The sequence below is a fragment of the Leptidea sinapis genome, chromosome Z (assembly GCF_905404315.1).
Source record: "Leptidea sinapis chromosome Z, ilLepSina1.1, whole genome shotgun sequence".
Classification (NCBI taxonomy): domain Eukaryota; kingdom Metazoa; phylum Arthropoda; class Insecta; order Lepidoptera; family Pieridae; genus Leptidea; species Leptidea sinapis.
This window is the reverse complement of record NC_066312.1, coordinates 1,617,831-1,762,009: the sequence shown is the minus strand read 5'-3', so window position 1 is coordinate 1,762,009 and position 144,179 is coordinate 1,617,831. Positions and strand designations below refer to the sequence as shown.

Below are 144,179 nucleotides of genomic sequence, written 5' to 3'. Positions count from 1 at the left end.
ACCGTTACTGGAGTAAAAATCCTGTCAAATTCCTCACAGAAGGAATTGAAGACTAAGTTGTAGTGAAAATTAGCAGTTTCGCCACAGTGTAAAAATGGTATTGTATTTACCAAATTATTTCTAAACCTCTCAAGACGGCTACCCGTAACTGGTATAATCGTCACCTTTTTTGGTCTGACATTGTCCAATCTTGTATTTACTTTTATAAGTTGCCCACTATGGTCGGACTGAAGATTATTAATTATGAGTTTACTAGTAATAGTAACATCTGTAAAAATATTATCTAAACAGGTTGCTGTTGTAGAAGTGATTCTAGTAGGTTCCCAAAATACATTGAACAAATTAAAACTTTGAAATAAATTTTTAAGGCTAGTACAATTGGCCGAAGGTTCAAGCAAGTTTATATTAAAATCTCCACACACTATAATTGACTTGCTAGTTTTGCTAAATTTTGATAGTACCTCCTCCATTCTATGTTGGAATTGTTCATATGATGCAGTGGGGGGGCGGTATACACTTACAATAATAAATTGCTCTAGTTCTATACAAGCTATCTCAATTAGTTGTTCTATAGAGAGATTAACAATATCTCTTCTATTTTTAAATTTTAATCTATTATTAATAATAATTAGGGAACCTCCATGTATTGCCCTACTTCTACAAAACGAACTGACTACTTTATGTTCTCTAAAACTAAACTGGAGCTGATGACTCTTACGCCAATGTTCTGTAATACATAATATATCTATATTACAGCAGCTCAAAAACAGTTCAATTTCTAATTCCTTACTTGAGATACCTTGTATATTCTGGTGAGCAATATTTATGAGCTTTATATTATGATTATCTATAGCAGTAACATTTATATTTGGTGAATGTTGCCTATTTTGTATGATATTGCAAGAGTTGTCCTCCCTTGTCAAATAACTTAATTTAAATTAATTGAAGAAAAATCTTCATTGTTATATTTTTGTACATTAGTACTAACACATTCCCCACTAGAGGCTTGTATGTCGATTATTTTACAATTTTGCCCAATAGAGGCATGTTTATTAAATAATACTACAGAGGAAGTAGTTTGTTGACTAAGACTATTAGCTACTAAAGTGGCCAGCTGTCGCTTAACTCTAAATGGTAGGTATTGTACATTGCCAAGTTACCTCTGACCTTATAATAATATTATGGTTAGATAAATAAGAAAACATATCGCATTTTTATTCAAAATCAGTACTTTTTCTTAAAATCCAAAAAAAATAACATTTAATATCATTCCATACAATATGATAAAATGAGAAACAATATAATAAAATGAGATTTCCTCAGGTATGCTTGCTATGGAAATAAAAAAAAACAATTTCTGACTGCCAGTAGGTATGGTCTCATACCACACTTTATGCACAAGACTTTGGTCTGCCCTTTTATGCATGATTTGTATTGACCCTTGGCCCCAAATGACGGAAAATGATTATATCCATCAAATCCATTGGCTTCGAAGAAGCTGGGCGTCATTAATAGAGCCTGCCAATACTTCAAGCAGGCCCACAATCTAGCGCTCTACAAACCGCAGATACATGGAGTATTGCTGTCATCTCTGGTCTGGCGCACCCCAGTATCAGCTCGATCCATTTGACCGCGTGCAATGCAGAGCAGCCCGAATTGTCGGCGAGCCAGTGCTCTGTGAACGGCTGGATCACTTGGCGTTGCGTAGAGACGTCGCTTCATTGTGTCTTCTACCGCATTTATCACGGGGAGTGTTCCGAAGAGCAGATTTACCTGATTCCTGCCGCCGAATTCCACCTTCGCACGACACGCCACAAGTTAGAATATCATCCCCACCATCTCCATGTGTGGCGGTCCTCCACAGTGCGGTTTTTAAGGAGTTTTGTTTCTCGTACTACAAAGCTGTGGAATGAGCTTCCTTGTGCGATGTTTCATGGGTACCTTCAAAAAAAGCGTGTACACCTTCTTTAAAGTCTGGCAACGCTCTTGTGATTCCTCTGGTGTTGTAAGAGACTGTGGGCGCCGGTGATCACTTAACACCAGGTGACCCGTACGCTCCTTTGTCCTCCTATTCCATAAAAAAAATCTGACGTAGTTTAGTTTGCAGTACGAGGTTTTTTGATGGTTTTCTTTGGTGCTGGTGGCATAAAATCAGATTTGTTTGATAGTTGTTGTCTCCCAGAATTCTGTAGCCCTTGTTTTATATGATAATGAATAAAATCAAGCCGCACATATACAAGATCTGTGAAAATATTGGCAAGGAATTGCTACGACTTTTCATTTCAGTTCTGTAGAGGGCAAGTAACATGTTCGTAAGATCTACACCTCCCATGTGCGTGTTGCAGTACCTGATGATTTCAGGACAGATGACAACAGACCAACTGGCGGTAGGGCTTGGGTTCAGGTTTCTTGTTTACCCAATAGAAATTTAAATGCCTCCTTTCTATGGGCGCTGATCTTTAACAGCCAATCTTGGTTGTTTAGAACGCGTATTCTTTATGTTGAATGATGATGATGAAGCTACTACTGTAAGTGGCAATGGCTCAGGTGTTACTGGTACTATTCGATTAATCCTAGGTCTTTTGGTGAAGGAGGAATGGATGAAAGAAGAGAATCTTGAGCTGAAGAGTTGATGGAAATTGTAATCCAATAAGTGGTTGTGTTGGTTCTGAAGCGCCAGAATCGAATATCGTTTCCACGTTTGCAAGGTCACCGTCAGAATGTAAGTAAAGACTTTGAAGCGAAGGATTCGGTGAAGATCCCTTACTGAAGTGCTTTTGATAATATAATCTTAACAAATTCACAGTCAGACTCCGAATTTTCCTCATCATTTGATGATAGATTGGGTTCTGGGACCAAAGCAAGTATTTTTCTGCCCCTTGAAAGCACATGCAAATTATTTACCTAATAAAACAGAAAAAAGCTAAGCTTTTGTAAGCATAATAAATCGCTTATGGATTTGGCAGTGTGCCCGTGTAGATACAGGACGATTCTGTAAAAGTTCCACGAGATACATCCCAAATAAACACACAACTGTTGGACACTTGGTAATGTGCACGACGAGATATACCCATTTAAAATGTGAATAAAACTACCAACCAGATGATTATTTATACTGCAAATTATTTGATTTATTAGAAAAAAAATAATATTTTATAATTTCACAAAAACATGCATATAATAACCATAAAATACATTATTTTTTAAAAAATTTCTTACCTGTTTGTGCGAGAGGATGTTCTCGGTTGAAAATTAAAAGAGTTTTACAGTTCACCCGTGTTGCCTACTTTAAAAAAATTTGGTTACGTTCGAAAAATAAAAAAATATCTAAATATTTTCATAGATATGTTTCGTTTTAGCGAAAAAATGATCGACTGAGAATTTTTCAAAATTTAATGTATCGCAGAGATACATTATTAAGAAAAGGGTTAAAACTTTCGACTGGGTGAACCGATTTTGATAATCCTTTTTTTTCTTGAAAGTATGCTCATTAGTCGGTGTCATCCAAGGTAGGTTTGATACTACTTACATAGGTGAGATATGTTTTTAAAGTCGCTTGTTTTTTTGTTATTTACACATTTCTTAATCATAAGTGTTCATCCATTTTCATATAGTTATCAATCATAAGTTACAGAATATATATATGAAAATAACAATTAACTTGTGTAATATATTCTTTAAGAAATTAATAAAAAAATGTAACGTATAAACATACAAAATGCACGAAATAATACGAAAATGTACTGTTACACAATTTTTCTATCTAATATAGCTAAATTAACTTCATATTAGAGGCTAACGCTTTCAAAAATTCACATTTATTACTGTTTTTTATGTATTCGATCAAATTTTATACCGAGCCGGACCTATATGGCCAACAACGAGAATTTACAGTAATATTTCAGATAACAGATTCTAGACTCTCGTCTCTCTTTAAGATTATAGGCATACTAAGCTAAAACTAATCTAGAAAACAAATCCATTTCCAGAAACAATTATTTAATACAAAATTTTATTATTAATACAAAACCTTTATTACTACAAAAATAATGATAATTGTCTGTTACACAGTAACTAGTCTGAACAATGACGTTATGAGTTGAAGTATGTTTTAAGTAGGTACAACATTATTAATTATAGCAATATGATTATTGATTGCTATGAAGAAAAAAGTTCTGAAAAATTAAATTTAAAATTGGTTGTTGGCACTAATACATACATACATACATAAAATCACGCCTCTTTCCCGTAGGGGTAGGCAGAGACCACTTCTTTCCACTTGCTACGATGCTTACATACTTCTTTCGCTTCGTCCACTTTCATTATTCCTTTCATACATGCTCTCCGGTTTAGGGTACTCTTGGCACTAATAGTATTAATAAAAAAAATATTATCACTAACTATTATGAGATCCGTTGGTAGTAATAATAAATGCAGAATAAAAAAGTATGAAAAAAATATTAATAATCTTATTATGAGAGCAGACCGGTAGTAGGATAAAGAATATGATTTAGAATTTTATGTAAACCAATATGACCCATATTGGCTTGCATAAATAATATTATATAATACCTTTTAAAGATGTAGGAAGTTAATTTATTAGAAATGGTACAACTAATTGTTGTAATTATTTTTAATTTAGTTTTTATCGTTGAATCTGTACAAATTTCTTTGAATTTTCTAGTTATTGTTATTATATATATCCGTAGGATAATCAGAGTCCATACACAACTTATCCCAGTCAATTTGATTGATAAATCATAAACTCTGTAATTATTTAGGCAATTTTTATATTTTGGAGCAGCCTGTATGCAATCAGGCTCACCAAGACAAGTTTGTACTTAGCTGCCTGTATCCACTTGTGTGCAAGCGAAGAAAACTACCGCTCAGACATAAGGTGACATTGTATTGTGTTGTGACGTTGTTTGCCCACGCGCCGCCGAGCCACTTGCGGCGTTTGCAAGTGGTCCAGAATAGTTTCACGCGCATGGCCACCGGAGCGCCGTGGTTCGTTCGTAACGTAGATCTCCATCGCGATCTTGAGCTGCCGACCATCGCTCAACATTTCAAGGAGATATCGCGACGCTACTTTGATAAGGTGGCCGAGCACCTAATCACCAATATCTTGGTGAGGGAGGCATGTGCTTTTACACTCCTCTAGACCACAGTCTGAACAAACAGAGTCGACCTCGACACGTACTGGTCGACCCGGACGACTATATTATGATCGCGAACGCGACACCAACACCATCACCGACACCGACACCAAACCAACCACACCGCCCTCGAAGACGTAGGCGCGGCCGTGTACATCAAATCGCTGCCACTCGTCACTTTGACGATTTCCAGCGGCAACAACCTAATATAATACGATTCACACACTTTGATAGAAGCCCGACGAGATAGTCCTCGTCCTGTAAACGTTTAACACCACTCACACTCACATCACAAATCACACACCTACAATAACACTACACACATATAGTCACACACTTACATACACTCACACATATTTACATACATATATTACCGCACTCGCCGGCAAGTGCGAAGTCTCTTCAAACCTAGAGTCCACTGGACTAACAGATATATTAGATCGTTAGTGATCTTCTCTCAATCCAGCCTAGTGAGCAGGCGGTCCGAGGTTCGAGTCTCCTTCCGAGAAGCACCGCGCCTGTAAGCTACATTTTCAGCCTCCAAGGCTCCCGCCCGGCTGCGCTGTAAAAGCCTTCAGGGCTATAAGCACAGAGGAGGTTTTTAGTCGGCAGGGCGGGCGTTTCGGGGTCTTCAATACGTAAATGTATTTTACTCCTCTCGAAAAAAAAAAAAAACCAAGACAAGTGAGCATTATTGCGCGGTGATCAACCAGTGTTGTGCCTATTGCCGATGTTAATAGATGCTGTTTATGTGATTTAGCATACATGTGGTCGATCCAAGATCTTCTTACGTGACCGTTTGTTATCTCCATTATTGTGTATCTCTAAATTCTTAAAAGAAGCTCTAAAACTATGCAGGGTACGATATGTGACGACCCATATAGCCGAATGGTTAGTGACCCTGACTACTAAGCTAGAGGTCCCGGGTTTGAATCCCTGTAGGTGCAATCATTTATATGGATGTTTTTTTTCGAGTTATGGATTTTTATAAGTATTTATGTATGTTTCAATAAGTATATTATATTAAATATATCGTTGTTTTGTTACCCATGCTATGTCTTGTTTGGGGCAAGATAATTTGTGTAAGAGTGTGTAAATATTATTATATTATTGTAAAGGTGTTTTGCAGGACTATCCTATTTAAGATTAATATTTATATCTCCTAATAGGTATAAATCAGTGTTCATTACCAACGCTTTAAGTGTTTTATATAGTTCATGAATGAAAAGATGTTAATTTGTGCTGGGTGGTCTATTACAGTCGGTACGTACATTTCAAGTGGAATTGTGGTGTGTAGCTTATATATATACAAATAGCTGACCTGACAGATGGTGTTCTGTTCATAATAAAAAAACTCTTGCGGATGGAATTTTGGAAAATCCGTTCTTAGCTGAAAATAATATTCTTACCAAATTTCAAGTCTTTAGCTTTAATGGTTCCAGAGATATCGTGATGAGTGACTATATACGTGGAAATCTCTTATATATATATAGAATAGATGACATTTGGTCCCATAAAAAATTTACATAGTTTGGCCCAGTAGTTTTCTTTTTATGAAAATTTTTGTTTAATGTTTGGCACCGACTTAAAACCTATGAATAGGTAGCACATATAAACAGCATTTTATTAATATCAAAGGTAAAGGAGTATTAAATTAAATTTTTAATTGTTTGATATTTTTCAGTTTTTGAAGTCGATTATTTAAGCATAGTTTTTTTTAATAATCATTTTAGAAATCCCAAAACATTGTGTGAAATTTTAATATATCTTTATGTTCCATCTCTTGAAAGCTTTACGAACTAGGTTATACGTAGGTTATATTAACACAATTCGTCAAGCTTTCAATGAGTATCAACGATAGATGACGCTTTAGCAAATGGGAAAATGGATTAAAAATTGCCGTGATTTTAACATATTTTGTCCATTTCTAAAAACAAAAACATGTTAGCGTTAGTGGAGCTTTAACGGTAAGGTATTATGACTTTATAAAATGTATTAAAACTCTTGTTAGCTTCATCTATCAATAATTATTTAAAAAGGGTCTAAGTTTTGGGTTCTTCCGCTGTAAGACATGGTTCTTATCCTTTTTCCTTTTGGTACAAAGCTACCTGAATTTTATTGTTATAATTCAGAAAATTTTTAGTTTTAAGTAAAGTAAACTTTTAAGTAAGTCCATCTAAAATAAAACAAAAACAAACACGTCATGCGCAATGATAAGAGCACATGAGTAATTAAATGCCACAGAGGGAAAGCTTCTCAAGAGCAGGTTAAATCTAATAAGGTATTATTAATAATTATATCTCACCATCTAGTTTACGTATTTGAAAGATATATAGTGTTAAATGTTTCTTTCAATTCAAAACAGACCGATTAGAAAGTAACATATACAAAGATACTCTTTCATTAAAAATGCTTTTATAACTTAAGCTTAAATACATATTAAAAGTTTCATTTTCATTTTACTAGCCGTTGAGGCGTTGCCTCGTGAGGAGACAGCTGCAGTTCATGGTGAAAGAGAAAATGAATAGAAGACTCGTTCCAGCTTTTGGCGAGCAACAGCTCCTAAAGATGCCTCGTGTAGAAGTGAAGTTACACGTATAAAAGTGATTTTTGTGAAGATTAATTCCATAACACTAAATATTATTATTTTTTAAAAGAGTTTAAATTTATGTACAGTCCTTCGCGCCCTTGCCACTATTTAATAAGAAGTTCCCTTTAATATGAAGATCATCACTGCAAGAGCAGTTTGTAGTAAAAACGTGATTAGATATCGAAACTACACAAAGATACAAGAGATAATCGTGGCTGCAGCGTCAGACTATGTATAATATCATACTATTGCATTGCCAGCAAATTTATTCAGATGTACAAAATTTTAGCTCAATCAGATGTCGGTGTTTAAACGTTACTTGCAATATTTGAAATTAAACAAATACCTACATAGTTTTATGCCAAACTACCCACAAAGCCGTATTAATAAAACCTTTTAATAATAATAAAATGGTGTAAACATACCGTGATGATGACATCGATGACGATCATACAAATATATTGTAGTATCATTGTAGTATTGCAAACATTTCGCGTGGTTGTATGAAGCTATCTCTCTGTAACTGTTTTATTTACTCCTTTGCTAAAAGTTTTTCAACCAATAGAATCGTCTATAATAAAACAAAAAAATCGCGTCATGCGCAATGCAAGAGTTTCTTAGCCAATAGGCATCGCGGGTTCTGAAACACGCTATTAATGTTTTTCGTATTTCTCAGTACATATACAAAACTCAGTTCTATTCAGTTGGGAGTCCGATAGCTACTCGGGAAGACGGTTATGCCACATGAGTAAATATAGCCATGTTGGTTGGCGGTGAGCCGTTAAGTCACCGCTTCAATGTGTCGCTACGCGGCACATAAAAGGTTGAAATGACTGTATGGTTGGTTTAACAATACGCAATTTTCAATAATATTTGACTCTTTGAGATAGGATTCTCAACACGACCGCAGTAGCTGATTTGACTTCCTTTTTGATTATTTTTATAAAAATTAAAAGCTCAGTATAAAATTAAAGTTTTGTCCATATCAGTATGTATACTTTATACATATTTCAAGTTTAATATTAGGTACTAGAATATTTAAAGTAAGTTCAAATTCAAATTCAAATATTTTTATTCAGGCCTGAGAATAATGGGCGCAACAAACTCAGCGGGTTTTTTTTTCATCAAAAATATGTTTTACAATTAAAGTAACACTTACAAAGTAACACTGTACCATTAAACTTATTATAATAATAGCCTGAGGGCGGTCGCTCCATTCCTAATCTGTGGTATCATTAAGAAAGTCATTTATGTTATAGTAACCTTTACCACACAAACGTTTTTTAACAATTCCTTTGAATAACGTAATACTTTCGTTTTGAACATTTTCTGGGATCTTGTTGTAAAAGCATATACATCGCCCCACAAAAGACTTACTAACTCGACTTAGCCGAGTAGTAGGCATCGTCAGTTTGTGTCTGTTCCTGGTGTTAACATTATGGTTATGACAGTTTCTGGCAAATTCACTTATGTGCCTATGAACATACATTACATTATCAAGAATATATTGAGAAGCAACAGTCAAGATGTTAATTTCTTTGAATTTTGCTCTCAATGATTCTCTAGGACCTAGGTTATAAATAGCGCGAATAGCCCTCTTGTGCAACACAAATATTGTATTAATATCGGCAGCGTTGCCCCATAGCAATATACCATAAATATGGTACATAACTAAAGTATACTAGTCGCGCCGTACGTAATATAAAGTAAGGATCAAAGTTGCAGGTTATTTAATGAACTGAGCTTTATTTAGACATTTTTATACATTACTAGCGGTCCACACGACTATGTAGAGATAGTTTAATAAAGTTGCTACGTATAAAAAAGGTTTAAGAAGTCATAAAGTAAACGTGAGTGAGTGAAACTGCGGGTAAGAGTTATTTAAAAATAAAAACCTTAATAAAACTCAATGTAATTATTTAATTTAATTTTATTAAAAATATTAAATGCAAAAATATTACGTATAAAATGTATACATTTCCCTGTAATACTGGACTTTAATCCTGCGTGGATATTTCGACTCTATGGTTTTATGGATCAAGGGGCTCAGATCTGGGCTACACGTGGGCTAGTCTCCCGCCATTATAAAGTTTAGAACGTTGATGTCTACCAGCCAAAATAGGATGTTCGTTCCTCGTGACCAGGTGCAGTGTCTTTCTGGAAAGTCAAATGTACATTTTTAAAAAGCGTATTGCTGACAGTTTCAACAACACGCTCTAAGACAGTCTCTTGATACACTTTGACAGATGCCGTCACTCCTATATCACAAAAATAGTGACTCGTTGATAAGCCACCCCTCACAACAGCATCACTGATTCAAGATGTTGACATCGACCTATTGTAAAGCCTATTTGGAGCTATGAGAGTAAAATAAATTATTGCGACGGAGCTTATAAGCTGGACCATCAGTGAACCCTCTCTCTTACTAATTTATAGTATCAGCAAACAGGTCGTATGGGAGTAGGTTATCATTATCACCAAATATGTTTTGTGAATATGCGTTTGTTGCATTAGTGGTTAATTAGTTCAATACCAATAATACTAAGGAGCTAATTCCAAGCGTGGCTAACTGTTGACGTCTTCTCAATCAAAATCGTTTACAGAAACAAAACATTCACTTTCCTTTTCTACCTTGGTGAATCTTCGTTAGTGATGTTCTTCTCTCTTGCACGCCTTGTTTGTCTATACAATAGTATATTGTAAGTGTAGGCACAAGACAAAATTATAGTTTTTCCAGTTCAGAATTACAGAATAAAACGTCATTTATTTATCGAAGTAGGTGGTATCGAGTGGTATCGATTAATATTTATGTGCGTAGTAACGTGTGTGTTCCTCCGACTCTTTCGTAAGGTGTTTTCATTATTCCCATGCACAATACAGCGACTATATTTTATGCGATCCTGGTAGATCAAAGTAGAAATTTCAGTCGTAATATTGGTCAAGGTCATTTAATAATATGACTCATGCAGGTTTATTCTGAAAGTGCTACGGAACGTACTCATTTCGTTTCAAATTAATAATGTTTATATTAATAAGTCGTAAAAACTCAGCCACGCTTGACATTAGTAGCTAAGAATGTTTATTAACATGCCGGCTAGATTATGGGTACCACAACGGCGCGTATTTCTGCCGTGAAGCAGTAATGTGTAAACATTATTGTGTTTTGGTCTGAAGGGTGCCGTAGCTAGTGATATTACTGGGCAAATGAGACATAACATCTTAATGTCTCAAGGTGACGAGCGCAATTGTAGTGCCACTCAGATTTTTTTGTTGTTCAAGAATCTTGATCGGCACTGCAATTTAATGGGCAGGGCGTATTACTTACCATCAGCTGAACGTCCTGCTCTGCTAATGTAAAAAAAGGACTTCTTTTAATCTTATCAATTACATGTGGATTATATGAAGTCGATAGAAAGTGGCATTTCGCGTAATTTATTTTTAGCTTTGAGCTCTTCTGCGATAACTTGGAGCGATAACTTGGAGCGATAACTTGGAGGCTTTATTAGAGATTTCCCGATTTTGTGTGCTTTTTTTAGATTTGACAATCCACTTCGAACAATAAGTATAATATTTTTTCAGATATTATTGTTCTCTGTTGAGGGTGAGGGAGTTTTGTTACGACATATACAGGGTGTTGGTGATTCATACTCATAACATTTATCTATTTATTATTTATTACGTAATTATCAACATATATTTTTTTAATTTAACTTTTATATTTTCATTTATGATTTATTGATCCTCTCGTTTAAAGGGGTGCGCATTGTGTTATATAGCTTTTCAACTGCTATCAGCGGATGACCGAAATATTTTTTTTTTAATTTAAAGTCATAATGATATTTTTTCATAAAAAAATTACAAGTTGATATTAAAATATATAATCCTTGATATTCATAATATCACTAATTATACATTTACTGTTTACTAACATTTGTTTTAATATATTTATTTAAACTAATGGTCGAAACTCATAATCATTTAAATAAGTAACTATAATATTCATAAATGTGTTTTATTCTAATATTCTTTTTAACCAACTTCAACAAAGGAGGAGTTTCTCAATTTGTCGGTATGTTTTTTTTAATGTTTGTTACCTTAACCCTTTACTTGGCATAGAAAAAAATCTTTGAATATGAAAGAAATTTTGATATGGCGCAATGAAATTGATTAGGTTATACAAACCCATAGATGCCTAGAAAAATGCAGAAAAAAATCCGATGAGAGTAATTTTTAAGAAAACACATGTGTCCTGTGGGATACAGTGCCAAGAGTCCTTGATAATATGTTAAGATATCAAAGTATCTCTAAAGATACATTGCCAAGTTACCTCTGACCTTATATTATGGTTAGATAAATAAGAAAAAATAACCCATTTTTAATCAAAAATCAGTACTTTTTGTTAAAATCCAAAAAAATAACATTTAATATCATTCCATACAATATGATAAAATGAGATTTCCTCAGGTATGCTTGCTATGGAAATAAAAAAAAAACAATTTCTGACTGCCCGTAGGTATGGTCGCATACCACACTTTATGCACAAGACTTTGGTCTGCCCTTTTATGCATGATTTGTATCGACCCTTGGCCCCAAATGACGGAAAATGATTATATCCATCAAATCCATTGGCTTCGAAGAAGCTGGGCGTCATTAATAGAGCCTGCCAATACTTCAAGGAGGCCCACAATCTAGCGCTCTATAAACCGCAGATACATGGAGTATAGCTGTCATCTCTGGTCTGGCGCACTCCAGTATCAGCTCGATCCATTTGACCGCGTGCAACGCAGAGCAGCCCGAATTGTCGGGGTCCAGTGCTCTGTGAACGGCTGGATCATTTGGCGTGGCGTAGAGACGTCGCATCATTGTGTCTTCTACCGCATTTATCACGTAGAGTGTTCCCAAGAGCAGATTTACCTGATTCCTGCCACCGAATTCCACCTTCGCACGACACGCCACAAGTTAGAATATCAGCCCCACCAACTGGATGTGTGGCGGTCCTCCACAGTGCGGTTTTCAAGGATTTTTGTTCCTCGTACTACAAAGCTGTGGAATGAGCTTCCTTGTGCGATGTTTCCGGGACGATACGCAATGAGTACCTTCAAAAAAAGCGTGTACACCTTCCTTAAAGGCCGGCAACGCTCTTGTGATTCCTCTGGTGTTGCAAGAGACTGTGGGCGCCGGTGATCACTTAACACCAGGTGACCCGTACGCACCTTTGTCCTCCTATTCCATAAAAAAAATCTGACGTAGTTTAGTTTGCAGTACGAGGTTTTTTTATGGTTTTCTTTGGTGCTGGTGGCATAAAATCAGATTTGTTAGATAGTTATTGTCTCCCAGAATTCAGTAGCCCTTGTATTATATGATAATATATAAAATCCAACCGTTATTTAAGCACATATCCAAGATCTGTGAAAATATTGACAAGTAATTGCTACGACTTTTCATTGCAGATCTGTAGAGGGCAAGTAACATGTTCGTAAGATCTACACCTCCCATGTGCGTGTTGCAGTACCTGATGATTTCAGGACAGATGACAACAGACCAACTGGCGGTAGGGCTTGGGTTCAGGTTTCTTGTTTACCCAATAGAAATTTAAATGCTTCCTTTCTATGGGCGCTGATCTTTAACAGCCAATCTTGGTTGTTTAGAACGCGTATTCTTTATGTTGAATGATGATGATGAAGCTTCTACTGTAGGTGGCGATGGCTCAGGTGTTACTGGTACTATTAGATTAATCCTAGGTCTTTTGGTGACGGAGGAATGGATGAAAGAAGAGAATGTTGAGCCGAAGAGTTCATGGAAATTGTTTCAATAAGTGGTTTTGTTGGTACTGAAGGGCCAGAATCGAATATCGTTTGCACGTTTGCAAGGTCATATTCACCGACAGAAAGTAGGTGAAGATTTTGAAGCGAAGGATTCGGTGAAGATCCATAACTGAAGTGCTTTTGAAAAATAATCTTAACAAATTCACAGTCAGACTCCGACCAAAGCAAGTATTTTTCTGCCCCTTAAAAGCATATGCAAATTATTCACCTAATAAAACAGAAAAAAGCTAAGCTTTTGTAAGCATAATTAATTGCTTATGGATTTGGCAGTGTGCACGTGTAGGACGATTCTGTAAAAGTTCTTAGAGAAGTTGGCAGTGGGTACCACGAGATACATCCCAAATAAACACAAAACTGTTGGACACTTGGTAATGTGCACGAGGAGATACATCCATTTAAAATGTGAATAAAACCACCAACCAGATGATTATTTATACTGCAAATTATTTGATTTATTAGAAAAACAATTATTTTTTATAATTTCACAGTAACATGCATATAATAACCATAAAATACATTATTTTTTATATTTTTCTTACCTGTTCGTGCGAGAGCATGTTCTCGGTTGAAAATTAAAAGAGTTTTACAGTTCACCCGTGTTGCCTACTTTAAAAAAATAAAATACGTTCTAAAAGCAAAAAATCATCTAAATATTTTCATTGATATGTTTCGTATTAGCGAAAAAATGATAGACTGAGAATTGTTCAAAATTTGATGTATCTGCAGAGATACATTATTAAGAAAAGGGTTAAAACTTTTGACTGGGTGAACCGATTTTGATAATCCTTTTTTTTCTTGAAAGTATGCTTATTAGTCGGTGTCATCCAAGATAGGTTTGAAACTACTTACATAGGTGAGATATGTTTTTGAAGTCGCTTGTTTTTTTGTTGTTTATACATTTCTTAATCATAAGTGTTCATCCATTTTCATATAGTTATCAATCATAAGTTACAGAATATACATATGAAAATAGCAATTAACTTGTGTAATATATTCTTAAAGAAATTAATAAGAAAATGTAACTTATAAACATACAAAATGCACGAAATTCTACGAAAATGTACTATTACACAATTTTTCTATCTAATAAAGCTAAATTAACTTCATATTAGAGGCTCACGCTTTCAAAAATTCACATTTATTACTGTTTTTTTATGTATTCGATCAAATTTTATACCGAGCCGGACCTATATGGCCAACAACGAGAATTTACAGTAATATTTCAGATAACAGATTCTAGACTCTCGTCTCTCTTTAAGATTATAGGCATACTAAGCTAAAACTAATCTAGAAAACAAATCCATTTCCAGAAACAATTATTTAATACAAATTTTTATTATTAATACAAAACCTTTATTACTACAAAAATAATGATAATTGTCTGTTACACAGTAACTAGTCTGAACAATGACGTTATGAGTTGAAGTATGTTTTAAGTAGGTACAACATTATTAATTAAAGAAATATGATTATTGATTGCTATGAAGAAAAAAGTTCTGAAAAATTAAATTTTAAATTGGTTGTTGGCACTAATAGTATTAATAAAAAAAATAATATCACTAACGATTATGAGATCCGTTGGTAGTAATAATAAATGCAGAATAAAAAAGTATGAAAAAAATATTAATAATCTTATTATGAGAGCAGACCGGTAGTAGGATAAAGAATATGATTTAGAATTTTATGTAAACCAATATGACCCATATTGGCTTGCATAAATAATATTATATAATACCTTTTAAAGATGTAGGAAGTTAATTTATTAGAAATGGTACAACTAATTGTTGTAATTATTTTTAATTTAGTTTTTATTTATTTATTTATTTAATAAGGTTTACCGACAGATAGTACACATAAGCTTATTTACAATACATATACACAACTTAAAATCTATAGTGAACATCCAAGTATGGGTAAACACAGCAAATTAGTTATCTAGTTGTAAACAGAGGTAGAGAAGAACATGTTATGGATATTATCCATATATTATAATATACACATTATATAATATTTCCTTCGCTATTGCTTAAGGATATTGCAAGAAAAAGGAATATCTATAAATATATTCTATTAAAATTTACAGACACAACAAATATTTAAATATTAGTGTTCCATCTCGTATTCCAAACACGCTCTTCTAAACTTGTTTAAAGATTTATTATGTAGATCAACATCTATGTCGTTGAACCATGCGTTATGTTGACGGCATATCCGAGGTAAAGGACTGTGGAACCCTACATTTGTTCGGTAAGTATCTATTGCAAAAGGCTGAAAGTTATTCACTCTAGCATTAGCACGAGGAACCTTGAAGTTAATTTTTTCCAGTAATTGAGGACATTCAATCAAATTATTAAGTATTTTAAAAAAAAAAAACCTGATCTGAATTCCAACGTCTACGCGAGAGAGTTGTCAATTCAAAAAAGAAACAGCGCTCATTGTATGATTGTAATTGATGTAGCTTGTTTTGATGGACACACATAAAAAACATGAACCTTTTTTGAATCTTCTCAAGTCTTTGCATATCACACTTGTAGTGAGGACTCCATACAGTTGAACAATATTCTAAATGGCTACGTAACAGAGACACATATAGTGTTTTTAAAGCAAGAGAATTTTTGAATTTCTTAGCATTTCTCCAAATGAAGCCAAGCATTCTAAACGATTTATTTACTATTAGTTCAAGATGAGCTTTAAAATTTAGTTGTCTATCTAATATCACGCCCAGATCTCTAATAAGCCATACTTCTTCGAGGTCAACTCCGTTTATACTATATTTAGTATCTAATGGTGACTTTTTCCTCGTAAATTTTATATGCTTACATATATCGATGTTTAATGGTAATTTATTTGCAGATGACCAATGAGAAATTCTTGTTAAGTCCTCTTGCAAAAGGTGGGAATCATTTGCGTCCTTAATTACTCTCGAAATTTTTAAATCATCGGCGAAAAAATAAAACTTGGAATTTTTGATTATCTTACCTAAATCGTTTATAAAAATTAAAAAAAGTATAGGACCTAGGTGTGAGCCTTGAGGAACTCCTGATGTTACTTGAAAAGCATCCGACTGGTGCCCACACGCTACCACTGTTTGGGATCTGACAGACAAGTAACAGGAAAACCAAGACAAAAGTTTGCCATACAGGCCACATTTTACGAGTTTTGATATAATTAATCCGTGGTCGACCACGCTCTATCAAAAGCTTTACTTATATCTGTATATACTGTGTCAACTTGTAGCCCCATGTCTATTGCCTCAGATACATCTGTTATATGACAAACAAGATTGGTAACGGTAGACATTTTAGATCTAAACCCGTGCTGATGATTAATCAAAATTGGTTTTACGTGAGCTGTTAGAACGGAACAAACAACAGATTCAAATAACTTTCCAAACAATGAGAGAATAGAAATTGGTCTATATGAACATATATCACTGCTATTACTAGTATTTTTTAGAATTGGTACAACATTGGCTGATTTCCAAGCTGCAGGGAATACCCCAAGATTAAGTGATGCGTTGAATATAATACTAAGAGGATAAGATAGATTATTTGCACAGTTAATAATAAAAATTCCAGGTATCAGATCCGGGCCTACGCCCTGGTTTTTGTTTAATTTTTTAATTGCAACTGAAATATGTTTTTCTGTTACTACTATATGATTTAACGTATCATCCGACACAGACACCTGAGTGCTATCCGAATACACAGAAGAGAAATGAGTAGCGAATGCGTTATAAATACCCTGTGGTGTAGAGAATTTTGCCGTATGTAAATGCATTTCCTGGGGTAAATTTGTTTTATTTTTTCGTTTTGATGCGATAAAAGACCAAAATGACTTTAAATTGTTATTAAGAACTGATTCTTCTATTGCCCGAAGATATTTATTGTAACATGCATTAATCTGAATGTGACATCTCGCTCTGGCGATATGAAACTCGTATTCATCCAGCGGATTCTTATATTTTTGAAATCTTAAACGATATTTCTCTTTTTCTTTAAGTAACAGTACAAGTTGCCTCGTATACCAAATTGGATAATTCTGATTGTGTGATTTGCTTTTTGGTGTATGTTTATTAATAATCTCTCTAATAATTAAGTAAAACTTATTTATCATAGCATTTATATCAAGCTCTTTTTGAAAAATAGCGTTCCAATCAATTTTACTCAGATCGTGATTGATGTCATCATACTTTGCTAGATAAAAGTTGGTTCTGCTAACTGTAGATTTTTTAAGAAATTTTATCGGCAAATATATAGACGATATGAGTAAAGGAGGGTGGTGAGAATCGATTTTCGTGAGGGAAGGAATTTGTTCTGATATATGAAACGGTGCATTACTTAGAACTAGATCGAGGACCTTACCATTTTTATTTTTTATTAAATTAAACTGAAGTAGGTTGTTCAGTGCTTGAAAATCAAAAAGCAGTTGACTCAATCGACGATTGCATTCAAATGGAAGAGCACTTATTTCGCAATCAGGATTCTGGTACCATATTAAATGTTCACGATTAAAATCTCCTACCAAAATGTCCTCCTTATTGCTAATTAAAGCCATTGCATTACTAATGTTATTTAGTTCATTTTCCAACATATCGCATGATACCGGTGGTGGAAGATATACAGCACAAATATTAAGTTTCTTATTCCTAGTCTGACTAGAATGCGATATCACTTTTACCCATAAATCCTCATTACAATTTCCTTCAAACGATGACAATCTATATGAGCCAATCTGATTTGAGACGGCTATTAAGACCCCTCCGCCATCAACTTTCGAACTGTTTGTAGAATATCGGTCTTTTCGATATATTCTATAATTATCATTCAGTATTTCAGAGTCATAGACACTATCGTTGAGCCATGTCTCTGTCAAAACTATAATATCGTAATCACAGTTTAAACTTAATAAGTGAAGGTCTGACAATTTACCGCGAATGCTTCTACAGTTCTGATAATAAATCTTTAAGTTTGGCATTATAAAGATATAAAAATCTTAAATCTAATGTTTATAAAGAGAATAATATATTAGAAGAAGCTCAATCCTTAAGTGTAGACAATGTTTCACTGTTTTTGACCCAAATAGTCGGAGTAGCGTCGTCCTTTCTTAGCAATACCCGACCATTTCGAACCCATAGATATTTGTACAGATGGTCCCTTTTAAACTTACGTGCTTGAGCTTGTAAATTGCGATTGTTAGGGGACAGGTGTTCTACGACGTAAATTTGCTGCTTGTTCCCTCCAATTCCTAGGTCTGCCGTATTAAGTTTATTTTCGGGATTCGACTTGTTATAATTCAAGCAGGCAGCCAGCAAAGTGTCACGCATACGCGGAGAGGGAAGTTTGACAATCAAGTTCTTAGGTCGGTCAGATTGAGGGTTGGACTTGGAAACTCTAGTACACACAAGTATATCCTTTTCAGTTATGGGACATTTAACCACTTTTGCAAGTTGTATAACCGTTGATATAAGGTGTTCTCTTGGGTATTCCGGCAGGCACTGAATCTCCACGTTTGAATCGCGAGATTGCTGCTCTATCACAGCCACTCTATAGTTTAATGTTTGGATGGCCTCGTGTAGTTTGGCGTTCTCTGTTTTCAAATAAACTGATTCCGATCGCAACTGGCTTACCTCACGTAGCAGTTCGTCGAACTTAGAAGACATAAACTCTACAGATGTAATGACTTCTGGAAGTCGTTTAAAGTCATTCTTCCAAGTCTCAATATTTGATTCCATGCTTCTCTGCGTGGCCAACATAGTGTCGAGCTTGGCTGATATTTTTTTTTTCAAACTCATAGAAATGACTATCCCTTAACTGCTGCTCTGGAGATCCCACTTTGTCCTCAATATCAACAAGTTCTGTATGTTTGATCGGAGTTTCATCGGTCCTTTTCGCAGGTAATTTGCGTACAGGACATTTCCAGGAAGCTTTTGCCCTGTGAGAGAGCTTAGAATAATTTTCTTTTGTTAATTTTACACAAGGGTAATGATATGATTTGGAACAGTTGTTGACAGAGCAAGTTATCTTGTCAGTAATGCTCACAACTTGTTGACATGCACCACAAAGGCTCATTTTCGAAAAACAACTAATTTATTTATTTAAAAAAAAATACTTATTAAATTGGAGTGCAGTACGAAGCGTATGCGGTAGCAGGTACTAATATTTTAGCTTGAATTACGTTCCGGTATCTTAATATCTAGATAATTGCTTAATTGTCGTAAGATGTTGAGCTGTTAGGTTCGACAATTGATCGATATCGCAGTAACTGTCGCTAAACTGTCTCTGGAAATCACGGTACAGGGTGTGCGTTCAAACTGGTTCGAGGTTTCGCCCGGTGTCAGTCACGCTAGTATGGCGCAGCGGTAACTCAGACCTGACTATTGAATTCCGCGATCAAATCACGCTCGATAGAAATAAATAATTTCAATTTTTTTCTACAATAAGCACAATGCACATTCACTGAATTTACCACAAAAAGAATACAAGAGAAGAATAGCTACTAACACTACCAGATTAAGTATAATATAAATATTAAATTAATTGAATGAATTTAAATTAGCAATGCAATGCGACACGTCCGTTTACAACAATGTTCACACTTCACTTTATCGTTGAATCTGTACAAATTTCTTTGAATTTTCTAGTTATTGTTATTATATATATCCGTAGGATAATCAGAGTCCATACACAGTACTTATCCCAGTCAATTTGATTGATAAATCATAAACTCTGTTATTATTTAGGCAATTTTTATATTTTGGAGCAGCCTGTATGCAATCAGGCTCACCAAGACAAGTTTGTACTTAGCTGCCTGTATCCACTTGTGTGCAAGCGAAGAAAACTACCGCTCAGACACAAGGTGACATTGTATTGTGTTGTGACGTTGTTTGCCCACGCGCCGCCGAGCCACTTGCGGCGTTTGCAAGTGGTCCAGAATAGTTTCACGCGCATGGCCACTGGAGCGCCGTGGTTCGTTCGTAACGTAGATCTCCATTGCGATATTGAGCTGCCGACCATCGCTCAACATTTCAAGGAGATATCGCGACGCTACTTTGATAAGGTGGCCGAGCACCCAATCACCAATATCTTGATGAGGGAGGCATGTGCTTACACGCCTCTAGACCACAGTCTGAACAAACAGAGTCGACCTCGACACGTACTGGTCGACCCGGACGACTATATTATGATCGCGAACGCGACACCAACACCATCACCGACACCGACACCAAACCAACCACACCGCCCTCGAAGACGTAGGCGCGGCCGTCTACATCAAATCGCTGCCACTCGTCACTTTGACGATTTCCAGCGGCCACAACCTAATATAATACGATTCACACACTTTGATAGAAGCCCGACGAGATAGTCCTCGTCCTGTAAACGTTTAACAGCACTCACACTCACATCACAAATCACACACCTACAATAACACTACACACATATAGTCACACACTTACATACACTCACACATTTTTACATACATATATTACCGCACTCGCCGGCAAGTGCGAAGTCTCTTCAAACCTAGAGTCCACTGGACTAACAGATATATTAGATCGTTAGTGATCTTCTCTCAATCCAGCCTAGTGAGCAGGCGGTCCGAGGTTCGAGTCTCCTTCCGAGAAGCACCGCGCCTGTAAGCTACATTTTCAGCCTCCAAGGCTCCCGCCCGGCTGCGCTGTAAAAGCCTTTAGGGCTATAAGCACAGAGGAGGTTTTTAGTCGGCAGGGCGGGCGTTTCGGGGTCTTCAATACGTAAATGTATTTTACTCCTCTGGAAAGAAAAAAAAAACCAAGACAAGTGAGCATTATTGCGCGGTGATCAACCAGTGTTGTGCCTATTGCCGATGTTAATAGATGCTGTTTATGTGATTTAGCATACGTGTGGTCGATCCAAGATCTTCTTACGTGACCGTTTGTTATCTCCATTATTGTGTATCTCTAAATTCTTAAAAGAAGCTCTAAAACTATGCAGGGTACGATATATGACGACCCATATAGCCGAATGGTTAGTGACCCTGACTACTAAGCTAGAGATCCCGGGTTCGAATCCCGGTAGGTGCAATCATTTATATGGATGTTTTTTTCCGGATTAAGGATGTTTATATGTATTTATGTATGTTTCAATAAGTATATTATATTAAATATATCGTTGTTTTGTTACCCATGCTATGCCTAGTTTGGGGCAAGATAATTTGTGTAAGAGTGTGTAAATATTATTATATTATTGTAAAGGTGTTTTGCAGGACTATCCTGTTTAAGATTAATATTTATATCTCCTTATAGGTATAAATCAGTGTTCATTACGAACGCTTTAAGTGTTTTATATCGTTCATGAATGAAAAGATGTTAATTTGTGCTGGGTGGTCTATTACAGTCGGTACATACATTTCAAGTGGAATTGTGGTGTGTAGCTTATATATATACAAATAGCTAACCTGACAGATGGTGTTCTGTTCATAATAAAAAAACTCTTGCGGATGGAATTTTGGAAAATCCGTTCTTAGCTGAAAATAATATTCTTACCAAATTTCAAGTCTTTAGCTTTAATGGTTCCAGAGATATCGTGATGAGTGACTATATACGTGGAAATCTCTTATATATATATAGAATAGATGACATTTGGTCCCATAAAAAATTTACATAGTTTGGCCCAGTAGTTTTCTTTTTATGAAAAATTTTGTTTAATGTTTGGCACCGACTTAAACCTATGAATAGGTAGCACATATAAACAGCATTTTATTAATATCAAAGGTAAAGGTGTATTTAATTAAATTTTTAATTGTTTGATACTTTTCAGTTTTTGAAGTTGGTTTTTTTAGAGTAGTTTTTTTTAATAATCCTTTTAGAAATCCCAAAACATTGTGTGAAATTATAATCTACCTTTTAGTACCATCTCTTGAAAGCTTTACGAACTAGGTTATACGTAGGTTATATTAACACAATTCGTCAAGCGTCAATGAGTATCAACGATAGATGCCGCTTTAACAAAAGGGGAAAATGGTTTAAAATTTGCCGTGATTTTAACATATTTTGTCCATTTCTAAAAACAAAAACATGTTAGCGTTAGTGGAGCTTTAACGGTAAGGTATTATTACTTTATAAAATGTATTAAAACTCTTGTTAGCTTCATCTATCAAAAATGATGAGGGACTAAGTTTTGGGTTCTTCCGCTGTTAGACATGGTTCCTGTCCTTTTTCCTTTTAGTACAAAGCTACCTGAATTTTACAGTATTGTTATAATTCAGAAAATTTTTAGTTTGAAGTAAACTAAAGTTTTAAGTAAGTCCATCTAAAATAAAACAAAAACAAACACGTCATGCGCAATGATAAGAGCACATGAGTAATGAAATGGCACAGAGGGAAAGCTTCTCAAGAGCAGGTAAAATCTAATAAGGTGTTATTAATAATTATATCTCACCGTCTAGTTTACGTATTTGAAAGATATATAGTGTTAAATATTTCTTTCAATTCAAAACAGACCGATTAGAAAGTAACATATACAAAGATACTCTTTCATTAAAAATGCTTTTATAACTTAAGCTTAAATACATATTAAAAGTTTCATTTTCATTTTACTAGCCGTTGAGGCGTTGCCTCGTGAGGAGACAGCTGCAGTTCATGGTGAAAGAGAAAATGCATACAAGTCTCGTTCCAGCTTTTGGCGAGCAACAGCTCCTAAAGATGCCTCGTGTAGAAGTGAAGTTACACGTATAAAAGTGATTTTTGTGAAGATTGGTGGAATTATCACTAAATATCATTATTTTTTAAACGAATTTAAATTTATATACAGTCTTCCGCGCCCTTGCCACTATTTAATAAGAAGTTCCCTTTAATGTGACGATCATCACTGAAAGAGTAGTTTGTAGTAAAAACGTGATTAGATATCGAAACTAAACAAAGATACAAGAGATAATCGTGGCTGCAGCGTCAGACTATGTATAATGTCATACTATTGCATTGCTAGCAAATTTATTCAGATGTACAAAATTTTAGCTCAATCAGATGTCGGTGTTATAAACGTTACTTGCAATATTTGAAATTAAACAAATACCTACATAGTTTTATGCCAAACTACCCACAGAGGCGTATTAATAAAACCTTTTAATAATAATAAAATGGTGTAAACATACCGTGATGATGACTTCGATGACGATCATACAAATATATTGTAGTATCATTGTAGTATTGCAAACATTTCGCGTGGTTGTATGAAGCTATCTCTCTGTAACTGTTTTATTTACTCCTTTGCTAAAAGTTTTTCAACCAATAGAATCGTCTATAATAAAACAAAAAAATCGCGTCATGCGCAATGCAAGAGTTTCTTAGCCAATAGGCATCGCGGGTTCTGAAACACGCTATTAATGTTTTTCCTATTCCTCAGTACATATACAAAGATCAGTTCTATTCAGTTGGGAGTCCGATAGCTACTCGGGAAGACGGTTATGCCACATGAGTAAATATAGCCATGTGGTTTGGCGCTGAGCCGTTAAGTCACCGCTTCAATGTGTCGCTACGCGGCACATAAAAGGTTGAAATCACTGTATGGTTGGTTTAACAATACGCAATTTTCAATAATATTTGACTCTTTGAGATAGGATTCTCAACACTACCGCAGTAGCTGATTTGACTTCCTTTTTGATTATTTTTATAAAAATTAAAAGCTCAGTATAAAATTAAAGTTTTGTCCATATCAGTATGTATACTTTATACATATTTCAAGTTTAATATTAGGTACTGGAATATTTAAAGTAAGTTCAAATTCAAATATTTTTATTCAGGCCTGAGAATAATGGGCGCAACAAACTCAGCGGGCTTTTTTTCATCAATAATATGTTTTACAATTAAATTAACATTTACAAAGTAACAAAGTAACACTGTACCATTAAACTTATTATAATAATAGCCTGAGGGCGGTCGCTCCATTCCTAATCTGTGGTATCATTAAGAAAGTCATTTATGTTGTAGTAACCTCTAGCACACAAACGTTTTTTAACAATTCTTTTGAATAACGTAATACTTTTGTTTTGAACATTTTCTGGGATCTTGTTGTAAAAGCATATACATCGCCCCACACAAGACTTACTAACTCGACTTAGCCGAGTAGTAGGCATCATCAGTTTATGTCTGTTCCTGGTGTTAACATTATGGTTATGACAGTTTCTGGCAAATTCACTTATGTGCCTATGAACATACATTACATTATCAAGAATATATTGAGAAGCAACAGTCAAGATGTTAATTTCTTTGAATTTTGCTCTCAATGATTCTCTAGGACCTAGGTTATAAATAGCGCGAATAGCCCTCTTCTGCAACACAAATATTGTATTAATATCGGCAGCGTTGCCCCATAGCAATATACCATAGAACATAATACTATGGAAATAACTAAAGTATACCAGTCGCGCCGTACGTAATATAAAGTAAGGATCAAAGTTGCAGGTTATTTAATGAACTGAGCATTATTTAGACATTTTTATACATTACTAGCGGCCCACACGACTATGTAGAGATAGTTTAATAAAGTTGCTACGTATAAAAAAGGTTAAAGAAGTCATAAAGTAAACGTGAGTGAGTGAAGCTGCGGGTAAGAGTTATTGAAAAATAAAAACCTTAATAAAACTCAATGTAATTATTTAATTTAATTTTATTAAAAATATTAAATGCAAAAATATTACGTATAAAATGTATACATTTCCCTTTAATACTGGACTTTAATCCTGCGTGGATATTTCGACTCTATGGTTTTATGGATCAAGGGGCTCAGATCTGTGCTACACGTGGGCTAGTCTCCCGCCATTATAAAGTTTAGAACGTTGATGTCTACCAGCCAAAATAGGATGTTCGTTCCTCGTGACCAGGTGCAGTGTCTTTCTGGAAAGTCAAATGTACATTTTTAAAAAGCGTATTGCTGACAGGTTCTACAACACGCTCTAAGACAGTCTCTTGATACACTTAGACAGATGTTGTCACCCCTTTTTCACAAAAATAGTGACTCGTTGATAAGCCACCCCTCACAACAGCATCACTGATGCAAGATGTTGACATCTATCTATTGTAAAGCTTATTTGGAGCTATGAGAGTAAAATAAATGATTTGCGGCGGAGCTTATAAGCTGGACCATCAGTGAACCCACTCTCTTACTAATTCATAATATTATCAGCCATTTCCAAACAGGTCGTATGGGAGTAGGTTATCATTATCACCAAATATGTTTTGTGAATATGTGTTTGTTGCATTAGTGGTTAGTTAGTTTAATACTTATAATACTAAGCTAATTCCAAGCGTGGCTGACTGATGACGTCTTCTCAATCAAAATCTGTTACAGTAACAAAATATTCACTTTCCTTTTCTACCTTGGTGAATCTTCGTTAGTGATGTTCTTCTCTCTTGCACGCCTTGTTTGTCTATACAATAGTATATTGTGAGTGTACGCACAAGACAAAATTAATGTTTTTCCAGTTCAGAATTATAGAATAAAACGTCATTTATTTATCGAAGTAGGTGGTATCGAGTGGTATCGATTAATATTTATGTGTATAGTAACGTGTGTGTTCCTCCGACTCTTTCGTAAGGTGTTTTCATTATTCCCATGCACAATGCAGCTACTATATTTTATGCGATCCTGGTAGATCAAAGTAGAAATTTCAGTCGTAATATTGGTCAAGGTCTTTTAATAATATGACTGATGCAGGTTTATTCTGAAAGTGATACGGAACGTACTCATTTCGTTTCTAATTAATAATGTTTATATTAATAAGTTGTAGAAACTCAGCCACGCTTGACATTAGTACCTTAGAATGTTTATTAATAGTATTCTACGCACCAGTGGGTTGCTCCTTTGCACAACATGCCGGCTAGATTATGGGTACCACAACGGCGCCTATTTCTGCCGTGAAGCAAACATTATTGTGTGTAAACATTATTGTGTTTTGGTCTGAAGGGTGCCGTAGCTAGTGATATTACTGGGCAAATGAGACATAACATCTTAATGTCTCAAGGTGACGAGCGCAATTGTAGTGCCACTCAGATATTTTTGTTGTTCAAGAATCTTGATCGGTACTGCAATTTAATGGGCAGGGCGTATTACTTACCATCAGCTGAACGTCCTGCTCTGCTAATGTAAAAAAGGACTTCTTTTTATCTTATCAATTACATGTGGATAATAATGAAGTCGATAGAAAGTGGCATTTCGCGTAATTTATTTTTAGCTTTGAGCTCTTCTGCGATAACTTGGAGCATACAAGGCTTTATTAGAGATTTCCCGATTTTGTGTGCTATTTTTAGATTTGGCAATCAACTTCAACACTTCGAACAATAAGTATAAATTTTTTTCAGATATTATTGTTCTCTGTTGAGGGTGAGGGAGTTTTGTTAGGACATATACAGGGTGTTGGTGATTCATATTCATAACATTTATCTATTTATTATTTATTACGTAATTATCAACATATATTTTTTTAATTTAATTTTTATATTTTCATTTATGATTTATTGATCCTCTCTTTTTAAGGGGTGAGCATTGTGTTACATAACTTTTCAACTGCTATCATCGGATGACCGAAAATATTTTTCATCTAATTTAAAGTCATAATGATCATTTTTCATAAAAAAAATATAAGTTGATATTAAAATATATAATTCATAATATCACTAATTATACATTTACTGTTTACTAACATTTGTTTTAATATATTTATTTAAACTAATGGTCGAAACTCATAATCATTTAAATAAATAACTATAATATTCATAAATGTGTTTTATTCTAATATTCTTTTTAACCAACTTCAACAAAGGAGAAGTTTCTCAATTCGTCGGGATGATTTTTTTAATGTTTGTTACCTTAACCCTTTACTTGGCATAGAAAAAAATCCGGTGAGAGTAGTTTTTAAGAAAACACATGTGTCCTGTGGGATACAGTGCCAAGAGTCCTTGATAATATGTTAAGATATCAAAGTATCTCTAAAGATACATTAAAAGGCATAAAAGGCATTTATTTTCTCAAAATTGATTCCTTTAGAATTCTTTTTGATGTCATTTCTTATACTACTAGATACTACTACCGCTTCGGAAACAAATGGCGCTCTGAGAGAGAAGAAGCGGCGCAAGAAACTCTCCCAGCATTCTTTTTTTTTGCGCTCTTTTCAATAAAAATATACAATATTGTACAGTCGCTATAAAATAATCACAATCTAGTCCCAGGCTGTCCGATCATTTAGATATTTTGCAGTGGAGTAATAGGATTAACGACAGAGCCATTTTTTTATAAAACATTTAAATTTATTTATAGATAATGCCTGAACAGTGGCTGGGACTTTATTGTAGAAGTGTATACATTTACCCTTAAAGCTATTATGTATCTTATGAAGCCTACTAGAATTAGTTACAAGCTTTCCCTTATTTCTAGTGTTATAATAATGAAAATCACTGTTAAGAGCAAAAAGGTGACGATTTTTGTGAACATATATTAAATTTTCATAAATGTACTGACAATAAACAGTCATAATATTTATTTCTTTAAATTTTTCTTTGAGAGACTGTCTATAACCAAGCTGATATATAGCACGAACAGCTCTCTTTTGCAGTGCAAACACTATATCAATGTCAGCAGCATGACCCCATAGTAATATACCGTACGTCATGTTGCTGTGAAAATAACTAAAGTACACTAATCTAGCGGTCGCAACATTCGTGTACTCTTTAATCTTTCTAACTGCATATGCCGCAGGGCTGAGTCTATCTGCTAGATGGGTAATATGTGGACCCCACTGAAGCTTTTTATCTAACGTGATACCCAAGAAGACCGTAGTGTCCACAAGTTCCAATCTCTGGTCATTTATAAGTACGTTGGTTTGTACCTCCGCTGTGTTTGGTGTAATGAACCGTAAACACTTTGTTTTTTTACTGTTTAAGTGCAGATTATTCGTCTCAAACCAACGCACTATCTTTGAGAGTGCATTGCTTACCTCGTCATCAATATCCGCACGTCGCTTCACTTTAAAAATAAGTGAAGTATCATCAGCAAACAATACAATCTCATGGCTATCATCTACCACAAACGGTAGATCGTTAATATATATAAGAAACAAGAAAGGACCGAGAATAGAACCCTGTGGAACACCTATTCCCACAGGTTTACCCGAAGACCGTTTGCCATTTACATCGACTATCTGAACTCTTTCGCTTAAATATGATTTTAACGGATTTAGGGCTCTATTTTTCACTCCATAATGCTTTAGTTTTAGGAGTAAAGTTTCATGGTGGACGCAGTCAAATGCTTTTGACAAATCACAAAAAATGCCCAATGCATCCTGTGACTCTTCCCAGGCGTCAAAGATGTGCTCAATGAGTCTAGTACCCGCATTAATTGTTGATAAGCCCCTAGTGAAACCAAACTGATTTTTGTTCATTAATTTACAAAAATGCATTTGTAGCTGTTGAAGCAAAAGTTTTTCAAAAATTTTACTAAAAATAGGCAGCACTGAAATAGGTCTGAAATTAGCAGGGTCAAAAGAACTACCCGATTTAAACAAAGGTATAACTTTGCTGTATTTCATGAGGTCAGGGAACACACCCTCATCTATGCATTCATTAAATATTATTGCTAATTCAGGTGCTATAATGTCAAGTATGTATTTAACAATATTAGTCGAATGGCCCCATAGGTCTTTTGTATTTTTTAGGTTAATTAATTTGAAGATTTTTATTATATCGCTACCTGTAACATACTTAAATTTCAAGTCAGTAGAAGATACTGGTACGTGTAATTTAAGCATATCATATGCTGCTTTTGTCCAAGCGAAGCGAAGCGAAGAGAAGTATTTATCAAATTCATTTGCAATTTCTATTTCCGAATTTATAACGCGATTATTAATATTTAAACAGATAGAGGTGTTACGGCAATTCGATCTACCAGTTTCATTGTTAATTGTACTCCAAGTCGCTTTTACTCTATTATTACTGTTTTTAATTTTATCTGCAATAAAACGTGTTTTCGCTTCATGACAAACTATTTTAAAGAGCTTGGAGTATTTTTTTTACATATATTTTAAATTCTTCACTATTATTGTAATGTTTCTCATAATAAAGGTCATATAAGCGTTTACGACTTTTGTGGATACCCATTGTTGCCCAATCATTAAAACTATGTTTGTTGTTTACTGTCACCGTTACTGGAGTAAAAATCCTGTCAAATTCCTCACAGAAGGAATTGAAGACTAAGTTGTAGTGAAAATTAGCAGTTTCGCCACAGTGTAAAAATGGTATTGTATTTACCAAATTATTTCTAAACCTCTCAAGACGGCTACCCGTAACTGGTATAATCGTCACCTTTTTTGGTCTGACATTGTCCAATCTTGTATTTACTTTTATAAGTTGCCCACTATGGTCGGACTGAAGATTATTAATTATGAGTTTACTAGTAATAGTAACATCTGTAAAAATATTATCTAAACAGGTTGCTGTTGTAGAAGTGATTCTAGTAGGTTCCCAAAATACATTGAACAAATTAAAACTTTGAAATAAATTTTTAAGGCTAGTACAATTGGCCGAAGGTTCAAGCAAGTTTATATTAAAATCTCCACACACTATAATTGACTTGCTAGTTTTGCTAAATTTTGATAGTACCTCCTCCATTCTATGTTGGAATTGTTCATATGATGCAGTGGGGGGGCGGTATACACTTACAATAATAAATTGCTCTAGTTCTATACAAGCTATCTCAATTAGTTGTTCTATAGAGAGATTAACAATATCTCTTCTATTTTTAAATTTTAATCTATTATTAATAATAATTAGGGAACCTCCATGTATTGCCCTACTTCTACAAAACGAACTGACTACTTTATGTTCTCTAAAACTAAACTGGAGCTGATGACTCTTACGCCAATGTTCTGTAATACATAATATATCTATATTACAGCAGCTCAAAAACAGTTCAATTTCTAATTCCTTACTTGAGATACCTTGTATATTCTGGTGAGCAATATTTATGAGCTTTATATTATGATTATCTATAGCAGTAACATTTATATTTGGTGAATGTTGCCTATTTTGTATGATATTGCAAGAGTTGTCCTCCCTTGTCAAATAACTTAATTTAAATTAATTGAAGAAAAATCTTCATTGTTATATTTTTGTACATTAGTACTAACACATTCCCCAATAGAGGCTTGTATGTCGATTATTTTACAATTTTGCCCAATAGAGGCATGTTTATTAAATAATACTACAGAGGAAGTAGTTTGTTGACTAAGACTATTAGCTACTAAAGTAGCCAGCTGTCGCTTAACTCTAAATGGTAGGTATTGTACATTGCCAAGTTACCTCTGACCTTATAATAATATTATGGTTAGATAAATAAGAAAACATATCGCATTTTTATTCAAAATCAGTACTTTTTCTTAAAATCCAAAAAAAATAACATTTAATATCATTCCATACAATATGATAAAATGAGAAACAATATAATAAAATGAGATTTCCTCAGGTATGCTTGCTATGGAAATAAAAAAAAACAATTTCTGACTGCCAGTAGGTATGGTCTCATACCACACTTTATGCACAAGACTTTGGTCTGCCCTTTTATGCATGATTTGTATTGACCCTTGGCCCCAAATGACGGAAAATGATTATATCCATCAAATCCATTGGCTTCGAAGAAGCTGGGCGTCATTAATAGAGCCTGCCAATACTTCAAGCAGGCCCACAATCTAGCGCTCTACAAACCGCAGATACATGGAGTATTGCTGTCATCTCTGGTCTGGCGCACCCCAGTATCAGCTCGATCCATTTGACCGCGTGCAATGCAGAGCAGCCCGAATTGTCGGCGAGCCAGTGCTCTGTGAACGGCTGGATCACTTGGCGTTGCGTAGAGACGTCGCTTCATTGTGTCTTCTACCGCATTTATCACGGGGAGTGTTCCGAAGAGCAGATTTACCTGATTCCTGCCGCCGAATTCCACCTTCGCACGACACGCCACAAGTTAGAATATCATCCCCACCATCTCCATGTGTGGCGGTCCTCCACAGTGCGGTTTTTAAGGAGTTTTGTTTCTCGTACTACAAAGCTGTGGAATGAGCTTCCTTGTGCGATGTTTCATGGGTACCTTCAAAAAAAGCGTGTACACCTTCTTTAAAGTCTGGCAACGCTCTTGTGATTCCTCTGGTGTTGTAAGAGACTGTGGGCGCCGGTGATCACTTAACACCAGGTGACCCGTACGCTCCTTTGTCCTCCTATTCCATAAAAAAAATCTGACGTAGTTTAGTTTGCAGTACGAGGTTTTTTGATGGTTTTCTTTGGTGCTGGTGGCATAAAATCAGATTTGTTTGATAGTTGTTGTCTCCCAGAATTCTGTAGCCCTTGTTTTATATGATAATGAATAAAATCAAGCCGCACATATACAAGATCTGTGAAAATATTGGCAAGGAATTGCTACGACTTTTCATTTCAGTTCTGTAGAGGGCAAGTAACATGTTCGTAAGATCTACACCTCCCATGTGCGTGTTGCAGTACCTGATGATTTCAGGACAGATGACAACAGACCAACTGGCGGTAGGGCTTGGGTTCAGGTTTCTTGTTTACCCAATAGAAATTTAAATGCCTCCTTTCTATGGGCGCTGATCTTTAACAGCCAATCTTGGTTGTTTAGAACGCGTATTCTTTATGTTGAATGATGATGATGAAGCTACTACTGTAAGTGGCAATGGCTCAGGTGTTACTGGTACTATTCGATTAATCCTAGGTCTTTTGGTGAAGGAGGAATGGATGAAAGAAGAGAATCTTGAGCTGAAGAGTTGATGGAAATTGTAATCCAATAAGTGGTTGTGTTGGTTCTGAAGCGCCAGAATCGAATATCGTTTCCACGTTTGCAAGGTCACCGTCAGAATGTAAGTAAAGACTTTGAAGCGAAGGATTCGGTGAAGATCCCTTACTGAAGTGCTTTTGATAATATAATCTTAACAAATTCACAGTCAGACTCCGAATTTTCCTCATCATTTGATGATAGATTGGGTTCTGGGACCAAAGCAAGTATTTTTCTGCCCCTTGAAAGCACATGCAAATTATTTACCTAATAAAACAGAAAAAAGCTAAGCTTTTGTAAGCATAATAAATCGCTTATGGATTTGGCCGTATGCACATGTAGATACAGGACGATTCTGTAAAAGTTCCACGAGATACATCCCAAACAAACACACAACTGTTGGACACTTGGTAATGTGCACGACGAGATATACCCATTTAAAATGTGAATAAAACTACCAACCAGATGATTATTTATACTGCAAATTATTTGATTTATTAGAAAAACAATAATATTTTATAATTTCACAAAAACATGCATATAATAACCATAAAATACATTATTTTTTTAAAAATTTCTTACCTGTTTGTGCGAGAGGATGTTATCGGTTGAAAATTAAAAGAGTTTTACAGTTCACCCGTGTTGCCTACTTTAAAAAAATTTGGTTACGTTCGAAAAATAAAAAAAACATCTAAATATTTTCATAGATATGTTTCGTTTTAGCGAAAAAATGATCGACTGAGAATTTTTCAAAATTTAATGTATCGCAGAGATACATTATTAAGAAAAGGGTTAAAACTTTCGACTGGGTGAACCGATTTTGATAATCCTTTTTTTTCTTGAAAGTATGCTCATTAGTCGGTGTCATCCAAGATAGGTTTGATACTACTTACATAGGTGAGATATGTTTTTAAAGTCGCTTGTTTTTTTGTTATTTACACATTTCTTAATCATAAGTGTTCATCCATTTTCATATAGTTATCAATCATAAGTTACAGAATATATATATGAAAATAACAATTAACTTGTGTAATATATTCTTTAAGAAATTAATAAAAAAATGTAACGTATAAACATACAAAATGCACGAAATACTACGAAAATGTACTATTACACAATTTTTCTATCTAATAAAGCTAAATTAACTTCATATTAGAGGCTAACGCTTTCAAAAATTCACATTTATTACTGTTTTTTATGTATTCGATCAAATTTTATACCGAGCCGGACCTATGTGGCCAACAACGACAATTTACAGTAATATTTCAGATAACAGATTCTAGACTCTCGTCTCTCTTTAAGATTATAGGCATACTAAGCTAAAACTAATCTAGAAAACAAATCCATTTCCAGAAACAATTATTTAATACAAAATTTTATTATTAATACAAAACCTTTATTACTACAAAAATAATGATAATTGTCTGTTACACAGTAACTAGTCTGAACAATGACGTTATGAGTTGAAGTATGTTTTAAGTAGGTACAACATTATTAATTAAAGCAATATGAATATTGATTGCTATGAAGAAAAAAGTTCTGAAAAATTAAATTTAAAATTGGTTGTTGGCACTAATACATACATACATACATAAAATCACGCCTCTTTCCCGTAGGGGTAGGCAGAGACCACTTCTTTCCACTTGCTACGATGCTTACATACTTCTTTCGCTTCGTCCACTTTCATTATTCCTTTCATACATGCTCTCCGGTTTAGGGTACTCTTGGCACTAATAGTATTATCTATTATATTATAAAAAAAATATTATCACTAACTATTATGAGATCCGTTGGTAGTAATAATAAATGCAGAATAAAAAAGTATGAAAAAAATATTAATAATCTTATTATGAGAGCAGACCGGTAGTAGGATAAAGAATATGATTTAGAATTTTATGTTAACCAATATGACCCATATTGGCTTGCATAAATAATATTATATAATACCTTTTAAAGATGTAGGAAGTTAATTTATTAGAAATGGTACAACTAATTGTTGTAATTATTTTTAATTTAGTTTTATCGTTGAATCTGTACAAATTTCTTTGAATTTTCTAGTTATTGTTATTATATATATCCGTAGGATAATCAGAGTCCATACACAACTTATCCCAGTCAATTTGATTGATAAATCATAAACTCTGTTATTATTTAGGCAATTTTTATATTTTGAAGCAGCCTGTATGCAATCAGGCTCACCAAGACAAGTTTGTACTTAGCTGCCTGTATCCACTTGTGTGCAAGCGAAGAAAACTACCGCTCAGACACAAGGTGACATTGTATTGTGTTGTGACGTTGTTTGCCCACGCGCCGCCGAGCCACTTGCGGCGTTTGCAAGTGGTCCAGAATAGTTTCACGCGCATGGCCACTGGAGCGCCGTGGTTCGTTCGTAACGTAGATCTCCATCGCGATCTTGAACTGCCGACCATCGCTCAACATTTCAAGGAGATATCGCTAACCCTAATATCTTGGTGAGGGAGGCATGTGCTTACACTCCTCTAGACCACAGTCTGAACAAACAGAGTCGACCTCGGCACATACTGATCGACCCGGACGGCTATATTACGATCGCGAACGCGACACCAACACCATCACCGACACCGACACCAAACCAACCACACCGCCCTCGAAGACGTAGGCGCGGCCGTGTACATCAAATCGCTGCCACTCGTCACTTTGACGATTTCCAGCGGCCACAACCTAATATAATACGATTCACACGCTTTGATAGAAGCCCGACGAGATAGTCCTCATCCTGTAATCGTTTAACACCTCTCACACTCACATCACAAATCACACACCTACAATAACACTACAAACATATAGTCACGCACTTACATACGAGTACACTCACACATATTTACATACATATATCACCGCACTCGCCGGCGAGTGCGAATTCTCTTCAAACCTAGAGTCCACTGGACTAACAGATATATTAGATCGTTAGTGATCTTCTCTCAATCCAGCCTAGTGAGCAGGCGGTCCGAGGTTCGAGTCTCCTTTCGAGACACACCGCGCCTGTGAGCTACATTTTCAGCCTCCAAGGCCCCAGCCCGGCTGCGCTGTAAAAGCCTTCAGGGCTGTAAGCACAGAGGAGGTTTTTAGTCGGTAGGGGGGTGTTTACACCCGAGCCCGACATATGGGCCCCGTTTCGGGGTCTTCAATATGTAAATGTATTTGTCAACCTGACTACTAAGCTAGAAGTCCCGGGTTCGAATCCCGGTAGGTGCAATCATTTATATGGATGATTTTTTCCGGATTATGGATGTTTATAATTATGTATTTATGTATCTTTCAATAAGTATTTTATATTAAATATTTCGTTGTTTTGTTACCCATGCTATGCATAGTTTGGGGCAAGATAATTTGTGTAAGAGTGTGTAAATATTATTATATTATTGTAAAGGTGTTTTGCAGGACTATCCTGTTTAAGATTAATATTTATATCTCCAAATAGGTATAAATCAGTGTTCATTACCAACGCTTTAAGTGTTTTATATAGTTCATGAATGAAAAGATTGTAATTTGTGCTGGGTGGTCTATTACAGTCGGTACATACATTTCAAGTGGAATTGTGGTATGTAGCTTATATATATACAAATAGCTGACCCGACAGATGGTGTTCTGTTCATAATAAAAAAAACTCTTGCGGATGGAATTTTGGAAAATCCGTTCTTAGCTGAAAATAATATTCCTACCAAATTTCGAGTCTTTAGCTCTAATGGATCCAGAGATATCGTGATAAGTGACTATATACGTGGAAATCTCATATATATTTAGAATAGATGACATTTGGTCCCATAAAAATTTTACATAGTTTGGCCCAGTAGTTTTCTTTTTATGAAAAATTTTGTTTAATGTTTGGCACCGACTTTAAACCTATGAATAGGTAGCACATATAAACAGCATTTTATTAATATCAAAGGTAAAGGTGTATTAAATTAAATTTTTAATTGTTTGATACTTTTCAGTTTTTGAAGTCGGTTTTTTAAGCGTAGTTTCTCTGAATAATCATTTTAGAAATCCCAAAACATTGTGTGAAATTTTAATCTACCTTTTAGTTCCATCTCTTGAAAGCTTTACGAACTAGGTTATATTAACACAATTCGTCAAGCTACAATGAGTATCAACGATAGATGACGCTTTAACAAATGGGAAAATGGTTTAAAAATTGCCGTGATTTTAACATATTTTGTCCATTTCTAAAAACAAAAACATGTTAGCGTTAGTGGAGCTTTAAGGGTAAGGTAATATAACTTTTTCAATGTATTAGAACTCTTGTTAGCTTCATCTTTCAAAAATGATTTAAAAAGGGACTAAGTTTTGGGTTCTTCCGCTGTTAGACATGGTTCCTGTCCTTTTTCCTTTTGGTACAAAGCTACCTGAATTTTACACTATTGTTATAATTCAGAAAATTTTAAGTTTTAAGTAAAGTAAAGTTTTAAGTTAGTCCATCTAAAATAAAACAAAAACAAACACGTCATGCGCAATGATAAGAGCACATGAGTAATTAAATGGTACAGAGGGAAAGCTTCTCAAGAGCAGGTAAAATCTAATAAGGTATTATTAATTATTATATCTCACCGCCTTGTTTACGTATTTGAAAGATATAGAGTGTTAAATATTTCTTTCAATTCAAAACAGACCGATTAGAAAGAAGCTTATACAAAGATACTCTTTTTTTTTTTTTTATGGAATAGGAGGACAAACGAGCGTACGGGTCACCTGGTGTTAAGTGATCACCGCCGCCCACACTCTCCTGCAACACCAGAGGAATCACAAGAGCGTTGCCGGCCTTTAAGGAAGGTGTACGCGCTTTTCTTGAAGGTACCCATGTCGTATCGTCCCGGAAACACCGCACACGGAAGCTCATTCCACAGCTTCGTGGTACGAGGAAGAAAGCTCCTTGAAAACCGCACTGTGGAGGACCGCCACACATCCAGAAGGTGGGGATGAAATCCTAACTTGTGGCGTGTCGTGCGAAGGTGGAATTCGGCGGCAGGAATCAGGTTGAACAGCTCTTCGGAACACTCCCCGTGATAGATGCGGTAGAAAACACACAATGAAGCGACGTCTCTACGCAACGCCAAATGATCCAGCCGTTCACAGAGTACTGGGTTCCCGACAATTCGAGCTGCTCTGCATTGCACGCGGTCAAATGGATCGAGCTGATACTGGGGTGCGTCAGACCAGAGATGACAGCAATACTCCATGTGAGGCCGGACCTGCGCTTTGTAGAGCGCTAGAATGTGGGCCGGCTTGAAGTATTGCCGTGCTCTATTTATGACGCCCAGTTTCTTTGAAGCCAGTTTGGCTTTGCCCTCCAGATGGCCACGGAATTGGCAATTGCTCGAGATTTCGAGACCCAGTATTCCGATACTAGGCGAGGCTTTAAGGGAAGTGTTCTCGAAGAGCGGTGATACGGCAAATGGGGTTTTTTTAGTGGTAAACGCGCAAACTTGAGTCTTCTGGGGGTTAAATTGGACAAGGTTCAACTTACCCCATTCCGCGACCTTCTCGAGAGAGGACTCGATAGAAGACACAAGTTTCTCCCGGCACTGGTCGACGTTTTCCCGAGAGAGACCTGCATGGCCCGTGTATACGGCATCACCAGTGCTGTCGTCTGCATAGCAATGCATGTTGGCGGTGTCCAACATATCATTGATATGCAGAAGAAACAGCGTGGGAGATAGCACACAGCCTTGGGGAACTCCAGCGTTCACGGGCTTGGGATTCGAGCAATAACCGTCGATAACGACCTGTATGCTGCGCCCAGTGAGAAAGCTGGAGGTCCACTTGCATAAGCTCTCGGGAAGCCCAAATGATGGAAGTTTTGCGAGGAGCGCCTTGTGCCATACACGATCAAAGGCCTTCGCTATATCCAGACCAACTGCCAGGCCTTCCCCCTTGCTTTCAATAGCCGCCGCCCATCTATGTGTTAGGTATACCAGAAGATCGCCAGTCGACCGACCATTGCGAAAGCCGTACTGCCGGTCGTTGATCAACTGGTGACCCTCAAGGTATACCAAGAGCTGGCGGTTAATTATGCTCTCCATGATTTTGGAGAGTAGGGAGGTAATCGCAATAGGCCTGTAGTTTGCCGGATCCGAACTGTCTCCTTTTTTTGGGATCGGATGGACAAGGGCTGACTTCCATGAATCAGGGACTACGCCTTTTGAATAAGAGTGCCGGAATAAACGCGTTAGCACCGGCGTCAACTCAGGGGCACACGTTCTAAGCACGATTGGAGAAATGCCATCCGGCCCGCTCGACTTCCTGACGTCCAACGAAAACAGAGCTCGCCTAACAGTTTTCTGTCGGAACTGTACTTCAGGCATGGAGCTCTGACACCGCGGGATGGTCGGCGGTGTTTTTCCGTTGTCGTCAAGAGTCGAGTTGGAGGCAAAAAGAGTGCACAGGAGATCGGCTTTCTCTTTTGCCGTATGGGCCAGGGTGTCATTCCTCATGTGCAACGGCGGCATGGACGGCTGGTTGAAGTTACCAAGAGCAGCTTTCGACAACGACCAGAACTTGCGTGTTCCGGTCGGGTAACTGGAAAGCTGCTCGCCAATTTTGACGACGTGCTTTGATTTCGCACGGGCGATTTGCCGCTTAAAAAATCTGGAGGCACGGTTATATTTCCTCTTCAGAACTTTGCAGTTCGGATCCTTTGAGCCCAGCGCCGCAACCCAAGTTCGATACGCCTGTTTTTTGCAGTCAGATGCTGCTTTAACTGACGCATCGAACCAGGGCTGTGATCTGCCACCGATCGGTACTACAGAGCTTGGTATAAAAATATCCATGCCCTGCAGTATCACATCGGCTACTGCAACGGCGCAGGCACTAGGATCATCCGAAGGGAAACAAACCCTGCCCCAAGGGTAGGATGCAAAAAAGGAACGCATCCTATCCCAATCTGCTGACTTGTAGTGCCAAACGCGGCGGGTCGCTGGTGGTCTGCGACGTTGGCGTCGGATAGGCACTACACTCCTGACCAGGCAATGGTCGGACGTTCCGAGAGGGGCGTCAACAGAGACCTGGTAACCATCGGGATGTGTAGTCAGCAGAAGATCTAATAAGGATGGCATGTGGCTATCCACATCCGGGAGCCGCGTCGGCGACTCAACCAATTGGGACAGGCCATACGCCAATGCAAAATTATGCACAGATCGCCCTGCGTAGTCTGTGGTACGTGATCCAAGCCATTCGGCATTGTGCCCGTTGAAATCACCCAAGACTACGATTTCAGCGGAGGGGATCTGAGCAAGCACGTCATCAAATGCCGCTTGAACGCAGCCCATGAGGTGATCCGTTTCTGCGTTACCACTATGGGACCTGTAGACACACGCATAGATGCGGACGCGGTCCTCTAAATATACGCGGAGCCAGAGAGTAGACAGGCCCCTACCCTCAAAATTGCCGAGACGGCGACAGCAGATATCCTCCCTAACGTACACACATACCCCGGCATGAGGCATGAAATTATGCTCAATTTTGTACCCGGGGTACGTTAAATATGACGTATCGCTAGGTCGAGATATCTGCATCTCCGTAAGGAAACACAAGGCCGGCTGCGACGTCTCAAGGTGGTGGTGGATGGCGTTTAAGTTGGAGTGAATTCCCCGGATGTTAAAAAAGTCCACATTAAGCGTGGAGCGGGGTGCCGTGGTGTTGCTGCCCTGTTTGTCCTGTGACATACACGGTACTGTGCCCTCCCCAGAATACGAAGGGCAGCCCGAGCGCGAATGCTCGGGGAGGGATTCTCTGGCTCTACAAGAGCCGGTACCCTCCTGGGGTAATTTCTCTTTAAATACCGCTCTCATATTTTGTTGGGGGGGGGGGGGGGGGGGGGGGGGGGGAATGGCCTCCGGTCCTCGACACTAACCTATGCGAAACATAGCGGCACTAGGCCGCTACTTCACGCCGGTATTCTGTGCGAGTGTGGTAAGTAACCCGGACGAGTCTGGCCCGGTTGTGCTGACGTCATGAGACAGCAGCGTGACTCTCCCACTTTCAAAAAGCCCGTAGTCGCCTCTTACGACACCCTTGGACCTGGGACTACCCTATTCTTTTTACGCCCCGGGGCAGCACAGGGCAAAATCTTCTCTCTTTCTTTAAAAATGCTTTTATAACTTAAGCTTACATAAATATTAAAAGTTTCATTTTCATTTTACTAGCTGTTGAGGCGTTGCTTCGTGAGGAGACAGCTGCAGTTCATGGTGAAAGAGAAAATGAATAGAAGTCTCGTTCCAACTTTTGGCGAGCAACAGCTCCTAAAGATGCCTCGTGTAGAAGTGAAGTTACACGTATAAAAGTGATTTTTGTGAAGATTGGTGGAATTAACACAAAATATCATTATTTTGTAAACGAATTTAAATTTATATACAGTCTTTCGCGCCCTTGCCACTATTTAATAAGAAGTTCCCTTTAATGTAACGATCATAACTGCAAGAGCAGTTTGTAGTAAAAACGTGATTAGATATCGAAACTAAATAAAGATACAAGAGATTATCGTGGCTGCAGCGTCAGACTATGTATAATATCATACTATTGCATTGCCAGCAAATTTATTCAGATGTACAAAATTTTAGCTCAATCAGATGTCGGTGTTATAAACGTTACTTGCAATATTTGAAATTAAACAAATACCTACATAGTTATATACTAAACTACCCACAAAGACGTATTAATAAAACTTTTTAATAATAATAAAATGGTGTAAACATACCGTGATGATGACATCGATTACGATCATACAAATATATTGTAGTATCATTGTAGTATTGCAACCATTTCGCGTGGTTGTATGAAGCTATCTCTCTGTAACTGTTTTATTTACTCCTTTGCTAAAAGTTTTTCAACCAATAGAATCGTCTATAATAAAACAAAAAAAACGCGTCATGCGCAATGCAAAAGTTTCTAAGCCAATAGGAATCTTGGGTTCTGAAACACGCTATGAATGTTTTTCTATTTCTCAGTACATATACAAAGATCAGTTCTTTTCAGTTGGGAGTCCGATAGCTACTCGGGAAGACGGTTATGCCACATGAGTATATATAGCCATGTGGTTTGGCGGTGAGCCGTTAAGTCACCGCTTCAATGTGTCGCTACGCGTCACATAAAAGGTTGAAATCACTGTATGGTTGGTTTAACAATAACGCAACTATCAATAATATTTGACTCTTTGAGATAGGATTCTCAACACGACCGCAGTAGCTGATTTGACTACCTTTTTGATTATTTTAAATAAAATTAAAAGCTCTTTATAAAATTCAAGTTTTGTCCATATCAGTAAGTATATTTTATACTTATTTCAAGTTAAATATTAGGTACTGGAATATTTGAAGTGATGAAGGAAGTTGCAGGTTATTTAATGCACTGAGCTTTATTTGACTTCTTTATACATTAGTAGCGGCCCACAAGACTATGTAGAGGTTGTTTAATAAAGTAGCTACTTATAAAAAAGGTTAAAGAAGTCATAAAGTAAACGTGCGTGAGTGAAACCGCGGGTAAGAGTTAGTTAATAATTAAAACCTTAATAAAACTCAATGTAATTATTTATCACAGTCTCAGCAAAAATATTAATTGTGATATATTTCTCTTGAATGCAGGACTTAATCCTGCGTGAATATTGCGACTCTATGGGTTTATGTATAATTTTACACGTGGGCCAGTCTCCCGCCATTATAAAGTTTATAACGTTGATGTCTACCAGCCCAAATAGGAAGTTCGTTCCTCGTGACCAGGTGCAGTGTCTTTCTGGAAAGTCAAATGTACATATATTTTTAAAAAGCGTATTGCTGACAGGTTCTAGAACACGCTCTAAGACAGTCTCTTGGTACACTTTGACTGATGTCGTAACTCCTTTATCACAAAAACAGTGACTCGTTGATAAGCCACCCCTCACAACAGCATCACTGATGCAGGATGTTGACATCGACCTATTGTGAAGCTTTTTTGGAGCTATAAGAGTAAAATAAAAGATTGCGACAGACCTTATAAGCTGGACCATCAGTGAACCCTCTCTCTTACTAATTAATATTATCAGCCATTTGCAAACAGGGCGTATGGGAGTAGGTTATCGTTATTACCAAATATGTTTTGTGAATATGCGTTTGTTGCAATAGTGTGGTTAGTTAGTTTAATACTTATAATACTAAGGAGCTAATTCCAAACGTGGCTGACTGTTGACGTCTTCTCAATCAAAATCGGTTACAGTAACAAAATATTCACTTTCCTTTTCTACCTTGGTGAATCTTCGTTAGTGATATTCTTCTCTCTTGTACGCCTTGTTTGTCTATACAATAGTATATTGTAAGTGTAGGCACAAGAAAATATTATAATTTCTCCAGTTCAGAATTACAGAATAAAACGTCATTTATTTATCGACGTGGGCGGTATCGAGTGGTATCGATGAGAACCGTTGGTATTAATAAAAAATGTATGAATAAAAAAGTATGAAAAAAAAAGTTATGAAGTGAGATTATTATGAGCACAGACCGGTAGTAAGACAAAGAATAGGATTAAGAATTTTATGTAAGCCAATATGGACCCCTTTTAAAGATGTAGGAAGTTCATTTATTAGAAATGGTACAACTAATTGTTGTAATTATTTTTTAATTTAGTTTTTATTGTTGACTCTATAAATTTCATTGAATTTTCTTGTAATTCGTATTATATATATCAGTAGATAAGATAAGATAAGATCATTTATTTGTAGTCATGGGTATACATAGATGTTTCAAATCACAATAAAAGTTCTCCATTCCTTGCCCGCATGCTGTGGCGTAGGAGTATCAGAGTCCATACACAGCTTATCCCAGTCAATTTTATTGATAAATCATAAACTCTGTTATTATTTAGGCAATTTTTATATTTTGAAGCAGCCTGTATGCAATCAGGCTCACCAAGACAAGTGAGCATTATTGCGCGATGCTCAACCAGTGTTGTGCCTATATAGAAGTGGTCATTCCAAGATCTTTTGCGTATCTCTTAATTTCACACATGTGATGTCTACTCACGCGCGCCCGAAGGGCGCGTGGGGGATGATGATCGAGGCGATAGCCTCCTGCATCAGGTATCAGCGCTGGACATGACTATGTCCAGGTCATTGGGGTGGGGTTCTTTCGTCCCCCATGACGCTTTTCCTTCCGTTTTTCATCTTTACTTCCTTCATTTGGCTTCTTGGTTGGCGCCCCTGCTTGTCCCGAGCGATCGAGCCGCGTAGGAAGGATACACGGGGCGATCAGCTGGTCGGCGAGGATTTTCGGCTTCAAGACTTCCGGGACTAAGTGTTCTAGTTGGAATGCTTTTATGAAGGAGCCCAACATTCCAAATGCCTCGTCACTTATGTCCTCACTTCGCAATGGTGGTTTTTCCATTATGCGGGTACTCTTCTTTTTTCCCTTGGCCTCTCGAGGCAGGGCTTGATTTGTCGAGGCCATGGGTTTGGGTTCATCTGCCGCCACGTCTTCTGGTCGTGGGGTTGGTTCTGGGCGCAACAACTCTTCATGGTTGTTGCGGGTATCGACTTGTGAGAGGGGCGGCGTGGGGGAGGCAACAGGCTTTCTGGAGCCGGTGCGCGTAACCGTGCTTGCGCGTCTGTTGCGAGCCTCTTCTTTGTAGACCCGGCAGCTTGTGTTGCTTGCCGGGTGGGGTCCACCGCAGTTTACGCAGGTGGCGGGTTCCGTCAGTGGACGGCTGCAGTCTTTGGCTGGATGCGGTCCGCCACATCGTACGCAAGCTTGCTGCCGATGGCAGCCGTGCGACGAGTGTCGGAAGCCCTGGCAGCGGTGGCACTGTGCTGGCCCTTTCTTCGAGCGCCACGGTTCTACCTTGATGCCCTCCATGTTGAGTAATTCAGTTATCTCATATATGGCGGGGGTGATTCCAGGAGATCTCTTCAGGATTATAAAATATATGCATCCTGGCCGGCCTCTTCTTGCTTGCACTCGCCGGCAGTACTCGGGACTGTACCCCCGTGAGCGCAAAGCATCTTCAATATCTGCTGGTTCAGTGTCGACCGGTAGGCCCCGAATCGCAAACTTAAGTCTGCGATCTGCCGGCAACGAGTAACTGAACCAGGGGAGCTTCGCGGTTTCTTCTTGACTTGAGAGGTACTGTTGTACCACTCTGTACTCTGCTTCGTCCGCTGGCAGGAAGCGGACCCCTTTGCCGAAAGGGCGGGCATTTGGGGGCCGACCCAACTTCTCGCGCAGGATCTTAAAGTGTTGGATCCAGTTGGGCATTTCTTCAACCACCAGCGGCGGCATTCTTCCCTTGCGGGTGGTGTCGGCGGCCGTGGGGCCGGTAGTGGCCGTGGGGACAGTCTGCGTCTTCATTTGGTGGCCGGGAGTCGATACAACTGCGGCGAAACTCGCAGTTGGGGATGTATTCTGTGGCGGCACAACAGGTGTGCTCGCCCGTATACGGGTGTGCTCACCTGTTGATGGGTGCTGGCTGCAGGTCGATGGAGGTGCACTGTAGGTCTGCATCTCCTTGATCGTGAGATCCTCTTGACTTGAGAGGTACTGCTGTACCACTCTGTATTCTTCAATTCATATGGGACAATATATATATATCCCATAGCTCCAAACCACAATTACATTTGAAATGTATGTGCCGACTATAGACCAACACAAATTAACATCTTTTCATTCATGAACTATATAAAACACTTAAAGCGTTGGTAATGAACACTGATTTATACCTATTTGGAGATATAAATAATTCTTAAACAGGATAGTCCTGCAAAACACCTTTACAATAATATAATAATATTAACACACTCTTACACAAATTATCTTGCCCCAAACTAGGCATAGCCTGAACTATGGATAACAAGACAACGACATATTTAACAGAATATACTTACTGAAACATACAAAAATACATATAAACATCCATTACTCGGAAAAAAACATCCATATAAATGATTGCACCTACCGGGATTCGAACCCGGGACAAAAAACATTGTGTGAAATTTTAATCTTACTTTTAGTTCCATCTCTTGAAAGCTTTACGAACTAGGTTATACATTGGTTACAATAACACAATTCGTCAAGCTACAATGAGTATCAATGGTAGATGACGCTTTAACAAATGGCAAAATGGTTTAAAAATGGACTACATTTTGGGTTCTTCCGTTGTAAGACATGGTTCCTATTCTAATGCCTCCTTTGGACAGACCGGGACTGCTGCCGGCCTTCGATGACGAGGACAAGGCGGAGTGCCGTGCCGACAGTATCGAGAGTCAGTGCGCCCCGAACGCAGCTACCGACCCAGCCCATGTTAATGAAGTAAACTTTTTTTTTTAGAGAGGAGTAAAACATTTGCGTATTGAAGACCCCGAAACGGGGCCCATATGTCGGGCTCGGGTGGAAACACCCCCTACCGACTAAAAACATCCTCTGTGCTGATAGCCCTGAAGGCTTTTACAGCGAAGCCGGGCGGGGGGGCCTTGGAGGCCGAAAATGTAGCTCACAGGCGCGGGGCGTCTCGGAAGGAGACTCGAACCTCGGACCGCCTGCTCACTAGGCTGGATGGAGAGAAGATCACTAACGATCTGATATATCTGTTAGTCCAGTGGACTCTAGGTTTGAAGAGACTTCGCACTCGCCGGCGAGTGCGGTGATATATGTGTGTAAGTATGTGTGAGTGTATGTAAGTGTGTGACTATTTGTGTGTAGTGTTATTGTAGGTTTGTGATTTGTGATGTGAGTGTGAGTGGTGTTAAACGATTACAGGACGAGGACTATCTCGTCGGGCTTCTATCAAAGTGTGTGAATCGTATTATATTAGGTTGTGGCCGCTCCAAATCGTCAATAATACGATTCATATACGTTTTTTATTTTACTCCTCTCGAAAGAAAAATAAAAACAAGACAAGTGAGCATTATTGCGCGGTGATCAACCAGTGTTGTGCCTATTGCCGATGTTAATAGATGCTGTTTATGTAATTTAGCATACATGTGGTCGATCCAAGATCTTCTTACGTGACCGTTTGTTATCTCAATTCTTGTGTATCTCTTAATTCCTAAAAGAAGTCCTAAAACTAGGCAGGCTACGATATATGACGACCCATATAGCCGAATGGTTAGTGAGCCTGACTACTAAGCTAGAGGTCCCGGGTTCGAATCCCGGTAGGTGCAATCATTTATATGGATGTTTTTTTCCGGATTAAGGATGTTTATATGTATTTATGTATGTTTCAATAAGTATGTTATATTAAATATATCGTTGTTTTGTTATAGTTTGGGGCAAGATAATTTGTGTAAGAGTGTGTAAATATTATTATGTTATTGTAAAGGTGTTTTGCAGGACTATCCTGTTTAAGATTAATATTTATATCTCCTTATAGGTATAAATCAGTGTTCATTACGAACGCTTTAAGTGTTTTATATCGTTCATGAATGAAAAGATGTTAATTTGTGCTGGGTGGTCTATTACAGTCGGTACATACATTTCAAGTGGAATTGTGGTGTGTAGCTAATGTATATACAAATAGCTGACCCGACAGATGGTGTTCTGTTTTTAATAAAAAAAAACTCTTGCGGATGGAATTTTGGAAAATCCGTTCTAAGCTGACCTCTACTCGGTGAAAATAATATTCCTACCAAATTTCAAGTCTTTAGCGCTAATGGTTCCAGAGATATCGTGATGAGTGACTATATACTTGGAAATCTCTTATACGATATCTCTCTCTCGTATATATAGAATAGATGCCATTTGGTCCCATAAAAAATTTACATGGTTTGGCCCAGTACTTTTCTTTTTATGAAAATTTTTTGTTTAATGTTTGGCACCGACTTAAAACCTATGAATAGGTAGCACATATAAACAGCATTTTATTAATATCAAAGGTAAAGGTGTATTTAATTAAATTTTTAATTGTTTGATACTTTTCAGTTTTTGAAGTCGGTTTTTTTAGAGTAGTTTTTTTTAATAATCCTTTTAGAAATCCCAAAACATTGTGTGAAATTATAATCTACCTTTAAGTACCATCTCTTGAAAGCTTTACGAACTAGGTTATATTAACACAATTCGTCAAGCGTCAATGAGTATCAACGATAGATGCCGCTTTAACAAATGGGGAAAATGGTTTAAAATTTGCCGTGATTTTAACATATTTTGTCCATTTCTAAAAACAAAAACATGTTAGCGTTAGTGGAGCTTTAACGGTAAGGTATTATTACTTTATAAAATGTATTAAAACTCTTGTTAGCTTCATCTATCAAAAATGATGAGGGACTAAGTTTTGAGTTCTTCCGCTGTAAGACATGGTTCCTATCCTTTTTCATTTTGGTACAAAGCTACCTGAATTTTACACTATTGTTATAATTCAGAATATTTTAAGTTTAAAGTTAAGTAAAGTTTTAAGTTAGTCCATCTAAAAAAAAACAAACACGTCATGCGCAATGATAAGAGCATATGAGTAATTAAATGGTACAGAGGGAAAGCTTCTCAAGAGCAGGCAAAATCTAATAAGGTATTATTAATAATTATATCTCACCGTCTTGTTTACGTATTTGAAAGATATATAGTGTTAAATATTTCTTTCAAGACCGATTAGAAAGTAACAAATACAAAGATACTCTTTCATTAAAAATGCTTTTATAACTTAAGCTTAAATAAATATTAAAAGTTTCATTTTCATTTTACTAGCCGTTGAGGCATGCCTCGTGAGGAGACAGCTGCAGTTCAAGTGAGTTCAGGTGAAAGAAAAAATGAATAGAAGTCTCGTTCCAGCTTTTGGCGAGCAACAGCTCCTAAATATGCCTCGTGTAGAAGTGAAGTTCCACGTATAAAAGTGATTTTTATGAAGATTAATTCCATAACACTAAATATCATTATTTTTTAAACGAATTTAAATTTATATACAGTCCTTCGCGCCCTTGCCGCTATTTAATAAGAAGTTCCCTTTAATATGAAGATCACCACTGCAAGAGCAGTTTGTAGTAAAAACGTGATTAGATATCGAAACTACACAAAGATACAAGAGATAATCGTGGCTGCAGCGCGGCGTCAGACTATGTATAATATCATACTATTGCATTGCCAGCAAATTTATTCAGATGTACAAAATTTTAGCTCAATCAGATGTCGGTGTTAGAAACGTTACATGCAATATTTGAAATTAAACAAATACCTACATAGTTATATGCCAAACTACCCACAAAGCCGTATTAATAAAATGGTGTAAACATACCGTGATGATGACATAACCAAAAGGATCATACAAATATATTGTAGTATCATTGTAGTATTGCAACCATTTCGCGTGGTTGTATGAAGCTATCTCTCTGTAACTGTTTTATTTACTCCTTTGCCAAGAGTTTTTCAACCAATAGAATCGTCTATAATAAAACAACAAAATCGCGTCATGCGCAATGCAAGAGATTCTGAGCCAATAGGCATCGCGGGTTCTGAAACACGCTATGAATGTTTTTCGTATTTCTCAGTACATATACAAAGATCAGTTCTATTCAGTTGGGAGTCCGATAGCTACTCGGGAAGACGGTTATGCCACATGAGTAAATAAAGCCATGTGGTTTGGCGGTGAGCCGTTAAGTCACCGCTGCAATGTGTCGCTACGCGTCACAATAAAAGGTTGAAATCACTGTATGGTTGGTTTAACAATACACAATTTTCAATAATATTTGATTCTTTGAGATAGGATTCTCAACACGACCGCAGTAGCTGATTTGACTTCCTTTTTGATTATTTTTATAATATTTAAAAGCTCAGTATAAAATGTAATATATATTTCAAGTTTAATATTAGGTACTGGAATATTTTAAGTAAGTTCAAATTCAAATATTTTTATTCAAAATAGGATGTGAAAAAAAGCCAAAAAACTACCACCCATTCCAAAATGAATGCCTCAGGCCTGAGAATAATGGGCGCAACAAACTCAGCGGGCTTGTTTTTTCATCAAAAATATGTTTTACAATTAAAGTAACATTTACAAAGTAACAAAGTAACATTGTACAATTAAACTTATTATTTAATAGCCTGAGGGCGGTCGCTCCATTCCCAATCTGTGGTATAATTAAGAAAGTCATTTATGTTATAGTAACCTTTACCACACAAACGTTTTTTAACAATTATTTTGAATAGCGTAATACTTTTGTTTTGAACATTTTCTGGGATCTTGTTGTAAAAGCATATACATCGCCCCACAAAAGACTTACTAACTCGACTTAGCCGAGTAGTAGGCATCATCAGTTTATGTCTGTTCCTGGTGTTAACATTATGGTTATGACAGTTTCTTGCAAATTCACTTATGTGCCTATGAACATACATTACATTATCAAGAATATATTGAGAAGCAACAGTCAAGATGTTAATTTCTTTGAATTTTGCTCTCAATAATTGTTTGGGACCAAGGTTATAAATAGCGCGAATAGCCCTCTTCTGCAGCACAAATATTGTATTAATATCGGCAGCGTTGCCCCATAGCAATATACCATAGAACATAATACTATGGAAATAACTAAAGTATACTAGTCGCGCCGTACGTAATATAAAGTAAGGATCAAAGTTGCAGGTTATTTAATGAACTGAGCTTTATTTAGACATTTTTATACATTACTAGCGGCCCACACGACTATGTAGAGATAGTTTAATAAAGTTGCTACGTATAGAAAAGGTTAAAGAAGTCATAAAGTAAACGTGAGTGAGTGAAACTGCGGGTAAGAGTTATTTAAAAATAAAAACCTTAATAAAACTCAATGTAATTATTTATTACAGTCTCATCAAAAATATTTAATGTGATACATTTACCTTTAATCCTGAGTGGATATTGCGACTCTATGGTTTTCTAGATCAAGGGGCTCAGATCTGGGCGACTGGCTACGTGGGCCAGTCTCCCGCCATTATAAAGCTTAAAACGTTGATGTCTACCAGCCAAAATAGGAAGTTCGTTCCTCGTGACCAGGTGCAGTGTCTTTCTGGAAAGTCAAATGTACATTTTTAAAAAGCGTGTTACTGACAGGTTCTACAACACGCTCTAAGACAGTCTCTTGATACACTTTGACAGATGTCGTAACTCCTTGATCACAAAAATAGTGACTCGTTGATAAGCCACCCCTCACAACAGCATCACTGATGCAGGATGTTGACATCGACCTATTGTGAAGCTTTTTTGGAGCTATGAGCATAAAATAAAAGATTGCGACGGAGACAGATTATAAGCTGGACCCTCTCTCTTACTAATTCACATTATCAGCCATTTCCAAACAGGTCGTTTGGGAGTAGGTTATCATTATCACCAAATATGTTTTGTGAATATGCGTTTGTTGCATTAGTGATTAGTTAGTTTAATACTTATAATACTAAGGAGCTAATTCCAAGCGTGGCTGACTGTTGACGTCTTCTCAATCAAAATCGGTTACAGTAACAAAATATTCACTTTCATTTTCTACCTCGGTGAATCTTCGTTAGTGATGTTCTTCTCTCTTGCACGCCTTGTTTGTCTATACAATAGTATATTGTAAGTGTAGGCACAAGACAAAATTATAATTTTTCCAGTTCAGAATTACAGAATAAAACGTCATTTATTTATCGAAGTATCGAGTGGTATCGAATAATATTTATGTGCGTAGTAACGTGTGTGTTCCTTCGACTCTTTCGTAATGTGTTTTCATTATTACCATGCACAATACAGCTCCTTTATTTTATGCGATTCTGGTAGATCAAAGTAGAAATTTCAGTCGTAATGTGGGTCAAGGTCATTTAATAATATGACTCATGCAGGTTAATTCTGAATTAATAATGTTTATATTAATAAGTCGTAAACAGTCAGCCACGCTTGACATTAGCACCTTAGAATGTTTATTAATAGTATTCTATTGGCTAACGCACTAGTGGGAGGCTCCTTTGCATAGTATGCCGGCTAGAGTATGGCCCATACCACGTTGTGGTACCACAACATAATGGGTGGTTAATGGGTACCATATGGCGCGTATTTCTGCCGTGAAGCAGTAATGTGTAAACATTATTGTGTTTCGGTCTGAAGGGCGCCGTAGCTAGTGAAATTACGGGGCAAATGAGACTTAACATCATATGTTAAGGTGACGAGCGCAATTGTAGTGCCGCTCAGAATTTTTGAGTTTTTCAAGAATTATTATTATTATATTATTCATAAAAAAAAGTTTAATTGCAGCTAGTGGTTGACTATAAATGTTTGCACCTATCGGGATTCGAACCCGGAACTAATAAGCTAATAAGGTTCGGTTACCTCTGGGCTATGTGGTCGTCAATATTATAATTTGTCTGACCAGAAAAGAACCGATACAAACATCTCTAAATCACAATTAATTAATAAAAATGTAGCGAATAGTCCTCTTCTGCAGCATAAAGATATTACACAGATTGGCTGCATTTTGCCATAATATTATACCATGGGTCATTGAACACATAATGCTCGGTAAATATTTATAGTGTAGTTTATAATATCCGTTGATTATCTCCTATCGGTCGCCGTACGTCTGGGAATGTTTCACTAACAATGTAGTAACCACACAATCTTACAATGTTGCAATTTTAGCTACGCTTTGTACCAGGATCACATGAGTTATATGGAGCTGTGATAACGTATGACTGTTTGTGAAGAGTAGACAAGAGTAGGACGGATAGAGTTCCCATCTCTGTTTAAAATATAATTTACGTTGACGAGTGATAATAATAACATACGCTGTCTGTTAACAATTGATTTTCCTATCAGCTGTGAACTATTCAATCAGCTATCACAAGAGACCACGACACATAACGTCAGATAAAACCGCTTTAACACAGACCAACAGACAAAATTAAAAACCTATTTATAATTGGTTTCGATATACGTATGTAATCTATTTTCTATTTCGTCACAAAATCTCGTAACAATTTATTGTGTTAGGAGTTTGAAATAGAAAATATTATTTATTGTTCCCAATTCAAAACATTAATAAACAATTTAATTTAAAACAGTCGTTTTCAATGGTCTAATTTAAGTCAGAAGCAAATTTTAATCGTCATGTTTTATCACGAAAAATATTGAACGTAATAATTATTAACTGAAACTGGTCAAGTCGGACTATCATTCGAAGGGTTCCGTACAATCGTACAAAATATGACACTATAATAATTATAATAAACTTAAAATTTACTTAAAATGATAATTGTTATCTGCGTGGCGGCCATTACATTCACCGATATTTGAGTATTTTTTTATAATTTCGTTCACTGGAGACATACCCAACATAATATGCATTACCGAGTTGATGTATTTAACTTTTAATACCTTCGAGTGCGAGGTGATCTTTGTAGCGATCACCGAAACAAAAATAATATTTTGAACTAAATTATTTTAAATATTATTGTGCTTATTTGAAATCTTATTTAATTTATTTATGTAAAATGATGCAATTGTTTTTGCAATTAATTCCAATAAGAATTTAGCGCACGCTTCGTGCATCGGATGACCAGGAACTCATAAAATAGCGAAGATAAACTGTGCCAGAGCTAGATCAATAACTTGAAACTTAGAACTGCGCTCATTGAAATTGAAAGTGAGCAGAATTTCATATGAAAACTTGTTCACTCAAGTACTTTCAATTACAGAGTTGCTTTATTTGCTGGTGTTATACTGGGTGTTACAGTGTTACGTGAAGTATCACCCAATATTACAAATTGGGTGTTCATAAATATAAATTAGGAAAGGCCAATGCCTTTCAAGGTCTTTCCAAGTAAAGACCTTGTAATATCCCGATCTTTTGTAGAGTGGTCGTAGAGTAAATAAACATTTCAACTTTGAGAAATGATGACAAAAATATCTCAAAACCCACCTTTTCTACTTTTGTGTGTAGAAAGACGTAGATATTAATTGCCTATAATTCAACTCATTTTAATAATTATTAAATAATTTCTGTCTTTGAGCTGTCACACAGAGCATGTTACTGATCCATATTTTAATTCTGTTTGAGATTATTTTCGCTGCAAATGAGCGCTTGCTGTCCCATCCCAGCCTCAGGAAGTGGTGCTGCTACATCGGAATAAGTGTTGGTGTGTCGGTTAGATTACCCATCACAATGTTTTAGGATAGTATATTTCCTAAGTACTTGTGTCCTGTTACTTGATGAAAGAGTGAAATGTTTTTACTAATTATATGTTAATTACTACTTCATTATATATTCGATATAAAATCCTTAACACCGATTTCACATTTAAAAAATATTCACGTAAAGTAACTGAAAATAAGATTTTGAAGGTTGGATTATTAACACAATAGTTGTTATTGAATATTATAGATAGTCACGAAAGTCAGGAAATTTCTGAAAACTTTATAAATAATATATTTATTACAACTAAACATTATAAGGGTGCATTTTTTTAGTGCAAACTTTATTCCCAAATTGCTATTTTAACAATTTGGGAATAAAGTTTAATGTTGTAATTATTGTTATATTTACTGTTTTGTTGAAATAAGTTTGCGACGTAATTATGATCTTTATCAGATTTCCCATTCAAATTTTCCATCAGCCAACAGTAACGTTTTTGCAAGGTTTTTGCTAATTTTAGGGTTGGCAAGGATTACAACACTGCAGTTGAACTCCGACTTATGAAGCCACTAAAGACCCCAAACACATCGTACTGTAATGCGTGGAAATTGCCAGAATCAGGCTGGGGTGTCTTAAAATACCTTTACTCAAAGCAGAGAAAGACCCTTCCTTAGTCCGCTAAGGATCCAACGTCTCTTAAAAGTGGGATAGGTCTTGGGAATATAATTTAAGCTTATGCGCAGTAAGGGCACACGTTTCCTAACTAGTAGCCTCGATTTTTCCACATCACATTTTAGATATGGGGAGTTGAAGCAGGGGTCACTATAGAGCCAAGGATTTAAAAGTACTCTCTTCCCCAAATCATAATAAAAAAAACCCAATTGTTGTTTTTCTTAATACTAGTAATATGAGTAAACTATTTTTAATATTTTTAATAAGAAAAATGACCTGACTGTATATAAGTGTAGCTTACCATGTTCCCCTTAAATATTGAATTCTATCTTGGGTTGTGCATTTTATATTTTTAAAGTATTCATTTACACACATTGTATATGGCAGTGTGACATGACGTCTCATATTTACATTGAAGCCTTCGACAGAATCTCTCTAGTCAATTTATACTCATATTATGAAATATAAAATATACTTATATTATTAAATAAATAATCAATCAAAGAATTCCTTCAAAGGCTCCTTTGCACAGGATGCTGGCTAGATTATGGGTACCACAAGGGCGCCTATTTCTGCCGTGAAGCAGTACTCGTAATGTCTGAAAGTGACGAGCGCAATTGTAGTGCCGCTCAGAGATTTTGGGTTTTTCAAGAATCCTGTGCGGTACCTCATTGTAATGGGCAGGGCTTATCAATTACCATCAGCTGAACGTCCTGCTCGTCTCGTCTCTTATTATCACACAAAAGTTGAGTTTTAATACCGGACGGCTGTCCTAAAGTTATTTTCTGTCCCTATCTAACAATATTATTGTATTTAAACTATAACAACGATCACTTTACATAACATCTAAATAAATCCTTTGATTAGCTTTGGACTGACTTTGCAAACATTCTAGTTCGGCTTAAAATGAACTAACGAGATGTAGAAATAGTATAAACGAAATACCTACTTGCTATTTCTTCCCACAATTTTGCTGTGGATCAGTATTTTATGAATTTAAAGTGAAAATATTCAAATATTCAAAAAAAAAATTGTAGTAAGCAAAATAATTACAAACTTCATCGGGAGATAGTTGTGTCTTCTATCGAGTTCTTCTTGAGAAGATCGCGGAATCGGCTAAAATAAACCATGTCCAATTTAAATCCCAGAAGACAAGTTTGCGCGTTGACCACTATAAAACCGGTCACACATTCTCGCGCTCTACAAAACGCAGGTCTGGCAACAAGCTCGAACCATTTGACGACGTGCAACTCCAACCTGCTCGAATTGTCGAGGACCCAGTGCTCTGTGAAGGGCTAGATCACTTGCTAAACACTAGGCATTGCGTAGAGGCATCTGTCCATTTTGTGTCTTATTTATCACGGGGAGTATTCCGGAGAGCTATTTGACATGATCCCTGCCACGGAATTTCATTTTCGCACAACAAACCATAAATTAGGATATCATCCCCAGCATTTATCCGGATGTGTGGCGTTCTAACAGTTGGCAGCAGTGCGGTTATTACGGAATTTTCATCCAAGTATAACCAAACGTACAACAAAGCAGACATGATCCGTAAATTACTGGGCAAATGAGACTTAGCATCTTATATCGCAAGGTGACGAGCGCATTTGTAGTGCCACTCAGAATTATTGCGTTTTCAAGAAACTTGAGTGGCACTGCATTGTAATGGGTAGGGAGGCAGTAAAGTCCTGGAATGGCGACCACGTACCGGAAGACGCAGCGTTTGTAACCCCTCAATATTACTATGTAACTGTAACCATATTATTTTATGGAAAAAGAAGAATTCCGCTGAGTTTGTTCAACCCTTTCTTCTCAGACCAGAGGTATTTCTTTTGAAATGGTTAGTATTTTTTGACTTTGAATAAGTGATATCGCATCCTATTTTTAATAATAATATTTTAATTTGAATTTGAATCCTTGCGAATTCCTACATTGTACCTACCAATTATCACAAATTAAAATATCATTTTGGTTATCCTTCATGTACAGCTTTAAGGATCTTTGTTCCACGTACAAACGAACAGCATTAACCTTAGTGTTTCCAGGTTAATACGATACAGTGTTAACAAGGAAAAGACGAGGAAAAGTTTAATAATGGTGTTTTAAAAACCAGTTGAATGCTGAGCCGGGTCAGGTGCGAGTCAGCCTCGAGCGAATGTGCCAAAGCTAGAGATAGAGACATTTCACCATATTGTTATTATAAACAATAAGGCTGGATAGCATCAACTAACTTTAGCAATAACAAACATGTTACGGTTACGAAAAGAATGGTGCACCATTGCACAATTTTTAGATGACGTCATAACTTTAACTGTCAACCGTAACCAGCTTATGTTCGCATAACAGCTTATGTTCGCATAATAGACAGCGAACTGCCAAAAGTTTCAAATAAGTATTCGACATTGACTTTGATAGATGAAACCAATAAAAATGGCCGTTTTTAATTGGCAACCATGATTTATCGTAAATGATAAAATTAAAACTTCAATTTTGTATAAATTTAAAAAATCTGGTGACTACAAATAATCAACAATTATAATTGCCGTTTACACCTGTCAACCCTAATGATGCGGTTGACTGTGAGCTGGAAACTATGATTCTTTCAATTCTTTAGATAATTTTCTTTATTATGACGTTATTATTTTTAAATAAAAATAAAGGTGAAAATTATACTAATATATTATTATAATAAAAATCTTAATTAATTTATAAATATATCTTATCTAGTTTTATCCAAAAAACACATAGCTGGATAATCGAGCCGTAGGGTCTTGTACCATGACATATGACTTTTTAACGACTACGAATACGATGGTGCTACACATTCCGCAGACTATGTTAAAGTCAGAGTTACTGTTTACGTTAAAATTGATTAAACCTTAACTATAACAGAAGACATATCATAGTACAAGAAATAAAACGAAAATATAATTCTTACATTATAATTAGCAAACAAAATACGTAGGTAAGTAGAAAATCACATTCTCTAAGAGGAAACACAAGCTGAGGTATTTTTCAGAGTTAAGAATTTTAGAACAACACACCATCGCGTTAACGCGAGCGAGACTACCACGACCCAACTGCAGCTCCGCGTGAGTTAAAAACTAAAAAATTGGGAATTTCCTACTCAGAACCCGGATTATATTATTTATTATAACCATGGAACGACTTATAGAAATATTCTGTCTCAGAATGTTCTGATTTTTTCGATTATTGTTGTCGAATTGACCTACAGGGTCTCTGTGTGCGGTCTATATGATTAAGCCGTCTTAAACACTTTTTGAAGTACTAATAAAATGCAAAACAGACAGACTCAGATAATAATGATATTGATCTTATTTGAAAATAATTTCGATCAAAGATTAATTTAATTTCAGGAGATAAAAGTAAAGAACGTAGGCATGGAAAAATTACCACCAATGTGTCCTCTCAAGGAATATAAAATGAACAATATATTCTTCTTCATTAATAATTACCTATTTCCATATTATCACTAAAACTATACTATATCTTGAAATAATTAAATGGTAGAGGCGCTTTCGTTTGATCCAGAGATATCTTTTTCCTAGTAGATGTTTTTATAATTTAAAATATTAGATAGATTCTATTATATAGTTTTAGATTTACTGAAAGGAAATGGCTATCTGCTCCCTCAGCGGCTGCTTGTATGAACCGTTGCAGGCGTGTTAAATTATCATACATCATAAGGTAGAGCTTATGGAGAAAATGTTTCGTTTCACTTCTTTTTCGCTTCTTGTTTCTTCTTGGTGGCAGAGAGTGTGCGAGAGAGAGCCTCGCGCGCGATCGCGTCGTCTCTCTCCTCCAGTACATCAGCCAGCTCGCCATGCCAGTCGCTATCTGATGAACAATCCAATCCATTACACAATTAAAACAATCTGCAGGATTAATTTATTGATGATATGATGTCGTTTAAAATCATAATTGCACAGTGTTATAATAAACAACCCTATGTTTTTATTTAGTGTCAATAATAAAACGCCTAATTCAAGGACGGGGCTAAAAAATACCACGGAGGCATTGGATGGCGTGTTCGCGGGCATCAAGTATAACTAATTAGTAAGTATAACACAATATAGACCAGGGTCGATTATTATTAAACCAAAAAAAAATTATAGCAGGGTGAAACCCATTGGAAAAGGAAGAGAATATGAAAAAAAAATAAAGGAAAAATAAGTTACGGGCGATTTGAGGTTGGGAAGTGGAAAAGGTAAAAACGGTTTATATTCATTTCCAGCGAAACTACAAGTCCTATGGAAAATGTTTTATCTTTTACAAAATATTTTTTTGGTGAAAAGTTACCTTTTAATATCGCAAATAATTACAAATTTAAAAAGGACAATAATTCAGTGTTATACAATATTTTTTTTTTCGTACTATACTTTTTTGTATAAGCTGATATTTTGACGGGAGAATTTTTGATTGAAAATTAAGGGTATTTTTTCGATATTTGAGTCATTCAATCAATTCAGTTAAAACAACTATTTGGAACACTTCCCGTAATAAATGCGGTAAAACACACACAATGAATGTCAATGAATATCACTACGCAACACCAAGTGATTTAGTCGATCACAGAGCGCTGGATTCCTGACGCTGTACGAAGCACCTTAATGTTACGTACCAACAAGCAGAGTCTCCAGCAGGTGGCAGCGGTCAATCTGTCGTTGCAGTACGAATTGTTTGTTGTACACCTGCAGTTGCCGCGCTCGCTCTACAGCTGCCATCATTGCCTCGCGGCGCGTCTCATGCGCTGCCATCGCTAACTCCTCAGTCATCACCACACTGCAGTCAAATCAAATATTATCTCTATTAAATGCTCTAAGATCTGTTGTATTGCTTAATTTTATCCAGTCTGGTACACACGGATTCCCAAAAAACTCATCACGAAGAAGGAGAATACGAATGCGAGATGAGATGATGTGAAGAGTGCAATTGGGACTACACTAAGAAAATATTATTTTGGTTCTTAATCAAGAATTCTGATCGGCACTGCGTTGAATATTCAGGCTGTATCTTACTAGTTTTTTTTCTGTAATAAATAGTTACCAATCTTCTTCAGTCTTCTCCCTAGTGCAAAGTGGCACAAATGGCAGCGGTATGAACTTATGTCTTAATTGCTCCGGCATCGTAAGATACTTTAACTCTTCCTCACTTTCCTCTGACACTTCTGCTTCTGTAATTCATCAAATAAACAATTTGAGTTCAAATTGAAAATTCAATCTAAAATTGTCGTATATATTAAGGTAGTAAGGCATTGCCTCATAAGAATAATTCAAAGCTTCTATTAAAAGGCTATTTTGGTAAAACTGAATCTAATATTGAGGATCTTTCAAGAAATATTTAAATTGCATATTAAAGGCCACTTTTACCTACATTATAATTGGGGAAAATTTGGCGTATAATTTCCTTTGTCACTGCCGTCTTATTGGGATCACGTGCGATACTGATTTTCAATACCTGACATTATTCGTCGTTTCACATTATATTGGTAGCATAATACTACTAGGTAGTATATAATGGGGTCAGCTCACGTAGAGTATCGAAGTCAAAAACTAAATCACATCAAAAAATGAAATGTAGAGCTGATATTATGATAGACTTGAATCATACAGACCTTTACGATAATAGAATATAATAAATATAATGTAAAGGTATACTTTATCAAAATTAAGTCTGAATAGTAGTCAAATATACTGTATGCTGTATTGTATAGATTTCTACAAATATTATAATGTCCGGTGGACATATATATTACAGTCGTAATTTCTAAATTAATCAAAAGAAAACTATGCTTATTTCTATATATACAACACTTAATATGCTTACATGAAGTAAAAACTATCACTACGTTTGTGCTAAGAATAGTGGCAGCACTTCCACGTTGGATAGCTAGGCTGAGCCGTTTTCCTAAATAGCTTGGGTTTCCAGTAGTAGGAGCTATTGTAGCGCGTAGATAGTACTTTATACATTAACTTTACATTGTAGACAAGCACGCGGCATGTGTATAATACCTGCACTCTCTGTTACCGGCGTCGGGCCCTGCAGTAACTGTGTTTCTTGTTCTCCTGTAAACACAACTCCTTCTCAGCCTTACAATTTTTAAGCAATTAATATTTTATTTAACTTTACTAGCTGATTAGTAACTATGACTTAAAATAAAAACTGCGGTATAAAAACATTATGGAATTGCTGCCCAAACCCAGGTGCAAATTGTTGACTCTCCTCTTGCCACGGCTGGAGTAGATTGACAGTGTGGGGAAGTGTGATGTTGTATAAAAATCGGGAAATATTGGAACCTAACAGTTTTTAGTAATTTAACAAAATAGCCTTAAAAGGGCATAATTTGTATTATGGATACAGGATTTACACTCTTATATATCAAATCCACAGTGGGGTAACATACTTTCGTACATTCCACGCTTAGATTGGGGGTCATACTCCAAAAGGGCCAAAATAAGAGATATCCTTATAAAATATTGATGCGAATGGGAGACGCCGGGGGTGCAAAACAGGTATAAAACTAAATGTAAGTGTGTGCTAGAAAAAGGAAGTATCATCTGTAATACATTTTGCTAAACGAAGCTTGAATAAATTAAAAGTGCCGAAGTAATCTTTGATATCCGAAGATAGTCCATTGTACAGCTTAGCACCTTCTTATGTTTTCAGTCCATAATTGGTCCTTGGCTTTGATAGTATGAAGTGATCATTATTGCGTCTATGTTGTATTTGTTTCTTTTTTGTAAATGTTAATTCTGAATGGTTTTGTTTGTCTATAATTTTTCTAATTACTTAGTTTGATTTGCAATAATTCTGCTATGTTCCAGTGCAACAAATGCTGACAGCATATTTAATATCTCTTGAGTGCAATTTTTTATGGTTTAAAAAAAATTTATAATAATCGCATTAATGTCATCAATGTCAGTCTATAACAATAATGTACGAAATCATCATCAAATAGTTATACTTATTTTAATTACAGCATTTTTTCTTAAAAGCATCGCCATACAAATAGCGCGAGCGGTTTAAGCAGATCTGTGATTCAAATAGGCTATGTAATCAGTGTAGGTATATATAGGTGCTTTAGTATTTGGTGATGGCTTAGCCTAAAACCTATCTACATGAAAGCCTACATTAAATAATACAATGAGTACTTATGTATTTCGATTCTTTAAATCCATAAATTTAGATCGCGGTAGTAAATTTACGATCAAACTTGATTATGAATCCGATATATGATTATATTATTTGGAATATTCTGTGAAATATTCTGTGGACTTACGATTTAATTCGCCCTCGGCTTCCTCTGGGTTGAACTCCTAAAAGGCAGATTTAATGTGTTATATTCTGGATCATGCAAGATTACTACAATGATTTCAAATTCATACTACGAGTGTCTAGTGGTTTCATATGTAAAACGAGTTTGTGTGTCAACTGACATGGTGATAGATCAATATCAATGCCTTTTTTTGAAGGATTCCAGGTCAGAATGATAGCGTATTAAACAAATTTAATTGTTATTGTTAAATACCCATACAATGGCCGGCTAGATTATGGTACTTTTACCTAGATATGATATCGTCAGAAAGTCACTGTCTTTCGAAGTACAAAAAATAATTCAGTGATTTACTTAAAGGGGAACTGATTGGTAACGAATTGGTAAGGTTTTAAGATTCCAGAATTTTAAATATTTGTAACCGGAAGTAAAACACAAAAACTTAAATTGTAAAGTTACTAACATACCTCGCCGAATGTGACGATCTCAGAAGGAGGATTTGGTGACGATGGTTCCATAAACTCCGCACAGAACTCCTTTCTGTCAATTGAATATTCTACTTTAAATTGTATTACAAAAAGATCCAAAAATGTTATTTACATATTACATACAAACCTTCATGACTTGTTAAAGATTTATGTTACCAAATTAAGGGAAACAGAAAAATAAATATTAATGACAGAATTAAAAATTGACCATCATGCAATATTTTAGGTGTAACATTGTATTACAAACTTCAATGGGGCCTCATTTACATAATATTAACTAGTAAACTAAGTTTAGCAGCTTTTGCTATAAAAACAATACCACAACTTACTGACATAGATATAGTAGGAATTGTCTATTATTGCTTTTTTCACAGCCTTAATACTTCGTGTGGTATATTGTGGGATAGTGCATAGTAAGTAAATAATATCTTTTAACTAACTGGATGTGCCCTATAGATACCTAATAAGCCCACAAGAATTTATTGAGGAAAAAATCAAAGAAATTCACATTACCATGTACGGCCAATATAGTATTCATAACAATTTCCTGTACGTGCATTAACATTATAATTTATATTGTAAAATAAGCAACTACCATAATTTAAACACTCTGTAAAATAAACAATTTCCCAAAAGCGTAACTGAATTATCAATAAAAATATTTAATTCACTTAACGCAGACTCATATCGAAGTCTTTAGTGATAACGTAAACACCATTACAATATGGAATTAAAGAGTATTATAGTAATTGTTACTTTTTATAAATTTTATGGTTCAACCTTATATTATATTACTAAACTGCATTATTTTTAAATACATTGTCTACATAGTCTATTTTGCAATAATTATTTTTTTTTGTGAAATAAACATGTATTTAAATTGTACTCTTAGTGATTGACGTTGACGAGCTATGTATTTGATTTTTGTCTTTGACTTGATAATCAAAGTCAAAAATAATTAAATTAAAGTAATTCGCAAAAAAAAAATTGAAAACAAAATTTGATGAACGATGCGGGACTCAAACGCACGACCTGTGCTCTTCCAACTGAGCTAACCGTTCGATTGACGTATCGTCATAAAATCTTGTATGCTTTGTTCAACTCTCAGGAACGCGAGGGGTCGTGGGTTCGAGTCCCGCATCGTTCATAAAATATTGTTTACAAATTTTATTTGTGTATTAATGCTAGAAGCGAGGGTTATCATTTTAAAATTATAACAAAATGTGTGAATTAATTTTAAGAATTATATAAAGTCTCTCCCTTCGCCATATCTTAGAGAAGTATACGTCCACCATACCAGCCCCAGCGTATAGCAGAACATTTCTAGAAGTACGCCAGCACACAGTGCAGTTGTAATGACGCGTGCAACTGGCGGGGTGGGGGGGGGGGGTCACCTGAGCAGTGCGCCTCGCTGGTTGCGTCCATGCTCAACAGCATCCCAGTTCCGCAGTGCTGCAGCAAGGGCGACATCCCTGTCGTCGTCCCTGCGTGCCACGCAGCCACCACCCACCACCAGAGCACACTCCAGCTCCACATAGGCATCACCAGGCTGCGGCTGCATTGTCAGGTTCAGCATCGCTGCACTTTCTTTATCTTTCGCTGAACTGGGCTATATTGAAAACATAAGCACCACAACTGATAACTTTTTAAAACTTATTTCGTGTCACAGCCAGACACAGTATCATAGAATTTAAAGCGGAGATAATACTATCACCTCCAAGTCCAGCAAAGGATCTCTTAGACTGCTGAGTGCTCCAAGCAACCCTTACATTTACTAAAAATAAACTAGGAAACAATATAAATTTGAACCCAGAGTAAATTACAGAAATGTCAATGCCGTGTTAGAATTATTTACTAACTTTTTTAATCATTTTCAAACAACAATAACAAAATTTTCTTTACTCGTGTTCGAGTCTGAGCTTGTAATGAGCATAGACTATTAACTTTACTGCCACAATATAAGGTGTTAATTTCAATGATTTTTTTAATGTTAGAGGTATAAGTAAATATACATATATACAATGTCGCTCGGACAATACTTTTTAAACCGGCTTCAAAAAGGAGGAGGTTATCAATTCGATCGGTATTTTTTTATGTATGTACACCGATTACTCTGAGATTTATGACCGATTTACGTAATAGAAATAGGTGCCATTTGGTCCCATAAAAAAATTACATAGTTTGGCCCAGTACTTTACTACTACTTCATTTTATGAAAATTTTCGTCTACCTGGATGACTTTGTTTACTGTGTACAGCTTTTATTGGAGTTTTCATTCAGGTTGATTATATATTATTATTAACTGACTGTAAAACGTAGATAATAAAAAAACTACGTTTAAAAAAACCGACTTCAAAAACTGAAAAGTATCAAATAACTAAAAATTTTATTTAATACACCTCTGGAAACGCAATCCTTTACCTTTAATATTAATTAAGTACTATTATTTGTTTGTTTTTGAAGTCGTTTTTTTTAAACGTAGTTTTTTTTTACCTTTTCTTTCGCGGACTTCTTGGAGACTTCCACAGTACTCATCTGCTGAGAATTGCGAACTTCATCAACTCGCTTCCACTGGGCCAATGTGAGTGGCCATCCACTGGGAGCTGTGACCCTATATCACATAGAATCTAAAATTATTAGTGTATTTAATGACTAAATACTATAAATAAATATCGTAAAAATATAATATGGCTTTAGTGGAGTTTAGTAGACAATTTTCTGTCTGTTTAATACAAGACCTGGCGCACACACATTTTATATTTCATTTCATTTGATTATGGCATAGAAATGACTTGTTTGCTTGCTCACTGAACGGGTTTAAAATTGGGGTAGTTGGTGTATGTTCTGGTAATAGTAATTATGTAGTACAGTAGGTATTGATTATTCGTAGTAACTCTAAGATTTATATTTATGTTAATTTAAATACTTAAATTTTAGTCAAGTCTTTATCTCAATAGGTCACCCTGTAAGATTTTGTGTTGAAATTCACATTAAAGTGCACTTTTATTGTTATTATCCATAGAATGTCAAAGTATTTTAGACAAGACAAAAATTTATGTAAGAAGTACTCACTCGATCCAATACTGTTTCGCATCTGTAACCTTCGCGTCCTTTACCTAAAAAAAGATTTTAGTACTTAATTCACTGATGATGAAACAATATAAAACATAAAAGTATGGTATAACAAATGTAAATTTACATTTTGTTGCAATTAATCAACCAATTGATATTTTGTGCACGTCAGTTGGAATGTTTAAAAATCAAATAGTAAAAGTTTCTTGCAGTTTTTTCACTCTAGTTTTTTGTATCTATTACATTATAACCTTTTAATGTTTAAGTTTGTCAATTTTTATAATTAATCTGTGGTTAACGGTTCTTGTGGCACATTAAGTATTGCCTTATAATGTACTTTAGTTAGTAAGATCAAATAATTCACTGATTGTTTACCTCAATAAATATAATAAAATATTAACATTTAAGGCGACACTAAATGCTAGCGACCTTGAGCGATATTAGGTCACGGCTGCCGGCCCGCCATCTATGTAACAAAGCCAATATTTTCAAAATTCTTGCGTGGAAAACAGTTTATATGCTTACAATCCTCGTTATTCTCTACTAATCTGAATAAATGAAACTACACAAAAAAGTACAAGCTATAAGAATAACTTTTCTGAGAGAAGTACCAAAAAAATGCGTCACGCCATGCCAAAAAACTTATTTAACTTCAAAGAAAAGTGGTAGTTCAAAAAGGCTAGGCAGTGTTAACTATGACCAACAGCAAGAATTAGCAACCTACAAATAAGACTTAAGGATATGTGTAACAGGATTAATTAGTGTTCATAGATCGAAATGCTATACTTTCACCACAAAACTTGTCTAAAAACACCATGTTTGCGTGTTGTCTACTTACTCTTCGCCTTAAATAAAATTAACCAATAGTTGATACCATACCTTAGTGGTAGAGCGCGTCTTGCTTCCTGCTATCGAATACTTTAGTTGTCTGCCCTTCTGTGGACGAGCGTTCATGTTGCCCAAATCATCCTGTCAATGCCATATGTTGAATAAAAATTATGAATATCTAATCAAAGTGCTTAGGCTCCTTCTGGAGTAACTAGAACATCTTCCCTACTAGCCATTCACGCACGTTTAGCGCGAGACGCGAGTGTCGACATCACATCTACCAACAAATCTTCTATCAATCTTTTTTGTTAGACTTTTCGGTAACATCATATCTATAAGACACACGTAAACTGTTATATACACGTAATTTAGTAACCCTATAAACTTTTACACAGCGGAAAACAATGAAATGAATGAAACATTTAAAAATAAATTTCACATCATACTTACTTATATTTTTTTTTTATGAAAATAAGGGACGAGACGAGCAGGACGTTCAGTTGATGGTAATTGATATTCATGAAAAACCCTAAAATTCTGAGCTGCACTACAATAATCGCGTCACCTTGAGACATAAGATGTTAAGGCTCATTTGCCCAATAATTTCACTAACTACGGCGCCCTTCAGACCGAAACATAACAATGCTTACGCATTACTGCTTCACGGCAGAAATAGCTATAAATTTAATTAATTAGGCATTTTGAAAGAATATTATTTTATTATTATATGATTTTAATCCGATAATTCAAGTGTATTTTTATGTAAAAAAACTGTTATTAAATAATTTATCTGTGATTGGCTGCATTGGATTTACTTAAGAAAATCAACAACAACGTATTTTGCTATTACGTAAGACACCTACTTTTCTTTACTAAATTTAACCATTGTTGTCAAAATTTTATACTATTTGTTGCGGGCAAAATTACTTGATTACTCGACCCCGTAACCACCTCAATTATTTAATGGTTGGATATTTACTCCCTTGGTGTATATTCCACTATTATCATTAAACTTTCATAAAAGTAGTTATATAACGTACAATATTGTTTCGAGACATGGATTTCTTTTGACTCAGAGCAAGAGGCGGCGACGGATCCAGGTTAATGTAGATCCAGAATAACTCGCCTATTCCAGTACATTTGCCGACATCTATCGTTTGCCCATCTGATGACTTTGTCCGCAGAGTGGCTTCGATTTCTAGCTGCAAATCCAAAATTGTTTTAAATAAAACTAACTGTTAAGGGGCATACATACAAAATAGAAAGACAGCCAAGTGGTTAAGTTACGTCCTGGCCCTTTTATCTTAATACCACGAAAAAGGAAGACGTTATGTAGAAAACCGGAAAGAGGCTTTTAACGGGAGCGCCATCTAGCATTTTTCAATTTATTTAAAATGCTATCTTGTAAAGTTTTTGGATAGTAGAGATACGGCAATCCCCAATATACCATCTACAGATAGAGATAAATTACTACCTTCTACTGTCAGTAATTAGCTGTCAATAATCTGAAGCTGTCTCAATATACCTGATAAGTCATTCTTATCGCTTTTATATTGGGACGCGTGAGTTGCAATTTCCATATAAACTTTATATAGCTGGTAATACGTCGTCCCATTGACAGACAGCGTACACGGTTAAGGTGAGTAACCGTCGATAAGTTTATTGGGACAGAAAAGTCAACGATAGTTAAGATTTGTATCTCAAGTAAGAGATAGACTGAATATTGGGGACGGCCGTTAGTCAGTAGCAAACTCAAGAGATTTAATTATCTATGTTGTGTTGGTGTCTTCTGCACTAACTCAACAATATACTGAGTCAGCTCCTTTTAGCAGGTAATCACGCGCACACAGTAATTTGTTTATTTGTTGTAATATTTGTTACCTTATTTAATTTAGTATTTTATAATTTTAATTAATATTGTAAATTGTTGTATTGTGTGTTTTTTGTTGCTAATAAAGTGTTTTCTATTTCTTTGCGTGAGTTCGTGTAAAGGTCTACCCGTGTTTTTTTACAAATTTAAATATATCTGTGTATTTATAATCATATATCTATAAACTAGGGATATCTGCAGATGGACACCACGTGATAAAAAAAATAAACAGAATAATTGTTTTTGATGGAGAGTCCTTAACTAATTGTTCATTCTTAACAATCCCAGAAAATGTTCAAAACAAAAGTATAACGTTATTCAAAAGAATTGTTAAAAACGCTTGTGTGGTAAAGGTTACTATAACATAAATGACTTTCTTAATGATACCACAGATTGGGAATGGAGCGACCGCCCTCAGGCTATTAAATAATAAGTTTAATTGTACAATGTTACTTTGTAAATGTTACTTTAATAGTAAAACATATTTTTGATGAAAAAAAAAGCCCGCTGAGTTTGTTGCGCCCATTCTTCTCAGGCCTGAGGCATTCATTTTGGAATGGGTGGTAGTTTTTTGACTTTCAATAAGTGATTTCACATCCTATTTTGAATAAAAATATTTGAATTTGAATTTGAACTGTCTAGCAAGACATATACATACTTAGCTGAAACCTATTTAATCATGTCAGCTATATATTAACTTTTTTCATGCTTTATTATTAATTTATAACCTACTACTTCATTGAAATACCACACAATATTTTTTACATTAAATATTTGTAATTAAGAAATTGTATTTACTTCTGGCGATGTCACGGCCGCTCGAAAACTAACAGATTCTTGTTTCGTCACTACTATTTGTATTCCACCAAGAATATTACGTCTGTTTGGTATGAACACTTCTTCAACATGCAACTTGCTGGCTCCTTGCAGAGGTAGTTCTCTACATATCTCCATTTCACGGTCGCAGACATGAAACACATTAGATATGCTGGACAACACGGTCAGCTGCCAATGGGCTTCCATGGAGATTCCGACAGGCTCACTTAGTGTTCCATGACCCATCACAGTGTAACTGCACGAATATCGATAGTAATTAATTATAACAAGGTAATAAGGTATTAGATGTAAAGTAGATGAGCGGGCAGTGTTAGAAGATCCTAATATATTTTCGTATATGTTTAGTAATCGCTAATCGTTCCCAAACAGTACTTAGTCTGGCATATATAACATAATATTTTTCTCAGAGAATTTCTCATTTTGGCGCCTAACATTGTACAATATTTTGCGATATTAAAATGCAGTGGGGTGATAAAGAGAATCGAATCGCTGTGATTGCATTACACAAAGTAGGTATGGAGCAAAATGCAATTTTTGTAAATTTCCAGCAAGACTCGGCGCGGGGTCATAAAGCTCGGTCTACGCAGTCATGTTTGGAAACGAACATTTCGGACTTCATCAGAGCTGAAGACTGGCCGTGGTCTAGTCCCGATCTTAATCCGCTGGAATATCATTTATGGTCAGTTTTAGAGAGTACGCGTTGCTCTAAACGCCATGATAATTTGGAGTCCCTAAAGCAATCCGTACATTGGCAGTGAACAATTTTCCCATGGAAAGAGTGCGTGCTTCTATTGATAACTGGGTCCAACGTTTATAGGACTGTATTGCAGATAACGGAGACCACTTTGCATATGCTTTTAATATTTTAAATTGTTTGATATTTAATTATTAAACTAACACACTGTAAAAGTAATAAATGTTATTTGCAATAGAAATTTTTTATTTCTTTGTTTCAGTATTAATGGCAAGACTAGGTACCTATATATTTAATAATTTCTTAAAATTTTTTTATAATTGATTTAATGTACATAAGCCGTGTACATAAACTAACCATATTCAAAAACTTACCCATTGTCGTTAGGCTGAAAATCGAAAGTTCGATGAGAATTGTATGCTTGAGCCAATTGTCTCCCTGTATCATTATTATATACTGCAAACGTACAATACTGGAGACTACTCTGGACATCAAAGTGTACTTTAACGAGGGCGTGGCAATTAAAAACTCCTTGAAAAAATGGTATCCATTTACATTTCTGTGTAATAAGGGCTGTCCCACTATGTTGCTGAAGACCATAAGATCCACTTAACGCGGAAGCTACCGAATATGCATATTTAGTGGAAGGGTACATGGCAAAAAATTCATTCATAAGTTGAGATAGGGATTCCAAATTGCCGAAGATATTGTCCAATAACTGTAACAAATAAAAAACATATTAACTTATATTATAATAATTATTATAAAATTTAATAAGAGGAGTAATGAAAATGAAAGGAAGTCATTCAGTTTACAAAAAATATTTTTTTAAACAATTTGTTATGTTTTTAAAGTGATTACCGTCTCTTCTGGTATTAATTACACAAATAAAATTTGAAAACAAAACTTTATGAACGATGCGGGACTTGAACCCGCGACCTCTGGCGTTCCGTGTGAGCGCACTTCCAACTGTGCCAACCGTTCGAGTGACGTATCGTTGACAAAATTTTGTATGCTTTGTTCAACTTTCAGGGTGTGGCTTCATCTACAGGATCTACCTTACAGTTGATAACCTGTTCAACCCCAATATTTGCATATTAGAAAATTTAAAATACCTAATGTACTATGATAATATATTCGGAAGAAGTAGAAGTCCGAAGAGTTCTCTGACCAGATCCCTGCTTCCCCAATCCATCCTCGCACCACAGGCCACTAACATATCACCCTCGACACTTGAATGTTTAGCTTTCTTCCACAGTGCGGTTATCAAGGAATATCCACGTATAACCAATGTTCGGAATAAGTTTCCTTGCGCGGTTTACCCAGGACGATACTGTATTTAATAATATTTCCAGAGTGCCATTTTTCAATTCAGTTCATAATATCATTATCACTGTTACGGTTAGATGATGGTGCTCAACATACTTGATGGTTTTTCAAGCTCGTTTTGTCATTGAAAAAAAAGTCAATACAATTTTTACTTAGTACGACTCTCCACTTTGCATACCGTCTATAATTTGACATTTGTAACAAAAATCAACTAACACATTTCACGACTTCACCGGGAGCTGGGCTTGTATTTTTAATACATTTTCTTGCCCAAGTTCCTCTCCAATAAGCCTGGATAACTGTTGCCGCTTCGTGCTGTCTTATAATCTTTTCTCTTTCTTGCTTCAAAACTCCGCACGGTACTTCTTCAGTAGCAAGCTCGCATACATTAGACGTTGCAGGAGGCGTGGGACGGATTAACAATTGAGCCATAATTTCCTTTTCAACCACAGGCTGTTCCTCAAAGATCTATAACAACAATTAAGATAAATTCTATGTTTAACGAGTACATTTCGATAATTAATCCCATTTAGGAAAAAAAATGTTGAAATTATTATTTTAAGCTCAAACTCTTTTCTTCAACTCAAGTTGCACTTTTATACGTGGCTCGCCATTCCATAAGTACAATGTATTTATATTATCTAAATATATGTAAGTAACTGTCAAGTGACATAGTTCATAGCTACTCCACAGTGGCTCAATCCGAAAAATCACCATCGAATGGTCATAGTACGTTTAATAACTTATATAATAAATTATATAATAAATACTAGGCAAATGAGACTTAACATCTTATGTGTCAAGGTGACGAGCGCAGGTAGTCCTGCACAAAAATTTTGGGATATTTCAAGAATCCTGAGCGGCACTGCATTGTAATGGGCAGGGCGTATCAATTACCATCAGCTGAACGTCCTCTCGTCTGCTCGTCTCATCAATTATTTTCATAAAAAAAATTATATAGTAGTACTTTTTTACTTTTATTTTTAGTTTGTATGATTCTGTAATATTTGAAGTTATATACAGATATTTTTTTATCAGAAAAAAAGGCAACCTGCTGTTCTTCCATCTCATCTTCTAAAGCTTCGATCTCCTCTGCTTCAGGTAAAACACAGTCACAGGGATCTAACAATGCAATATATCTGAGTGATTCTACTGGTTGTGGTCTAGGAGGGTACCCAAAGTCCGGATCGTGAAAAAATCTTTTTAAAACAACACAAGATGCTCGGTACTCGTTCGGCAAGAGGTGTTTCAATAACACTGATTGTAGAGCTTGACGGAACATCCAGTGTAACAACGCTTTATTGTAGCCAACTACAGTTACATCCCACTCTAAGTCAGGTTGGTATGATCTGAAATATTTTTTTTATATTGAATTGATTGAATTGAAAACTTATGATGCCTACCACTCGGCTAAGTCGAGTTAGTAAGTGTTTTATGGGGCGATGTTTATGCTTTTACAACAAGATCCCAGAAAATGTTCAAAACAAAGATATTACTTTATTCAAAAGAATTGTTAAAAAACGTTTGCGTGGTAAAGGTTACTATAACATACATGACTTTCTTAATGATACCACAGGTGGGGGATGGAGCAACTGCCTTCCGGCTATTAAATTATAAGTTTAATTGTACAATATTGCTTTGTAAACATATTTATTTGATGAAAAAAACACCCGCTGAGTTTGTTGCGCCCATTCTTCTCAGGTCTTAGGCATTCGTTTTGGAATGGATGGTAGTTTTTTGACTTTCAATAAGTGTGTTTTGAATAATAAAATAATATTTGAATTTGAAATTTGAGGGTGTGCTAGTGAAAGCGGTATACTAACGCACGCAAAAGTATTTACCTATACAAGTAGAGAGGAGTGAGGCTACAAATGTACAAAACGTCAGTATTTTTAATGGATGAGGAGTGAGGACTAACAAGCGTCGTAGGATCACCTGTCGGTAACTAGTCAACACCCCATGTACTCTCTGGCAGCACAAGATGAAATACACGAGCGTTTAGTTTAAGTCCGGAATTAAATAAATATCTGGACGACCGAGCCTTGCTCGAATTTTGAAGAAGGTACAAAACTTGAACAAAAAAAGAAATAATAGGACATCTGGATACGAACCGGGATGTTCTGCTTTCCGGATCACCCAATGTGAAGAATTGTGAAGACTTTTTTGAAGAAGAAGAATGTCCCATATTGGCTATTATAGTCTTGTTTATAGTGGCGAAATTTACCTTTGTGTTGTAATATTATTGTAGCTGTTTCTCATTAAAACATGGATAAAACCCCTTTTTTTAATTAAAACGTAGGTCGATTTTTCGCCCCCGAAACTACCTGTATATTAAATTTCATTGGAGCCTTGGAGCCGCTTTCGAGATTCAGATTATATATATACAAAAATTGCTCGTTTAAATACGTTGGTGAGGGCAGCGCAGTACCGATCGTCATTGCGATCTTTGGGGGAGGCCTTTGTACAGCAGTGGACGTCTTCCGGCTGAAATGATAATGATGTGGCTAGATAGATGGTGAGAAATTGCTCCAGCAAATATAATTTAATTTATATTAATTTTTAGGGCCCCTACTTCTGTAACTTTTTATTATTTGAAAAAGCAATGAAAGGGAAAGTGGCATACTTATAAAACTCTTTATCAACGGTGGTTAGCTGGATGCCATCCCTGCTGGCTTTGATCCAGTTTGCGAAGGCGACTGCGAGGCCCGTCAGGAACCGGGAAGCCCACGGACAGTCGTGCACGGCAGCAGACTGTATCACATCTCGCGGACCCAGAACCAATGACGACTCACTTAACAGCATGAGCGACCAATCCAAGTGCGAATGAACCCAAATTCTGAAACAAAATTAATTCAATTCTAAATATTTGTATTTAAAATAGAATATGATATCACTTATTGAGAGTCAATAACTACCACCTATTCCAAAAAGTATGCCTCAGAGCTGAGAAGAATGGGCGCAAGAAACTCAGCTTTTTTACATAAAAATATTAGTTACAATGTAATATAAGTACAATAAAGTTTATTATTTAATTACTTGAGGGCGGTCAATCCGATTTATGTTATAGTAACCACACAAACGTTTTTTTTAATAATCCTTTTGAATTTCGTAATACATATATTATGTTTCGAACATTTTCTGGAATCTTATTGTAAAAGCCCCACAAAAGACATACTTACTCGACTTAGCCGAGTAGTAGTAGGCATTAGAAGTTTACATTTGTTCCTGGTGTTAACATTATGTTTATGACAGTTTAAGCCAAATTCACAAAAGTGCCTATGTACATACATAATGATATCAAGCATATATTAAGAGGCAACAGTTAAGATGTTTATTTCTTTAAATTTTGCTCTCAATGATTCTTTAGATAACATGGCTATGTTTTACATCCTCTATGTCTTTTACTCCCTCTATGCTATGCGGGTTTGGTTCCATTTCCATTTTTATTCGATGATCGAATGCTTCATCTATCAATCATTTCTCATTTTCACCAGGTCGCCGGTCCTTCCTGCTTATTGCTCCATTATATTAGTATTGCTTTTCTATTTTGCAAGTGGATAGTCTAATATTTTGTGGAGATGCTGCTAGCGAAAGTAGAGTCGTGTAAGTTTTTCACAATATTAAAATGAGAACAAAACATTTGTCTCATACAAGAGTAGATATAAACTGATATTAATTACATTTACCAATGAGAATACAACGAAAGCGAACTTAGAAAATATCATAGAATCGAAATATCGTGAACAAGTGTAAAGACAAAATGATTAGAGACCTGCAGAAATGTCTTCCCGGTTTGAACTTAACTTCGACGGCGTCGTAGCTACACGTGTGAATGAATGCTTTGACTCGGGGAAGCTCGCAGTCGACGAACCACTCGAATACTTCCAACAGTAAACTCGCCTTCTCAACGTAGGACGATACAGGCATGCCACAGTTGGATAGCACGCGTGGATGTAGCGCACTGAGTGAAACACGTAACACGTTCTCGTCAGCTGCGTCTATCTGATAAGGCATGCATCAGACAGTATGGATTAGTTGATAGCCGTCTAAAAACGTTCCAACTAAAATTATTGTCCACATGAACAAAATAAATATCAATTAATGTAAATGATACCACACTAAAAGAACTCAACCAATAAATTATTTTATTTTTGACTTTGAATGATGGCTCTTGAGTAAGTCTACTTGTGTCAACTGATAATACTCCATGATATTTTCGAAATCCAACCGGTAACACTTTTATATGATCTCTCCTTCCTTGGGTATTAATTATCTAAGGCCGGCAACGCTCCTGTGATTCCTCTGGTGTTGCAAGAGATTGTAGGCGGCGGTGATCACTTAACAACAGGTGACCCGTACGCTCGCTTGTCCTCCTATTCCATAAAAAAAAATCTATTATAACGGCTGGTGATAAATTACAAAAAGAACATCACAAATATTCAACGATTGCTCTCATTTTAATAAGTAATAAAATATACATCTTAGTTTTAGTTAAACTGTTAAATACATTGATAAATATTGACAGATTTACCTTAAAAGACTTTTAATTTACCTTTCAAGTTAAAGGTGCCCATTAGCTGCCCAAAGGTGCCCGACATAGCTCTCGTGCGGTTTTAGGTACTAGGACTGATAGAGCTGTTCATATAATCCATATTTATATATATATATAATTCTTGTGTGCGTGTGTATGTCACTGAACTCCTCCTAGACGGCTGGACGATTCTAATGAAACTTTCTGTGTGTATTCAGGTGGATTCGAGAATGGTTTAGATTCACAATTGAACTACCTCCTAAACAGCTGGACTGATTTTGATGATATTTTTGTGTGTTCCAGTGAATTTGAGATTGGTGTGTGTCTTCAGGTGGATTCGAAAATGGTTTAGATTCACAATTAAACTAGCTCCTAAACGGCTAGACTGATTTTGATGACTTTTTTGTTTGTTTCAGTGAATTTGAGATTGGCTTAGATTCACAATTCCGCCCATATAATATAATTCTCCTGCTCATGTGTATGTTAGTGAACTGCTCCTAACGGCTGGACCGATTTTTCAAATTTAAAACATGTGTACAGGACAACGTCTGTTGGGTCCACTAGTATATATATAAATCTGGAAATCTCTTAAATATATATTTAAGAGATTTCCAGATAAATGTATTGACTCATCACGATATCTCTGGAACCATAACACGTAAAGACTTGGAATTTGGTAGGAATATTCAATATAAAGCTCGGCTATGAACGGATTTAGGAAATTCCACTCGTAATTGTTTTTTTTATATAATGAACTGAACAACATCTGTCGGGTCAGCTAGTAATATATACTTATAAAGTGTTACAATTAAAGTGTATCAAATCCCAAATAAATAACTGATACCTACTTATCACCTACCACATTGGTTTAAAAACTGTAGTTAAAGAAATTCTGAGTGAGTCTACTATGATAAAATAAATGACATGTTATTACGGCTCTCTCAGTCTTTCGACTGCCTGTTTGCAGTTGTAGCTACAAATTAAGTTATCCATATTATTATGTGGGATTGTAGCTACACTTGACCGACCTGTAGGTAGAGCGGCGCGGAGTGCGGTGCGGGTATGTCCAGCGCGCGTGGAAGCGGCACCTTAGTTACTCTCACGGGAGGCTTTCTGGCTGCCGAAGTGAACTGGTACATGGACGGGTAGTACAGCACACTTACTTTTTTCGTGTACTGCGCGACCTGCCGCAAATAAAAACTAGATACATGGGGCACATTAAAAGTTTTGCACTTCTAGCTATTTCAATTTCGTATGTTTTATTTTTTTTAAATATTGCAACCTTCTTAGTAATAAAAAAGAAATCATTTGTCAATTGTTTTTTCATCACACTTCAAAGTTCTACGTATTTAACGAAAAATGAACTAAGTCGAAAAGATTTTAAAGCGATGATCTTTTATGATTTTAAGAGTTATCTCTCTCCGAAAGACTGTGCCGCTTGTCTTCAAAATGCTTTCGGGAGAGAAGTACCTTGCTTGAGCACCGTGAGGCGATGGTTTGCTGAATTTGAGAGAGGTCGGGTTTCTCTACATGACGAACTTCGTGAAGGGCGGCCTTCAACTACCGTCAACGAAAATAATGTGGCTACTGTTAAGCAGCTAACTGAAGAAAACCCGCGGATTACCTATGAGATAATTCGAGGACTATTGGGGATTGGTAGGAGCCAAATTGAGAAACTATTACACGAAGAATTGAAAGTTCGGAAACTTTGTCTTCGTTGGATCCCTCATGAAATCAAGGCGGAGCAGAAGCGAGCTCGCATGGAATGGTGCTCACAGTAGCTAGTGAAGTACGACCACGGACATTCTTATGCTGTTTATGACATTGTCACAGGAAACGAAACGTGAATTTATTATTTTGAACCCAAAAAAGAACAGCAATCTTGTGAATGGGTGTTTGAAAATGAGAACAGGCCAACAAAAGTGAGGCAGGCGCTAAACGTTGGTAAATTGGGAATGTTCTCAGGCTAGTTTATGATATTTGTGAATGTAATGAACTATTAAATTATATATAATAATAAAATAGTGGACTTGGTCCTTGTCTACTCGCGTACCGAGGATTTAATACAAGAGAAATGACGACGCCAACCATTGAAACTTAAGCGGTTCATCAAAATGCAATAGTAACGAAACAGTCTATACATGTCTATAAGCAGTATAGTAAACGGCCTTGCACATCCAACAAACTTCTAATATAAGAACAAAAACATTTAGAAAAAAGAATCATATTCGGCAGCACAAAAAAAAGTAGGGGTGTTGTTTTTACATTCAAGTCGGTTCGAGTCCCAGACAAGGCAACTAATTTTTAGAAAATCTTTGAATGCATAATTACTAACTTTTAAAAATAACATAAAGTCTTCTTTCAGTAAAATACCCTATCTACGATATTTAAGGTACTTTCCCTTCATGTCCCATAACTTTGGGACACCCTGTGTATTTATTTTGTGCGTCTGTTGTAACTGAACTGCTCCTATACGGCTGGACCGACTATATTTAAACTTTCTGTGTGTCTTCAGGTGGATTCGAGAATGGTTTAGATTCACAATTTTCTACCTCCTAACGGCTGGACCGATTTTTTTAATTTTAGACGTGTGTACAGGACATCGTGCGTTGGCTCCACTAGTATATAAATAATTTATTAACATATCACTTAAATATTAAGGTTTATGTATAAGAATCATGATTATAGCTTCAAGTCACCATAGAGTTAATAGATAGTAATTCTGAGTACTTCACGATGTGATGAATAGCAGGGTTTTAACAGACAGACAGACGAGTGATCCATTAAGGGTTCCCTTTCTTTTCCGATTGTGCTCTCTCATCCATCAAGCTACACGTTTTACGATATCGAAATCGTATCAGATCGGTTGTTAAATTCGTAATTAGATTAATTTTCTTCTTATATTATATCATACGATAATATTATGTTGTTTTATGACGTAGTTTACCACATCATACAGCATCCATTCCCGTAATTCTTCCTTCAGGGTATTTGGATACGTTTCTGAACCAACGGCATTGGGCTTATTCGAATTATCCTTTAGCTTTTTTATCTGCAAGAATTAGATAGTTTAAACTACAGTAAAATTAAATATTGTATAAATTATATTGGTTTGTGCTTTGGAGCTCTCAAATATATTATACGAAAGATACGTTTACATGTCTACGGACTTCTTTTTTAAAGTAAATTGTTTGAGAATCTTAAGATTATCTCAGGTACATGTAATAATAAAAATTTATTACAACGCTTATAAAAATAATTGAACACTTACCGGGGGGTTGGTTCTTTCGTGTTCCTCTCTAAAACGAAATGTAATCTGTAAAATTATTGCAGATGAGCTTATATTGAATTAAATACACGCAACTTAATTAGGGAAAGTTTGTAAGACAAGTATAATATAACAATTATATCGCAATGATCTGTTATTTTATTCCTGTTATTATATATAATTGTTCAGTCTATAACAATAATAGGTGGATTGCAACTGTGTAGAAATAGATATATTTTTTTTATGAAAATAAGGGACTAGACGAGCTGGATGTCCAGCTGATGGTATTTGATACGCCCAGCCCATTACAATGCAGGGCCGCTCAAGGTTATTGGAAAACCCAAAAACTCTGAGCGGCACTACAACTGCGCGCAACTGCTACCTTGAGACATAACATGTTAAGCATTTGCCCAGTAATTTCACTAGCTACGGCACCCTTTAGATTGAAACACAGTAATGCTTAGACATTACTGCTTCACGGCAGAAATAGGCGCCGTTGTGATACCCATAATCTAGCCGGCATCCAGTGCAAAAGAGCCCCCCACTGGTTACAAAAGGTATCATATTTGCCATGGGAATTGACAATAACATAACATATTATAACAACACTTGGAAAACGTCATGAATCTACATCAGTTCCTTTCATTGACATGGGGAGAAGAACTGATAAGTAACTTCTTTTAAATCACATGACAACTTAGCCTTCTTAATATTATATTACACAATTGTAGGTGGCCTACGAAGAACCAGACAAGAACCATGCATCATTAGCCTCTATACATATAAAGTAGAATATTTATAACATACAATATGTTTGAAATTAATATAAAAGAATGAATCTAAATTACGCTGAGACTAAAAGATTTGTCAAGTAACGATATTATATACTCGTATATGTTTGTCATTGATCCCTCTCGCTCGGAGGAGTGTAAGGATCGAATAAAAATAATTACGTAGGGTTATTTTCAAAGTGTCAAACACGAGTCAAAAAGTCAGGTAGATGGCAGTTAATAACAATACTCATTGATGAAAGATGAAGGTCATTTTTCTCCGCTATTGAAAAAAAACTGAAATAATAGACCTATAGACGACCTGTAGTACTAAAAGATATGTTGACAAACACCAAATCGATAGACTAGCGATCGATAGATAGATTTAATAATATTATCATTAAATCTACTAGACCGATCATGTATATTTGAAACATGTATACTTATCTTTTAAATAGATACAAAGTGTTAACCCGAACTGGTTAAAACATTTAATAACATACTAATAATTATTATCCCTAAATCGCAGTTAACACAGTAAAAAAAATTTTTCAAAAATATATTGGACGAGTCAAAAGTAGGTACTTTTCTTAAACTATTTTACTTTCAAGTGATAGATTCTAAATGCTAAATCAAAAGGCGTTGAATATAATCTGAATATCAAATACGTGTGCAAACTACAACTATAATATTTAAATTTAAAATTACGCTCATTGAATATCGAGGTGAGGTGCGTGACGCGCTATGCTGTATTGCCAAGACCGTGTCTGACGTCTGAGTTGAAAACGTTGAATGTATCTCCGAGCGATCCATGTTCTCCTGGTACTCTGCTTACACGATTGACCGGTCCGAAGGCCATTTGTTCCCCGCTACTTATCTACAAGTCAAGCAGTGCACAAATAGACACTCCGAGTCCGGTATTAATATTGAATTATGCAATGATGAACGAGCGAGACGTCGGTACAGCTCGCGTGGATTCGTTTATTATAAGTAATATTATTGTCGGCTATTGTTTCGTAATTATTTTATCACATAATCAAACAATAACTGAATAAAGTGTTTTTAAAGTACTTTTTCACACGGGGCTATGCTTAATCGCTATTTAAAATATACTCTACTGTAGATATTACGCTGCCTAGCGTAGATCAATTTTATTACAATTATAGATTAGATTTCTTAGAGCAATTCTAGATTTGTTAGCTTATATGTTGCGTCTATGGAGTTTTATTTCTATACTGGGCTAATACTAGGCTGTAAAATTTAAGAAAGTTTTTAGGTTATTCACGAAAACCTTTCAGAGGCCAGCAACCTTAAACAAATACCGATCCGACAAGGTTTCTGAGTGCTTGAATTTAAATAAAAGTTTTAAACCTCATTAATTTACTTCTAATCTTATGTCAAATGTGTAAAACAAATAAATAAAGTAAAAAATTTAATAAGTAATTGAGATGATGATTAAACCAACGAGTTTGTTAAGAAAATAAATCTTTTTTACAATAAAATTTTTAGCTGCGTTAAAATTTTTTTTGTGAATATTTATTTGTTTTTATAGGAACAGGGCGGCATATTACCAACGGTCAACAGGTACACTTGACTATAGTATCAGCTGTCTTCATGCTATTTAGAAATAAAATATAACATAGTATGATTGCTGCTAAAAGATCAAAAATTTTGATATGGTCTCAGGTGATGAAAGCTGGATATATTGCTACGAACCCGAAACCAAAAGACAATCAGCTCAGTGGGTGTTTCCTTTCGAGGATCGGCCAACTAAGGTAAAGAAAGGAAGAAGTCAAGGAAAAAAGATGTTTGCCTTATTCTTTGGTCGGAAAGGTCATTTCGCGACAGTTGTGCTAGAAGATGGAAGGACAGTTACTGCAGACTGGTATGTCAATCGCTTTTTGCCTGTTGTCTTGGAAAAAATTCGACAGCAGTGCCCTCGAAGCAGGATCCTGCTTCACCACGACACTGCTTCAGCGTAAAACGGACTGTTGAATATTTGACTATGGCAGGTGTCGAGATAATGAGTCATCCGCCATAAAAGGCATTTACTTTCTCAAAATTGATTCCCTTAGAATTCTTTTTGATGTCATTTCTAATTTACTAGATACTACTACCGCTTCGGAAACAAATGGCGCTCTTAGAGAGAAGAAGCGGTGCAAGAAACTCTCCCAGCATTATTTTTTGCGCTCTTTTCAATAAAAATATACAATATTGTGCAGTCATTTCTATCGCCATAAAATAATCACAATCTAGTCCCAGGCTGTCCGATCATTTTAACTTAACTAAAGATAAAATTCGAGGTATTCACTTTACGAGCCCTGAAGATGCGGTGAAAGAGTACGAAAATGCCATAGAAGAGGCCCCTAAGGAAGAATGGGCCCACTGCTTTTCTCAGTGGTTCCATCGAATGCGACGATGTGTAGAGAGGAACGGAGATTACTTCGAAAAACAATAAAAGTATTTGCAACTTTCTACATTAAGCCGTTTTTCATTTACTAAACATTTTCAGTGTTACCTAGGTACAACTTAGCTACGCGCTTCGCATGCAATAGAAATGTACGCCTAGGAAAATTAAAGAAGTAGGTAGGCTACATTTATTTAAACTGCAGTGTGTCCATACTGTGCATTTTCTGCGATTTACGACTTAATGAGTTAATTATTGAATCTGGTTATGACGTATTTATCGTCACACGTATAAGTAACAGGTATTAAAATATCACCGGTTGTAAATGTGACAGCATATCAAAAATTACAGTGACAAGCGAGATAGAGTACTTAGTATCCTCTGTTATTTGAGTAACAGCTGTTACTGGTTACTGATCTCCAATTTATTTAGTAACAACTATTAGTGTGTTATTTAGTACCGCTATTATTATGTGGTTTGTGTGTCTGTTACATTATTTTGATTCAATAATAAAATAGTTATGGCTTCTTTTAAATGTGGGATAAGAAAAATCCTATTTACTCATATTGACCACTGAATGTTTTTATTTATGATATTTTTCGTATTCCTAATCATTCTACATACAGCTACGAACACCTATTTTGTGCCTACGGCTCAACCCTTCGTAAGAAAAACTTATATTGATAATTTGATAGTACGTACCACTAATCCACTGAAACCAGTGAAATTGAATAATATAAAATTTTCTATGACATTTATTTCTACTATATTCCTAAATTATTTGTATCATAAGGACTAATTTTAATAATATAGGTGCATACTAGGTTATAATCACTGTTCAAGCATCTACTCAACTTACAAAAGAAAAATAAAATTATTATTATTACAATAAAATAATTAAAAAAATTAGTAAGTAAATTCTGTTTTACCACAACAAACAGAACTTTAGAAATTCGAAGCTACCAAAAGAAAAACATCATGTAAAGATGGCGCTAGCCGCGAACAAGTAACAGCAAACGATGAAAAATATTCGCTCCAGTACAATAGCTAGTATATTATTACAGGTAAGTAGTATTAAAGTAACAACTAGTATTTTGTAACTGGTATTTGTCACTGTCACTTTTGAGTCACAGTCACCGTCGTACCTCGTATTGCATTTTGTCAAGTACGTCTCAACTCTAAATCTATTCGATATTTTAAGTCAAGGAATACTAAGTCTTTTCGTCGGTGCCTCATGGTCAATGCAGTTGACAGCTAGCTAGCTCGATAGCTCTCGTGGCGTTTCGTTGTGAATCGCTATAATATACTTGTGGTGTTGTCATTATATCGTTCTTGCGGAGATTACTCTATGATAGTAGGACTAGATGCAATTGCATCGTCACTGGAGATGGTGGTATTTTAAATACGGCAACCCAAAACCACCTCGCAAAATATATTCTTTTAATTTATAAATACTATGGAAAAGAAAGCGACAAATTGTCGGTGGCCCACAGTTCAATAAATTACGTGTACGTACAGACTCGGTGCTCTGCACGTCAAGCAGGTGTGGAGCGTAGGACAGTTTCAGCAGCCCGACGAGCTTGAGGAACCTGGTGCGAGGACACTCGTACGCGGAGTACAGGCCGTGAGCGCGCGCCCAATCCACCCAGCGGTACGTCTTCCATAGCGGCACATCTGACGCATATTATAATATAGGATGAACTGTCCAAGAAGTCAAAGAGGACACTGAAGTATAAGGAACTCAAGGCTATTTATTGTCAATATCCGTACGCAATGGTTAATTCCTTAAAAAAATTATAAAGATTTACACTTTTAACTATGCTTAGTAATAGTACATTGTTCACCAAAGGGAGAATGTTGGAATCTCCCTTTGGTGAACGATGATCTAGACAGTTGAGCGTTGTCGATTCTAGCGTATTGAAACAGCTTTTGGAAACTCTAACTTTAGATATTTATTTACAAATATTTTCATTCATATTTTTTCATATTTTCATTCACATTAATTTAAAAAATACACATAATAAGCTAACATTTTTTCCTTTCTTTATCAAGTTAAATTCGACTTATTGGTGTAATAAAAATCTTCATATACATTTTCACATGATCAGCAATATACACTTGTGATAAATAATATTATATTTTAAAGTTTTCTACGAATATTCAAAAGAAGACAACTAAACTACAAACTAGAAAGAACAAATTCCATGTACTAGCAGGCAATGTTAATATCCCCCTGACAATTTTTTTCAAGCTTAACAAAGTATTCATCTTTAAAGTTATATTTTAGAAATGAACACAACACTTACTTAATATATAAATATCTCTTCGATCTTGTACAAACATACAAATATATATCCGAAGTACCTGGTTCTGGCAAAGGCTTCTTTAAGGGCAGATCACGCACCATCGTCACCAGCAAGTCCATTTCATGGCCGGGAGTAATACCCGGTAGTGTATAAGGCGGCAGGCCTTTAGTGTCACTCAGTAACAGTGTAGTAACAGATCCGCGCTGAAATTCAATACTAAATCATACATGGCCATTGAAGACTCCAAGAAGATGAACATACCTTTTGAAGTTATACTTCTTTAAGCGCGTTATGAAAAAATGATGACTGTGAAATTTTAAGATGCGCGCTCATCACTGCAACACAAAAATAACAGGTTGAAGTTGGTTCCTAAAATTTTCTGACGTTTGCGTCATTGGTTATTTTTTTTGGTTTCTTCGTCCATTATTAGGACAGGCAAAGGTTTTTAAGCCCATACAGCCGTATTCATTACTTAATATCAATCAATAAACAATAACATCTTTGCAAGATTTTTACAAAATTGTTCTTTCTAAAAACGTAGAATAGCACGAGGAATAAATCAATGATTTCTGCTTCATTAGGCCAAAGAAGCATAACTTCTTGCGTGCATACATAAGTACACACACTTTTTTATATATAAAAGTGGGCAAAAAGGCAAGAAACTCACATAATGTGAAGTGGTGACGCAACCACCCATGGATATCCTTCCGCAAAAACAGGAGTCTAGAAATACGTGGCCGGCCTTTAAGGTATGCTCTATGCTTGAAGGTCCCTAAGTCGTATCGGTTCGGAAAAGCTGGTGATTGATTACATAAAGTGGCTGTATGTTCAAATAAGTTCCTCGCTAAACGAGCGGTTGTAGATGCCAGACGTCAACATGAAGCGAGAGGAATTAAGCATTTTGGACGTAATATCCGGTGATATATGCCGTGAAGATACTTGGAAAGATTACACAACCAATACATCAGATTATAAACAATCTTGAATCTACAGGTGAGACTGGGTAAGTGAAGGAACGAGTCACCTAACAGTAAGTGATCACCGCCGCCCAGACTGCTTCACCAGAATAATCACAGAAGCGTGGCCTTATTGTATCGTCCTGAAAGCTATGCTGTAGAAAATATTGGTTTAGCATTACGAGTAGGACGTTCAGCTGATGGTTATTGTTACGCCCTACCTATTACAATGCAGTGCCACTCAGGATTCTTGAAAAACCCAAAAATTCGCAGCGGCACTACAATTGCGCCCGGCACCTTGAGACATAAGATGTTAAGTCTCATTTGACCAGTAATTTCACTAGCTACGGCGCCAATCAGACCGAAACACAGTAATGTTTACACATTACTGCTTCACGGCAGAAATAAGCGCTGTAACATACTGCTAAAATTCAACATAATCGTCTCCAATTAGTATTAGGTCGTAGAGTTGTTGTCATAACCGACTGATTGAGATAAAATTTTAATATTAAATTAAAATATAGATCCCATAAGATGACGGAAGGAATAGAGTTTTACGTGCATTTTTTTTTAATTATGAGTTTATAAAGAACATGTTATTAAGCTTTGTCGTACAGTTATACAGCATAGGTATATATTATCTGTGCTGTCCGTACGATGCTAACACGTACCCGGACTGTGGCAAAATCTTTTGTGTTGGGTTTCTTTGTGCCCTTCGACTTGATGGTTCCGGTCTGCGTCTCCGAATCGTCATCCCACGAAAACCCCGGCCCTTGTGCCAACAAGAACTCCCAGAGGAGGTTCGAGCCTATACAATAATTGTTGTTTATTATACTATTCTTTTAAAAAATCCAGATAAATTGGAGAAAAGTGGTTGTTAGTTAAGAAGTAGCTATTTAAAAAAATACATTTTTAAACTATAGGACTTAAACGTATAAAACTGGGCCAATTAAGCTAGATAATTACAATCACGCTATATGCAGGCACAGTATTTTTGCTGCTACTAGCATCTACGCGGATGAAGTCACAGGCAGCAGCTAGCACCATAAATATAACGACTACATACCATTACATTGACTTGCCTGTCTGTGATATCTAAGTAGAACTGTAATAAAAGCTACAATCTTATGATGACTGAAAATGGTAGAGGGTCTGATTCTATTTGAGTACTCACATTTTACACAATAGTTTACGTTGAGCCCTCCAGTGAGTGCGTGGAGGATATCGAAGTCCAGCATCGGTTCATCCTCGCAACAGTTCGCATCAACGGTTTCATCTGACGTCATGTCAGGCGCCGCTAGCTTTAGAAGTGCCTGATTGAGAGAGATAATATTATTGATTCCATTGAGAATATTATTGATTCCATTGAGAATATTATTGATTCCATTAAGCATATTATTGATTCCATTGAGAATATAATTGATTCCATTGAGAATATTTACCAAAGACAGTTCCTAGTCATCAATTGAATTATAGATTTTTCTAGATATAGTTTTTTACGTACCCCCAAAGAAAATAATCTAAGGGGAGTAAGATTCGATGACCTCGCAGGCTACGGCACAGAACCATTACAATAAAACCGTAACAATCATTTACTACGGCTTGTATCTGCGGGGACTCTATCTTGTTAGAAGGGTTGTGTTGGGACAGTGCGGCCGATATTAATACTATCTTTGTGCTGCAGAAGAGGGCTATTCGCGCGATTTATAACTTAGGTCCTAAAGAATCATTAAGAGAAAAATTTAAAGAAATAAACATTTTGACTGTTGCTTCTCAATACATTTTTGATAATGTTCTGTATGTTCATAAGCACATTGAGGAATTTTCTAGAAACTGTGACATTCATAATGTTAACACGAGGAACAAACATAAACTTGTTATGCCTACTACTCGATTGGGTCGAGTTATTAAGTCTTTTGTTGGACGATGTATATGCTTCTACAATATGCTCCCAGAAAATGTACAAAACAAATGTTTTACGAAATTTAAAAGAATTGTTAAAAAACGTTTGTGTGGAGAAGGTTATTATAGCATAAACGATTTTCTTAGTGACACCACGGACTGGGAATAAAGCGAACACCCTCAGGCTCTTTAATTATAAATGTTTATTGTACGATATTACATTGTAATCCATATTTTATATTTAAAAAAAAGCCCGCTGAGTTTCTTGCGCCCATTCTTCTCAGGTCTGAGGCAGTTTCTTTTGAATGGGTGGAAGTTTTTGACGTTCAATAAGTGATTTTAAATCCTATTATGAATAAAAATATTCAAATTTGAATTTGAATCCATGTTATTCACCTAAAATTGGTATCTCGCTCCCTGACCTTCACGTTTACAATATAATTAAGGATGATACATAATATAATTCTAGTGCATTAACAATTCTTAAAATCGGTTCATAAATGACTGAACCCGACTTTATTCTTGAAGTTGAGTGGAAAAACCTTTTTTTTAATACCTTGCATAGAAGCATTGGCCATAGATAGACCACGGGTGCAGTAACAGCAGGCGAAGATTGCTTCGGCATAGGCTTCACCGGAGCCTTGCTGAGGAGTGGAGAGAAAGGCAGTAGCGGAGAATCTGTGGCGTCGACTGGTACCAGGTCGCTGACCCATACGCACCGCCACGCACCGAGGTAGTACAGTCGGACCAGGTAACAACCTTTATTAATACATAATTAGATAAATAAATATTTATTATATCCAAACTATGAATGAGTAAATTTTAAAGGAAAGAAAAAGGTGCTTGTCGAATGTGTCAATAAGAAAATTGACGGGTAAATATACCACGTCATGTCCTATAGTTAATAATAATAAATATAAACTAAAATTATAATTTTCCTCCGAGATCGAATTAGAAATTAAGAGATCCGTAGGAGAACCAAAAACACCGACAAGCCCAAATGATTGCCAAACTGAAGTAGCAGTGGGCAGGGCACATACTTCGACGGGGGGACCGTCGGTGCAGTAAAGTCTTCGAATAGCGACCACGTACCGGAAGATGCAGTGTTGGTAGGCCCCCCACAAGATGGACCGACGATCTGGTTAAGATCGCCGGAATACGTTGGATGAGGGCAGCGCAGGACCGATCGTCGTGGAAATCTTTAGGGGAGGTCTTGTTGGAGGTTTTGTCCAGCAGTGGACGTTTTCCGGCTGATGATCATCATCATATGATGAAATAAAAATTAACATACAAATTTTGAACTAAAACACATTTATAATATTTGAAAAGCGTAAATATGCTCAACATAAAAAAAATACGCGTATTTTTAACTCTTATTCTTCTATATTTTAAACTCTATCGGCCTTACAAGTAAAATTGGTATAGAGTTATAACTGATGATAAACAAAGAAAATGCAAAATGTTTACAATACCGTTGACAACACTGTCAATACAATGATAATTCTGAAGTTTACCGAATGAAAAGCTGTCTTGCAAATAAACGCGGGAAACGTAATACGAGTAACATTTTACATATTCTTGGTTTATGCTTAGTTATAACTTTATGCCAATTTTATTTATAAGGCCGTATATTTTTATCTCTTATTCTTCTATAATTGAATTAATAACATAAATTAAAATTCCACATGTATTACAACAATGATAATAGGTACATGCTATATTAGATCATAACTAACAGTTTCAATGTTAATTGTAAAACGCACCACTAAATTATTCATTGTTACTTTAGTTAAAGATTCACCATTCTTTGATAATGTTGGCCTATGTTGGGCTCCTCCTCCAGACTTGAGTCCTGGTGAGTAAATGTGGCACCTGGCTCTCCAGCCCTCAGGCGGTAAGCTGCAGTTGAATAATTCCCACTGATGTTCCACCTGAGGAATAGCACTGTGTAGCTTGTTAATATAATAAATGTGAATGTAAATTTATTTGTTACGCTTTTACGCCGGAGCTACTGAGCCGATTTTGATAAAAATTGTTACAAGATAGGCTACATTTTATCCCGGAAAATCCATAGTTCATGCGGGATTTGTGAATAACTGAAAGTCACATCGATGAGCTATAACTAGACCAATAGTAGGTTTAGTTTGCCATAGCAGTGTTCCTCGAAATTAGATTCATATAATATGTTAGGAACGGGAGCGAAAACGGAAATCGGAACTGGAATAGGACATGAGATAACCTTCGATTCCAAACCTGCTTATTATTTTTAAAAAACCCTTTATCTACGCGGGCGATGTCGCGGGCATCAGCTAGTATTTTAATAAAATAGCTTTTAAAGGATTAAAACGCACGTAATTGTAACTATATTTTACATAGATGTTTTGCGCAAAAGTTACATTTTTATTATGAATTTATTTAATCCGACGTTTCGTCACCTTTGTATCTACCACGACTCCAGTCAATCGCAGTCCTCCTGAAAACGTTCATAGCAACGTCAATAGTAACACGGTATTAAACTGCAACAATATAATTTCGGCATCGCCCTACTACATCAAAAATTAATTACCCTCTATAGATAGGAACTCACCACAAGAGTATCCAACATTTCCAAAATATAACAGAAGGATAGAACTCTTCTACAGAATGAGGATCTCATCAGAACTTGCGCATGACTCAGCTGTATATCAATTACATTCATCTTGCTGCCATCGTTATCCTGAAGAAGTAATAATTAGACACTCGTAAATTGGACGGTCAAGGTATTCGTGTTTAAAGTTTAATAAGTATTAGTGTATTCCATACATGTGGGTTGGGCTACTAAGTTATGATGTCATTTAAAGAATGACATTAGGGCTGCCATTTTTTGTCAGTCCGTAAATATGAATCACGTGACCAGTTTTGTGTTCTTAACTCAATTTCGACATGATTGTGGTTTGGAACGTTTTTCTGAAATTACGTCCAATTAATCATGTTTACTGGTTAGCTGCACGGTTAACTTAGGTAATGTAATGCTAATTAAAAACTTTGTTGCCTTTTCATAACCTTTTTATATAAATGAAAATATTTACAACTCTCCAGATATTTTTAAACTTCTTAAAATTTTGATAACAATTACAATAGTACAGTAATCAAATTCTTACCTCAAAAATTGCAACTTCAGCCTCCCATCTACTCAAAGCTAGATCTTCGGCCCTGATCCAGCCGTGGAGATACTGCCTGGCAGATCGTGGCAGCGGTTGAGTCTGATCGTCCACCCAGACGTGTTCTGAGTGACTTTTCAGCGTAGACTTGCTCACGAGGTGACTCATACGAAGGGAAGTGGGACTCTTGAGAGGTCATTAAATAAATAGAGACAACAGATTACCGGAAATACTAAATATAAATAACTCTTGCGGTGTACAAAGAAAATTACGTAAGTATACATTTGTTGAATTTCTATTATTAGGATAAAAGTTTTATTTGGACAACCTCATATCAATAATTTTATTCAAATTATTCATTAAATAACTACGGGTCCAGCGTTGAATCTGATTTTTGTATGGAATAGCAGGACAAACAATTGTAGCTGCCAACCATATTTTCATGAACGAGAGGAGCGTTGATGGCCTTTTGGGTTTGTATACCCACCTTTTTAAATAATGCCCATTCCGTTTTATACTGGGAATACTTTGGAGTGAAAGTCATCACATAATTTGGTTCTAAATGTACGGAAATTCGTGAGCAGGTACATCCAAATAGTGATAATATTTCATCAATAAAATACTTGAAGCAATTCAAAGTTTACCATTCCCCAGGAGTCTGAAGACAGCTCGTTGTCCCGGAACTCCCTGAACGGACAGTCTGTCGGGTTTGCAGAGAGCATCGCCGTACCTTGCTTTGTAAGTTCACCTTTTTTCGCCATTTTGTCATAAAAATGTAGACCTATTAATGTTATAATAACTATAAGTACAATTTGATATGTTTAATGTTATTTATAATATTGACAATGTTAAACTGACACGTATTCAAAATCAATGTCAGTCAAGTGTCAGCCTTATTTAATTCTATACACAGTGACTATATATTATATTATTATTATTATTATAATACAAATCTTATTCCTGTGTTATATATAATACGTAAGTATTCATCCCTACTCTGTTATTATAGTCTAAATACTATTGATCAGTATAAATACCACTGGACAGGCTGTTCCATTTATTTGACAGCAATTTTTCCGACAGACACGTTCAAGTTCGATTCAGGCAGGCGACGCGAGCACACGTGCCGCGTTATCTGTCCTCCTTCGAATATTTTATTACCTGCGTTATCGCACTATCTGCTCAGGCCACCTGGGCTAGCTATTGTTGTCGCGCGCCATTGTTCGGGACTCTTTGAGTCTCGCACCTGTTACGTTCCTTCGCGGAACGTAGCTTAGTTATAATAAGTGTTAATTACCCGGTTTTACGATCGTGTTAGTTAGCACCTGTGCTGTGTTTCGCGATTCTGCACGCTAATCGTGTGTGTTGTGAGTGTTGCAGATCGTGCCGTGTGTGTCTTCTCCGTGGGGGCCTGCACAGCGTACATCGGGGTTCCGGCCCAGCCAGTCTACATCCAGCAAAGCTAAGTCTTAGGCTTAATTATTATTATTAATTTCTTTTAATTTTTGTATATTTCATTATTATTAATAGTATTTTATTAATGTGCAAGTGTACAACAAAAGTATAGTTGTCCACTTTATCATTATATTCCCCCTCTGCCTGACTCGGGCAGCGGGGGTTGTCACCCGCTCTACTTATTAACAACAACCATGGCTTCACCAATGGTTACCGACGAGGGCCTTCTAAGCGCACTGCTAGATAAGCTATTTACGGAGAAGATCGCTCCGTTAATGAAGGAATCTATAAATGAGACAGTGGATGCCGCTCTTAAAGCGAAATCCAAAAAATATAAATCATCATCCGACGTTTCGAGTTCCGACGGGGAATCCGAAATGGATATAGGTAATGCGTCCGACGCAAGTTCCGTGGCCTCGGTCAAACCGAGGAAAGTGATCACCCGATCAGCCCGTCCGCCTGTCCTTCAGGCGTACTTTGACGCGCAGGCGACCCCTAAGGTCCCTGCGGTCAGTCCTGACCGCACGGTAGCCCCTCAGGCTTCCAGTGCTTCACCGGCCCGGCCGGAAACCGCTCTACCGTCGAGAGCGGAGAGTGTCGCGTCGGATGCTGACGGCTTCATCACCGTCAGTCGTAAGAAGAAGCGCGGTCGTGAATCGCCTTCTCTGGATATCACACCCGCGAAGAAAGCCGCGGCCACGACTGGCTCCGCTCCCGCGTCCGCGCCCGCGCCCGCTAAAGCCCGCGTACCGCCTCCGACCAAGCGCCCGCCTCCTATTTTTATAGGGGACCGAGGCCGATGGTTAACCGTCAAAAACAGGATCCCGAAGACGCTCTCCTTCCAGGCGAGGGCGTACCAATCTCTAATCAAATTAGAGACCAGGGAGGTAGCGGACCACCGCGCCCTGACATCTCTTCTTAGAGAGCTGAGTGTGGGTTTCCACACGTACGCCCTGCCCGAGGAGAAGCGTCTGAGGGTCGTTATTAGAAACGTCCCCAAAGAATTAGACGAGGCCGACATTCTGTCGGACCTCAAAGAGCAGGGTTACCCCGCACACGAGGTGCACCGTATGCGCGGAACCAACAATAAACAACCATTTAACATGGTTCTCGTAGTCCTCGACCTCACGCAAGAGGGAAAGGAAATATTCAATATAAAATCGGTTTGTTCCCTTCAGGGCATCCGTACCGAAGCTCCTCGCAACCGCGGGGGGCCCGGTCAGTGCCACAGATGCCAATTATACGGGCACTCGGCACGAAATTGCGAACACACCCCGAGGTGTGTGAAGTGCCTCGGGAAACACGGCACGCCAGAGTGCCCTCGACCAGCGCAATGCGCGGAGCCCCCGGCCTGCGTCTTGTGCGGGGAGAAGGGGCACCCCGCGAGCTATCGCGGGTGTCCCAAGGCACCCAAACACAAGCGTCACCCAGGGCGCCGCCAGCCGCAAGGCAGAGCAGAGAAGGTGGAGTTCACTCCAACCTTCAAACCTGCGCCGCCTCCAAAGGTAAACGCCTGGGCGAGGTCTCCTCCGGCTGCCAACGCTGCCACAGAGGCCACTCTCGCGGCCCCCGCGCCCCTCCGGCCTCCGCTAGCGTCCCGCCCGGCGGCGTCGGTCCCGCGACCGAGGCCCCCGGCGCCCGCGTCCGCGGCAACAGGTAGCAAAGGCGGCAGCACCTTTGCTTTCATGTTCGAACTGTCAGAGATGTTCGACATTGACGAAATAACAGCCCTGGCCAGCAGGCTCGATGCTGTCCGGGAAGACCCGCCGTCGCTCCTGCAAGTTATGGCAGACAACGGCAAAATATTCCGTGCCCTCACCGAAATAGGGCTAAAGTATAAAAACAACATTCGCGATGCCTAATAACGTAAGCGGACGGGTCAAACCACATACGCTCCGTATAGCGTATTTTAACGCCCAAGGCCTTAAGCCTCAACTAGACTTGGTGAAGGAGTTCGCTCACGAACATCAATTAGACCTATTCTTAGTGCAAGAGACATTTTTAAAACCACGTATACGCGATCCGCGTATCGCTAATTATAACTTAGTTAGGAATGATCGCACCACCCGTATGGGCGGCACCCTCATTTATTTTAAAAGGTCTCTACACTGTATACCTATAGATCCTCCGGTCCTCACTAACATCGAGGCCTCTGCCATCCGGGTCAGTATGGCGAATCACCAGCCGATCACTGTTATTTCAGCTTATCTTCCGCCGAACAAACAAATATTAGACACAGATATAGAAGCATTACTCGGCCACGGGGCCGCAGTCATAGTGGGAGGCGATCTTAACGCCAAACACTCCAGCTGGAACAGTAGAGCCACAAATAGAAACGGAATTTTATTAAACTCTCTCACAGACACGCGGAACTTTTCAGTAATAGCACCCGACGAACCAACACGTTATCCGGATAACGTCGCGCACCGACCCGACATTCTAGACGTTGCGTTACTTAAAAACGTAACGCTCAATGTAAATTCAATCGAGGTTCTTCACGAATTAGAGTCAGACCACCGGCCCGTCGTCCTAAATCTAGGCCCACCGGTTAACTTTCAACCACCGACGAAAACAGTGATCGACTGGCAACGGCTGGAAAAGGATCTCGAGTCTATCAAGTCCGACGACCTTGACCGTATACCGGACGTCATCGACTCGGTCGATACGGCTCACAGTGCTATCTCTCATGTGACGTCACATATACAGAGTAGGATCAAGGCCTGCTCCAGGCAGGTTCCGACGATGCAACCGCATCGCCTAAACCTGCCTCCAGAGGTCAGGAACTTACTCACACAGAAGCACAGAGCCACTAGACTTTACGACAGGTATCCGTCGGTCGAGAATAGGCGCCACCTCCGCTACCTACAGCGGGTGGTACGGGAACGTATCGCGGAACTCCGCGGCGAACGTTGGGACCGCTTGCTCGGCAACCTTAAGCCATCACATGTGGCTTTCTGGAAGCTGCCTCGCGCGTTCAAACAGGAGCCGCCCACTGTCATGCCTCCTTTGGACAGACCGGGACTGCAGCCGGCGCTCGATGACGATGAGAAGGCTGAATGCCTCGCCGATAGTCTCGAGAGTCAGTGCTCTCCAAATGCAGCAGCCGACCCGACACACGTTGACGAAGTTGATCGTGAAGTTGAACGTCGCTCCGCTCTGAGCCCTTCAGGCGACGTAATAAAACCCACCTCTTACGAAGAGGTGAAACTAATAATTAAGGAGCTTCACTCCAAGAAGGCCCCGGGGCCAGACACTATAAACAATAGGGTTCTTAAAATCCTACCCTCGACTCTTATTACTTTATTGGTTACCATTTTTAATATTCTATTGTCTAATAGCGCGTTCCCCGAACAATGGAAGGATTCCATTGTTATCGGTATCCCAAAACCCAATAAACCTAAAGCTAATCCGAGTAGCTATAGGCCTATTAGCTTAATTAACTCGATCGGGAAACTTTACGAAAGATTAATTCTCGCGCGTCTTAATCATTACATCGCGGAGCTTAACCTGATACCCGACATACAGTTCGGATTCAGAACCGCTCACTCGTGTCCCCAGCAGGCTCACCGACTCACCGAGTACATTCTCATACGACGTCAATTTCACGCTACCACGGCAGCCGTGTTTTTCGATGTCGCGAAGGCCTTCGACAAGGTATGGCACAACGGCTTAGTATTCAAGCTGTATCAACTGGGAGTGCCAGACAGGCTCGTGCGCATCATTCGAGCCTACCTTACCGATCGCTCCTTCCGATATCGAGTAGAGGGCACCCTATCCTCACCCAGACCCATCAGGTCTGGCGTGCCACAGGGTTCGGTCCTCTCTCCCACTCTTTTCTCGCTCTTCACGAGCGACATTCCCAAGTTTCCGAGTGTCCAGCTCGCTCAGTACGCTGACGACACGGCACTCTACTTCGGCTCCAACCGCTCAACCTTGAGCAAGAACATTAAAGTGCTTCAAGCCGCCGTCGATGAACTAGGCAACTGGTTCAGAAAATGGCGGATTGAAGTGAACCCCACCCAGAGTGCAGCGGTACTCTTCGGTAACGCGAATAGCATCCGCGCTAAAAAACAACCGACTGACGTTATTAAACTGTATGAAACACCCATACCGTGGGTGAAGGATTACAAATACTTAGGAGTCACGTTCAACAGCAATATGAACTTCAAGAAACATATTGATACGGTATGCAATAGAGCCCGATTTGTCCTCAGTCGCCTTTATCCACTTGTGTGTGGGCGAAGCAAACTTCCGCTCAAACACAAAGTGACGATGTACAAAACCATCGTACGGCCCATACTGTCATACGCAAGCGTCGTTTTCGCGCACACCCGACCGAGCTACTTACGCCGTTTGCAAGTAGTTCAAAATAAATTCACGCGCATGGCAACCGGAGCCCCGTGGTTCATCCGAAACGTTGACCTTCACCGCGACCTAGAGCTTCCGACAATAGCTCAACACTTCAAAGAGATCTCGCGACGCTTCTTTGACAAGGCGCCTAACCATCCCAACATCTTGGTTAGGAAGGCATGCGGGTACACTCCCCTTCACCATAGTCTCAACCCAATAAGACGTCCCAGACACGTAACGGTAGACCCGGATGACGACATCACCATCGCGAACGCGACACCCACACAAACACCGACACAGACACGCACACACCGCCTTCGCAGGCGTAGGCGCGGTCAACCACCGCAAACCACTGGCACTCGTCACTCTGACGATGGCCAGCGGCCCGCACCCTAGATACACCACACATTGTTTTGATACCCGACGAGACGTTAGTCCTCGTCCTGTAATCGCTTCACCACACTCACTCACACACGGACTGACTGACGGACTGACATACACCACTTACACAATCACAAACACACTCCACAAACAGACACAAACACAAACATACATGCACACAAACATTTACACTACGTACATACATACAAACACACATACATGCAATCATAAACACATACATTCACACTTACATACATTACACAAAACATCACCACACTCGCCGGCGAGTGTGCTCTTATCACCTTTTCATCTTTCATCTTCATTTCATCTTCATTTTCATTCTCTCTCCTTCCCACAAGCACACAGCCGGTCTGAGGTTCGAGTCTCCTTAGGAGACGCCCCGCGACTGTTGTTGCATAGTCTTTGCGGCCTCCACGGCCCACGTCCTACTTCGCTGTGAAAGCCAGGGCTGCTAACAGCACAGAGGAGGTTTTAGTCGGTATGGGGTGTCCGCTTACGCGGACACTCGAGTCCGACATATTACGCCCCGTTCCGGGGCGTAAATACGTAACAGTATTTCCTCCTCTCAAAAAAAAAAAAAAAAAAGCAATTTTTCCTTTGTGCCTATTTGAAGCGCTCGCGCGTCCAGAGAACTAATTTTGACGTATAATACAAATGGCTGCGAAGAAACGTACTTTACTCTGAAGTATTTCTGCATTTTGAATTATTTTCGTTCGTTTCGCGTGTTATTTATACTTCAAGAATCAACGTAATAAAGTACACAATTTTTTTGTTAATAATTTCACACCATCTTTCGATGTTTGATGAGGTTGTCATTACTAGTTTTTGTACTGCAGACTCTCGCTACATGGCCAACAGCGCCAAAATGGTAAATATCAAACAGGCACGTAAGCACTTTAACATGTTCCCAGCGTCACTGATTTATCTATACTTTCAATTACTGCGATACGAGACGTTTGAAACCTCGTTCTGAACCAGAGGTTGTAGCGGCACGAGGCTTAGTAAACCCCACCGCCCACAGGAGACAAAAATCCTTTTATTGGCGTCAAATAAGGCGAATTGTACGGTTTTGTCGCGATTATTACTATCAATGAGTTGATTAACCTAAATCTGCCGCCGCCTGTGGGCTGATTATTTAGTTTAGATTCTATAGATAAAATAAAATGTGGGGTCTTATGTACCCCATACCGCACTGGAAAAGGGCAGTTTTTCTTATTGTTTAGTGATGGGAAAAAAATATCGATTTTATTTAATTGTACTTATGGATGCTTTTTATTAAAACAGTTCATAATCCCTAACTATACATACATACAACACATTACTATTATATTATTATAATATATTGTATTTATTCACCATATTTTTAATATACATAGATGGAATTTATTTATTATATTCCTACATAATTATTTCACTTAAACTGAGTATAATTTGTAAATATTGATTGGAGACTTACCAGTTTTTCAAATATCGGTAATTTTGAATTTGATTCACCACCCAACTCCTCTTCATCACCAATAATATTATTAATTAACTTTCTTCGGCAACGTTTCGACATCTTATTATATAGTCGCGGGCGCAGTTTTGCACAACACTAACCGCTTGAAGCTAGCGTAGGGTGCGCGGTACGAGGTGTTCGCAACCTCGTAACGCACTGTATTAAACTTTTATTTGTTCAGCGCGGTACGAGGCCTAAAAAATCCGGTATTAAGGTAGGTATACCCAAAAACTCAGCATCAATAGCACATCTCAGATATATAGTTATCTCTTTCCTAGACTATACCACACAGAAGTTACGCCTCTCGCACGTCAGAGAAGTTTAAGTTTTTCCTTACCGCTATAAAGACGAGACACTAACGAGGTGTTTGAAGCCTCGTTTCGCACTCACCGTGTTAACAGCCGCCAGTCTAGTGGTATATTATAGTCACAGTAGACATGTGTACATATGTCTATTGTGATATAGTAGAGGTCAGTGCTAAATACCTTTTGTTGCTTCGTTTAGCATACCATAGCAACCATAATTTCATGATTTTTTAATATGGAACTTTATCAGGTTTTATATATGAAGAATAAAAAAAGAGTTCATAGAACTGTGCACATTACGGATCCTAATTGTCAATCTAAGCCATCAAGTGACGCATCCAAATGCACGTGACAAAACTTTGAGAAAGACGGTTCTGCTATTTATGGCGAGTGTAGTTGCAAACGTGCAGAGAAATTCTTATAAAATTATAAAGAATTAACAGTAATGATACACGGTTTTTATTGATGGTATTTCCAAAACACTTGTTATAGGTAATGCTACCGTATTTCTCACTCTCAATCTCACCCGAGAATTTTCGAGGTTCATCAGTGAATCAGCTGTTTATTTTCGTTATACTAAATGCTATTTATAATCTAGGTCCTAAAGAATTATTTAAAGAAATAAACATTTTGACTGTTGCTTCTCAATTAATTTTAACATTATAACTAAACTTTTCTTATTAAAAATTATTTTGTTATATTATATTCTTGATAATGCTATTCATGTTTGATGTTCATTAGTATATTAATGAATTTGCTAGAAACTGCGAAAATTATAATGTTAACTAGGAACAAACATAAACATGTTTTGCCTACTTATCGGTTAATCGACTTAGTAGCCCCCTTATTCATAATAGTCTGCTAACTTAAAGCATTGTTAATTCGCACTCTGTCTTCTTCTATTGACCTAAGTCAGAATGAGAAAAAAACATTCCTTAGCGGCTGTTTTAAGCTAGCGGTCCATTATGAATAAGGGGGTTACCCCCTTTTAAGTATTTTAATGGGCGATGTAGGTATATTATGCTTTTACAACATGATCCCAGAAAATGTTCAAAACAATATGTTACCGAATACAAAATAATTGTTAAAAAACGTTCGTGTGGTAAATGAGAAACTCATGGGAAAATGTCGCGGAATGGAGTAAGACGAACCTTGTTCAATATATCCTACAGCTGACAAGTTTGCGCGCTGAAAGGCTCGCCTAGTATCGGAATACTGGGCCTCGAAAACTCGATTGCCAATTCCGTGGCTACCTGGAGGGCATAGCCAAATTGGCTTTGAAGAAGATGGTATAAATAAAGCACGGTAATACTTCAAACCTGGCCCACATTCTAGCGCCCTACAAAGCGCAGGTCCGGTCAAGTATGGAGTATTGCAGTCTGGTGCATGGTTTCAGCTAGATCCATTTGACCGCAACTCAGAGCTGATTGAAATGTCAGGGACCCGGTGCTCTGTGTACGGCTCGATTACCTGACTTTGCGAACAAATCTCGCTTCTTTGTGTGTCTTCTACCGCATTTATCACGGGGAGTGTTCCAAAGAGCTGTTTCATTTGATTCCTGTCGCCGAATTCCACCTTCTAACGACACTCCACAAATTAGGATATCATGCCCTCCATTTCTATGTGTGGCGCTCCTCCACAGAGTAGTTTTCAAGGAACTTCCTGGTGCGGTATTTTCGGGACTTTCAATAAAAGCGCGTACACCTTCCTTAAGTGCCGGCAACACTCCTCTGATTCCTCTGGTGTTGCAAGAGTGTATGGGTGAAGGTGATCACTTAACACCGGGTGACCCGTACGCTCGAATACCCTTATCCATAAAAAAGTTATATGAGAATCTACTTTAACTTTATAAGATACAGATCTTAATATTCATATAAATTTTATTTCCTTTGAATGTTCGATACTTGAAATTTCTAATTCAAAATGTTTAAAATCCATTTGACTTACTTATTTGAATTTAAAGGTTTTCAAAATCTAATAAGTACAATTTAGTTATGAATAACTTATTCAAAATCTTTTAATACATGTATGAAAATCTTTTGATACTGACTATTTTTGTATTAAATTGTTTAGTGCTATATTAGATCAGAAAGGGTCAGTGAACAGAAATACCTATTTAAGAAACACAGTAGGAGCTTGAGAAATAAAAGAAACAATATTTTTTATGTATTTTTATTTTTTTTTGTACACATCTAACACTTAGAGAGGAAAAAATTACATTTAAAAATATGAGATTATATATTAAGATTAAAATGACTACAATATTATAATGTTACATATAAAGGACCGTAGTCCTGAATTACTTATATCGGATATATCGCTACACAGAATACATTATGTGTTATTCTGGTTGAAGTAAAGTTGAGGAAGAAAAGATAGGTTCTGCTACATATAAATTGTATTTTAAGCATTCTGAAACTGAACATTTAATTCTATTATTTATGATATAATTGGTAATGTCCAAATAATACCAATAATAATTGGTAATGTCCAAACTTATTCTATGAGAGAGATGTCGTCTAATAGCGTCATTAATGCATTAATATTTATTCACTACTGACTTAAATAACTTAGCGTCTCTTATCATGGTGAGATTATTTAATGAATAAGGTATTTACATACTATAGAGTATTCTGATTAAATGCTATAGATTTTTCGTATCATTATAGATTATATATTTTGTTAAGTTGAATACAAATAACCGCCGTTTTATCAATTACCGATAAATGGATCTTTTTCGATTTTATATCTTATTTATTCATAGTCATTACCCAAGGATTAAGAAGAGCTAGAATTACATTTATGTGCCACACTAACTTATATTTACTTTGTTTTTATAATATGTTGTAGTACTTATTTAGTATAATCAGTTATATATTAATGTTCGTCTGATCAAAATCGCAAATCCCTACTGATCGTTTAAAATGTTTCAATTATGTTTTTTTAATATATTATATAGACAACCCACAGTGAATCGTGGCCGTGTACAACTAACTATACTTAATATATTACTATATTTAATATATATATAATGGAATGCATTACAACAACAATAATGTTATGTTTACTACTTCACATTGATATACTTATATTTCTACTGACAACAATTATCTACTATATAAATATAATGGTATATAATGCAACACCTTATTAAATTGAATCCAAAATTGCTCAGGTTGAATTTCTGCAGTGGACCTTCAGTTTTATCTGAATTTAGATGAGAGGGATATTGAAGATTCCATTAAATTCTTGCTTATGCGCTTGCTGGAACAGGAAAAAAATCATAATCCAATATGGAACTTTGAGAATGAAAAAAATATTTACTTCTTCGTTTCGCTCAACTTTGGCATGTGTTACAAGGCATTCAGCCGATCTATTTGGAAATTTCTGCCGAGCTATGTCAAAATATGTTGCTTAAAACTTCCAATACCTTATGCATCCATTACAATATCCATACTTGAACTTTATAGTTTGAACCTGTAATTAAGATCACATCAATTCCTTGTAATTATAAACTAATCTATGCTGAATTGCTATTTCTGAACATTTCAACAAATTTTCTCAACACTATCTTTACAGATAAGTTTAAATTTTTAATATAAAGGAATTTAATCTTTAGGCATGAAGGTTTCTCAATTCGTATCACTTCAAGAACACTGCAGCCAGAATTCATTCCACAAAGTCGCTTTAAGTATAAAGTTTAACGCCAGCCAGAACAGTGCAATTAATTACAATATTACAGGAACTATTCTCCGACACCACGATATACATGAACACTAGAACATCACACATTTCTATTTAACGCCAACTAGAGTGAACCGATTAGGGATAACTTTATCATTAATAATTCAAGCCGCTCTTAATCGAGTACTAGGTATATATAAACCTGCTTGTTAGCGCTGTACTGTATAACATATAGTCGGCTAAATAATGAGAGTTTGTACGCAGTGTCGATTCTTGGGAAAAGTTTGTTTTTACTTGATGCCTTCAAAAATTTCAGTTTCAGATCATTCTGCCAGTATATGTTTGTATGTATGTATACGTACCTATCAATAGTTCGTTATAAAATACAATAAAGTGATTTTATTACCTTTTGAGTAATTTCTGAATCCAATTTTGTCACTACTGGGACATAGCTCATAGCATATCATGACTGGGGTGATAGTCTCCAAGGATTAACGCATTAGAATAACAATAGCAGACTCAAATCTAATAATCTAATTCTAAAACATCTAAATTAATGATGATAATAAAGAAATTCAATTTAATTTACGATGAAACATAACCAACTGGCTTGTGTCATATGGATCATTATGATGTGAATCATAATTAATATGATACTTTCCATTTATATGATTTATCAAATCTACTAATGTGCCCGGAACTCTTTTTTCGCACTTCCTACACCTCACTTCTGTTTTATTTGGTAATATTTCAAGGTCGTGAGCCTTCGCGTAGTCTTCAAATTCACTATCTATTACAGAATCACAAAGAATTTTGTCGTTTTCAAAATAGTTAGGCATAGAACTATCTTTCTCAATTGTAGTCGGATCAAAGTCTAACGAATTTACTGCATTCCTCACATATTTTTTATTTTTTTTCAAGTGCATTTGCAGAACAGCGTGATGGTGTTCACCACCAATGTGATGTATATAGTCACCACTCTCTATAGCCCAGCCACACAGGGTACAAAATAGCTTTTTATTGGCTTGACGATACATGTACCCACTTCCAATCAAATTTTTTTTAAATAATTCATTTTCTGATAAACTCGCACCATCAGGCTCATGTTCATTCATAGCTTCAGAGTCGTTTTCTATATCTAATGTTATTTCAAGACTGTTCGCTCCGGTTTCCTGTTCTGATTGAACTAAATTTGGTGTTTCACGTCCTACAGTACATTCAGAATGAAATATACTTTTTTCATTAGTATTCCTGTTGCCCTCGTGATTATTCAGTTTTAAAATATGACGCTGTCCATTAATATGACAAATAAGATGATATTCGTTTATTGCAAATTCGCATAAGACACATTGTAGATCGCCATAAACATCACGAAGTATGTAGCTTCTTCGGCTTATTCTTTGTTTTATTATATCATTATTCGTTTTCCGAAGTTCTTCATAAAGGTTTGGGCAATTGTTCACATGTGTGGTGGGCTCCACTTCTATTTCTTCTGGTTTTTGACGTCTTTTGACCTCATTCTTGTGGAATTCTGTGTTAAAATGTTTATATATAAGGTCATGTTCGTATAGTCGATTACATATTATGCAATGTACGGTAGTATCATTGATCTGTAAGTATAAAATATAATATACTAGCTGCCCAGACAGACGTTGTTCTGTAGATAATAAAAAAATACTGTTTTATAGGAATTTGCCGATAATATTTCAAAACATCAAGAATTATTTCATAGAAAATGCTCCCTGTTTTTATAAAGAAATTGTTTCACAGCGGAACTGTCAAACCGTGCGTCACTAAATTCTCTCATAGAAAATAAGTCCATACATAACAAATATTGAAAATAAAAATAATTATGGATCCCAAATCGAAATAAAACCTATCCTATCTCTCAAGTTGGACCAAACGGCACTCCATGAAACAATCCCCATTAAAATCCGTTAATTAGTTTAAGAGTCCATCGCGGACAAACAACGTGTCACGTAATTTATATAAATTATAAGATTTATCTCTGACTAGCTGACCCGGCAAACGTTCTTTTGCCACACAAATTGTATTGATATTTTGCTTGCTAGTTGATAAGAGATGGCGCTAGTTGTATTCATCAGTAACAATCACAATTCTTTTGTATTTTGTATAATTCACACTATAGTTTTATAAATTATAGCCTATGTGTTATTCTGGTGTGTAAGCTATATTATTGTAAAGTTTCATCAATATCTATTCAGTTGATTTTGCGTTAAAGAAGTTCAAACATACATCCAGACATACAAACTTTCACATTTACAATATTAGTAGGATGTATAGCGAGTTCGATATTGAACTTCAAATATACCTTTATATATTTAGTAGCATATTCTATATATACTATTACAAATAAAATATAAATATATAAATAATAATGCAGTTAACTTACTGTTCGATAAATATTATATTTGGAATGGACATTCATCTTTCGTTGAAATAAATTAACAACGTGCGTGGCATCCTTCAAGTGGTTATTTTCATCAGTATAATCACAGTCGCAAATAAGACATGAACCCTCAGACAAGCCATTCCATGAGTTCTCGTCAATTTCGACGTCATGAACACACATAGTTCCTGATGCATCTCTTCTCGCTACTAATTTGACCTTGGTTGTGATATGGTTTTTCTCTGATATATGTAATTTTACACTAGCGAATGATTTCAATGCTCTATTGCACATTTCACAATGGTACCATTCATTTATCTGAAATTGTAAAATATCGATGTAATACATCTAACATTTTCTCCATTATAATGCCAGCTGAAAGAATATTACCTAATGTTATCCCTACTAATATTAAAAATATGAATGTTAGTTTATTTGTTACGCTTTCACACTTAAACCACTCAATACTTTTCAATAAGTATTTTTAATCAGGCGTAGGCTACGACAGATTGAGATGGATATAGAGTATCAGGATAAATGTAAGGTTTACTATTTTTTTCCAGGCTTAAAAATGGTTATAACGATATCCATATTTTTAAAATCATAATTTTGCGCGACGGCCATCAATTAAGACTTTCCTATTAAAACTGTCATTCCCATTCTTTAAAGAGGATTTTCCCAAATTATTTTTAATATTTTTATTAGTTAAAGCTGAAAGATAACCTTAATGCCGATTTTCACGTCTCTAACTTAAGCATGGGACTTGCATACAAACTACAGCCCCTCTTTCACCCCTTATGGGGGTAATTTCACAAAACCGTTTCTTAGCTGACACCTAGGTCCTAGCAGGAACCTACCATTCAAAGTCAGTGAGTGAATCAGTGGTATTTCAACTTTATATTAGGTATATATAGGTATTTATAATTATATCTGAAAAGGCGCGGCATTATCATTGTTATAACCAGTTTGAAGGCTTAGATGTAACAACACATACTTTTTGTTATAGCACAAAATACAAAAACCATATAAAGGTATAAATATCCAATGATTACACAAATAGAAACAATAATTGGTTATTATAAATCTGTAAAACATACGGAGCAGAGCAAAATTTTTAACGGGAGCGATTTTAATAACATTTAACGAGACTTAATTCTTATTAGTCATACCTTCCTTATATTTTCTTCGGCTACCACATAATTAGTGTCTGCAAACTTTGCTTCATGAGACTCTTCACATATATGTTTAATAACATTAGACTCAGTTTCCAATTTAACTTGGCAAGCTAAGCAATAATAGTCTCGATAATATCTTAGAACACCTTGATAACTATACGTCGGCAACATTTTATTCTGAAACAAATAAATGAAAGACATAAATTATAATAATAATAAATTATTAGTGATTAAAAACATCTACTACTACTTTATTAAAGTTTCTACTTAGGTGTGAGACCAGCTAGGTGAATGTCGTTTACCGCTACCGGTTACTGCGCTGGCGTCGAAAACTACACGAAGTTTTGTAGTGCACGTGCTACGTGATAATTATTATATTTATCTACACCCATGATTTAAATCCTCTTTAAAAGATTCTAAAACAGTTAGCTTATTACCAACATTTAAACTCCCAATGTCCTAATAACCATTACATGATCCAAACGAGTGTTGTAATGAAATTCAGTACAACATTATATCATCCGTTCTCATAATAGCACTCTTTTGGATGATAATATTATGGTTATTAAGACAGGCTTTTTTAATGTTAGCAGTAAGCTAACTGTTTCACAATCATATATAGAGGATTCATACTATGGGTGTAAGTATATAAAGTCTTGTATGCAGCTGTTGATAATTAGGTATTAAAACACTCATGTGATACTATTATCAATTATTAAACCGCCTCTGTATTTTAACACCCCTTATTACACAACAGTAACTATAAATAACTATTATCACGTATTTCAACTATTGCATTGAAGAACAAAGTGGTTGCATTTGACAGTGTGCGTATGTGTGCGTAGTCGTATTACAATTAGTTACATGACTTACATTGTGGCAGCTGTCGAGATCAGCGCAGATCACGCGCGGGAGGCTAGCGCTAATACTGGCTACTAAAGAATGCATATTGTAGAAGGCTCGGGTGATACGCAAACGTGCTTCGAGTCAAGGTCGCGGTGCGCAGGCCCTGAAGTCAAAATTATTTAAGTTAGGATAAGTCTAAGCGGGTGTAGTTTATTCAAAACTTCTAATTGAAATTGACATAAGGATATAGAGGAGAGGGGGTGAGGGGGACAATCATTGACACTGTCAAATCATTAAAACTATTGTTGCCACTCGTCAACTAATATGTAATTTAGTGTTTTCTTTACTATGTAGGTAAACTACTTGTGTCTTAAAAATCAAATTATCTAATGAGATATTACAAATTCAAATAAAATAACTTTTACTTCATTAAATTCTTATTTGTTCTAACTTATGACTTCAAATAATTTTTCTATCTCATCTTGATATGGTTTTCCTTGCAACCAGTTTGTTACTGTGTGTTTACAATTTAAACTTTTCATAGGAAACATGATATGAAAATAGTTTAATTTATTTTAAAAATACCCTATAGTCCCTAGAAAGAGTAGAACTTGGGAATGCATTTTGAGTATTTCTTTTGAAACAAACGGCTGCCTGATTGATAGTAAGGAACTTTATTCGCGTTCCGCCTTAAGCCTAAATTGCCGATTACAATCGATAATTTTATTTATTTATTTAATTCAGAGAGATCTCCATTTATATTAGTAAATGTATTAGTATAATACTAAGAGCTATCTTTGTTTGCACCGCTAATATGACGTATGTGTGGAAGTGCTACAGGAATATAAACTTTAAGATAGTTTCATATTTCTTATAGAAATATTAGCAATGAGTCTGATGTCGACCTACTTCAGCAGGACCTAAATAGATTTATCCTTTTCTGCCATCGTAATAAATTGAAAATTAATTTTGACAAATGCTATTCCATCTCTTTTTCAAAAAATAAAAACGTTATAACAAATAATTACAAACTATCTGACTCTATAGTAAAGCGCGTTTCATTAATTAAGGACTCGGGAGTTCTATTCGACTCGAAACTGCATCTAGATCAACACATAAGTACCATCAGAGATAAAGCGCTCAGATTATTCGGCTTCGTCATGAGGTCATGCAGTGACTTTAAGCGTCCCTCAACATTTTTAATATTGTACACAACACTTATACGCTCCCAAGTAGAGTATGCCACACCAGTATGGAACCCCTTATTTAATAAATATGCTGACACTTTGGAGAGAATACAAAGTAAATTCCTTAGTAGAATTGATATCCAATATGGGCGTACGAAACGAACGTACAGTCAATTGCTTGAAATTTATAAACTTCTTAGCTTACGCAATCGGCGTACTCTTTTGGGTGCAATGACATTGTACAATATTTGTCACAATATATATGATTGCATAGAACTAAACAATAAACTTAATTACGCAGTTCCACGCATAGCATATAGGCGGGCGGTGCGCACGCAGCGGCTATTTCACACGCCGCGCTACCGCACGCACGCGGGCGGTCGCGCCACACTACACAGATTAGTCGACACACATGACAGACTTTTTAATGACCTTGACATTTTCTTTTCAACAAAACCAAAATTTAAAAAGCAAGTTAATGATATTTTAAGTGAACTGGATTAATATATATATAGTTTTTTTTATATATATAAAATCGCATTAGGTAACTCTTTTGTTTAAATATAAAGTAAATTTTGTAAATAACTTAGTTTTAAGACATCTAATTTTATATTTCTTTCCTCTTTATGTTTGTACATATTTCTTTAATTAATGTTAAACTTTGTTATTCATCATGTAAGATACCAGTAACTATAAAATTAACCTGTGGATAACGGTGGGGGTTCTCACTAAAATTAATTTAATATCTACTTTAATTTGAAATTGTAAAATGTATTGTGTGAACTGTTTGTTGTCCCTAAGAAATAAAAAAAATAAAAAAAAAATATTTTTCAAACATTAAGTAACCCAAAAGGTACGCGAATCAAATTACTTAACAGACAAAGTAGCTGTGTTTTGGAATATTGAAAGTGACTCTGTGCTCTTTCTAACTGTGTCAATGTTGTCTTGTCGGGATGCAACAATGATTCGCACCGAGTGATACTGATTTTAACAGTCCTATTTACGGCATGTCTTAGGTTTTCCTCGGTTCGAATCCCGCATTGTTCATAATGTTGAATTTTAGTCCTACATTGATTTCTCTTTAAATGCATATCTTACTCACATTTACAATATAGGGCCGGAAACGTAGCTGTGACAATACTGAAGAAATGGACCGGAATCAGTTTTTTAAATGATGAAATTTTATTTTCTTTATATAATAACTTTTAATAGAACCAGCCACCCGCAAAACAAAACAGGGAAACAGAATAAGTATTTTATTAATATATTAACAGGGCCATCTCGGATTTCTAAAATGATCTCAAATTCATTCTCTACTACCAAGACATCCTTCCGATACACCTCGTATCCTTCAACTCCGAAAATCTTCGAAACAGTATCCATATTGTTGATATAATATTTGAGCGCAGCGGATTTCAAAAGTTAAAGTAGATTAATGAACCTTTGAAACAATATCAATATCGCATTACAACATTAACTAGCATTTTGCGCAGCAGCCATCAAATTTATTATAATATTGGTAAGGATGCGAATGTATGTAAAATATATCCCGAAATATTCAAGAACTCCCGAGGGTGCTTGATACAAATATTATTATAAGAAACATAATATATACCTAATATATGACAGTAAAAGAAGGTAAGGATTAGGATCATAAGACAAGAGACTATATCTAGCAAGAGAAGTGAAAGAGAAGTTTGACGATAAAACATTAATATTGATGACATAATATTGATTTCACAGTTTTCTAGATAGTCGTGAACAAATTTGGAATAATTTCTTAAATCAACAACAAATTCGATATCGTTTCCAAGTCTGGAGGTAAAATCACGTTCCGAAGAGTCATTAATAAAATAAAACATGGCCGTTACGCATTCTAGTTTCTCGTTATTTAAGAGAACTAATTGGGAAACTATTATAAAATACAATATTTCCTTGTGTGGTATGAATATGGGTCCTAAGCTTATCAGGAAGGCGAAGGATGTATTTAGGGTAATTCTGTAAACGGTTGCGTATCAAAACATCATGGGAACAATTTAAATTTATTGATGTCAACACATCATCGTTATGTAAAGTAAGTATATCACAAATTATAAGAATATTAAAGTTTTTTGAATAATAATAGAAGAAAAAGATATGAATAAAATATAAACAATACTTAATGCATTGAAGGTTCATAATCGATAATAATGATAAAAGTATTGAAGAAAGTGCACTGGCAGACCCACTGTGTAACCTGGTATTCGTAGCACTGAAGCGCATGCGTGGCAAACAATTATGAAATCCAAGATGGCTGCCACGCAAAAAATTCTTGTGTGGTATGAATATTCCTAATAAGCTTTTCGGGACGGCAGAGGATGAATTTGGGGTCTGTTTGGGGAATATCATTAAAACAATTTGAATTTGAATTTGTTTAATAAAAACACTGTCGTTAAGTAAAGTAAGTATCTCGCAAACTATATCAAATAGCATTGTGAATGCTCCTCGTGGTTTAATAATAGAAGAAAAGTTCAATTTGTAAGAACACCCAAACACCATTAGAACTTTATCTTTACCTAAGTAATAAGAGAAATGCTTACCTATACGTATCAACCACACTAGGAATACAATATATTAACACGTCACGCAACAGCGTTCTCGGTGCGCGCTGAGAGAAGACTGCAGTGAGCCTGGACAAAGCTAGTGTCAGGACTCAGATAACTCCCAGATGCCCTAATCGATAACTTAGTCACGCCCTCCATTACCCAACAGATTGACAAGCAATATCTATTAGAAGACACTGCAATATTTATTAAAATAGATTAAGTCGCAATTAAATGTTTATTTAGGATCTTTCGAGAGTCTCAAGTCTTGAAAGTAAAAAAGTTGAATTACCTACAAAAACATCGTCGTTGTTGTAAAGTGCCTCACAAATTATATCTTTAAAGTCTTGTGAATACCCCTCGTGTAAATATTTATTATAATAAATAAATAATAGAAGAAAAAGGTCTGAATAAGAAATAATAATAATAATAATCCTTTATTCAACTAATAATATGTGGTACAAAATGTTTTTGTGCCCTACCCTCTGCGATAGGATACTCTATGCTCTGAGTTGCAGAGGCTAGGTCCTTCCGAAAGGCTATCCATTATTAAACATAATTAGCAAACTCACTAAAAAGAGGTATGTGTGTGTGCGTGTGTGTTGCTGTGTGTGTGTGTGTGTTTTTTTTTTAAGTATTTGTTAGTATGTCAAACTGTGCGCAAGATTAAATAAATGTTAGTAATTGAATATTAAGTTTTAATTTTAAGAACATTTTCTGTATCTTCGTATTTTAATACTATTAGCCATGATTTTAAAGATTTTGTTAACGAGAATTTATTTACTTTATTTATATTTTTATTATATTTACTGAAGTAGTTGTAAGCGTATGCCGAATTAAATTACTGTGACTGAGCAAAGCCTGTTTTAGTGATTGGGGTACGAAATGTGTTTATTCTGTTATTATCATTAGAATTTATATTACTTTTTACATGAAATCTTGAAATTATTTCATAAATATATTGCTGACGGACACTAAGAAGTTTACTCTCTTCATGTAATTGGTTGGTTGGGTACCTAAACGGCTTATTGAAAATTGTTTTTAGTAGAGTTCTGTGCGCTCGTTCTAACTGAAGCATAAACGTTTTGCCAGCTCCACCCCACGCACAAATGCAATAGGTCATGATTGGAACACAGAGAGATTGATACACCATCATAGTTGTCTCGACTGGTGCCACGTCTCTTAGGTTTCTAAATAATGGAATGAGACGTTTTATTTTATTTTTTGTATTATAAATGTGGGCCGTCCAATTAAGGTGTTCGTCTAGCGTAACACCAAGGTATTTTATGGTTTCCTCTTTGGCTAGGATGTTACATTTACAATAAGATCGATTGTTTTTCCGGTTACAAGGATACGTGTGTATTGGGAGAGTAAATAGTCCGTCAGGATTATTTCTGTTGTAGATATTGAAGCATATATATTAAGTCTTAGCAGTATTGACAGTTAGTAAACTATTTTCCAGCCAAGACGTGATTTGGCTCAATCCTTCTTCAGCTAACGATTTCACGTCATCCCACTGATTTCCATGAAATAAAACCACAGTATCATCGGCAAAGCAAACGATACGTCCTGATGTGGGAGAAATCTTACAAAGAGGGTTGATGTAAGCTAGGAATAGTGTAGGGCCCAAAACACTTCCCTGGGGAACTCCATAGTCAATGGTGATAAGATCACTAGTAAGATCGCCTATCTTAATACACTGCTGTCTTCCATTAAGATAATTTTTGAACCAGTCCAAAGCTATTCCTCTAATTCCCAAATTGGAAAGTCTGTTGAGTAAGATAGGAATTGAGACTGTATCGAATGCTTTTTGCAGATCTAGGAAAACGCCTATGCATTTATTGCCACTATCTAGGGTACTAGTGATATATTTAGTAACCTCAAGTACTGCATCCAGAGTAGATCGATTTGACCGAAAACCAAATTGGTTTTGCACAAGTAGCTTGTATTTTTCAAGAAACTTGGTTAATCTGATATTAACTATTTTTTCCAAGATCTTACTAAAAACACTCAGCAATGATATGGGTCTATAGTTTGAAGCAACTTTTTTGTCACCACTCTTATGAACCGGAATTACAACTGCCTGTTTAAAAACCTCTGGGAAAATGCCACTAGAAAGACTTAAGTTAATTAAATGAACAAGCGGTTCTAAGAATAAATTAATAAATCTCTTAACAAAATAAGAGTTAATTTTATCATAACTTGCTGATTTAAGTTTGAGGATAATACATTTTACTTCGACAATATCAGTAGGGTATAGCATAAGAGATCCGAGAGGATTATTTGAGGCCATATCAGAGCAATCAATTTTGTGTTCGCCTAGTTTACTAAATATTGATGAGGCAAGGTTGTTACCAATATTAGTAAAGTATTTATTTACTTCTGCTAATGATTCTCTTAGGGTAGACTTAGTATTCAATAATTCAGTAGGGAGATCATTAGTAGTAGGTAAATTACAAATTTCTTTAATAGTATCCCAAGTACCTTTAGAGTTACCCGTGTTTTGTTCTAATTTTCCTCGTAAGTATTGCCGTTTAAGTGATTTCAACAGTGAGTTACAGATATTTCTATACCTAGTATAAGTTATCCTATTTAGATCGGATGGCGATTTTTTAGATACTTTGTACAGGCGATCTCTTTTCCTCATACACTTGAGAATACTATACGTAATCCATGGTTTGATAGGTTTAAATTTCTTAGAGACAATTGAGATTAGCGTATTATTCGAAATTAATTCTTGAACATTTTTTACGAGATAGTTTGCAGTATAATTAGTATCGTTTGATTTATAAAAGCTCTCCAGGTCTAGTTTTCTTAAGCCTTCCTGCATGGCATCGTAGTCATATGTGTATTTAGTTTTGTATTTTAGCGAGGTATTAATTATTTTGTTGTTTAATTTAAGGTTTAATAGAATAGGAGCATGATCTGTAATATGGGGTTCAAAGACAAATGTATGGGAATGTGTTATGTTCTTTATAGCAAAATGATCCAGACAACGCATTTCTCTCGTAGGGCAATCGATTGCTGGTACGAGGGCGTTGAGAGCAAGAATATTTTGGCATTCCTGGCTATAAGTGCAAAGACTATCCGGAAGAAGGTCTAGATTTAGGTCACCCGTTAAAATAATTCGTTTATATTTAGCACTTTCTAAGAACATACTAAAAGAATCTAAGAACGTCCGTGGATTTTTGAAGGCCGCGGGTCTATATATTGCTATAATATGAATATCGTTGTATGAAATAACAAGACAGTTAGCCTCCGAAATTGAAGTCTCAAAAGATGCAACGTTCAAGTAGGTGGCTATGTAAACAATAACTCCATCATTTTGATTATAGTTATTTTGTGTATGAGCACTTGAGTAGTCCGCGATAAGTGGGGGATTAATTACATGTTTTATCCAGCATTCAGTCAAAATAATAATGTCCGGTTTAAGTTTAAGACGGGTTATAAAAATAAGAAAATCGTCTAAATTCTTGTTAATACTTCTGATATTCATAGTTAGTATATTAAGATATGTTGAGGTATTATCAATGCTCGCTATGTAAGTGCTATGAAAGCCATCAATATTAGCCACTTGTGTACAAGACACCGTGGTATGTCGATTTATATCGGATGCTAAATTATTTTGAAAGGGATCGAACGTAAAGCTAGTTTTCTAGAGGCCAATTTGGGTATTATAAAATAGGAAGTTTTATATAAACCTATCAGTGATATGAATAATTTAGTAGTGTATAAAGTTTTTATTTTAATATAGTAATACTTACGTTGCAATGATTTCGTTATTAAGTATCTCAATGGGAGTGCACGAAATAATTTATATGAATGAATGTAAATATTGTTAAGTAAATCTGTGATGTGTATAAGTTGTGTATAATTTGTATTTGAACATGTACTGAGTTTGCTAAGGAGACACCGTCAGTTGTCAGCGTCACCGGTTGGGGTGAGGTGGGTGGGGGACGCGGGCACGTCCAGCAGACCGGTCGCCGGCAGTGCAGTGAGCTCCGTCAGTTGATGTTCGCTACGGATAAGCAACGCTGGTTCTGTCTTGTGTTTTCTCAGATAGATCTTGCCGCTTTTAATCCAACAATATTCGTAATGATGTGTTTTAGCATGCTGTCGCGCCTTGAAGTATAAGTTTTTCTGCTTTGCGCTTAGCAGTTCAGATATATAAATATATTTTGATTCGCCGTTCATACCAATGTGTTGAGTGCTTAGTTTATTGTGCTGTTTGATACGTTGCTTGACTGCGGACAATAGGTCACGTTTATAGCTCTCATTGTTTAGTTCTATCAAGATATGTTTAGAATCCTGTTTATATGTATGTTTACGGAATATATGAGAGATGTAATGGGGCTTGAAATCAACGCTTAGAGCGGAACACAGATTTTTAACGTAATCCAGTAAGTTCTCTTCAGTTCGCGGTGGTACATTTCGAATTTCAATGAATTTAGATGTAATATAACTTTGCACGTCATCAATTTGCTGCTACATATCATTAGAGCTCTTTGTCAGTGTGGCAATTTGGACTTTGAGTTGTAAGTTCTCATTAAAGAGTTTTTTGTTTTGCTGTTGTAGGTCATCATAAAAGCTTGACAAGTTATCTAGCGAGGCTTCAATTTTTTCCTGCTTTTTCTCTATAACGCTGAATTTATTTTTAATGACATTAAGATCCTTGCTTAAATCCTTTTTTGAGATTGCAATTTTTTCCAATATCTCATTTTTTTTATTGTACTTATGTTAGAGTTTACCTTTTTTAAGAAGCTGTTAAACATTTCCGTAAGTGATACCGACGTAAAATTCACTTTCTGTGAGCATAGTTTCTCAAGCTTAAGTTCTTCGTCGCTTGATGGGACCTCATCCGTGTCATGGACAGCTGCCGCTACTGGTGTGTCGTCTCCACGTCGTCCCCGCGGTGTGGAACATTTTGCACATTTCCATGTTTGGGACTTTTTAAATTTATTATATGACACAGTATTCACGTTCACACATCTGCAGTGATATCCCTTTTTACAATCGCTGCAGGTTAGAACGTTATCCTTCAATACCTTGTTACAGCAATCCATATTGCAAGTATAGAAATTGAACACTACACACAACTTTGACACGACAGAAAACACGTCTACACACTACAACAGCTCGGACGGAAGAAATGAACAATCCTTAATGCTTTGAAGGTTCTAAATAATCGGGAATCATCATAAAAGTATTAAAGAAAGTGCACTGCACACCCAATGTGCAAACCTGGTATTCATAGAACTAGAACGCATGCGTGGTAAACACCTCAAACTTCACAGCTTAAATCAATTTTGAAATCCAAGATGGCTGCCGCGCAAAATTTCCTCGTGTGATATGAATATTGCTTCTAAGCTTTTTGGGACGGCAGAGAATTGAATTAGGGCAAATTGTTTAAACGGCTGCCCAAATATATCATAAAAACAATTTAAATTTATTGATGTTTAATAAAAACACTGTCTTTAAGTAAAGTAAGTATCTCGCAAACTATATCAAATAGCATTGTGAATGCTCCTCGTGGTTTAATAATAGAAGAAAAGTTCTGAATAAAATATAAACAATCCTAAAAGCATTGAAGATTCAAAATAATCGGTAATCATTATAAAAGTATAGAAGAAAATGCACTGCCACACCCAATGTGTTAGCTGTTACTCATAGTACTAGAGCGCATGCGTGGCAAACACCTCAAATTTCATTTAAATCACGCTTATTTAACATAATAATTCAATCTGTATGAACACCCAAACACCATTAGAACTTTATCTTTACCTAAGTAGAGAAGTGCTTATCTATACCTATTAACCACACTATTAACACAATATAAATAATAATATTGCACGTTACACATCAGCGTTCTCGGTGCGCGCTGAGAGGAGACTGCAGTGTGCCTGGACAAAGCTAGTGTCAGGACTCAGATAACTCCCAGATGCCCTAATCGATAACTTAGCCACGCCCTTCATTACACAACAGATTGACAAGCAATATCTATAGGGAGACACAATATAAATTAAAATAGATTAAATCGCAATTAAATGTTTATTTAAAAATCTTCCAAGAGTTGCGTGTTGAAAGGTTAATTTAATTTGTAAGAACACCCAAACTCCATTAGAACTTTATCTTTACCTAAATAATAAGAAAAATGCTTACCTATACCTATCAACCTTACTATTAACACGTTACACAATTTCTATTGGTGGGATACTTAAAAAGCCAAAGTAACTTATATTGCTTAGTGCACAATAACTTAGCACATAGTTTAATAAAATTTGGCATTTTGGTAATTATATTGCTGGTCAATATCTTAGGTAACTATCATCCTGGAAAATAAATCTTCAGTGTTATTAATCTAATTAATATTTACTATAAATGATTCTATACAGGTATCACTGTTGTTACTTTTTGTTTCATATTTAATAATTTTTTACGTCGCGTAACATATGTTTTTACTGTTTGCTACATAATGGGTATTAAAAAATTTCTTTGATGTGGCAATACAATGTTTAAGTGTTCTGGCATATTTCAAATAATTATTCTTATTGCTATCGTCTTATTTTACATATTTATTATAGTCACAGGATGCATTGGGAATTTTTTGTGATTTATCCAAAGCATTTCACTGCGTCAACCATAAAACTTTTCTTCTAAAACTAAAGCATTATGGAATGAAAAATAGAGTCCTAAATCTGTTAAAATCATATTTAAGCGAAATAGTTTAGATAGTCGATGTAAATGGCCAACGGTCTTCGGGTAAACCTGTGGGAATAGGTGTTCCACAGGGTTCTATTCTCGGTCCTTTCTTGTTTCTTATATATATTAACGATCTACCGTTTGTGGTAGATGATAGCCATGAGATTGTATTGTTTGCTGATGATACTTCACTTATTTTTAAAGTGAAGTGAGGTGCACATATTGATGACGAGGTAAACAATGCACTCTCAAAGATAGTGCGTTGGTTTGGCAAAAAAACAAAGTGTTTACGGTTCATTACACCAACACAGCGGAGGTACAAACCAACGTACTTATAAATGACCAGAGATTGGAACTTGTGGACACTACGGTCTTCTTGGGTATCACGTTAGATAAAATCATTTTATTATTTTTCAATTAGAATGATCCAGAAATAAGAAATGGCCCGTACGCTCCTTAATCCTCCTTTACCATAAAGAAAGATTACCTTCTAGAGAATTGTGATAGTGATTTTTATTACAAGAAAGCAATTTCTTATTTCGTAAATTTTTCAATGCTTTTATATTATTCTGCGATTCGTGGCGGAGGAAAATCCAACAAATTAAAAGTCATGAAAATCAGTCCAGTCGTTCTCCAGATATAAGTGTTTGAACAATTATATTGTGTAATGTTTGTTTCTTTGTACTAAGAATTTTTATGATGATTTCACCAATAGCTATTATAAGCATATCTGAGCAGGAAGTAGCTTCTGCTTTTGAGAAATTTTTTTCTGACATTCCAGTTTCCATCTCAAGCACCCTTGTCTCCTCCACCAGTGTTGCCGAGTCACTTCTTTTGGAAAATGTTAAGGAATGTAAACAAAATTTCAAATTCAGTGTTGTTAGCCCAGCAGAAATAATTAAAACTTTCAGATCCTTAGAAATGAAAAAAACTGCTGATATATGGGGCATATCTGTAAAAATAATAAGTTCTGTTATTGACGTCATAGCACCATATCTAGCACTAGTTTTTAATAGCTGTATTGAACATGGCGTGTTTCCTGACCTTCTGAAGTATAGTAAAATTACACAAATATTTAAATAGGGGACTCACTTCTGACCCGAATAACTATCGCCCTGTTTCGGTGTTGCCGACCCTTAGTAAAATTTTTGAAAAAATTATTTTAAGCCAAATGCTTACTCATTTTAACACTTATAAGTTACTTCATATAAAACATTTTGGCTTTACTAGGGGACGCTCGACTACGGATGCAGGTGTTGAACTCATCAGGAATATTTTTGAGGCCTGGGAGGACTCACAGAATGCACTTGGTATCTTCTGTGATTTATCTAAGGCTTTTGATTGTGTTCAACATTCAACGCTGGTCAGGAAGCTATGCCACTATGGTATAAGAGGATCTGCACTCGATCTTCTGATCTCATATTTAAATAATAGGATTCAGAGGGTCGAGGTGAATGGCAGGAGATCTCCTGGGACTCCTCTCGGAATGGGGGTACCACAAGGGTCTATTCTTGGACCCTTCCTCTTCCTAATTTATATAAATGATCTACCTAACCTTGTAGAAAAAAAACATAAGGTGGTATTGTTTGCGGATGACACTTCACTTATATTCAAAGAGAAACGAAGCCAAGTTTTATATGACGAAGTAAACAATGCTCTATCTGACATCGTGTACTGGTTTAGCGCCAATAACTTACTGTTAAATAATCATAAAACCAAATATATTAAATTCACCGCGCCAAATGTCAAAAATGTAGATGCGAATATTTTATCAAATGGAGAGGTGGTAAAACCAGTGGAATCTCCTATATTTCTTGGCATTACTCTTGATTCCAAATTGCAGTGGGGCCCCCATATTAATGGATTGGCGAATAGGCTTAGTTCTGCAGCATATGCGGTTAAGAAAATCAGACGGTTAACTGACATAGATACGGCGAGATTAGTATACTTTAGTTATTTTCATAGTATTATGTCCTATGGTATATTGTTATGGGGCAGTGCGGCCGATATTAATACTATTTTTGTGCTGCAGAAGAGGGCTATTCGCGCGATTTTTAACCTAGGTCCTAAAGAATCATTAAGAGAAAAATTTAAAGAAATAAACATTTTGACTGTTGCTTCTCAATACATTTTTGATAATGTTTTGTATGTTCATAAGCACATTGAGGAATTTTCTAGAAACTGTGACATTCATAATGTTAACACGAGGAACAAACATAAACTTGTTATGCCTACTACTCGGTTGGGTCGAGTTAGTAAGTCTTTTGTTGGGCGATTTATATGCTTCTACAATATGATCCCAGAAAATATACAAAACAAATGTGTTACGAAATTTAAAAGAATTGTTAAAAAACGTTTGTGTGGGAAAGGTTATTATAGCATAAACGATTTTCTTAATGACACCACGGACTGGGATTAAAGCGAACACTCTCAGGCTCTTTAATTATTAATGTTTATTGTACGATATTACATTGTAATCCATATTTTATATAAAAAAAAGCCCGCTGAGTTTCTTGCGCCCATTCTTCTCAGGTCTGAGGCAGTCTCTTTTGAATGGGTGGTAGATTTTGACGTTCAATAAGTGATTTTAAATCCTATTTTGAATAAAAATATTTGAATTTGAATTTGAATAAATAGGTCGGATATATATACATACATCCGATCACACCGATACATGATGATTGATAGTAATGCAAGAGTTATAGGTAGTTACTGCAATATCTTTTTTGTTTGCTGATAGTCATTGAAAATTCAAATTAATAGAAACTGCAGGCGTTTTAAATTAATAACCCTTCACCCGCAGCCGTACGGTCGCTTGCAAGCCCGTCCCACCGCCTGCCACCGGACCGCACCACAATATCGCGCATTCGGTTGTTTATCCTTATCGTCATAACTATTCAAAAATTTGTTCTAATAATGTAGTATATACAGACATTATCTACTTTAAATATCTGTTATGTAAGTATGATTCTGATATGTAAGCTATATTATTGTAAAGTTTCAATAAAATCCATTTACTAGATTTCGTGTGAAAGAGCAACAAACATACATCCATACATCCAGACGCCCATACATTCTTACAAACTTTCGTATTTATAATATTAGAAGATACTTCTTTGAAATGCCCGAAGGTAGGGCTGAGATTTTTACAGGTATGAACCTGTGTCCATGCCTGGATGTATGAACACCCAGACATCCAAACATTCTTGCAAACATTCGTATTCATAATATTAGTACTCGTAGATACCAGAAGCCAGGCTGAGATTTTCACAGGTCCATACATCCAGATATCCACACAAACTTTCGTATTTATAATATGGGTATTGATATGAGTAGACACTTCCGTCCGTAGATGTCCGTCACACAAGATTGATTTAATATGAATGATGGTGGAAACCCGATTGCTTTACCCGCATGATAAGGTATCAACTTGACAAATTTTACTAAATTGCTGTAGGTTGCACCTATAGACGAATAGCTTTCAAAGATTGTTGTAAATATATAATGACTAAACTTGCTGAAAAGTTTCAGCCACTGCAGCTAGTATTTGATTCGAAAGGCGGCTGCGAAGCAGCAGTACAGGCGCTCCGTTCCTTTTTGAAAAATGAAGGAGGTGAGCTGGTCTTGAAAGTGGATGTAAAAAATGCCTTCAATTCCGTAAGTAGATCAAGCATTTTAACAGAAATTCAAAATTCGATTCCAGAAACATTTAGCTATCTTTGGCAATGTTATGGTTCGGATTCAAAATTATTTTATAGGGACAATGTTGTTAACCAGTCTTCTACTGGTTGTCAACAGGATGATCCACTCGGACCCGCAATATTCAGTCTCGCTATACACCCAATAATTAATTCACTGAACTCTAAATTAATATGTGGTACTTAGGTACCGGCACTTTAGGAGGTGAATCAAATACAGTTACTAAAAATCTCAGATTTTGATAAAAAAGTTTTATGAAATTGGTTTAGAGCTACATTTTTTCTTAGAGCTTTCTTTCTTTTTTAGAGCTTAATTAGATTAGATGCGTTAATTAAACAGTTCAACATTATTGCTTCAAATTTAAAAATTATAAAAAGCAATCTCTTCGCTTTTAGGTGCACCACTTTTGGAAGAGTCTTTCTCAGCATATATAAATGAACAAAATTCAAAACTTGAACAATATTCAGACCGCTTACTATGCATACATTCCCACATGGACTATCATATAATTCGGTTTTGTCCTTTTGTCCCCAACCTAACCTATGTTCTCCTCTTTGGAATCATCAGATACGTTTTTCAAGTTTGGACGATTCTCTACGAAATTTACTATCAAAAATTTTAAATTGTTCACTGTCTGATATTTCTTATGGCTTCTTGTGGCAATATGTTTTGTATGTAAATCATTGACAAGCAAAACTACATGATACACTACTATAGTTATTTATCAAAATGGCAGATCGTTAATATACACCAGAAACAGGAAAGGTCACAGTATTGAGCCTTGAGGTACGCCCATTGAGATCAAAGAACCAGAGGATTGCTTTCCATCTACGTTAACGAATTGAATTCTTTCTTGTAAATATGATTTTAGTAGTTTCAGTGAGACTCCTCGTACACCATAAAGATATAATTTATTGATAAAAGTCTCATGGTGAACACAATCAAACGTTTTTGTCAAGTCACAAATAACACCCAAAGCATCATAAGAATCTTCCCAGGCATCAAAAATATTCATTATTAATTGTATCAGTTATTGATTGATAAACCTGAGTAATACCAATTGATTTCTATGCATTAAGTTGTTTACATAAACATTTCAACTGCAGTAATTTTTTTTTTAATTTTGTTAATAGTAGGAAAGGCTGATATAATTATAAGGATCAGTTACACTGTCAAATTAAAAAAGTGGACAAATTTTGCTATTCTTATGTAAATCAGGAAAAACATCCTCATCGATACAGCTGTAATAAATTAAGGCCAAGTCAGGTGCAATAATTTCAATTAATGATTTAACAATTTGTACTGAGACACCGCCATAAGTCACTGGGTCTTTTGACTTTAAGTAAGTTAAATACTTCAATAACATAATAGGGAAAAAAACAATATGAAAAAAAAATTAAATTAATTTTATGTTCCGGTACACTTTTCTTCATTATGGCAACAGTGGAGGTTGTTGAGGAATTCAATTCCTTTGTTGAGGAGACTGAAATATCGGTAAAAAATAATTCAATAGCGTTGGCTACTTCAGTGTCTTAATGCTTTGAAGGTTCAAAACAATCAGTAATCAATATAAAAGTATTGAATAAAGTGCACTGCCACACCCAATGTGCAAACCTGGTGTTTATAGTACTAGAGCGCATGCGTGGCAAATACTTCAAATTTCACAGTTTAAATCAATTATGGAATCCAAGATGGCGTCGCGCAACATTTCATTGTATGATATGAATATTGCTTTCAAGCTTTTCGGGATGGTACAAGATGAATTTGGGGTAATTTGTTAAACGGCTGCGCAGAACTATTATAAGAAAAATTTAAATTTATTGATGTTTACTAAAAACATTGTCGTTAAGAAAAGTAAGCATCTCACAAATTATATCAAATAGCCTTGTGAATGCTCCTCGTGGTTCAAAACTAGAAGAAAAGGGTCTGAATTAAATAATAAACAATCCTTTATGAATTGAAGATTCAAAATAATCGGTAATAATTATAAAAGTACTATCTGACCCAGCAAACGTTGTATTACCATATAAAGTAATAAGAAAATATCAATAATTAATATTAAAGTTTGTTTTTACCTCCTGAGAAAGTTAGAAAGATATAAGGATTCTAATTAGTTATTATTTTAAACTATACTTTCAATTTGATTTCTGAACGACGGGGGACACATCAAAGTAAATACAAAATTGTTGTTTTTATTTAATTCCGTGGATTATCATAGCTATTCACCTTTTAAACCTTCTCTGGACTTCCACATATAATTCAAGACCAAAATTAGCCAAATCGGTCCAGCCGTTTTCGAGTTTTAGCGCGACAGAACGAACAGCAATTCATTTATAAATATATATAGATAGATTGAAGAAAATGCACTGCCACCTGTTACTCATAGTACTAGAGCGCATGCGTGGCAAACACCTCAAATTTCATTAAAATCACGCGTATTTAACATAATAATTCAATCTGTATCATACACCCAAACACCATTAGAACTTTATCTTTACCTAACTAATAAGAAAAATCCTTACCTATACCTAATCCTTACCTACTATATATGTTGATAAACCACACTATTAATACAATATATTAACACGTCACGCAACAGCGTTCTCGGTGCGCGCTGAGAGGAGACTGCAGTGAGCCTGGACAAAGCTAGTGTCAGGGCTCAGATAGCTCCCAGGTGCCCTAATCGATAACATAGCCACGCCTTCCATTACACAACAGATTTACTAGCAATATCTATAGGAAGACACCATATTAATTAAACCTTTCGAGAGTTACAATTCTTGAAATGAAAAAAGTTGAATTATCTACCAAAAACATCGTCATTCTTTTAAAGTGTCACCAATTATATCAAATTTAAAGTCTTGTGAATACTCCTCGTATAAATATATTATATAATAACTAGTTGACCCGGCAAACGTTGTCATGCCATATAATTTATGTTTAGTGTTTGACGGTTTTTTCTCATACATATTTTACAAATCCAACTTCTATGAAAAAGTATTTTCATCCTTTGGGTAGTATATAAATGTAACTCACAAAAATTTGATTTTCTATTGGTAACAGAATCCAGAGATAATGGTAGATCCAGAGATAATGGTCGGCAATGCTCTTGTGATTCCTCTGGTATTGCAAGAGAATGTGGGCGGCGGTGCTCACTGAACACCAGGTGGCCCGCTCCTTACTCCTCCTTTACCATAAAGAAAGATTACCTTCTAGAGAATTGTGATAATGATTTTAAATAAAAGAAAGTAATTTCTTTTTTCGTCAATTTTTCAATGATTTCAAATTATTCTTGCGATTTGGGAGGGAGGCAAATCCAACAAATTTAAAATCATGAAAATAGTCTAGCCGTTCTCCAGATATAAGTGTTCGAACAACTATATTATGTATAATATATGTCAATTTGTACTAAGAATTTTTATGATGATTTCACCAATAGGTATTATAAACGCTATAGTTTGTGAGGATAGATAGGTACGGAAGTATGTATATGATGGTTGATAGTAATGAAAAGTTATAGGTTGTTACTGCAATATATTGCTTTATCCTCCTAAATTATGATAAACTATTTATTTCCGTGAGCAAGTCACGTACAGTTAGCCGTAGGAAAAACATGGCATGCCCAAATGTATGCCTGTTTCTTTTAGTGTTTGACCCTGTATTTTATTGATAGTCATTGAAAATGCAAATTAATAGGATGTGCAGGCGTTTAAAATTAATATCCACTCCACCCGCACCCGTCCCGTCACCCCACAAGCCCGTCCCACTGCATGCCACTGGATCGCACCACATTATCGCGCACTCGGTTGTTTATCGTCATCGTCATAACTATTCAAATATTTGTTCAAATAATGTAGTATAGACAGAGATTATTTTCTATTAATATCTGTTATGTAAGTATGTTTCTGATATGTACGCTATATTATTGTAATGTGTCAATAAAATCCGTTTAGTAGATTTCGCTTGAAAGAGCAACAAACATACATCCATACATCTAGATGTCCATATATTCTTACAAACTTTCGTATTTATAATATTAGTAGATACTTCTTTGAAAAGCCAGAAGGTAGATCTGAGATTTTCACAGGTCTATACATCCAGACATCCATACATTAATACAAACGTTCGTATTTATAATATGAGTAGATACTTCTTTGGAAAGTCAGAAAGTAGTGCTGACATTTTCACAGGTCCATACATCCAGACATCATATATTCATACAAACTTTCGTATTTATAATACGAGTAGATACTTCTTTGGAAGTCAGAAGATATCGATATACCTATTTATTATGTCCATGACCTAAATGACTTGTCGTATTCACCCTTTGCCTCAGGTGGAAATGAGGTCCGTCACACACAATTGATTTAATTTCAATGACGCTATGCTGGGCTGTATTTTTGTAGTGTTTTACTTTCCTGCATAAACCCGTCACTTTTAGGGGATTTTAAAATTTTCTAATACTTACACATTGATTTACCGGCATCGTGGTATCAACTTGAAAAATTTGACTAAACTAGGTGCATAAGTTGTTGTGCACTAAGCTATATAAGAAAGTAAAGTTTTTTATATTTCCCACGGGAACTCGTTAATTTTTCAGGATGAAAGTTATCCAATATGTTGACTGGTAATATAATTACCAAAATGCCAAATTTTATTAAATTTTGTGCAAAAGTTATTGAGCTGTAAGCAATATAAGTTACTTTGGCTTTTTAACTATCCCACGGGAACTCTTTAATTTTCTTGGATTGAAAGTATTTAAAGTATTGACCAGCAATTTAAGGTATCAACATGGTAAATTTGACTAAATTAGGTGCAAAAGTTGTTGTGTACTACGCTAGAAATTCTTGTATATAATATACAGGTATCCCAAAGTTATGGGACATGAAGGGAAAGTACCTTAAATATCGAAGATTGGCTATTTTACTGAAAGAGGACTTTATGTTATTTTTAAAAGTTAGTAATTCTGCATTCAAAGATTTTCTATAAATTACTTGCCTCGTCTGGGAATCGAACCGACTTAAATTTAAAAAAAAACACACCCCTACTCTTATGATGCCAATCGAAAGAATGGCCAAAAACTAATAACTCTTCTTAAGTAACATAGTATTTTGAAAGAAAGAAGTCAATTAATTGGGTATTTTTTTGTAAATTCATTAATTTAATGCTCAAAATGTGATCCCTCCTGTCTTACGGAAATCGCCAATCTTTTAATGAGTCCGCTGCATGTTGATTTTCTTATCATTTTATGGTGAATACTCGATATGATATGGCACAATTCTGTTTGTAACTCGCCCACGTTCTCGTATCGATTTTGTATAGCATATCTTTCACGTACCCCAAAAGAAGAAATCTAATGGTGTAAGGTCCGGGGATCTGGCCGGCCATCTAACCGGTCCATTCGTACCAATCCAAGTAGGAAAACATTCATTTTACGTTGATCCTTTCTTTTAAAATACTATGTTACTTAAGAAGAGTTATTAGTTTTTGGCCTGTTTCTTTCGATTGGCATTATAAAAGTAGGAGTGTTTTTTTTTTTTACATTTCAGTCGGTTCGATTCCCAGACGAGTCAAGTAATTTTTAGAAAATCTTTGAATGCTGAATTACTAACTTTTAAAAATAACATAAAGTCTTCTTTCAGTAAAATAGCCTATCATCGATATTTAAGGTACTTTCCCTTCATGTCCCATAACTTTGGGACAACCTGTATAAGTAACAATAGTATACGATATATTTGGTAGGTCTGAGAATCGGTCGTCATCTATTTTTCATACCCCAACAATTTTAATTATTGAATTTTTTTTATTACTTTATGTGGCAATACAACGTTTGCTGGGTCAGCTAATAAAATACTGTTTACATATACATTTATGTATTTGTTGATAATTTTCCATAACATCAAGAATTATTCCGCATATGTTTCTCCTTGTTGTTATAATGTATCACAGCAGAACTGTCAAACCGTGCGTCAATAAATTCTCTCACAGAAAATGTGTCCATACAAAACAAATATTGGAAATAAAAATTATTATGGATCACAAATCGAAATAAAGAGTATCCTATCTCTCAAGTTGGACTTAAGTGCACTCCATGAAGTAATCCCCATTTAAATCCGTTCATTAGTTTAGGAGTCCATTGCGGACAAACAACGTGTCACGTAATTTGTATATATTAAGAGAAAAATAAATAATAGAAGAAAAAGGTCTGAATAAGAAATGAACAATCCTTAATACTTTGAACGTTCGAAATAATCGGTTATCATTATAAAAGTATTTAAGAAAGTGCACTGCACATCCAATGTGCAAACCTGGCATTCAAAAAACTAGAGTGCATGCGTGAAAAAACACCTCAAATTTCACAGCTTAAGAGTCCTACTACATTTTTTATGCAAATTCATGATTTTTGACGCTGTAATTCTCAGCATCAATAAGATATTTTAATTATATGATTATGAATAACGATAATACGATTCTTCCTCTTGTAAGTTGGAGTTACACATATTTTAAGAACTCAGTTTGCAAGAAAAACCGCCGCCGATGGAACTTTGAAGCTCTAATTCACAATGTAACATTTAATTCTTATAAAAACAATAATTACTTTATGATAAGTTGAATGTTTTACTTCTTTATTGGAGTTCTAGAATTTCATTAAATTACCTGAGTTTTTAAGGAAATAATAATAAAGAAAATCTAATTTAGGCCATAAATGTCTTGATTCAGCGTCTATTATGTTCCAAATAAACACAATTTTATCAAATAAACTAATATTATATAAAACTTCGATCTCCATTGAATACATTTAATTAGTTTTCGTTTGTCAATATAATAACGAATAAATAAAAAAAAATATATATGGCCTACAGTACCATTTCGCATATACAGCAAAACACATGATTCTCTTTGTTTTGCTGCCGAAAAAACGATGAAAGACGCTGCCAAAGAAGGGAAGGATGCAGCCATATTACGGGGTGATGTCAGCAACGCGGGCATTCCCATAATATCTGTGGAAGCAGATGCTTGTTGGAGCAGGAGGTCGTATAAAAATAATTATTCGGCTCTTTCTTTAGAGGCAATAATTGGCGAACATACAGGTAAAGTCTTACACGTAGGAGTTTGAAACAAATATTGTGTAATTTGCGCACGTGCTAACGCGAAAAAAGGAGAACTTCGAGCACATAAGTGCACTAAAAATCATACCGATTCGTCGACTTCTATGGAACAGGCTATATTAGTAGAAGTTTTTAAGCTTTCGATGGAAAAAAGAGGTATGATATATAACACATTGATTACTGATGGGGACGCTAGTACTTATTAAAATATTTTAGAAAGTAGGCCATATCCAGATATTCCCGTTCAGAAAATAAAATGCACTAACGATCTCCTACGATACTCCTACTAATTATAATGGATACAGAAGGATACGTCTATTCCACTATCTCATCGCAAACTGTTGACGGGAGAGCGTCTGACCAGACTACGAACTGCAATACGATCTGCTATAAAATATAGGAAATCGGAAGTTGGCACTTTATCAAATAAAATAAAAACATTACAAGAAGACATTTTAAACAGTCCACGGCATGTGTTTGAAGACCACAATCTTCGTAAGAGCTACTACTGTAAGCAAGAGCAAAAACAAGAGCCCAATCATGTCTCGACGGCAGCGACTTTGATGTTAAAGTTGCAAAAGAATGTCTCTCAACTTGCCTTCCACTCATGAAGCCTTTTACACACCTTCACAAATAATCGTGCTGAACAGTTCAACAGTGTCGTAGCCAAAATGGTGGGTGGCAAAAGAGTAAATTTTTCTCTTAAAATCTCCTATAGTGTGAAATGTTATGCAACAGTAGTAGACTTCAACATGAGGAAACCACAGTACACATTATATAAGTCTGTCTTCGACCAAAGTCCAGGAAAGTATCTGAAATGCGTTGAAGAAGCAAGACATCCTCAAAATTTAAAACACCTGACAAAGTCCCATCATCGCAGAAAGCTTAATTTTGCTAGTACAGTCTCAAACTACGGTCAAAACTGTGAACGTCCAGATATGGACAGTGACCAATATGAACTAGCAAAAAGGATTTTCTTAGATCATTTGAAACAACAAGCTTTAAACCGCAAGAACTAGAAAGGAGCACTATTTTGCAGGACGAAACTGCTTTATGTCTAGAATTGCGTAGATGTATTATAACTGCGTCAATATTTAGTAAAATTTGCAAAAATGGCCAAACCAGAACCCTGTACCTCTTGTGAAGAATGTTTTATACAGTTATAGCCTTGATCGCGTACCTGCAGTGAAACATGGAAAAGAAAATGAATCCAAAGCATTGGCAAAACTAAGCATTCAAGAGAACATTATTATTGATAAGTGTGGATTGTTCATTGACAAGAAACCTTTTTTTCTTAGCAGCCACTCCGGATGGATTGTTTGAAGATGGTTTGGTGGAAATAAAGTGCCCCTTCTCCGCGTTTGGATTAGATTTTGAAGAAGCTATTCGACAAAAGAAGCTGAAATGCTTCAAATTGAATGATCGCTCTGAAGTTATTTTAGATCGGAATCATGACTACGGAAACAAGTCCAAGGCCAGCTCCATTTTGCTGATAAAAATGTCTGTTTGTTTGCGGTGTGGACTGGGGATGACTACAGACTAGTCGTTAAAGTGTGTAAAGATGATTTATTTTGGCGTGACAAAATGTTACCGATGTTGAAAACATTTTACTATAACTGTGTACTTCCTAAGTAAGTTGATTGATCCCCGTAAAGCACGATCAATGCCATTGCGAGAGATATTTTTGTATTTTTTTTTCTCACACTTAGTTTTTTTTATATAAAAGGATATTTTTTTTATGTATACAATTATATATTTTTCATATTATATATATTATGTATTGGGTGTTTTCATTTATTAACCCTGATTGCCTGCCTAATAGTGTTCAGACTCTGGATTGAAAAATATATATATATTATCATATTCAGACTAATATCAAAATTTTATTTAATTAACACAGCTTTACTCACGGTTTATCGTTTTGGGTGCCGACTAGTTTCGGACCATTTGGAGGTCAGGGTGAGTGTAGTGGGTTCGCAATTTTGTTCCATCTCATACCCAAAGCCGTTTTAATAAATAAAGTTAAAAATGTCTTACGAAAATTTTAATTTTGTATCAAAAATGTTTTGTGAACCATACTTGTACTCCCAACGCACACCAACGTAATTTCGTGTATTGCAAACGAACACTAGCGCTCGGACACTATAAGCGAGCGTTGACGATTCGTAATAGGACTCTTAAATCAAATATGCAATGCGTGGTGGCTATCTTGACCACCGCGCAAATTTTTCTTGTGTAATATTGCTTTTAAGCTTTTCGGGTTGGCAGAGGATACATTATTTGGGGTAAATTATTAAACGGCTGCGCAAAACTATCATTAGAACAATTTAAATTTATTGATGTTTACTAAAAATATAGTCGTAAAGTAAAGAAATTAAGTATCTCACAAATTGTATCAAATAGTCTTGTGAATAAAATATAAACAATCACAAATCAAAATAATCGGTAATAATTATAAAAGTACTGAAGAAAATGCACTGCCACGCCCAATGTGTTACCTGTTACTCATAGTACAAGAGAGCATGCGTGGCAAACTCCACAAATTTCACAGATTAAATCAATTATGAAATCCAAGATGGCTGCCGCGCAAATATTTATTGTGTGATATGAATCAATGGAACAATTTAAATTTATTGATGTTTACTAAAACACTGTCGTTAAGTAAAACAAGTGTCTCAAAAATTATATCAAATAGCATTGTTATGCACCTCGTGGTTTAATATATAGATAGAAATAGAAGAAAAAGGTCGGAATAAAATATAAACAATCCTTAAAGCCTTGAAGATTCAAAATAATCGATAGTTATTATAAAAGTATTGAAGAAAATTCAATGCCACACCCAATGTGTTACCTGTTACTCATAGTACTAAAGCGCATGCGTGGCAAACACCTCAAATTTCATTTAAGTCACGCGTATTTAACATAATAATTCAATCTGTAAGAACACCCAAACACCATTAGAGCTTTATATTTATCTAACTAATAAGAAAAATGCTTACCTGTACCTATCAACCACACTATTAACACAATATATTAACACGTCACGCTACAGCGTTCTCGGTGCGCGCTGAGAGGAGACTGTAGTGAGCCTGGACAAAGCTAGTGTCAGGACTCAGATAACTCCCAGACCCTAATCGATAACTGAGCCACGTCCTCCATAACACAACTGATTGACAAGCAATATCTATAGGAAGACACTATATTAATTAAAATAGATTATATCACTATTAAATTTTTATTTAAAAATCTTTCGAGAGTCACAAGTCTATCTTCAAAAAACATCGTCGTTGTTGTAAAGTATCTAATAAATTATATCAAATTTAAAGTCGACATTTCAAATTGAATCTCTGTTCTTGGCCCTTCTAAATAAGACGTGTCTCAAGCTTGGTCGCTTTCCCGTACCTTGGCAGAGGGCAGCTATTGTGCTTCTATGGAAGCCAGGGAAACCGAACAATGCTGATCCCAAATCTTACCGACCTATAGGCTTATTGTATATACTAGGCAAGATTTTGGAAAAACTTTTAATTATCCGTTTGCGATGGCACATTCAGTATAAACTTAGTACCCGTCAGTATGTACTGTACTCCAGCGTTCCACTGAAGATGCTCTCTTCCAACAAAAAAAAACTCATGACAAAATCATGGAGAAACAAATCGTGGTGATGGTTCACTTGATATAGAAGGAGCTTTTGACGGAGCATGGTGGCCGGCCCTAAAATGTCAATTGGATAAACTTTTACAGACACTAAAGCATGACTACCTGAATGACCGATCAGTGGCCCTTAACTATGTTGGAGAAACAGTTGAGAGAACAACGAGCAAACGGTGTGTTCAGGGGTCCATCGTCGGCTGGGGGCAGAGGAATAAGCTAAAGTTTGCCCCACATAAAATGCACGCTATGACCCTGACGAAGAAGCTGAAAATTGGTCTCCCTATACTTACGATGGATAGAGTTACCATTCAGAATCTACCTGAAATGAAGATCCATGTAGTACCAAGTCGGTCAATTTATTTTACTTGACTTGGTTTTCTTTACAAGTTATGTTTTAGATGGCATTTAGAATTCCAACAACATTAAGCTCCATTCCGAACAATTTAAAATTGTTGAAAGATCGTCGCACCTAGTTGCACCCATGGAAACTTGGAAAAATTTTATATTATACAATTAAAGATAGATATACATAAATAATATTACATTGCAGCATGAAGTTGTATTGGATGTTTCCAGTGAAAGAACAGTATAGGAACGAACATAAAGGCTTATAATTCGGGCATGTTTTTTTTAATGGAAAAGGAGAACAAACGAACGTACGTATCAGCTGGTGTTAAGTGATCACCGCCGCCCATATTCTCTTGCAACAACAGAGGAATCACAGGAGTGTTGCCAGCCTTTATGAAAGGTGTATGCGCTCTTATTGAAGGAACCCATGTCGTATCGTCCCGGAAACACCACACAAGGAAGCACCACAGCTTTGTAGTACATGGAAGAAAGCCCCTGGAAAACTGCACTGTGGAGGATCGCCACACATTCAGATTTATTTTATTTTTTTATTTGGAAAACTTACAGTGTTACAATAAATTAATTACTAAATAATAGTGTGAACATTTTACACCATTTAATAGTTTTCGCATATTGTTTCTAATAACACATAGCGTAATATAGGTACATCTTTTTTCTTTTTTTTTTTCTTATACAAGTATTATATATAATATGTTAATAATTACATAGGTATTACATTTATTATGTTCAGAGAGAATTTAAACAGTACGTTCAATTATGTTTATAGTAACATTAAACCAGTTCTTAGTAATTTTTGATCTGATAGAATTTGTGGATGAATTAAACAGGTCACAATCAGGAAAGTCTTTAAGATTATTTACGCAGTGAGATGCTCTTGAGAAGAATGAGTTTTGTTTGTAATTTGACGCACAGTGGGGTATATGTAAATATTTAGGATGTCTTGCAGATATTCTGGGAATATTTCAATTTATATTCGAGAGAAGATGGGGAGCGTCAATGTGACATTGTGCTATTTTTGTTAAGAATAGAATATCAGCTATTTTGCCTCTCTCGTGGAGTGGTAATATATGATATCTCCTGCATCTTGACTCATAATCATTGTCGTATGTCTTGCACTTATATTCATGGTATTTAACAAATCTGCGTTGGATTGATTCTAATCTGTTAATATATATATATCATACTGAGGGTACTAAATTTGTGTACAATACTCGAGTATGCTACGAATATAGGTACAATACAGCGTTTTTATAACCTTGATACTTGAGAATTGGGAACAGGATCTCTTGATAAATCCCATACACTGGTTGGCTAATAGTAGCGATGTTTTCAATGTGTTTATCATATGAAAGCTTAGAGTCGTGAATTACGCCTAGTTCGCGTATCTCGCTTACAACTTTGAGTGGATGACCATTAAGTGAATATTTAAAATTAATAAAATTAGGCTTACGGGTAAATGTTATAGCGTAACATTTCGGAACGTTCAGGTCTCGTTTGTTGATGCTACAGTATTTTTCAAACCTGTGCATGTCTTGTTGTAATAAAAGACAGTCATCAACGTCACGAATTTGTTTAAATATTTTCATATCATCTGCGTATAGTAGGAATTTGGAATGTTGAAGACAAGCAGCGATATCGTTAATGATGGTGGGGACGATATCCTAACTTAAATGTGTCGTGCGAAGGTGAAATTCGGCGGCAGGAATCAGGTGAAATAGCTCTTCAGAACACTCCCCGTGATAAATGCGGTAGAAGACACACAATGAAGTAAGCGACCGACGTCTCTACGCAACACCAAGTGATCCAGCCGTTCACAGAGCACTGGGTCTCACGACAATTCGAACTGCTCTGCGTCGCACGCGGTCAAATGGATCTAGCTGATACTGGGGTGCGCCAGACCAGAGATGACAGCAATACTCCATGTGTAGCCGCACCTGCGTTATGTAGAGCGCTATAATGTGGGCCGGCTTGAAGTATTACCGTGCTCTTTTGTTTGCAATAATACCAAATATTTTATTTGCAATAATATCAAATCCAAAATGATGATGTGTACATTACCATACTCCTCGGATTTGACACAGGAGCAAAATGGAAAAATATTTAAATTAAATACAACCTTGTATAATGCGACAATCCACAACAGGTTAAGAGTACCCCAAAACCGAAGAGCATGTATGAAAGAAATAATGAAAGTGGACGAAGCGAAACAAGTATGTAAGGATCATAGCAAGTGGAAAGAAGTGGTCTCTGCCTACCCCTACGGACAAGAGGCGTGATTATATGTATGTTTGAATGTATGTATGTATGTATGTATGTATGTATGTATGTATACCTACAACTTAAATTTAAGTGACAGCTGGCTACGTTAGTAGCTTATAGTTTTAATAGACATGCCTCTATTGGGCAAAATTGTTAAATAATTGACTACAAGCCTCTATTGGGCAAAATTATGAAAAAACTGACAAACAAGCCTCTATTGGGGAATGTATTAGTACTAATGTACAAAAATATAACAATGAAGATTTTTCTTCAAATAATTTAAATTAGGTTATTCGGCAAGGGAGGACAACTCTTGCAATATCATTCAAAACAGGCAACATTCAACAAATGTAACTGTTACTGCTAGAGATAATCATAATATAAAGCTCATAAATATTGTTCACCAGAATATACAAGGTATCTCAAGTAAGTAATTAGAAATTGAACTGTTTTTGAGCTGCTGTAATATAGATATATTATGTATTACAGAACATTGGCCTAAAAGTCATCAGCTCCAGTTTAGTTTTAGAGAACATAAAGTAGTCAGTTCGTTTTGTAGAAGTAGGGCAATAATTGGAGGTTCTCTAATTATTATGAATAATAGATTAAAATGTAAAAATAGAATAGATATTGTTTATCTCTCTATAGAACAATTAATTGAGAGAGACAACAATATCTTGTATTTCATCCACGAGCCCGAATCGCTTCATTAAGACGATTTGGCATGCTGTAAATCAAATTTCTAATACGATTTTGGTCTATGTTTGACCATTCTTCCACCAGCGCACTTCTTAACTCACGTAAGTTAGCTGCAGCTGGAGTGCGTTGTTTAACGCACCTCCCGACCTCGTCCCATAAATGCTCTATGGGACTTAAGTCTTGGCTGTGAGCTGGCCACTCCATGCGGGTGATACCGACGTCCTTAATATACGCGTTGACCAAATGTGCTGTATGTGGTCGCGCATTATCATCCACAAAAATGGAATTTCCGTCCAACCGTTCCGTTCACCAAGAAAGAACCAGCATGCTCATTTAAAATCCTCTACATATCTGAGAGCTGACAGAGAACCGTTCTATAATTACTAACTCCGTACGATCCTCTGAAGAAGCCAGCCCGAACCATTATTGATCCTCCACCGAATGGCACCTTTTCCTCAGAACACGCTTGATGATAACGTTCATTTGGTCGCCTATATACTTTTCGTCTCCCATCGTGTGCGAATAAACAAAATCTTGACTCATCGGAATACATAACCCTGGACTAATCATAAACTGTCCATCGGACGTGTTCTCGAGCAAACCGCAACCTGGCAACTCGATGTTCTCTAAGCAATTGAGGGCCATTTGCTGGCCTATAAGGCTTTCTATGTGTATTATACTTAGTTTTTGTTTGCGACAAATAAAACGATGGGAGGATGACCTTAAGAGAGTGGCTGGCCCAGAATGGATGAGAATGGCGAGAGAGAGAGAAAGATGGAAGTCTTTGGAGGAGGCCTATGTCGAAGAACAAGCTGTTACAAAATCGTAAGCATAATTGCTTAACTGATGTTAAGGATATATATTTAAAAAAAATATTATTATTAGTAACAGGAATAAAGGCTTATTTTATCTATTTATTTATAAGGCTTTATATCAGCTTCCCGAAGTCACCGCCGGATCATTTCAAAGCTTACACTGTTGTGGTGAATTTCTTGAAGGCTTTTTGGACCTGAACAGCCGTGAGATGTCGATTTGTTAACATAGTGCTCACGTTGAATCAGTCTTCTCATGTAGTTGTACATCTTGTCCTGCTATCCCTGGTCTCCTGATGTTCATGCCGGTCTCTTGAAATCGCTGGAGTACTCTTTGGACCGTGGATTAAGATACACCTACGATTCTAGCAGTACTTCGCTGACTCCTTCCTTCTAGAACCATGGTGATAATTCGTGTACATTCTTCAGTAGATAACGACATGTTGGTGCATGGTTGATACCCAAAATACTGTGAGCAGCCAAAGAAACTGTTTATGATGACAGCTCGGTTTGCAACAATAGCGAAAAAAATTTCTACTCCAAAAATTTTAATCTTGATATATTTCAAAAATCGGAATTTCTTTTTTTGAGGCTGTAACTTGTTCTAATACAATCTCTTTTGAATATGTTATAATAAGCATCACTAATGTGCTTGTAACATATTATTATTTATACGAGGGATCTATGTAAATAACATTGGGAAATATTGCGGTTTTTCTAAATTACCCGTTATTTTTGCTGTCGAGTGTATTATGTAAAATATGTTTCAAACATAACCTTATCAGTTACGATTCGGAAAAAATAAAACACAGCGAAAGAATAGAGTCTATGACAAAATATTGTTTAACACTAGTTTCTTACACCGCTTCTTCTGTGATTCAACCTTTACAATAAGGTAAATAGAGTGCTGCCAATTTACCATTAAAGTAGAACTAAATGTAAACTTGTATTGAAAGAGAGGATACAAAAATTTTACTATACCTCCACTGAAATCCTACACTGATAGTAACCGAGAGTAGATATAATGCACACCCGCACTGTGTGTGCGTGTGGGTATTATACTCTATCTATTATACACACAAGTAAGCTTGTAAGTAATGTATTGTTATTTTTCATTCTTTTCTAGTTATAGTACAGTAGTGGAATATTTTACAAGTTCCGATCCTGAAATCTAGGGGTACCTACCCTTTAGGGTACTAATGGGTACTAATACAGTACATTAGTACTATATTAGTTTTAAGATCTGTTGAGACGATATAACAAAGAGATATTAGTATTATATATTATTGTAATCATAATTTTGCACAGCGGCCATCTTGGATTTCAAAAATGTTCATAATATTGTAAAAATTATATTAAAGCGCAACGCTTATCTCAGATTTCAAAAGTGATAGTAAATTTAAGAGTGTACTATCACTTTTGCATTTCCGAGAACCCTTGAAACTGTATCAATATCGTTACGATGACAATTATAATATTAGCAAGAATTTTGCGCAGCAGCCATATTGGACTTCACAAATAATCTCAAATTAGTCCCCGGAAGGACCTAACCTCGGAAACAATATCAATATGATTAAAATAGTAATAATTCGCGGTAGCCTTTAATCCCGAAAATCAGAAATATAGTACACATACTCTTGAAATAATATTCGAGCGCAGCGGATATCTTGAATGAGCAATTATAATAATTAATTCATCGAACAAGGCCTTTGTTATAATTATATTGCCTAATATTATTTATAATCATTTCATTACGACAACTATTATAACAATAACAAGGATTTTGCGCAGCAGCCATCTTAGATTTTATAAATAAGGCGAGTGAAAGAGAAGTAATAAAATATATTGTATACGAGTACTCGAGGTAGCAGTGCATAAATTTAGGATCAATAATTTTAAATCAACAACATTAAGGATATCGTTTCCAAGAGTCTGGATATAGAAGCACGCTCCGAAGAGTCATTTATAAATAAAAACATAACCGTTATGCATTATTATCATTGAAACGATATTTAGTTCGTTTTCTAGTTTCTCGTAGTTTATGAGAACGAATAATTGGAATCAATTATGAAATCCAAGATGGCCGCCGCCCAATTTTTCCTTGTGTGATATAGATATTGCTTCAAATCTTTTCAGGAAGGCAGAGAATGGAATTCTGATAATTTTTAAAGGGCTGCGCACAATAATATCTTTACCACAATTTAAATTTAATGATGGTTCACAAAAATCATAGCGTTGTTGTAAAATAATATTATCACTTATTTTAAATTGAATTAGGGTTTTGTTTTATAAATTGAAGGATAATGACTACAGATGAATAAACCATGAACAAACCTTAATGAATTGTAGCTTTAAAATAATCGGTAATAATGATTAATAGTATTGATGAAACTGCACGGCCACACCCTTCATAGTGCTAAAGCGCATGCGTGTGCATGTAGTGCATTTTATTCGTCTGAATAAAATTTTACAACTTAAATCTCAAATATTCGAAGATGAAACTTAAATTTGTAAAAACACTCAAACAGCATTTGAAATTATTCTTTACCTATTAAATAAAGAAAATGCTTACCTGTTACTATCAGCTACACTATTAACACATTAACACATTACGGAACAGCGTTCTTGGTACGCGCTGAGAGGCGACTGCAGTGAGTTGGACAGGATTCTTAATTCCAGACCTACTAATCGATTATTTTACAAAGCTCTCCGTTAAACAGTACACCGTTAGGCAACATCTACATTACACATAGATACTAAACGGGTTACTGAAGCTCCTGAAGGCCGTCAAGCTTTTTTAAAATAAAATTTTCATTATTATAATACTAAATATTTTATGGTAAAGGAGGACAAACGAGCGTATGGGTCACCTGGTGTTAAGTGATCACCGCATTCGCTTGCAACACCAGAGGAATCACAGGCCTTTAAGGAAGGTCTACGCGCTCATTTTGAATGTACCCATGTCGTATCGTAACAAAATAGTAATTTAAAAATAATGCCATATAATTAAATAATACAAGATTTTGCCATTGACCGCGTGCAACGCAGAGCAGCTCGAATTGTCGAGGACGTAGACGTTGCGTAGAGACGTCGCTTCATTGTGTGTCTTCAACTGCATTTATCACGGGGAGTGTTCCGAAGAGATATTTCACCTGATTCCTGCCGCCGAATTCCACCTTCGCACGACACGCCACAAGGTCGGATATCATCCCCACCATCTGGATGTGTGGTAGTCTTCCACAGTTCGATTTAAAAGTAGCTTTATTCCACGTATTACAAAGGTGTGGAATGAGCTTCCTTATGGGGTGTTTCCGGATAGATACCTTCCTTTTCAATTAAAAAAAAATATTGTGTCATAAAATCTGTAAAAAATATAATACTATTAAATTCCTAATTGTAATGTCGTTTACGTATTGTAATAAACCTTCAACATAAGTCAACGTTAAATGATTTATGGACAAATAATTATAAATTATTTATTTAAATTTATAACAGTTATTCAGTTCTGCTTTTGAGTAATTTATAGTAAAATTTAATACTATTGCATGCAAAAGAATTGTTTATTTTACACAGCCTAATAGGGCACACTATCAGCTTGTAATTTTTTAGTGTTTTAATTATGGTAGTTGTTTATTTTACTACATAAATTATTCTATTTATGCACAGTACAGGAGATTGTTGTAAATATATCGTTCGTGTATGGTCTCAGAATTTGTTTGAATTTTTCCCTAGGAGGTTTACGTATGTACCCCATTATATAATCCCATACGACAAAGAGGTATGAAAATAGCTAAATAGGCAATTCTTGTAATATTTATGTCAGTAAGTTGTCGAATCTTTTTTACGGCGATAGCTGCTGGCTTAATTTACCAGTTAATTTGTGTAACTGAAGTTTGGTATCTAATGTCACTTAAAAATACTGCATTATCATCTGATAACATCCATTTCTAATATTTGGTTTTTATTTTATTCAATATTAAATTATTCATATTGAACCATTTCGATACTCCTGACAAAGCATTATTTATTTCATCACACTTATCTTGTTGACGTTTGAAAGATATGTCATCGGCAAACAAGACTATATTAACTTGTTAATTATGAAAAATGGCAGATAGCTATTAGCCTAGTCCTTAAATACTGAAACAAAGAAACAACATTTTCTATTGCAATAACATTTATTACTTTAACAGTGTTAGTTTAATACATAAATATGAAACAATTTAAAATATAAAAAGCTTATTCAAAGTGGTCTCCATTGGCTGCAATACAGTCCTTTAAATGTTGAGGCCAGTTATCAATAAAATAAAAGCACGCACTCTTTCCATGGGGAAATTCTTCACAGCAAATAGTACAGATTGTTTTAGTGACTCCAAATCATCATGACGTTTAGAGCAACCCGTAATCTCTAAAACTGACCATAAATCATAATCCAATGGATTAATATCGGGTCTAGACGACGGCCAGTCTTCAGCTCTGATGAAGTCCGAAACGTTCGTTTCTAACCAATACTGCGTAGACCGAGTTTTATGGGCCGGCATCGTCGTCGTCTTGCTGGAAGGACTATTCTTGGTTATTGAACATGGTGTTGTTAAGGGGCTTCACTACCTTCTCAAGAATGGTATCTTGAACACTTGTGCCGATATTTTGATACCTTTTTCACAAGAGTGTGGCTTAGTCACTCCTTCATAAAGCTGAAGCTAGTGCCCACTGTTGACTAATTGGGAAGTTTTTCAGTTGAGCACAAATACGATCATTTTGTTTGTTAAATGTTGCCCAATCTATACACATCTAAATAAAATTGGAGTGTCTGTTTCAAATATTTAAATAACCGTTTTTTACTTCATGTATATGAATATATATACATACATACACCAAAATAACATTTTTACAATTTTTTCTGTATGTGTGTCTGTTTGTTCCGGCTAATCTCTGAAATGGCTGGACCGATTTTGACGTAACAAGGAGTAACTTAAACTACGTTTATTTTAGAAAATAATTATTTTATTTTAGAAGAATAAAGTAATGTTGCAATGTCCACGAAACGGTCTAACTCTAAAACTAATTTATATGCCAAAACAACGTTTGCCGGGTCAGCTTGTAAATAGTTCTCATTCGTAAACAAAAATTTTTTGTGATCTTCCTTTGCGTACCGCTTCAGTAGTTGTTTCGATCTTATCACCCTATTCTTTTTTAAATTATAAGTTAAGAAATGATCAGGACGTCTCTAATAGGCCGCAAGTCCTAAGTGATCTTTAAAAATACGCGACATGGTTCTAGGTGCTATATTCATCTCCCGAAATAAAATATTTTGTTTTCGGACCGGATTTCTTAGTATTCTTTCTCTTTCTGCTTTGACCACCATTTTCGTTTTTTTTTTTTGGAGTTTATGGCCTGGTATCTATCTTTCTACCTTTAGGCCAGACCACCTTTTTCGTTTGAACACTACATGGACGGCTAGATCTTTTTCTGTCAAACAAAGGAGGTCTCATTGTACCTATTAATAGCCCGGTACACAAACATTTTAGTAATACCAAGCGTATGGAGAGTTTTTAAAATTGCATTTGGCTCCATACCTACTTTGTGTAATGCAATCACAGCGATTCGGTTCTCTTTATCACCCCACCCCATTTTAATATCGCAAAAAATTTAACAATGTTTTGGCGCCAAAATGAGAAAACTAAATGAACAGAACTATATAAAAATGACAGATTCCAAATTCAAATGCATTGTTGTTAATTTTTAATTGTAATAGTATTAATGGCTGGACTAAGTATATACTGGTATATACCAGAAACAGGAAAGGAGCCTTGAGGTACGCCCATTAAGAGCAAAGAAGGATGCTTAGCATTATTAGTTACGATTTGGATTCTTCCTTGTAAAAATAATTTTAACAGTTTCAGTGAGTATCCTCGTACACCGTAATAATATGATTTATTAATAAGAGTCTCACGGTGAACACAGTCAAACGATTTTGTTAAGTTACAAAAGACGTCCAAAGCATCCAAAGAATCTTCCCGAAAATATGGGTGCCAGAGTACAATTGTTATATTATACAAATACCATTATATAATTATGTATGTAATACATCTACTTAATTAATTAATTTATATATTATGCTATTATTGATTTTGCTCGCATTTTGGCATAGGCATCAATAGTTGAACCCGTTAGTTCGTAATGCGATTGGATATAAGGGTTTTTGTATTTTGTTGTGTGTGGCACATTATAACGGTTACGTTTGCGTCGGATCTTAGTATGATATCTATAGAGCTTACTTAAACTTTGCTCAGACTTTACTTACGACAAACTTAGCCGAGTGTAAGCTTAGCATAATCTTTGATTACGTTTTTATAGTCAATTGACAGCTAATATTATGCTGAGCTTAGGCTAAGACAGTCCATTAAAAAAGCCAAATTCGCGTTATATCACACTCAGTTATATCGTCACTATTTTTGAATTTGACTTTGACTTTCAGCTAAGCTTCACAAAAGTAAAGTCTGAGCAAAGTCTAAGTACGCTGTATCTCGCCTTAGTGTTGATATTACACTATTCAATTTTTGTTAAAATATTCAAACTTGCTCGGATTTTTAAGAATGTACAAAACTTGAACACAAAAAACTAATAGGATATCTGGATTCGAACCGCGGTCTTCTGCTTTTCGGATCACCCAATATCCCGTCTGAGCTATAACAGTCTTGAATATAGCGAAATTACCTTTGTATTCTAATGTTATTGTAGCTGTGTCTCATTAAAACACGGATAAATCTACATTTTTTTAAATTGAAACAAAGTGGAGATTTATGGAGCCGTCTCCGAAATTTAGATTATATGTATATATAAGTACAAGAATAGCTCGTTTAAAGATATAAGATTTATGTATGCACCCTTATTCAAATATGAAATTTCTTAAAGTGAAATATTAACGTAAGTATGAGTAAAATGAAGATTTCTCATGAATTTTAATGATGTATTCACTTGCATTTAATAACACTCAGCAATATAACTTATTGTACAGCACTTTGAAAATAAAAATGTTTTCATGTGAAATATTACTCATAATATTACATTATCTCAGGATACATATTATTAGAAAGTATACTATTTAGATTTATTTGAATCGTCATTTGTAATTAATTGTGTGTAAGAATATTTCCATACTTTTGACCCGCGTATAAAGAGACACTCGCTTTAACTGCATTGATTGAGTCCTGGCGGAACCTTTATTTCTCACGGTAATGGTTCTCGTTTCCTTAGTCCTCACAATATTTAGGCGAATACCTACTGGCTTTAACAGCCTTTATATTAGTTCTAACAGCAAGCAGCCGCCCGGATCGTTTTGGTGTTCGATGTAGGATGTGCTATACATATCAAGCTTTTGCACTATCTTAAAATGACCGACGACTCCGTACCGTACTAACCGTAACTACTCCGTAGTTTATGCAAGGCAATCTGCAATTCTGTTTTGTAACTCTTCATTACATAACAGTAATTTAATATTAGTCTTGGAAAAAATAAGCCAAATTTATGGAAATCATTAAAGGTTCTAACATTTGTCTGTGGTTTCTAACATTATAATCCCTTTTATTTATTTTTTTGCCACCTAGTGTTATTTTAGTAAACTAACTGAATTTGTGTAACAATCAGTGGTATTAATATATCAAACTTTCAAAAGATGGCGCTGAAGTATAGTTCATATAGAGGCATAATAATTGCTTAGAAAGTTAGATTATTAAAGTATATTTTTCACTTCTCATGCCCTGAAATTGCTTATTTGTGCACGATATAGGCTGCACAAAATCGATTTTTGTGCACAACTCCATTAACGTATCTACTCATAAATGTAAAAAGTTCAGAGATAGAATTTGTTATTTTATAATATTTACATTAATTTATTTCCCTCATGTGTTTTTAAGACAAAAAAGATATTAAAATTTAAACTAAAATACCGTAGGTTATTTAATTTATAAAAAAAAATATATATATATTACCAAATTAATTCAATAGTAGGTTGTATAGGTCTGGAGCCCAAGCCTACTATCAATGTCGTAAGATTAAAAAAAAGGGTTTACATGCGTTTATTAATTTCTTCAAATTTGCTAAAATTGTTAAAAATGTCCATGTTATACTACTGTTGTATTTCCTCGGAATCGAAATGAAAAGCAGAGTTTAAAACTCGTCCACAAAACCTTTAATGCTCGACTTTACTATCAGCCCTCGCCTTCGGCTCGGGCTGCTAAAAGTCTCGGATAAAAATAGTTCGTTTTGTGCACTCGTTGTAAAATCTACTATTTATTTGTGCTTTATTCTTAATATGGTTTATAACATGTTTTGGTCAATTTTATAATTGTAAAGTCGTTAACTAAAATGATTATTAAAAAAACTACGCTTAAAAAACCGACTTCAAAAACTGAAAAGTATCAAACAAATAATAATTTAATTTAATACACCTTTACCTTTAATATAAATAAAATGCTGTTTATATGTGCTACCTATTTATAGGTTTTAAGTCGGTGCCAAACATTAAACAAAAATTTTCATAAAATGAAAACTACTGGGCAAAACTATGTAAAATTTTTATGAGACCAAATGGCATCTATTCTGCATCGAACCAGAGAATAATTACGTAAATCGGATAATAAATTCCAGAGTATAAACATGTGAATCTGAAATTCATTTTTAGAAACATATTTGCACCTTTCGGCTTTCCTTTTTGTAAAAGTTTCTGTTTTCCGGGAGGAAAGGGGAACAATACACCGACCTAGTAACTGTTTGTTGATTCTTCTTTATTGTGTAACAGCCGATAATTATTTCGTAGTATCTATAAGATCTACATCCTATTTGATGATAACAGTCATATATTATTGTATATATATAAGCTACATACCACAATTCCACTTGAAATGTATGTACCGACTGTAATAGACCACCCAGCACAAATTACAATCTTTTCATTCATGAACTATATAAAACACTTAAAGCGTTCGTAATGAACACTGATTTATACCTATTTGGAGATATAAATATTAATCTTAAACAGGATAGTCCTGCAAAACACCTTTACAATAATACAATAATATTTACACACTCTTACACAAATTATCTTGCCCCAAACTAGGCATAGCCCGTACTATGGGTATCAAGACAATGGTATATTTAATAGAATATACTTACTGAAACATATATAAATACATATAAACATCC

The 144,179-nt window shown here is 35.9% G+C and overlaps 2 protein-coding genes across 7 annotated transcripts; both read right to left on the bottom strand.

Moving 5' to 3' along the window:
* Nucleotides 1-57,020: 57,020 nt before the first annotated feature.
* Nucleotides 57,021-90,545, bottom strand: LOC126978525 (androglobin-like). Its single transcript, XM_050827383.1, has 29 exons — nucleotides 90,429-90,545; nucleotides 89,785-89,970; nucleotides 89,232-89,360; nucleotides 88,446-88,575; nucleotides 87,201-87,403; nucleotides 85,917-86,055; nucleotides 85,414-85,550; nucleotides 83,845-83,989; nucleotides 82,997-83,154; nucleotides 78,307-78,351; nucleotides 77,983-78,087; nucleotides 76,064-76,219; nucleotides 74,277-74,506; nucleotides 73,128-73,340; nucleotides 71,556-71,853; nucleotides 70,721-70,972; nucleotides 69,550-69,893; nucleotides 68,443-68,716; nucleotides 66,815-66,976; nucleotides 65,826-65,915; nucleotides 64,947-64,990; nucleotides 64,368-64,485; nucleotides 63,269-63,483; nucleotides 61,854-61,926; nucleotides 61,393-61,429; nucleotides 60,125-60,178; nucleotides 59,160-59,286; nucleotides 58,735-58,895; nucleotides 57,021-57,950 (listed from the first exon to the last, which is right to left on the bottom strand). The coding sequence occupies exons 1-29, from the start codon at nucleotides 90,543-90,545 to the stop codon at nucleotides 57,829-57,831; spliced, it is 4,464 nt and encodes a 1,487-aa protein (XP_050683340.1). The 3' UTR covers nucleotides 57,021-57,828.
* Nucleotides 90,546-99,950: 9,405 nt separating this feature from the next.
* Nucleotides 99,951-137,618, bottom strand: LOC126978533 (uncharacterized). 6 transcript variants are annotated; one of them, XM_050827450.1, is made up of 7 exons: nucleotides 114,427-114,447; nucleotides 105,937-106,072; nucleotides 105,058-105,240; nucleotides 103,892-104,206; nucleotides 101,885-103,088; nucleotides 101,119-101,271; nucleotides 99,951-101,058 (listed from the first exon to the last, which is right to left on the bottom strand). In XM_050827450.1, the coding sequence occupies exons 2-5, from the start codon at nucleotides 106,009-106,011 to the stop codon at nucleotides 102,054-102,056; spliced, it is 1,608 nt and encodes a 535-aa protein (XP_050683407.1). In that variant the 5' UTR covers nucleotides 106,012-106,072; nucleotides 114,427-114,447; the 3' UTR covers nucleotides 99,951-101,058; nucleotides 101,119-101,271; nucleotides 101,885-102,053. The 6 variants fall into 6 exon arrangements, with proteins under 6 accessions (XP_050683407.1, XP_050683409.1, XP_050683412.1 ...); XM_050827452.1 differs by lacking the exon at nucleotides 114,427-114,447 and adding an exon at nucleotides 137,548-137,618 and having other exon boundaries at nucleotides 99,951-101,271; XM_050827455.1 differs by lacking the exon at nucleotides 114,427-114,447 and adding an exon at nucleotides 130,185-130,248 and having other exon boundaries at nucleotides 99,951-101,271.
* Between the last annotated feature and the right edge of the window lie 6,561 nt (nucleotides 137,619-144,179).

Coding starts and splice junctions, on each gene's coding strand:
- LOC126978525 (XM_050827383.1), bottom strand. CDS start 90,545: ATGGCGAAAAAAGGTGAACTTACAAAGCAAGGTACGGCGATGCTCTCT. Junction 64,486..64,946: donor GCGAAACAGTATTGGATCGA/GTGAGTACTTCT, acceptor TATGTGATATAG/GGTCACAGCTCCCAGTGGAT. Junction 60,179..61,392: donor AGCCGAGGGCGAATTAAATC/GTAAGTCCACAG, acceptor TTGTGTTTACAG/GAGAACAAGAAACACAGTTA.
- LOC126978533 (XM_050827452.1), bottom strand. CDS start 106,011: ATGCATTCTTTAGTAGCCAGTATTAGCGCTAGCCTCCCGCGCGTGATC. Junction 104,207..105,057: donor CCGAAGAAAATATAAGGAAG/GTATGACTAATA, acceptor TTACAATTTCAG/ATAAATGAATGGTACCATTG. Junction 103,089..103,891: donor AATATAATATTTATCGAACA/GTAAGTTAACTG, acceptor TTATACTTACAG/ATCAATGATACTACCGTACA.